A 141,432-nucleotide genomic window follows, 5' to 3' on the forward strand; every position below is an offset into this window, starting at 1 on the left:
TTCAAAGTCCCCTTGGCATGTCCTACTATAACTCATTTGGCTTTTGCGGATGATATTCTAATTTTTTCAAATGGATCCTCTTATTCTCTAAAGATTATCATGCAGGTGCTAGATGCGTATCAAAGGTGTTCTGGACAATTGATAAATGTGCTGAAAAGTTGCTACTTAGTACATCCCTCGATATCACCGGCAAGAAGAAGGGTGATTGAACGTATCACCAAATTTAATTATCAACCATTTCCGATACGTTATTTGGGATTCCCCCTCTACTTTGGCAGATGTAAATCATCATATTTTGGGGAAGCTTGCCAATCTATCCTAGGGAGAATAAGGTCATGGAAATCAAGGATGCTTTCTTTTGGAGGCAAAATAGTTCTAATCAAACATGTGTTGGCAACGATGCCAGTACATCTGTTGTCAGCAGCGGTTATCCCGGGTAAGGTATTTAGAACTATAGAAAAAGCCTTCTCGACCTTCCTATGGGGGTCATCCTCCGATGAGTCTAAATTTCACTGGATACGGTGGTCTCAGATGTGCTATCCGGTTGATGAGGGAGGAGTTGGTTTCCGGAGGTTACAGGACATCTACACAGCATTCTCATTCAAGTTTTGGTGGAACTTCAGAAAGGGATACTCGTTGTGGGCTTCGTTCATGAAAGCTAAGTATTGTAGACTACTACATCCTTGTCAGGTAGAAATCAGGTCAATGGACTCCGCAATCTGGAGAAGGATGGTCAATGTAAGTCGACAAGTGGAGCTATCTATGCTATGGGATATAAAAAACGGAGCTTGTCATTTTTGGTACGACAATTGGTTGGGAGGGGGTGCCTTATTTCTCCGTACGACGGTTGTCTCTAATTTGTCGTTTGGTGATTTTATCATCAATGGACACTGGGATGTGATTAGATTATATCAGACCTTGCCGACGGATCTGGTTCCCTCTATTTTAGAGCATCCAGTCCCGGAAGACTGGGGTGAAGCTGAAGTCATTTGGATGTCCACAACATCTGGAAACTTCTCTCTAGCTTCGGCATTCCGGGATATTAGGCAAGCATGAAACAAGTCTATGGTTTTTGATAGCATTTGGCATCCTCAGATCCCACTCAAAATTTCATTCTTCATGTTAAGATTGTTGCTGGAAAGGCTGCCTTTACCGGATAGGTTATGTAATCTTGGTTTACATTTACCATCAAAGTGTTTCTGCTGCGATACCGCATCAGAGGAGTCAATTGAACATTTATTTTCCAAAGGCCATATAGCTTCAACAGTTTGGAATTACTTTGGAGCTTCATGTGGATTGACTTTTCCAGGCTCTTCTTTACGCTCCCGTATAGTGAGTTGGTGGTTGCACTCATATGATTCAGAGATACAGCGATTTATTGGACGCATTCTTCCCAGTATAGTATGTTGGCAAATTTGGAAAGCAAGAAATAAAGCTTTTTTTGAGGATGTACATATGAGATCGCCCCGCCATTTGTGTTGCCATTTCCTTGGAAATCCATACCATTGTGGAAATTTATTTCAAACAAGTTTTCAAGGCACATTCAATCTATCATTTGTATGATTGGCCGTATTCATCTCACACTTATGTCACGTACAAACTTGTTTGTTGGGAACCAAAGGAAACCGGTCGGTTTACACTAAATACCGATGGCTGTTCTAAGGGTAATCCAGGATTGGGTGGAGGAGGTGGGGTTCTTCGGGATTCACATGGCATTCCTTTGATTGGTTTTTCGGCATATCTTGGAGAAACTACATGTCTAAGTGCAGAGGCCCGGGCTCTTCTTATTGGCATTCAAACATGCATACATTGGGGTTTTGAGAATCTCTATATTCAATCGGATTCTTTGGTATTAATTGGAATTCTTCAGAAACGTATTCACTGCCCTTGGAAGATTCGACGAGAGATTAGGCATATTTGGCAGTTCGTGGAAGATCCTGATCGTTTTTCACATTGTTATAGGGAAGCTAACACAGTCGTTGATGCATTGTCCAATGTGGGCGTCTCTCATCCAGAGCATCAACTCAAGTTATACGACTCCTTCCACATGTTTCCAACTATGGCTCGTGGAGCAATTCGCCTCGACAGATTAGGGATGCCTTCAATTCGGAAAATTAAGCATATGAAGGGCTGAGGATAATGGAGAATTGGAGCTATTTTGCTTTTCAACTAAGCACCAAACATTTCTGGTTCATTTGTTGTCTTTAGAGTTCAATCCTGTACTTCAAAATGGTGTTTCTTTCTGTGTAACAATTATTCTCATCAATAAAAGACTACAAATTTAAAGAAAAAAAAAGACTATATTTTTGGGAGGGCCAAGGCTGTGCATTGCAAAACATGTTTCCTCTAGTATTGTGCTAGAATGAAATAATTTTTAAGAAGTAAAAATAAAATGAGAAATCCGTAATGATCAACCGATCGGAGCACATCGATTAGGAAATAGGCGGACACAGGACAATGTGTAAATGGATTGTTTGGTTCGTGGTTGAGTAATTGGCAGTGCATAATAAGTTGTAAAATTTCATATGGAAAGGTAGACAGTAGGGCGAGCAATGGTGCAAATTTGGTAAATTCGGTGCAATGAATTTGTTAAATTCGGTTATTTGATTGGTAAATCTTTAAACCTATTTGGCGATTTCAATTTCGAATCGGGGGTAACCAATTTCATTTCACTTCCAAATTAAATTCAGAAATGGTTTGCTATAGGTAGGTCCTATAATAGATGATGTTAAGGAGGCAATACTAGACACTCAGATTATTGATCTCAATTGGGCTCCAAGGTATTGTAATAAAGATGCAGACACTTTAGCACACTGCTAAATCGGGCTCTTTAATTGATTCCATATGGAAATTATCTCCAAACTTTGTAAAACAATTTGTGTTGAATGATTTCCAACAGATTTAGTAGTAACATTTTGTATGTTTCTTATTAAAAAAATTTGAAAATGGTAATGACAACGGGTTAACTATTTTCAAGAGCAGGGAAATGGGAAATCAAAGGTGAAAAAGAACCGTTCATCAGCCCATAAAATCTACTTTTTGGGTCTCACAGTCTGAGTTCTTCCATTGCAAGGAGATAGCATCGACAACGAGTTCTGCGGTCTTTCTATCTTTTTCTCTGCCGTCTTTCCTGGTAAGACTAATAACTCCTCTTTTTTTTTTAAGTCTAATTTTTTTCCTATCAGACAAATTGGATAGTTTGTATACTTTTGGCCCAATTGGTAATTTCCTTCTGGGTATTACTTTCATTGAAAACTTCAGTAGTAGACAAATTGGATAATTTGTATACTTTTGGCCCAATTGGTTCTTTCCTTCTGGGTATTACCTTCATTGAAAACTTTTTTTAGGGCTTTTCTTAGGGTTCATAAGGGCACTGAACAATTTGCTTGAAATCGAGATCGGTTCCTTTTATTCCTTCACTATATACGCAGATTTTTGTGACTAGTTTTGTTGTGCTTCGTCCTCATATTTTGATAAGCACATTGCTGTCCTTTGTGATTGTGACGAGGTTAAAATTTACCAATTAAATCAACTCACAAGTTATAACCTAATACCTCATTTTGCTGCAAGTATACAGATCGAAATATAGTATAGCAAAGGTACAAGGGTCGAATCCCACAGGGAGCAACTTAACAAATACCAGAGTTTTAAACCTTATCTTATTATCTAAACTTTTCAAATTATGTGTTGATCAAAGAATTAAAAACAGATTAAGTGCATGAATCCCAACTAACAAATATGTCAAAAGAAAAGATGTTCTAGGGGAATTAAATCCACTAGCTAGTAAAGATCAGATTTGCCATGTACTTTGTAGTCACAATTCACTCTTGTCTTGGTAGGGAACATTTCCAAATGTATACTTATCTCACTGTCGTGCAGAAAAGCTTTGTCACGATCACTAGGTTCCACCTACTGTCGTGGTGAAAATCAACCAGTGATGATCTTAGGCCTTTGTGAAATATTATGAAAAACCCTTCTAGTGATTCACTACTGTCGTGTGTTTCATGCTAGAATTCAATTAATCTTCTTTCCATTATTGTTTACCACTGTCGTGCGATCACAATAACTGATATAATTTGCAAAAGATGATCAAGCTTTAACAAATGTGAAAATCAAGATTAATGAATTACCAAGAACAAGGTTAGTGAAAACTAGCAGCATACAAATCCAAATCTTGCACCAACCAGTTTCATCTACCCCTAGAACAAGAGATAGATCTAGCTAGCTAGACATGATTATCAAAATAACTCCAACTTCTAATAAAGTAGAAGAAGAGTTAGAAATGAAGGAAAAATGGTAGAGAAAGCTCATATGCAAAACCGACCATAGAAAAGCAATTAAAACCAATCCGATTAGGGTGGTAGAACCGACCCTAGGTGGTGGTAGATAAAAGCTTAATTCAATTACAGAATAAACAAACTCTCCAACTCTTTAAGCACTCAAGCTTTGATAATCAAACCAGCAAGAAGTGAATTTATAAAGATAAAAACTAGAACAAGGTGTTTAGAAATATGAAAACTAATATCTAACAGAGCTAAAAACGAAACTAGCTCAAAGAGCTTTATTGAATCTGAAAACTAATCTATTCTAAGCTCTCTATCTACTAACAAAGGTTGGCCAAAAAAATCCCCATTGTTCTTGAATTGTAAGGGGTATTTATAGGTGTTTGGATGAGTTTAAGACAAAACTTAAATTATCATCCATGACCTCATTGCTTAATTATTGTCAAGAATCTTCAAAATCGCAGCTGCAAATTCAACTAAAATACACAAAAAGTTTTCAAGAAAAGTTGCACATGTATCAAAGTCAGGATTTGCTGCTGGAATTTCTTTTTGACAGATTGCATGAATTATTTCTCCATGAAAACGGCAGAATCTACTCTTGTGCTAGTCTTGAAAGTCGTACCTCTTTGAATTATCTTTCCATAGCATCAAGAATCATCCCATTTGGACTTTTGTAGGCTGAGATATGGTCAAAATACCATCCTCTGGTCAAACCCCTGTTTCAATTTCCGACCACAGAATGCAGCTTCTGTATTTCGACTTTTTGTCTATGAAAACAGCAGAATTATATTTCGATGTCTTCATACCAATTGTAGGTCTCTTTCTTAGCTTTAAAATGATATAAAGATCACCTCAATCAGATAAGTATAGCTCCAGATATAGCCAAAATACCGAAGAATGTCAAAACTGTCTTGACTTGCATTTTCTCACTTGAACATTTTTCACTTCATTTCTCTTTTCTACCACTTGAATTCATCACCAATTATCTACTTTTCACCTCATTTGACATCTTTTGGTGATTGGATCATTAACCTGCAAGAAAATGAAGTTTTTACCATTAAAATCAATAGAAATGCAATATTATCCACTTTTACCAAAAATATATAATTTTACCAAAAACCTCTTTATTTTAATTATAAAACTAAATAATCAACTGAAAATTAACTAATAAAATGCACTTAAAAATACGTAAAATAAACTCTTATCAGATTGCATGTTCATGATCAACATTCCAGTTTTCCACTTCCTTGTTAGTCATGCTTTTTCAGTTATTGGTTCTTTTACTTTTACTTTAGTTCAAATGTTTAATTTGTGTGTTTGTTTGTGAACAAATGACTGTGTATTTTAGTCGCTAATTGTGGGTGTCCGGTGATTTTGATAATCTAAGTGTAAATTTTTTCTCGGTGTCCTGTGATTTGTTTGTGTACTTTGACTTCAGTTGTTGTATGTTCCACAATTGGACTGAATTCCGGATGGAGCTGCGGACCCATACCTTGGCAGGGCAACCTGGATGGCAGCTGTTGGGGTAACAAATTTAACGATTTTCCTTCACTTGTATACAACCAGGTGGTAGCCATGGCATTGCTCTTTCCTCCTGGTATTGACTGGGCTGCAACTTGACACCATACTTTTACCTCTTGGGACTTTGCCATTATGGCTTTTATATTCATTGAGCAATCTCCCAAGGAGCATCAAGTAAGGAAAACAAAATTTTGATTCATATGCGAGAAATGGATTGAGAATTTGAGTCTCAATTGGTGTAGGACGAACGGGGTTTTCTACCCTGCGTACGTACTATTCCTATTTTTGTCTCTAATCAGTGGTTAGAATTTTTGTGGATTTATCAGACATAAATTTTATGCCTGCTTGTATAGATGACTGTTAGTGATTCTTGTAGAATTAATATTCTCTGTGTTTGGCATGCAATTTTTTGGCTCATTTGGAGCGTATGCACCGGGAATATCAGAGTTGTTGTCCATCTTTTCCTAGGCAATTTTTTATTTGTTGCATTAGATTCGTCAGAATTGCTTAATTTGCTGTTTGCAGGTTTGCTTTAATTAACAGATTAATTGCCTCACTGGTTTTCTTTACACCTGAAAATTTTATAGATGTTATAGATTCCTGCTCACTACAAGAAAATTGGTCATCAGTGACAACTTTTCTCTGTGACGAAAAAAAGTTGTCACAAAAGTGGATCCTTTATTGACGACTTTGTAACTCGTTACAAACTTCTAATGGGAGCCAACTCATTTGTGACGACTTAGAAAAGTCGTCACTAGTAAATTCCCGCCAAGATTTAGTAAGAGCGCGGGAGTGCTTAAAACACACAATAGTGACGACATTAAGAACATCATCACTATTGCTTGGCCTATTTACGGACGACTTTTTGTTGTCGTCACTAATCACTAAAAAAAAAAAGTTATTAGTGACAACATTTTGTAGTGATGACAATAGGTCGTCACAAAAGGAGCTTCTTTAGTCGCGACACCTAAAGTTGTCACAATTGCATCAAAGCAACTAAATGTTTAGTGACGACCCGTTATTTTCGTCACAAACTACACTGCAAGAAATATGGTCATTAGTGACAACATTTTTTAGTGACGACAAAAGTCGTCACAAAACGTGGTTGTTTAGTGACGACAAGGAAAGTTGTCATAATTGCTCAAAGCAACTAAGTCTTCAGTGACGACCTTGAAAAAGTTGTCACTAAAATGCTCTATATAGTGACAACTTCTAATATCGTCACTGTCACTCTACTGATTCGGATTTAGTGACAAGAATTGATCGTCACTGTTTAAAATACTTATTTCTAAGTCACTTTCATTAATTCTACTGTGCCACCCTAACTTTTGCGATTTAGCCCCAAATGTTGTAAAAAATTCCATTAATTCCATTATGATACCTTAACTTTTACAATTTAGCCCCATATGTAGTACACCGATTTCTTTAATTCTATTATTACTCCCTAACTTTTGTAATTTAGCCCCATATGTAATTCACCAATTTCATTAATTCTACTATGGCACTCTAACTTTTACAATTTAACCCCCATATGTAATACACCGATTTTATTATTTCTATTATGGCACCCTAACTTTTACAATTTAGCCCCTATTTTTTTATTAGGAAATTGCGAATGGTATCTTGATAAACTATGCATAAATATTTTATAATTTTCTCAAACTTAAGTAATAATTTGTTATAAACTCTAAAGATATATCTTTCATTACAATAGTTATAAGGCAGACAGGTCTTTTTATCAATGGAATAAGAAATTTATGCCAGATTTATCCTTTGTACTACATGCCAAGTAGTATTAGTAAAGGAATAACAAAGTACTACAAAGTAATTAACAAAATAGCCTTCAGGGAGTGTAATTTATGGGCAAATGAGCATTATCTATTCAAAGTACCAACTTTTTATGGGCATTTTACTCTCAAACATATAATTTATGATAATTTATAAATGTTTGTAAGTAAAATTCAAAAAGTGTTACACTGATTTCTTACAAAACGAAAACTGGCAGGTTATCTTTTCAACATAAATTAAATTTTTTTAAAAAAAGAAATGGCCCAAAAAGTACCAACTCTTTGTGGGTTTCCTCCATTACATGAACAAATATTCTGCTCTTTATGGGCATTTCACTCCGAATCATTTAATTTATGTTAAATACATAAATGTTTGTAAGTAAAATTCAAAAAGTGTTGCAATAATATTTTTATGGAAGGGAAACTGGTAGGTTTTGTATTTAACATAAATTAAATATGTGAAAGCAAAAAAAAAAGAAATTACCCATAAATCTATGTCTTGCAAATGTATACTAGTAAAATAGTTTCAAACAAAATTAAACATTAAAATAAACTGTAATTTATACACATTAAAATATTTGTAATTTATACACATTTTGCAACTATTACTTTGTGTTTTCTCTGTAATGAATTTTTTAACTATTAAGAACTTAAGTTTTGTCTTGCAAATCTATACTAGTACAATAGTTTTAAACAAAATTAAACATTAAAATAAATGTTTCAAAAAGAACAAAAGTACATTTATCACTTGCGGTAATGTAACAAAATTTTCTCAACCATTATCAATATTTTCACAAAAGTATTAAAAACTAGCAATTGACAATATTAAAAACTAGCAATTTAATTAGTGACGACTTTTCTTGTCATTATAATCTTGAATAAATTAGTGATAACATTATGTCATCACTAAATTTTCTTTGATTTTGACTTAACAATAATGTCTTATTAATAGCATTTGATTATTTTTAATGAAAGTCTGTTATAACCATAGAATTTGGCTTTCGTTATTTTCAATTAATGATGTACTTTAGTGCTGTAATTATAAAAAATTGCAGGGCTAAAATATTTGCAAATTGTAAAAGTATATTTTCACTTATATGTAATTAACAAATTTTGCCACCTATATTGATGAAAATTTGTGTTTTTGTACTAAAAAATAAAGAATAATACTATAGCAATAAAATCTATGCTTCAAACCAAATTAAAAATAAAAAAAAAACATTGTGTTTTTGTAATCATTATGTGTTCTCTAATGATTTTTAACTGTTATATACTTATGAGCCTCATTGTTAATTTAATTTTCTTGTATATGTAATAACTTCATTAGAATAAAAATAATTGAATAAATAAATAATTCATTAGTGTAAATAAACTTGTGACTACTTAACTTAGAATGATTATCAGTTAATTTGATATGAAAATTTGTGCCCAAGTTTTTTGGATATTGTTTGAGTTATGGGTGAAATCATCTCCACTAGAATTATTTTAGTTGTGAATACATTACTTCATTTTTTTATTGTGCAAGATAAAGGTTTTCAGCGGAGTTGGTGGTGGAAACGGGTTTGAGAGATTGAGTTTGGGGACGAAGGTGAAGGTTTTAATTAGCTATAGTGGTAGGAGTGGATCCCTTTCTTCATCCACCTCTTCCACCGAGATTAACCCATCTAACTCCACTTCCTTCAACCACCAAAACGGTGGTCCTGCTCCCCACCGCATCGCTGCCAGAGCAAATAACTCCGACTCGATGCACTCCTAGTGGGAGTCCATATCAAAAGCCCGCACTCGAATCCATCTCCTCTCCACTCTTCTCCCCGGAACCTCCTCAGTTCTCTCGTTCCTTGCCGACTCCGACCGCCCTGCCCGCTCCCTCCTCCTCTCTTCCGCCGCCTATTCTTCCATCTCATCTTCCCTCTCCTCCCCTTCATCCGGCTCCGACGACGACTCTCTTTGCCTATGGCTATACGACACCTTCCTCTCCGCTGACTCCGAACTCCGCCTCGTTGTCCTCTGCTATATCCCTCTCCTCTCCTCCTTCTATCTATCCCGCATCCACTCCTCCTCCACCACATCCACTATCTCCCCCACCCCTAATCTCGCCGGCTTCGAAGCTGTCCTTCTTGTCCTCTACTCATCTGAAGTCAAGGCTCATTCGGGTATACCCGTGCTCATTTCAATCCCTAATCTCTCTCAACCTTCTCTTTATCACTCCTCTCGAAATCCCCCTTCGAATAAATCGAACCCCATTAACAATAACCCCTCGTCTCGGCCTCTAGTCAGCGTTCTATCGCCTCCTCTCGAACCCCAGATGGCGGTGAAGTCTACTAAACGAGCTTCCATTGTAGGCATTGCCCTTGATTGTTATTATAAGCAGATCTCGCAAATGCCCAGTTGGTCAAAGCTTGATTTTTGCAAATTTTCGGCAGATTGGGCAAGTCAGGATTGCCCTTGTAAATCTGATTTCGATGATTTTACTACCCAAAAACCTGATAATTTTACTGAAAGTAGCCATGGGCTTTCGGGTGACTCGAGGGGTCACAATGAGATTGAGGATGTTGTGGAAGAAATTCGGCATTTGCGAAGTGAGGGAAGGGATGACGAGTTGAGGTCACAGGGGGTGAGAATTCCGCTGCCATGGGAGTTATTACAGCCGGCATTGAGGATTTTGGGGCACTGCTTGCTAGGGCATTTGATTACAGAGGATGTGAAAGCAGCAACTTCAGTGGCAATAAGGAGATTGTATGCTGGGCCTCTCATGACCTGAACCCGTAGGCCATTTTGGCGACTAGCAGTCTGATTTAGCTAGATAACAGGGCACGCGAGGCTGTTGTTGCAGCTGCAACTGCCAGTGCTACCTCGAATGCTAATACACCCAGTAAGGCTAAAAAGCCTGAGATCCTTTTGGTTTCTAAGTGATATCAAAAGTGAATGAGGTAATTTGCTTTAATTCTTGAATGTGAGTTTGTATGTGGAATTATGTAGGTATAGGTGTAGATTATACGCGAGTAATGAGTAGCTTATTTTGAACTTGGAACTCAGCCTGAAAGTTGTGTATCATTATTACTGTGATATGAATAGGTGTTCCAATTGCTTATATTTGGACTTAAATAAAATATAAATAAATAAATCGAATGAATATGTAAGTTTTGATGATTATGTAGTGCTCTTGGAATATGTAGTTGTAACATAATTAGGTACAAGTATAGATTAGTACCAAAATTAAAAGAAGAAAACATATGTTTTATATGCAAACATTTTCTTATAAGAACTACAGCTACCATTTTATTCATTGTCTTCGAGCTTATAATGCACATTATCATTTCGTAGGGACATCATTGGTTTGTTATTGTCTTGCAGCTCATTATGCTGATGCTATTGGTCCCTGCTATGGAATTCCCAATTATTGTGATGTTTGGGTAAGTATATACTCCTTTCTATCTATGTTAGACTTGTTTCAAATGGTTGGGTCTTGTCAACAAAGTTTCTGTAAAAGTGACAATTTTCACTTTGTTCTAGGAGACATTTGCATATAAACAAGCTACAAGTGGTCTCTGATTTGTGTTTGATTTTCCTGCCAATTAATGAATATGATAGGAGTAATTTTCTTTTCCTTCCTTTTGGAAGTTTTTGCATGGTTTAGTTGAGTTGTTTGTGTGAGAGTAATTGATTCAGCTTCCTTTTTTTTGCATTATTGTTTGCTGACTTATTGGCCAAGAGGGCTCTCAATTAGTTTTAGGACCAAGAATTCCTTCTATAGTTTTCTAGTGCTAGTATTAGCTTCAAGTTAGCTTCTTAATGTCTCATGCAGTCGACTGATTTTTGTTATTATTTGTAGGAATTGAACCTGTTGACAGAGGCTTCGGATTCGGATTTGGGTCTAGGATATTACAATCTACCAATCAAGCTACCATTTTCGCTTGTGGTACCCTTATACTCTCTATCTCCTCTTTGCTTCTTTTTTTCTGTTATTTATAGCCAATCCAATTCACTATAAATTTATACTTTCTAAATCATCCTAAAAATTGAAATGTTGCTATACAGCTACTAAATGCACTATGTATATAATGCATATGTAGGTGCACAGTGGTTAATGTGATTTAATAGCTAAGACTAATTACTATGATTTTTTTTTGTACTTTTTTGTGTTCTTGCTCCAGTTCATGACAATCTCAAATATGGCTGTGTTCCATTTTGTTTACTTTTCATTGTTGTTGTTTGGGAAGATTAAATTAACTGCCGTGTCTTCATTATGTTACTTGCTGCCCTTTTATGGACAACAAGTGATTTTCCAGCACAAGCCTATTTTCAACTATATATACTTGTCTAAATTGTATTATGTTTGTAAATGAGACGCTCTTGTAATTTTCCAGCATATATGAGACCTTAAATTGTGACTAAGGCATATTTATTATAGATACAGTGGCTGTTGCGATTCAAAAATAGCATAAGTTATTGAACCTTAATCCTTGGTCTGTGACAATATTAACATGTAATTTGCCAAAGAATTTAGTAAATGCTTGTTACTTTTGTTTTTTTATTTAGGAAATTTGAAGGCTGTTATACGTCTTTGATATTAAGAGTTTTCTTTGTTTGTGACAATACCTGGTTTTTACTCTCTATAATTGGTTCCTATGTGCCTATTAAGAGCTATCTTTGCTTTTATTTTGTCTCTTATTCTGCTCTTTATGTAGTCACTATTTGGATGAGAGTTTAAATAAATGAGACTTTATTTTTTGTGAATCCTCATTTGATTTTCCTTGTCTCAAGTTTGTTTTGTCACCTACTAATAATTGTATTTTTCTATTGCAGATATATTGCACATTTTAGAGTTTTGGAAGATGAGTAGCCAAGGCTACTTATTAGCTCAAAAACTGGTTATAGTGCTATCTTATGCTTAGGAAATGTTTCGTATAACACAAAAATGTTTTGGGACTTGGATTCGTTTTGTACTGCTCCCTTACCTTATATGATACAACTCATTCTAAAACTACTTGTCAAACTCTTTATAATGTGATGTTGCACATGATTATGATATTGGAAGGATTATTATAATATTTTGGCATTTTCTATTGTAATGGGTGAATGTGTTTGTTATTCATTAAGCATTGTTGGTGGCTCCCATTTTTTTTATATTACTCTAGCAAGAAATACATCAAACTACACAGTGACAAGATATTGTAACTGAATCACATTTCTCCAATGACAAGTGCCTATTGTCAGTAAATCAAATGTCTTTATTGACAACAATTGTTGTAATTGAATTAAATTCTATATTGACAACAATATGTTGTCACTGTTGAAAGGTGTTTAGTGACAACAAAATTGCTAGTAATTGGACCGTATACTGATGACCATTGTTGAGTTTTAGTGACGATATTGTTTCATGCATCATTGATAAGAAGTCATGTTGTCACTAAACTTAAAGCATTTATTGATGAGAAAAGTTGTCACAAAAGCTCTTTATTCACTGACGACTTTTAAGTCATCAGTGTATACTTTTACCGACGGGCATTCAGTGACGACCCTGTGACGACCGAAAAGTTGTCAGTAAAATCCATTAGTGATGACTTTTTACTTTTTTGTGACAAGAATAGATTGTCACTAAAGGTCAAATTTCTTGTAGTGCTGATACCTTTCATCTTGCATTTGGTTGTACAACCTGATATGAACGATATCATGGTGTGGAATGCTTCCGCTAATGGCTGTTTCATGACTAAATCAGCTTATGAATTGGTGAGAAAGCGGCGGAATACTTCTGATGTGTCCGTGTAATATGGAATTCTTCCCTGCCACTGAAAATGTCATTCCTGGGATGGAGGGTGATGAATGGTTTGCTGCCGGTGGATGTGTTGCTCCAGAAATGTCGTCTGGCAGTCCTAGGAAAGCAACAGGCATTTGTTTTTTGAGGGGCAAGTGGCCCATCATGTATGGCTGCATTGTGCTCGTGCCTTTGCATTTGTTTATCTTCAATTATAATGCAGTGGGTTTTGTTTTATGGGACTCATTATTGTGTGGTGTCTATGGCGCGCAAGGAATGAGCACAGGTTTCAAGCATGTCCCATGGTTCTAGCCAAAGTAATCTTCAGAATTAACAGGTTCCTTGCTTTATTTGGAGCTGCGACTGTTGTCAAAAAATCGCTCCTGGAGAGGGATGAAGACTCGCTTCTAGCTTCATTCTTCCGAGGTAAACAACAGCCAAGGAAGCAGCTTCTTAAATGAAGTTTGGTGGCATTGAAGTATTAGAGGCAGCAGCTGTGTATTGACGGAGGAGAACAGAGAGTCTGCGCAGAAGTGGGTTCACATATAGTATATCAGCTCATCAGTTCCAACACGGTGTCGAAATGGCCTCTATGCAATATATTAGCAAAGATACGGGTCCAAATGAGCTGATGAACACTGCTGATTCTGTATTAAGTGAATGTTTTACATGAACCTATAATGTTACTCAACTGGCCGGCTATGTTATTACGAGTGTTGACCTTTGTTTCATGGTAAATAAACAAGGGAAAAAAATGGAACCTGAAAAGAGGAAAGGCAGACTAAAGCTTCAACAAAAGCAAGAAACCATGTACATCAAGCTGAGAACTTTCATTAGATGTATATTACATCACGTACAAGAATTCAACACCAAAAAATGTGTGCAAAAATAGGGCGCACCACTACACTCTAAAGTAATGTGACACACTATCCTCGAGATTGCAATTTGTCAAGTTTATTGTCTCAATTAGCTGCATATATTATTTCCAGATGCCAAAAAATATTTAGGAAAGAGAATATAGTACATATTTGTGTTTAAGAATCATCCAAGAGCATTATATACGACTAGACTTGAACTTTTATTAGGTATCTTGAATTACAGATTTTAGACAACCTAGATAAAATTGTACCTATATATAAAAATGAAAGTGGCAAGAAACTTTTCGATTTTTTTGACACAACCCATTGGGCATTGGCATAGCCAAAAAAATTATAGTACTAATACAACTTCACAAGAGATAAAAAGGGTACAAATGAAACAAAATTATTATCTCACTTCTCAAAAGAATTTCTTAATGATAATTTCTTTGACATGGGTTGAATTTACTATCAAAGCCTTAAATTCAGGGGAGGTTAATATTATTTTCAAAACCTCAAGAAAGGTGAATGCAACTATGTACTTTTAGCATTTTAGCACATGCTAGCATTATTTTCAAAAAGTCCTAATGACTTTCCAACTTTTTTTCTTTTTTTAAATAAAGCTTTAACTCTTCAATAATTAATAATAAAGTTTTGTTTCTTAACCTAAAAAAAGCATAATTATCACCCTCCTATCAAATTGAGTAATTAAGATTGATAGGAAACATCATCATCACGTGAGACGAATGTTGAATTTCAAGAGCATTATCATCGGAGCAAGAGCATTTACCGAGGAAAAAGACAACTTCTCTTCTTGCCTTCAATTCGTAGATAATATAGAGCAACAAAAATTTCCACTGCTATCAAAGCCGGAACTCAAAATGGGAAGAATGAATAGTTCCCCTCTGCCCATGCACACGTGACAAAGAGATATGGTTAACTTAGACGTTAAGTTTGTCGATTTCAAGTTTCAACGCAAAGACAGAGAGATCCGGTGATAAAAGAACAAGACTTGTCGCATCAGAGTGCAAGTGTCAATGAACGACACTAGTATAACAAGAAAAAGAATGCAATCTTCACGCACCCGTGACGGAAACGTGCAAGGATCTGTGGGGCTCAATATATTTACTCGAAAATTGTGCATCCCCAAAGATGTACAAGTGGACACTTTCTTTGGAAAAAAAACGAAAGAGTGATCTGTAAACCCCACTGCACAAGTGGACTCTTTCTTATTCATCAAATTTGCATAAACCATTTTTTTAAGCCTAAGAAAAGTTCACACTATAGGATGTTCAAGTATGAGATAACCTTCGGTGAAGAGAGATGGTTAATCGGACCTACTCATCGTCAATTTTGATTCACGTGTTCCAACCCGTTGGCACAAAAATATCAAGCAAAGTGAAAATTATTTTAACTATTTAATATAAATTATCACCACACCAAACTTGCACTCTCTCTTTCCGAATCGTCCTGACCCATACCTTCCCCCTCCTCCAAATGTCTTTTTTTTTCTTTTTTTTTTTATGTCATTAGAAGCAACTTCTAATCTACTTCTACATCAACCTATATTACGGGAGAAGAGAAGTCTAAAGAAACATATCAGAGATATGGGATGAACCACTAGATTAGACAAAGTTCACTATCGTACTCTCTGAATTTTTTTTTTTTTTTTTTTAAACAAGGAAGCTACACACTTCCTTGTAATGTATTAGGTGGGGTTTGAACCTTTAATCTAGTGCACAAGAGAGCTTAAAAAGGCTTTTCCTAATTATTGGACCAAGATCCAAATTCTCCAAATGACTTGATTGCTTTCAATGATAAAAGATAATACGCTAATATGTCGATATGCAATTCATATGCAATGTTTTAGTTATTTATGCTTAAACAAAATTAGTAATTAGTAAATATAAATTCGCATACTATGTATACACTTTCAGCGTATGCTTGCAAGTTAGTTACATATTTTGGGACGGACTAGTCCTAAAATTCTGTAAAACAAGGAACGCATAGGACGGACTGGTACCAAACTTCTGTGGAAGGACGGACGGACTGGTACTAAGTCAAAAATTTATTGAGGCATAAGAATTGTAAATCTTTTAACACCATCGTACTGAGGACGTTCTTTGTGGTATGTTAATTATTGTCAAACCATCGCCAAAGGGACACCTATCTTATAACCTATTACTAACATTTAAATTGCTTAAGTTTTCCAACATCAAGTTTGAATTGGATATGCTTAGGATACATAATGTCTAGCAGCTTTAGTCATTGTTTTGATTGAGAAATTGTCCCCTAAGCCTAATTTCTTCCTAAGTTTGTTATCTATTACGATAATATTGAGTAATTTTCACTCTCAAAGCATATCATCTTTAAGTGCTAGAAAGACTAATAGGAGAGTAATGAGATGCCATTATTACAATCTTTCCACAGAATAATCCCTTACTAATTTCAAAAGACCCAAAACAACTACTCTTGCAATGGGAGGGTTTGTTTGTGACTAGCAATCAAGACTTGAACATTTGACTAAGTTACCCAACCTAAATTACTTGACTGCAATCCATTGTGAAACTAGATTAGCCAAAAGATAAATTAGTCATCGTCCAATATATGGACGGCCATTATAAAAATTTTTCAATACTAAGTACTTACAGTTTTGTAATTCTTTTATGATGTTTTGCTCAAATATTTCTCTCTCATGGTCAAGATAAAGTAGCCATCCTTCATTGCAATGGTCATTATAAACTCTATTTAGCAGTGAGTACTTTCACTTTTATTGTTTCATTAAAATAATTAATCGGGTGGGATGCAATTTCTACAGCAGAAGTAATATAATAATGTTGTTTCATGATTGTTTTATTATATGTGCGGGCAGTGATAAGTGCATATTTTGTGTTTTTATTATTTAGTTTTGGTGTGTTTTACTTATTTTTGTAACTAATTAACTAGGTTTCCAGTGAAAATTGACATTTTGTGGTTTTAGTGTCAAAAAATGCATTTATATGGATTTTATTGGTTAAAACTTCATGTTTTTATATGTTTAATGATTCAATCATCAAATGGAGTAACTTAAAAAGATAATTGGATGATTGTTGATGATTTGAAATAATTTAAAAAGAATATAAAGTGCAAAATATTCAAGAGACGCAATGCAATTAAATATAAATAAAAGGGAGTTTGACAGGTTTGACACTTATTCGTATTTCAACTATATCATAAGTTACACATATTAGATTTAGGTGATTCTTAAGCCATTTTGAAACTAATACATAACTATATATTTCTTATAAGATGTCGAAATCTAGTTCATAAGATCTCCTAGTCAAAATGTCGAAATATAGTTGGCCATTTCTGTTGTCAAAAGCTAAAACAGGAGATTGACTAGTTAAGAGTATTTTGGTCATTTAGCAGTCTACAGAGCTCCAAATTAGATGATTTGTAGTCATTGGAAGGCTAACACAAAGCTCTACAACCTTTATGTTTTATACAAGAGCTAGTTCAGCCTCTATCATTAAGAAAAGATCAGTTAAAGTTGGTACAAAAACAAAGCAAAATTAAAGACTGATCAGAAATAAGAAAACCTGCAAAAATAAGCCTGCATTTTCTTCAATTGCGGTTGCTACTTACTCTGCAACTTGTGCTTTGTTCATACAAGTTTTTTGATCCATTTTTCTGCAAGAATTCCAGCTAGATATGAGCAAGCAAGTATAGAAACATGTAGAAACAACCTTTGGATATTCAAGAGGCAAATTTGCTAACTAGAAACAACTCATCTCGATCTTTAATTCCTCTATAAGTACGGTCTTTAGAGAGCTTGTTTGAGGGGTTGAACCTCATGTGACAAGGGTTATCTCTTCTCCAACTCTTTATCTTTTGTATTGGATTCTTAAATATGGTTAAAATGCAAGTTTTGGATTTGTATTTCAATATGTGTTTCTAAGGTTTATGCCTTGGATTTTGATTGAATTTTCTATGTTGTATTATGTTGATTTCTTGGTTATTTGACGATATTATTTTGATAAGTTATTTAACACTTTTGTTCCTCTAAATCATGATTAACTTGGTACCATTAATTGTGATTATCTAAAGGTGTTGTTTTTCAATGAAAATCGAAATTTTACACTAGTTCAAAAAGTGATAAATCTAGAGAGTACACTCACGAAAGTAAAGGTGCACCTTTGTGATTTTAGTGATTCATTTCATGTAATTTGATAGAGGTAATTAACTTGTAACTAATTTCACAACCATGAGAGTAGGTATGGTTAGTTATACATATAGTTGATTCACTACGAGAATAGGTTTCACATGTGTAAGGAAATTACGCCATAACTAATCAAGATAGTAGTACTCAATTATTTAAAAATTATACTTGCATGAGTAATGAGGGATACCATGACCTAAGTAGTTTTCATTTGCTTTTTTAAAAAAAAAAAATTAACTTAGTTTTGTTTTCTTTAATTTGTTGATTGTCTAAATAATAGAAGAGTTTTAGTAGTGCCGGTAATTGATATTCTTAGGAGCCCGTTTGAATTATAATTCCACCAATTCTTAGAAGAGTTTCAACCGCCTGCTCCTCTCTAATTCTTTAACTGCATTGCTTGATGATTTTGTCCCTGCAACCGGTTCTGTATATCCTGTTTCGACAATATCCCAAATTCCAATAACTTTGAAAAAAAAATCTCCATCATTGGCCTCCACATCTCAAAATAATTTTTACCATCAAAGAAAAAAAGGGGACAATTTTGTAAATAATTTGAATACATATTTCAATTTCTCAGTACCACTTTGTAGGAAATTTACCCACAGGATAACTAATACAAACGAATCAATCAATCAATAGTCTTGGCAGCGGAAAATATAAACAATCGGAACGGCACAAGGAAGAAAGAAATGAAGCAAGGGAAAGCTTCGGGAGCCAAATTCTCTAATTCTTTATTTTTCCAATTCTTGACACGCACAAATCAGCAGTATTTATAGACTAGCTAGTGTGAATTATTGTCCTTGCGGAGAATTTTGGGACCCGTCCTTCCTGTGCGTAAATTATTCAGTTTTAATTTACTCAACTTATTAGTCATCATCCATCAATTGAATTATTGCCCTTCCACCTATTAATTTATTCAACTTATTAGTCATCACCCAAATTGTTCTTCCACGGAAGTTTGGGATCAGCCCTTCATCTGCGTAAATTACTCAGGTTTTAATTTCCGCCACAGAGATGGATGACGATTCCGAGGTTTGGAAAAAACTGGAGTCCCCTACGGATTAAATAATTAGTTAATCAAAAGTAAGTTTACTATTGAACTTGAATTGATTACAATTTATGAAGTCCAATAATTGACAAGCGAATAGATGATTGAAGTACTCTCGTCATCAAAATAGAGAAATTAGGTAGAGATTTGATGATTGAATAGGTAGAGCGTTGATTAATGATAAAAAGTTTGACGTGGCGATAACTTATTAAATGCTTAAAAAATTTGTCATTTTGCTTACTAATAATATTTTTGTGCCAACAGGGTGGAACATGTAAATACAGTTTTTAATATTGACGTTGATTGACACCTCACACAGCCTGAAAGTGACAGATTTTTGGGGCCAGTCCTTCCTATGCGTTCTATGTTTTGAATTATTACTCAGGTTTTTATTTCCTCTGATTGTCTTCCATTGTTATTTCTCCCATTTATGATATCCAATCATCATTTGTCTTTTTCAAAATAAAAAAGAAAAAAATCATTTGTCCTACGTGGATTTGAGCTTATTAGCCATCATCCATCGCTGCAGGCAAGGGGCACAAACGATTGTTACGTGCATTTTTTACTGTGCGTAACTTTGATTGCACACGGTATAACTTTCTTTGCACACGACGTAACTTTAGAACAAATTTTTATGGATCCCACGCATGACGTGAAAATCAAATTACAAGATGTGATCTAAATCACACAAAATTTTTTGGCCAAATCATGGCCATCAACTACCAGGAATGGTTGTCGCCCCATTTCCCATCACTGTGTCCTCTTTCCCTACACTGGCTCCTCGTCCCCTCTTTACCCCCCCCCCCAACCCCACTCCTGCCCAGCCTGATCAGGCACCACAAGCACAAATCTAGTCACAAGGAGGAGGAGCAGCAGGGGTGGGGGGTGGGGGAGGGGGAGAGGAGGCTGGAGGACAGGGGAAAAAGGTTGAAGGAGAGGGAGAGAAGGAAGGAGGGAAGGGGGAAAATCCCGAGGTTTACGTATAGGTAGACAGATTATGGCTACTTTACATATAAGATCTTGGATCCTCATGTATTTCAATTAATTTTTAGATGGCAACTCTTCTTTTTTCTTTTTTCTTTTATCAATAATCATTATACTTTTGAAGGCATGATGACTGTTGACAAGGTTGGGTTGAATGTAAAAAAAAAAAAAAAAAAAAAATCAGTTGGGTTGAATGTGTAACCAGGCAAGAAAGTAACCCGTATGCATAAGATGAAAGTTGAAAAATTAGCGTCACCTTTGGTCAACAATAATTTTTCCTAGAGAAGTGAATATTTTCTCCAGGTCATTGGAAAGGAAAAAGATACGTCACATATAACCTCCCTAAAGTTTTACATTTTACCATATGATACCCTAAAATTTTAATATATCCACATCATCTCCTATGATTTTAAGCAAACTGAAAAAATAGATAAAAAGCCCTACCAATCACTGTGATTGAATCAAATGCACTCCAAAAATATGTGTGATAAAATCATAATATTTATTTAATTTGTCTATAATCTGTATGGATATATACTTTACTCCTATAATTTTTGCATTTATTAGCGAAATTCCCTAGAGTTTTGTTCAAGGTGATAAGGCCGTGGTTCAATTTAGTGTTTAAATGAGAATAATGCTGATATTTCAATTAACGACATTATGAAAGCTATTTTCTATCAAGTTTCTTATTTACATGGAACTACAATGAAATGAAGTCAATATTTTGAAATGTTAGAGAATCGTATGATAATGTGCGAAACTACAAGAGGGTTATGTGTAATTTACAGTTAAAATATTTTAAGCTCACTTAAGAGAGAGACAGAGAGAGAGAGAGAGAGAGGAGCTTTGCAACTCCAAGTTTATAGATCTACTTAATTATATGGGGTCTCGTCCATGCTCATCTATTTAATCAATCATAGATAACATATTTTGCCCTATTGCTTTGTGTCCACTTGGACGAGTGAAGGGTCATGATATCAATGATTTAACTTTAAACAGTTTATCAAATAAATTTAGTACAGATTGTAAACGAGATTCTCCTTTTCATTAGAATTTTTTCCATTGATCTCTCCATTTGTTGAATATCTTAATAGCTATAAATTTATAAAATCAACACAAGTTATAATATATTTTATCACTCGTGTCAATTATACATAAAACAATGTAGTTTTACGTTGAATTAGCAGTGAAGTATGAGCGTGTGTAAAAATTTGCCAATTTATAAATTTTTTTATTTTTAATAACTACATAAAAATGGAACATTTAGAAACAAAAAAGTGTCACAACAATCAGCCCTTCCAAACTGTTGTGTTTCCATAATGTTTTGGGGCCATTCCATGTCTATTATGTCGATACGAAATCACTCAAGTTTCAATTAATGCCCTTCCTTCTCGTGAAACATTTTTGCCATCAAAATAGACAAATTAGTTTTTTATTCTATTTATCTAATATGTAGAGATTTGATTAATGGTGAAAAGTTTGGTGTGGCACAACTTATATTAAATAGTTAAAATAATTTTCACTTTGCTTGATATTTTTGTGCCAACGCGTTGGAACCTGTAAATACAAAGTAATGGCCTTGGACGAGGAACCGTTCCTGCCAGTTCATAGTCAAGATTTGGCCAAAAAAGAATGTAAGGTCCAAATTTTATTTTATATTTTTGTTTTTCACGTCATACGTGAGATTTACAAAATTTTATTGTATAGATACATGTTATTAAAAGTGAGTTACGTCATAAACACAGACAGAATTACATCGCGTGTAATTTGCACAAAATTGCTCCCAACGATTTGTCTGATAACCCTTGGCCCCTTTTACAATGCCCATGTTTTCACGCCAGATCGCTTTCTTCTTTCTTTCTTTTAATATTGACATTAATTGACACCAACATATCGTACACCGCGAATGTGACCACTCTTGTCCTTTCGCAGAATTTTAGAACCGCTCCATGCTAAATTATTGTCCACCAACCGAATTTTGGGATCAGTAGTCTTTCTTAATGCGTTCGGTCTTTTGTTAAATTGCTCAGGCAGCTTGTCTCCATTGTCATGCCTCTCATGTACGTGGATTTGATGTTGAAGGATGGAGGAGGACATTGAGGAGTACAGAAAACTGGGTTCCGTGGATTAAATATTCCTCAGGTGCCTTTGTTTGGATGGGAGATTATTTGAAATATTTATTTGAAATAATTATTGTAATATTTTTTATGATACGATGTATATGAGATAAAGAGGTGGTTGGAAATTATGTGTATAATGCAAGCAAAATAAATTTTGAAATTTTTTTTTTTTGAAAACCTTGTAATTCAAACAAACCTATTGTAATATTGTATTTTAAAAGCTTTACTATACAATAACGTATTTTAGAGTGTTTTAGAATTTAAAACTTTTTCAGTTACTTTTTAAGATTTATTTGAAATGTTTTTGACAATATTTTTAAATTCAAATCAGCAAGTGTCTAGGTCGCGATTCAATTGGTTTATGCAATTTAACCTGGATTCAATGATTTCAATATATCCAAAACAAAAAGAAAAATTCAAAAGCTCGCGTAAAGTGTAGAAAAGTATATTTAGAATTTTTTGAGGGAGCCCTCGAACGGGTTTAAAGACTGCTGGTGCTGGTGTAGGCAATATGAGGGATACTACGCCATGTTTAACTTTTATGCCAAGGGCCATTGGTCCTCCCTTGTAACAAAAAAAATAAAAATAAAAAGAGGTTTAGAATGTTCAAGCAGCTCCCAATTCTTCACACCTATCATCCACTTGACTAGAGGTACTATTGAGTTGAGTCGAGTTCAAGTAGCACCATACTCGCGCTCGAATTCAATCAGAATCAGTGCTACTCGAACTCGAGCTCGAACGAGTAAATAAATTTGGATTCGAGTTTGACTCAATAAAATAAAATTAAATTCGAGCTCGGCTCGTTTGAGCTCAAATAAGCTCGAATAAATATCAAATCCGATCTACTCGAGCTTGAGTTTTGAACTAAACCTATAAATTTTTTTTCAAAATATATAATATAAATATAATATGAAAACTTGATTAAGTTTGTCAAGCACTCGAGTATTTATTTTTGAAACTCGAACTCGACTCGTTGAATGTAACGAGTAGCTCCGAGCTTTTGACCAAAACTTGATTGCACCCCTACACTAAGAAGTTGCCATCGTCATCATCGCGAATAGCAGCATATGAATACCACTCTATCTTGGACAAAGTTCACCATAAGGCATTACCTTTGTCATTTAAACTTTTTTTTTTCTTTCTTTTTTGTGCATCAGCCCTCAGAAAAAGTTGCTTATAATTCACCTTTGTCATTTAAACTATTTTTAGAAATGGAAATTAAAAACAACCAACTTTAAAAAAAAAGACGTTGAAGAATGTCTACAAATAAGAGGCCAATCATCACTATTTAAAGATTTAACACACATTATCATTTTCTAAATAAACTAAAATCAAACTATTTCTACAAAACCCAACAAATGTTGTTTCTTTCCATCCCACAAAAGAGGAAAAAAAGACGAAAATGAAGCATTAAGAAAAAACCATAAGAATATATTATAATTACATGTATAATATATTTAATATTGTTAATTTTCATAATTATATTATTAGTTATAGATATGAAATTATGTAGATGTAATATAATTAATATTATCAGTCATACTAATAATTATATATTTATACTAATATAAATTATTGATTAGTTATACTAATACATTTATACTAAATTAGTAATTACAATTTTTATTAATTATACATTTATTCTATTATACACTTTTTATTAATTATATACCTTTTACTAATTATATATTTATACTAAATTATTACTTATATTTTTTTACTAATTATATATATTTTTTATTCATTATAAACTTTTTCCCCCTGGGTGTGCGGGGCGGAGTAGGTGCCCTATATTTTTATTCATTATAAACTTTTCCCCCCTGAGTGCACGGGGCGGCGTAGGTGCGGGGGCACGGGATGTTTAGGCAACATGGAAGGATTTGGCTTTTCTCCAATAAATTCTCTCTCCAATAAATTCTCTCTCCATTTTTTACAATACACATTTGAAGGAATGACATATCTTCATTTACTAAGAAGGGACAAGATCATTTTAAATTTGACTAATCTTAACCCTTGTTAATAAATAAAGACACATGCCATGTATACAGATGTGTATTGTGAGAAATGAATAAAGAATTGAATAGCTTGAATTTGCAACTGACTTTGACACCATCCAAGATAGATTTTTTGCTGCCTCTCTCTCTCTCTCGAAAATAGGGCCTCACAAGTTTCATTTCGCACAAATTGGTGTAAATTAACAATTTACTCTCAACCTATACCAAATTACCCTCAATTTACACTGAACGATACTCCCTCCGTCACATTGAAAGTGTCATATTTTTCTTTTTTTGGTATGTACCAAAATTAATGTCACTTACCACAATTGGCAATAAAAACTTTCCCCCATTTTCTTCTCATACCCTTAAATATACCAGATTCTTTTAATCTTTCAATGGACCCAGAAAACAACAAAGAATTGCACTTGATGCATGTGAGTCCCTAGTCCCAGAGCAAGTGCAAACAATGGTCGTGCAAGATACTTTCCCAAAACAGCAGGAGACATTCTTGAGGCATGGGTCCCACATGTCTTGTCACCACTCCATTATCTTTCTGCCATTTGACAAGTTATAATGCACAGGAACTAAATAAAGGTATTGCCCGAACTTAGACCAAAACATTTGAAATCTTGGCACTATTGAAAATAAGTGTGAGACCCAACGTGCGACAAATGTTTCGGGACGGAGAGAGCAATAATCAACTCATACCAAAGTGTATCTGATTTACATCAAATAATAACAAATTAACATATACTAAACTGCACCTATTTACATCAAACTGGATCTGATTCACACTGAAATTCTATTTATTTACACAAGAGGTCAATTTGTACAAAATTATACTAAACACAAATTATGAGGCTTCGGATCCCTCTCTATCCACTGTGACCAAGCACCTTTGGTCTTCACATTGACTTTCCACTGTAGCCATTTTTCCTTTACCTCTTTGTCAATTTCGGAAATGGAGCCTCACAAGTTCTATTTCGCACAAGTGTATAATAACAATTTATTCTCAATCTACGCCAAATTACCTTCAGCTTATACTAAATGACAATAATCAACTTATATTAAATGATAATAATCAACTTATACCTAAGTGTATCTGACTTACACCAATTAATAACAAGTTAACATATACTAAACTGCACCTGATTTATATCAAACTGGTTTTGATTCGCACCAAATGCTATTAGTTTACACAAGAGGTCAACTTATACGAAATTGTACGAAACACAAATTGTGAGGCCTCGGATCCATCAATTTCCTGTGAAATTTGGATCACCAGGTAATATGTCTATCGCCAATGGTCTTACAGCGCGTCGTTACCAAAGCTTGCGCTCTCCATCTATTTAAGTTGCTCCAACTTCCCAAATTCCTTATACAGCAAACAATAACAATTTAGCTACTCTCTTTTCCTTTTCTTTCCTTGCATTTCTGGTGCAACAACCACGGACCATGTTGTTTGCTTGTGCTATCATTGCTCTTATTGTTATACTTTTCAGCCACTGGGTATATAGGTGGAGAAACCCCAAGTGTAACGGGGTATTACCACCAGGTTCGATGGGACTACCAATTATAGGAGAAACAATTCAGTACTTCACCCCTTATGCATCAGATGATGTTCCACCGTTCGTACAAAAAAGAGTGGCCAGGTATTTCTAATCCCTCTTTTTCTCTCGTCACCTATTTTTCTTCATACCCTTTTTTCCCCCCAACTATCCGATACAGAATTTCAAATCTTGAACTAGACAGTAGAGAAAACTCTAATACTCGCTCCTAATTATTGGGCCAACCTCAGTACTCCAGTGGTCATCTAACCATTTCTTAACTAGCTATCACATATATATTTTAACAATATTACAGCAGTAATAGTTATAAATTAAGAGATGATATTTGTCTTTGTAACATATTATCATGTCATTTGTAACATAATATCATCAGCTGTAAGCTATATTATGTTACCATTTTTGTCAACTCTAGTATTCTTTCACATTTTATTTGTGCTTTGTTTTGCCTTTTCTTTGTTTCTTTTTTTTTTTCTCCTTTGGGAATTTTCAGGTACGGGCCAATTTTTCGCACGAGTATAGTTGGGCAGCCAATCGTTGTATCAACTGATGCTGATGTTAACTACCGTGTCTTCCAGCAAGAAGGTAATGCTTTCCAAATTTGGTATACTGAGAGTCTCTTCCAGATAATTGGGAAACAAAGTGTTGTTGCCCATCATGGAGACTTCCACAAGTACCTCAAGAGCTTAACGTTCAAGTTTGTTAGCCCCGAAGCCTTAAGAGAGAGGCTGATATATGAAATGGATGCCAGCACTCAAGAATCTCTAAGTTCTTGGAGTAAACTTGGAAAATTAGATGCTAGAGATGGAACTGCAGAGGTAAATTAATTAGCATCCTACTATTTGATTATATTAATCAGGATGAATTCGGACAATACGTACAGAGCGTTGAATGAAAAGTAGTAATGAACAACCTCATTTTCTACAGTTGGTATTTAAATATGCTGCCAGGAAGATGCTTGGCTATGACGAAAGCAGGGATCGGCAAAAATTGAGAGACAGTTATAAGGCATTCATGGATGGCTTGATCTCATTTCCTCTCAACATCCCGGGAACACCGTTCCATGCTTGCTTACAAGTAATCAATTGTTGTTGTTGTTGTTCGTCATTTGGAATTCTTTTTATATTGAAAGATCGATGTTCATTATACCTAAAAAAAAAAAAAAGATATTCATTATAAATATATGACTAAGTAAAATATTTTTGCTTTCATATATGCTGTATCAGCTTGAACGAACTATATGAGTTTCATTTTCCAGGGACGTAAGAAAGCAATGAAGGTCATCCACGACATCTTTGAGAAGAAGCGCTCAGGCAATAATGGCGCTACGAATGACTATGACTTTGCGGACCATTTACTCGAGGAAATAAAGAAAGAAGACACTTTTTTGAATGAAGAAATTGCGAGGGACTTGGTATTTTTGTTTTTATTTGCTGCCCATGAAACGACTTCAACGTCTTTGACTGTGGCCTTGAGGTATCTAGATACCCATCCACGAGTTATGGCTGAACTAAAGGTCTATGACTTTCCGAAACAATTTCTCCCGTTGTTATCTGTATTTACCCTTCAATTCTCCAATTCTTGTCCAAGTTCAATACTTAAAGGATTAATACTCTATATATATATTGATAGAATTTTTTTTTCGTCAAAGGTCAATTTATATATATATATACACTGATAGTGTATATTGTTATGATTGGATGTTTACACTAACAGAGTATGTAAGATTTTTTCATACTTAAATAGCCAATCATTTTTGTAGAGAGAGCACGAAAATATTCTTGAAAAGCGAGAAACAGAAGATTTTGGTGTTTCATGGAAAGAGTACAAGTCTATGACTTTCACACATATGGTATGTTTCAATTAACTAGACATTTCATTGTATCTATCATTTGAATCATATAGTGAGCTACACCATTTACATCTTAAGTTTTGTTGTCCACTGTAGGTTATAAATGAAACGGTTAGACTTGCAAATATTGCCCCTGGGATTTTGCGCAAAGTTGTCAAGGAAGTTGATGTAAAAGGTATACTTCAATCTGTCATTTGGCATCTTCTTGAAAATCATTTGTCGCACTTTCTTTATTTTGGACCCATGGTGCCTTTCTCCTGCAGAAAAAAGAAAAAGAAAAACTCTGTTTGATAACTACTTGGGTTGGGCATTTTTTCATGGGAGTAAAAATATAGAAAATAAATGATTTGTTTCCATTGTTCTTCCTTTCCTCCATTATAACTTACAGTTCCGACTAATAAGTGTGAATGATTTGCAGGGTATACAATTCCTGCTGGCTGGACGATAATGGTTTGTCCACCAGCTATTCATTTGGATCCTAATCTATATGAAAACCCCCTTGAATTTAACCCATGGCGATGGGAGGTAATTTGATCATCGACAGATTTGAGTAATTTGCACACAAGAAAGATAAACTTACAGAACAAAAGTTAAACAAAAACAAGTAAAAATAATTCAGGTTTTTTCTGCTTTCATTTCAATCAAAAGGGCAAAGAATTACACGTGGGATCAAAAAGTTTCATGGCATTTGCTGGTGGTACGAGGCTTTGTGTTGGTGCTGACTATGCAAAGGTGCAGATGTCACTTTTTCTGCATTACTTGGTCACACAATACACGTAAGGATTTCTAAATCACAATTCCCTTCATCTTCGCTTAAATACATATATATAGAAGCTAATTCTAATATACAATAAATTGATGTCCACATAACTTCTTCCGTTTTTTAATATGCATGATTGCAAGAAGAAAATGATAACTGATAAAAAAAGCTTGTATAATTTGAATTTTCAGCTGGAGAGTTCTTCCTGGAGCAGAGAGAATCCGAACACCTACTGGTATTCAATTCCCCAAAGGATTGCCTATTGAGATTTCTAAGAACAAATAGATTTTCAGCAGGGCAGTTCTCCAGTGAATTTACCTTTCAGAAGCGTATTTTGTGATGTAGTAATTTACTGTTGGTTGCAAAATTAATTAGTTTGCTTACTACTTCGGCTTGTAGTACTATGTAATATTGTAAGTGCCTAATAAACAACATTTTAGCTGGTGTCTTTTTCTTTTTTAGTTGCTTTCCTCTTCTCTAATTGTTGAAGATTTTATAATAGCTGCAGTTTGAGCTTGGACTAATTGTTTTTCTTCACTAAATCAATACAATGATTTTATTTATGAGTACAAACCAAGCCAAGAAACAATATATACGTGTGTATATATATATATATATATTGTTGCAGTTTCAAGAAACAATATATATAAATTTATATTTACTGCATATATATGTGCAGTAAGTATTACTCTTTCCATCCTGTTAAGTTTGTCGCACTTCACGAATTGTAATTTTTATTTACAGCGAATAGAATTTGAAACTTGATGTGTCATTTCTTATTTCGTGAAAAGCTAAGTGTTGTACCTGCACATAAAGCATTGTGGGGCCATGATACTTGTTCAATCCGGGGTTTTGTTCAAAATCTTTAGATATTTGAAAGTTTTATCAATAGTTTTCAAAATTTTACCAAATCTTAGATTATTGTTGTTTTAGTTTCTGGGTAACTGTTACATGCTACAAAAGTTGTTGTTTTGTTTCCTTGATAATAGTCTGTGAGCCATTGCACTTTTACGGAGTGTCTGAGGAGTAAATGAGTAAATGGAGAAATTAAATAGAAACATGGTAGGCAACTTACATACCCCAGTGTCATTAAACTTGATTCGATCCAACGGTTTAACCGATCAACCAGATGAACTAGTAATTAAGTCGAGCTGGATCATTAATTGGATTGTTCAAGTAATTAGACCGTTGATTTGTCAACGGACCGACGGTTCAACCAATAAATCCAATGAATCCGCCGATTTTTCAAGGAATCCGGTACATATGTTGTTATAGGAAAAAATTTGTGTAGATGATTCAATGAATGTTCAAACATGGAACTTTATGCATAGAAGTAGAGAGCAATCACCACTGGGCCAACAATTCATTTGTTAGTAGTTTTGTTCTTCTTATATTATATATTATATATTTATTCTTATTTAATTTCTTCAAAACAAAATTTATTTAGAATCTTTTAATAACATTTTATTATTCCCCAAACTCTATAAGTTATGAAATAGACTTAAAAAATAATATATTACACAATTCATTTTAAAGGTAAATATCGTTCTTAATAAACTTTTGCACTTAAAATTCATAAATAAACTAGATAATTACAAAGATAAAATTTTATACTTGAAGTTTGGTGGATTACTAATTAAATTTAGATTGTTAATACTTTAATTTTTATAAGAATTAATTATTCTATAATAAATTAGGCTAACTGAGCATTTATTATAACATAGTTTATTATAGTTTCAACCATATAAAAAATTATGAGACATAATATTTAAATATATTTAATGACCCACCGATTGAACTACTAATCCACTGATTGAATCATTAATCCGTTGATCCACCTCTTTCACCGATCGCTCCTCGGGTCGGATTTAATAACTATGAACAATCCAACAAAGAAAGCATGACAATATCAATGGAATGAAGGGAATTTCTCTATGGCCTCACCCTCTTTATCCTGGAATTGGATATGGTAGGAAGGGTATGGGCTTTCCCACCGTAAGAACGTCAATCCAGTGGCATTATTTAAGCACGACACGTATTTGAATTCCGGAAGGCACCCGACAACTAACAAAGAGTATCAGCTAAGACCACGCACATGTTGCCCATTCTTCTCTCTTTCCCGACAAGCACCAAAGCAATACTGTGGAGGAGATGCATGGCCGATGCAGGTGAAGTTGCCGATGCATCTAATTTTTTAAAAGAAAAACATGAATGACCTCAAAATCACCAAAATCTAACTATTTTTTGCTTGAATTAAGAACATGCTTCCAAGTCTCCATCAAAGAACTATCAAGCTCTATGGAAGTAATTGATATAAAAAAACAAAAATAAAAAATAAAAAAACCTCTTGGGCCATACCTGATAATTTGATGGACACGAAGTTGGGGATAGTCATAATTTACCACACAAAGTGAAACTTATACAATTTGGCCCCTTAACTAGTTCTAATCCAGGCTGACAAATTACGAAAACAACTTGCATTTTGGAGGACTCCTCTGAATGAGTGTGACAGTCTTTTATGATAGGAATGGCCTGTGTGAAAGTATAGAAGTGAAATTAAGTTTAAGTGATCGGTTAGAAGTTGAACACATATGCTTTACAGATGAAAATGAAATGTGGTTAATTTATAACTCGCTTGTGGCTAAAAGATCTCACATAGTTTATGGAAATAATTTCTTGTTTTTATGGAATAAATACAAAATTTTCTAAATTATGCATATAAGGTACATAATGAAGATGTAAGTAGCAGTTGTCGATGTCAATTTCGTTGTGATAGTGCATGGTGGATAACGTTATTTCTTTAAGTATCGTTTCGCGATTAAGAGAATCAATCATACGATATTTGGTATGAAAGAAGAAAAAATAGATGAGGAATAGAAAAGAAAAAAAAGTCACACAAAGGTTAAAATAAATGTGGAATAGAAAAGAAAAAAAGTCACACGAAGGTTGAAATCACTTTGTCAATAGTTTTGTAGAAAACATTGTGGCAAATGAAATATAAAATTTGATAATAGTACTACATTGGCTATATCAAAACAATGCAGAGGCACATGATTATACGTGAATACTTGTTTGATACAAGAAAGGGTATTTCGTTAAAGAAAAATACATGATACTAGGAAGAAACGAATCATTTAGATAGAGTAACATACGTAGTACGAATAAGAAAGCATTCATTAAACAAATACGATAATCAAGGCAAATAAGGATTTTTTGTTATACTGGACCTGTATCATCAAGCCAAATAACAACCACTGCCAATATCTCATTTTATCTATCATCTCATAACACCTAACAAATATTTTCCTTAATGTAGAAATTTAATAACACAACTATGTAAGTACATATTTGTTTTAAACAATGGGCATTTATACAAGCTAATATGTAAATCTAATTATTTTACTTTTCAATTAAGTTAGTTAGTAAATCTTAACTTTTAATAGTAATACCAACTATGCATATGTATCATGATAATATATAAACTGTTCAAGTATATAGGATTAACTCTTACTAGAATAATCATTTTTTATTTCTACTTTTTATTTTCCCAATTCTTGTGCATAAATAATTGTTAAAATACCTGGGGTAACATAAAACAAAAAAAAAAAAGTTAAGGGAGAAGGGTGCTTAAGTGAAAAAATAGTTGTTACAATAGCTTTTTTTAATGAATTTTTATATTTTCTCTTCCAATTGTTTTACCTAAATTATTATCAAAATAGCAAAGAAAATATTTCCCTTAATGTAGCATACCAAAATTTTTATATTCTTTTAATGAGGCATAGGTTAGTGACATCTTCTGCATAGTTTTTTCTTAATTATTCATTACAGTTTAGAATGAGTTGGTACATTTTTTATAGCCAAAAGAGTAAAAAATTTAAAAAGTATTTTTGGATAAGGTATTATTCGAAATATTTTCCTCTTGTCATTAATTAAACTCTCTTGTTCTTCCTTTTTTTTTTTTTTTTATCTCTTAAGCCCAACATTAGAAGAACCATCATATTGTCTACCACTCCGAAAAGTAATTGTCATGTGATGCTCCCTTGGATTGACTTTGGTTTTGCTTGGTTTTTCTAGGGTTTACGGCGTTGGCTATTTGACCGAATTGGACTTCTACATTTCTATACATTGAGGTTAATTAATCCATTCTTCACTCTAGTCTTTCAAATCTCTCCAGGGTTGCTTTAGCAAATCTATCCATATTGCTATTGGTAGTGTTAGCTAATTTTTCAATGGCCATCTCTCATGAGAGTTTGGATTCAATAAGTGCTTGTTTTGATTGAAAATCTGGTGGATTGATTGATCTTTGTTGATTTCCTTGGTCTCTCCACCCAAAATTTGGATGATTCCTCCACTGTTGATTGTAAGTGTTAGAATAAGGATTGTTTTGATTTAGCCAGTTGAAATTGTTCACATATTGTACCTATGCAATAGTAACACAATTAGTACTTTTATGATTTTCTCCACAAAGAGTACAACGTGCTACATTACTATTAGAAGTTGGACCAACCTCACCTTGTCTATTTAGCATTTTCACCACATTGTCCATTTTTGCACTTAACATGTTTAAAGTGTCCAATTCATTCATACATGCATGGTTTTTAGTGTTACCTCTCTCATTAACCCATTGGTAGTTATTATCCACCATTTCTTCAATTAATTGTTAAACCTCATCGGCCGACTTTTCCATAAGTGCTCCACTTGCAGCTACATCAATATAAGTTTTCATAGGATATATTAAACCATTGTAGAAGATTTAAACAATTAGCCACGGGAGAAGTCCATTTTGTGGACATCTCCGTTGTAACTCTTTGTATCTCTCCCAAGCCTCATATAATGAATTACCATCCTAGCTACAGAGCAAAACTTGTTATTTCCATGCATAGTTTAGCAGTTCTTCCAGGTGGAAAGTACTTATTTAAGAAAGCCTTAGATTAATCGGCCCAAGTAGTGAAAATGTTTTGTGCATGTGAATTAAGCCTTACCTTAGCCTTATCTCTTAAAGAGAAAGGAAACAATTGAACCTTTATAGCATCATCACCTACTCCAAAAAATTAGCTAAATGAGCATTAGGATCCTCGGTTATATTACCTCCAAATTGTTCTTGTTGGAGCATTTGAATCAATGTCGGCTTAATCTCAAAGTTATTTGCATTGACTGCTGATCGTGCTATATTTGTTTGAGATCCTTTCGTAGATGGCAAAGCAAAATCTCGCAAGACTTGTTGATTGTGATTTGCACATTCCTCCGCCATTTCTTCTAAATGAGGCAATTCAATGACAATTTCACCTTCACTTTCCACTTCTTGTTGTTGAGCTTGTTGTCAAGCTAAACGCCTTCTCCTAATTTGCCATTTTCTCAATTTCTGGCTCAAATGGTAGTATGTTACAGAGAGATTGGTGCATGCACTACAAAACACCAAAGTTAAGAAGAATTAGTACAAATTCTACTACTTAATATAAACTAGTAAATTGGCACGTTTACACAAGGAAAATTAAAATTGAAACAAGTTTAGATTAATAAAGCTTGTTTTTGTCCTAATATTATCTAAAATCCTTGGCAATGGCACCAAAAACTTGACGTGGTCTACGCTTTGAAATTAAATTCTCCCAATTATCAATCAATTTTTGCCTTTATACCCCAATTTTTTACAAGTATACAGATCGTGTATTGAGTCTAGTGATAATTAGGGGTCGATCCCACAAGGGCTTGATTAAGTACTATTGATTTTTAACTTATTTTGTTGTCTAAACACCGATTAAGTAAATAAACAAGAAATATAAAGGATTAGGCAGTACAATCGGCCATAGAACGTAATATAATGCTGGCCGTAGGATGGTACAACCAACCATGTAGGCGGTAGATAACAAGAATTAAATCAAAAGCAAAGAACAAGTTAGATTAAGGTAGCTTTAGATTCAAATAAAGAGAAATGCTAAAGATTAAAATCCCTTATAACTCAAAGCAAGTGCTTAACTTGGATGATTAGGATTATTGATTTGCGGCTTGTTAAGGAAGTAATTTCCGGAATTGTATGTATATTGCTTTCACAAATAAACAAAGATACTTATACTAAATCTTCACCTATTGACATGATGAATTAATTTAGCACAAGTTCATGAAACTCAAAGAAATTGCAAGCTTGAATTCACTTAGACGCATCTCCTTCTGACATGAAAATGCAAACTAAGGTTCATATATCATGAACTACACATGCAAGGCAATTTCAAGCACAAACACATGCTTGGATGATTTATAATTAGTGATCAATAACCATAAATGTGAGATTCAAATATATGAACTAACAAGTTCACAAATCACCCTTGAATCAACTCAAGTGAACACAAGCTAAAAAGCTATAAGTTCATCTTTCTCTCTAACAAGAAAGAGTTTAACTTCTCATATGTATTACACACAAAACTTGTATTGTAAGACACGAAGGAACTTAAAGAAATAAAGAGTAAGGGATTAAGAAGACTTCTTCAAATGATGAAACAAGTTCCTTAATCTTCTCTTCACAACTTTGTAGTTCAATTACAAGTTCACATCAATATTTTCTCAAAAGAGAACTTCTCGCTTGATGCTAAAGCTAACTTAACTAGTTTCTCTACTCTATTTATCATCTATGATTTTTAATATATCTACCCTACTCTCCTCTCCTCAAAATGAGTGGAATACATGGAGTATTTATAGAAGATTTTAGGGAGAAAAAGTCACAAATGAAAAGACATAAAGCTGTTTCTTGATTCTTCAAGTCTTAATCATACAGCTACAGTCGAGATTCTCTAATAAATTGAGTTGGAAAAAAGTTGGAAATCGAACTACAAGTGGGCCTGTCTTTATCAGGGATCCGTAAGTCACAGGACAAGGGCAAGGACGGTTGCATCTAACGGTTTTGGTCATTTTTAACTGTGCGTAACTTTGATTACACACGGCATAACTTTGTTTGTACAACATGTAATTTTAGTACAAAATTTTGCGGGCCCCACACATGGTGTGAAAATTGATGCACAACTTGTTATTTAGACCGCACAAAATTTTTTAACCAAATCATAGCCATTAACTGCTCAGGAACGGTCATAATAATGGGGCAGGGACCGTCCCTGCCCCATTTCCTAAGTCGCAACTCGCAGATTGCCTTGCAGATTGGGCTCCCCTGTCTCCACTGAGAAATGCGAGATGATCACTTCCTTTGCTACTGCCTAACGTTTCTGATTAGTGAATCATGTCCGAATGTGCAAAAGTTGAATTTTTCATTGCAATTTTGAAGCTTTAAATTCTCCAACTTTTAATTTCTTGCTTCCTTTGTAATTGAATTTCATTGCAATCATCTCAATTTGAATTTTTGCAATTTTCACGTGCTTCAATTCCCTACAAAAATTATCAAAAAGTGCATTAATTTTGCTCAAAAGCATTTTCCAATTCAATTCCTCATGCTAAATGCATGTTAACTAAAAAGAGCTTAATTTAATCATTTTTAATTAAAAACACACTTAAAAATAAATCAAATGACTACATAAAAACTAGTAAAATAATTACTTATCAGCTAGCTTAGGTCCAAAGAGGTGTAATAGGAATGGAGTCTGTGGCTGTCCAATATGTATCTCAATGTTTTATCAAACCCAAGTACACTACAGAAGGATCAAAACAACCAATGTTCTTGCCACCATATGAATTGATATTGGTCTTTGCACAATATATGCAGAAGGGCCTTCTTTTTGCAAAGCCACCGGGATTTGACATGAACCAAATTTGAGAACTTGTGCAAAAGATCAATGAATCTTTTTCTCTCACCCTTGTTCATTTCTATCCATTAGCAGGTCGTCTTGTAACACTAAAAAAAGAACAAAGTACTGACTTGGCAATTTAAATTGACTGCAATAAAGGATTCGGGGCTCGATTTATTCATGATGTACTTTCACCAACATATGTTCTTGGGATTGTGAGATCATTGTTTGATCACAAGAGATCAATCAACTATGATAGTTGTTTGTGCTGATTTTTACTGATCTACAAACAATTGCCGATAAAGTGATGGTTGTTAGCGTGCCACCTAGTTTGTGCGAGAAAAACTAGGAATACCTTATGAAAGAATTGATTTGGTAGGAGTAAGAATGCACCGATCGATTTTACTGACTTCTAAGACGACTGCTACTCGTCCTGCCTTGAGCAGTCTCAAGGACTTAAAATTCGTGCTAAGAGTAACTGGTCACAAGGAAAGAGTAATGAAACAAGAACTGAAAACTAAACCTGATGAACTATGAAACATAAAATGTGCTGGAAAACTCATTAGGATTACTTGAAATTGGAAAGAATTCTCAAATTAAACTTGCTGGTTTGTACAAAGATAAACATGAAACAGCTAAAAATTTGTAATAGAAATGAACTAATTGCATGAAAATTTAGAAATCCTAGAAATTAGCCTAAATCTTCTAAGAAAGCTATGAAAATCCTAATTCTAGCCTATGATTTCTAAGAAAAGCTGTTTTAAAATGAAAGAAGCACCAGATTTGACATTTTTGTGGAGTGAAAGTCGTGTCTCAATCTATTTATAGATGTGTAGTTTCCCTCAAATTTAGCAACTTAACCTCCTTAATGCCCATGTTATACTCCATGTCAGCCATAATGGTCTCCAAACAAGGGTAGTGTTAACTGCCCATTCCCAAATCTTGGGGATCATGTAACTACCTCAGCTCTAATTTATAGGAACATGAGATGATGCACCCGTCTTTTCCCAGCCAATTGCCACCATCAGCTCTACTTTTATCTATACTTGATCTACTGTATCAGCTCCGTTTGTATTGGCACCCTCATCAATTAATATTGGCAGTACTCCTTTGCATACATCGTTGAATATGTAAATATCGGCCATCGTTAGCGATTTCCCATGGAACCTTTATTACTCACACCTATGAGCCTTGAACTGGTGTCGCTAACAATACATTCCTAACTACTAATTTTTGAAGACCAGTTATCAATCAAGCCTCCATGTGACCTTTATATGCCACAATTGATAAGCTCCTTGTCATACAGCCGATTGTCTCCACGGTGATTATTGATGACCTGTCGACCCTACATAGATTCCCTAGCGTAATCGGCTTTCTTTCTCCATTTTCTACTTACACATATCAGCATATCTTCGTGCATACCGATAGATGTATGAATATCAGCCATCATACCAATTACTGATCAACTTCAAAAAGATGCTACCGATAAGTTCCTATTAGCCGATTACGATTAATCAATACCAGGTGAATATCAACCATGATGCCGGTTATTAATTGGTTTTAAATAAATGTTGCCAATAAGTTGTAAATATTGCACCAACAATGGTCACACAAAACCTTTGCTGACCATTCAAGTCACTGAGTTGATAGATGGATTCTTCATTGGATGCTCCACGAACCATGGCCTTATCTTAAGTTGCCTTTAATCTTAAGATTGGCTTCATGAACAATCAAAGTTTAGCTGCAGTTATTTTGCTTGTCTAGAAGATCACTATCCAAAGGGATTAGCCATTCGTAGTTGTTAAAAACATATAAAGGGAATAAACAACCAATTGCTCCAGCTTAGGACCAAAGAGGTGTAATAAGAATGGAGTCTGCGGCAGTCCAATATGTATCTGAATGTTTTATCAAACCAAAGTACACGCTAGAAGGGTCAAAACAACCAATGTTCTTGTCAACATGTGACTTGATTGGTCTTTACATAATACATGCAGAAGTTCCTTCTTTTTGCAAAGCCACTAGGATTTAACATGAACCAACTTGGAGAACTTGTGCAGAAGATCAAGGAATCTTTTTGCCTTACCCTTGTTCATTTCTATCCATTAGCGGGTCGTCTTGCAACACTAAAAAAAGAAGAGAGTATAGACTTGGCAATTTACATTGCCTGCAATAAAGGTTCCAGGGCTCGATTTATCCACGCATCGCTAGACCTGGCTATAGATGATATACTTTCACCAACATATGCTCCTGGGAATGTGAGATCATTCTTTGATCACAGGAGGTCAATCAACTATTATGGTCACACAAAGTCTTTGTTGACCATTCAAGTCACTGAATTGATAGATGGAATCTTCATTGGATGCTCCATGAACCATATGGTTGTGGATGGAACATCTCTCTGGCATTTCTTGAACTCTTGGTAGAAAATATTCAAAGCCGGGGGAGAACAAGTGTAATCTCAAGACCTCCAATACATGATCATCGATTGTTTTCTCAAGGATGATATATTCCATTTTTTAGCCTGCCACTAACTTACGACTAGCATGGTCAAGTCATTATCAACAGAGATGAAGTAGATAAAGCGCCAGAAGATGTGATTAGGGAAAGAATATTCCATTTCTCATCAGAGTCAGTGGCAAAGCTGAAAGCAAAACAAATGTTGAATACAATACCACTGAGATTTCCTCCTTGCAAGCATTGTTGGCTCATCTTTGGAGATGTATAACAAGGGCTCAAAACTTTCAGTCATATCCAAAAAAAAAAATTCTTCTACATTGTCAGAAATGACGGATCCAGGTCAGTTCCACCTAAGTCTCAAGACTGCTTCAGTAACTATCTATAGGCAACGTCAACAAAAGCTGACTATGGTGAATTGCTGGAACAAAGCCTAGGATGGGCAGTGTGGTTATTGCATCATGCAGTGATCAATCAGACACGTGTATCACATGAACAGATCGAATCATGGCTTTAATCCGGAGAACTACTTCAGGCTAGTGATCCGCCTGATTCCTATAGCAAACTCTTGGGATGCTCTCTACGATTCAACATGTATGTAACAGAATTTGGACTTGGGAAACCAGTCGCAGTTCTAAACGGGAGCACAAATAAATTTGACGGGAAACTAATAGTGAATCCAGGAGCCGAAGAAGGGGGAAGCATGGACTTTGGGATTTGCCTTCTACTTCATGTAATGACTTCTCTTGTATCTGACAAGGAGTTAATGAGACAGTCGCTTTGCTTATGAAGGCCAATTTCAGATTAACAGCTCTATGTAACAAGATCAAAATGGCTGCTTTAGCCTCTAGTGCCTGTGAAATATTTCCCTCTACCTTTTACTGAGTTAAAGTTTGTTCTTCCTTTAACTTGTGCAGTTTAATTGCTTTTACTTTAGTGGATGATACTATTTCAATGCTTGTTATGATAATCAATAGCAGATGATATGGTGATATTGTAAATCACTAGTCTTTGGTTGTGAATTGCTGTGCTTATATTGGCATATGCCAATTTTCCACTGGTGGAAATCCTAATTGTCATCTCCAGAGAAAGTAGCTAGGGTCCTTGCTCCTTTTTGCCATTTTACTTGGTATGTCACGTCTCCTTTTAAACAATTTCAGATAGAAAGCTATCCGTCCAGGGAAGGAAATGATAGTGCGATTTCATGTTTAACCAAAATAATGTCATTCTCCCATAATCAAAAGATTAGGATTAAAATTCCAACCAAATCAATTTTCTTTGTACGTAAAAGTTAAATATATCATAAACAGTAAGCAGCGTATTAGTTCTAGAGTCTACATGCTGGTGTGAATTTCAGTCTTGCCCAAAAAATGCCCAAACATCTAAGTTGAACACTGTAGTTAAGCATAAGAAGTTATGTTTATTTGTTTATATATAAAGTTTGTGTTTAACACAATGGAGGGGGAAAAATGAATAGGAATTTCAGTCTTGCCCAAAAAATGCCCAAACATCTAAGTTGAACACTGTGGTTAAGCATAAGAAGTTATGTTTATATGTTTATAGAGTTTGTGTTCAACACAATGGAGGGGGAAAATGAATAGGAAACAATTGAGATGAATAGATAATGAAAATGATTAATATGTTCCTTGTTCATGAATAGCATTCAAAGAAAAAAAAAAAAAAGAGACATAGTTGAGTAGGTAGTAGTAGCTTTTCCAAAATTTGAGTTGCATTTGAGATTGTTAATCTTATATTTATTAGGATAATAGAAGAAATGGGAGGATACAAATTGAATATGGATATATTTAGCTGCCTTCACCAATTTGTAGATTGACTATACTATGGCATGATGGAGCTTGATTCAACATCTTGTAAAACTACATTGCTTCTTATTTTTTCTTCATGGAAATGTCCTTTTTCTCTGCGATTTTTCATATGCAGATGCGAAAGTTGGCAAATAAATATTTTTGGACAAAACATTCTCGAACAAAGGAGTTATTGCAAGTTCTTCTAGATAGATCTTCGACAAAGTCTTCTATTTCTTCGTTGAGTGTTCTGTGTGTTGGAGAAGTTTTGGCTATTCTCACTTTGAATGAAGCCACTAAGTTCTTAAGGTGGCTGCTCTTGTTTATAAATCTGCATTGACCACAGAACATGTTGCTGCACGGATGCAGATCACACATCCCCATTTCATATAAAATAAGAAGTGAGTTTTAGAAGACCCAAAAAAATGAAAAAAAAAAAAAAAGAAGAAGAAGGAAACTGTGAAATAAAAATTGACTAAAAAGTAATCATTTGAAGAGTAAAATAATTACCTCTGAAGTAAACAGTTTCACTAAAACATCTGAAACCATAGAAAAATGTTGAAACCTCCATTGAAATCACCATCACTTCCTTTTCAATGTTCATTATCTTCTTTCTCCTTAAAAAAATGCAGCCATCTCTCCAAGTCCAAAATTAATCTAATAAAACATACAATAGCAGAAAAAAAAGCCAAAAACAACCTTGGTCTTCAAGATATGCAAATTTTGTGGATCTAGGCAATGAGAAAATGAAATAAAATATTAACAGAACGTGATTTCTTTTGGGATGATGTCTTTGGCAGCATCCAGTTGAAGATCGGTCAATTGGCAAATCAGCAACATGCCTTGTAGGCGAGCTTTTTCCCATGCTAACACTACTCTCAGTCCACTGGCTAATTAAGTCCCACTACAATTAATTCTGTCCAACATGTTAACATATTTAATATCAAACAATCATTATATGGTCCTTTAATCACTACAACTGCACACACATATCCACCAATAAAACTCAAAAGAAAATTCCATTTAAAATAATTGCATGATGCATGCTAGAAAGCCTACTATTATCAACTATTTCTTCAAGTAATTAAAAGAGTATAAAATTTAAAAATGTTAGTATCAACTTTTACATATTACTTTTTATTGTCGATAGCAAGCATAAGAGTTTTCTACTCTTGCAACATGTTCAAAATTTGGTATTTGAGTAAAACAGAATGTTGAAAAAAGGATTCATTAGAATATTGCACCTATACAATTGATCTTAGTACTCTTTAGTATAGCAAAACAAAATCAAGAAAAAAATTTCAATATTTGGACCTGCAATATCGCAAACAAATATACAAATTAGATAACAAAAGCACCCCAAAAAAAATCTTTTACAGACCACTGTATCACCACACGGGGCCAAAATAAAATAACTGTAATCCTCTATGCCACCTTCTCTTTTCTTTACCAAACATAATCACACTAGTAATAGTTCACGTGCTTTACACATGATTGTAATATCTTAAAATACTTTTTTCTTTAGATACTAAAAATTTTTTATGAAATTTTGATCACCAATATCATAATATAGTATTTTTATGTTATTTATTTTTTTAAGCTAGTTACTTTTAAAAATTTTATTAAATGAAAAGAGACAGAAAACATTCCAATATAGTTGACATATCCCTTAGGATTGAATTTGAAATCATGAACCAAATACTTTTTTATTTATAGCTTAAACTCTAACATATCAAATATTGATAATATCATGTTTTACACAAATTATTTTATATTCATGATTCTATTGCATATAAACCACAATCATCACAATTTTTTATAAACAAAGTATATAATTAAGTTAGAAAAATACACATAAATGTAATTTGAATTCTTTGTATTATGTTAATTCTATTTTTGTCAATAATGGAGTACAGATGATCTACCACGTAAAGTTTTTTTGGCTTGTATATTCTAACAATTGAAGTATTATAGATAGAGATAGTTGGAGTTTTTCTATTTTCCTTTTCTTTTATTCATATTTTTATCACAATCCAATGCGAAGCACAAGCAACAAGGCTACTTTTTTCATATGAGCACAATATTTTTAGTTTTAGTATTAGTTTTTTCTTATGATCATAGAATTGGAATGAGACTTGTGGCTAATTAACAATTTTAATATTAATTTTTTGTATATTACAGTGTTTTATTTTTTAATTACCAAATTTTAATCCATAACTGCTATCATAATTATTAATTATTGGAATGCACTAAATCTGTCTAATTACAATTATCACCACAAATGAAATTTACTTAATTTTAAAGTTTTACATTTCATAAGCGCTTCCATTATTCACTAATATTGCAATCCAGTAAATATATATAATCATTAGAAAAATAATGGTATTTTGGACATCACCAAAAATAATTTGAATATCATTTTCAGTTTATCATTCTTCATTTTAAATTTACTCTTATTATAATTCTTTTTATCATTGGAGATGGCTTCTGACTTGATGGATGGATTTGGTTTGTTCAAACAAATACAAATGAAGCATTACTATATTATTGTCAATAACACTATTTGTCTTTTCCTGAATATTTGTGATTTGGATATTGTCTTTGGTATTATTTGAATTGTATTCTTACTTTTTAATTCATTTGCCATTTACTTTATGTCATTTTATAAATAGTTTTTAATTTTTTCAGTTTTTTTTTATTTTGATCAGTTGCTAACTTGCTATTAATGATAATAGTAGTTTATGTGGTGCTATTTCAAATTTCTTTTTTTTTTCAATTTAATATTGCTATTTTAGTTATAAAGATGCCATCATTTTTTGTACATTGAAATTCCATTGAATGCAACATGAAAAATTTTTCATATTGGTAAAAAATGCATAATTGTAAAATTTACTTGTGATATTTGTATGAAAATATATAGATGACTAAAGGTTCTCTTATCATTGTATGTCTATCCATTTTTTAGAGAGTATCTACTTTTTATTGTTTTACAATCTTAACTAATGACTAATGAGAAATTTTTCATACTTCAATTAAAAAATTTTGATATGTATAATAAATGGATATGGAGTCCAAGAGTACGTAAATAGTGTTTAATGAAAAATTTTTAATTATAATTACCAATACTACAAAAATGTAATCAATTGGAGAGTTTTTTTTTAAATTAGTGCCACATTAAAATACAATAATTCTAATTAAAAGACATTAAGATAATTTAGGGATAACAAAAACTAAGATAAAAAAGTGCTTACACTTACACTCCCTAATACTAACATTCATACTTTTTAAATAGTATTGTAAAATTTACTTGTGATATTTGTATGAAGATATATAGATGAATAAGGTTCTCTTGTCCTTGTATGTTTCTCCATTTTTTAGAGAGTATCTATTTTTTGAAATTAATTTTTTTTACAATCTCAACTAATGACTAATGAGAAATTTTTCATGCTTCAATTAAGAAATTTTGATAAGTATAATAATTGGAGATGGAGTCCAAGGGTAGGTAAATAGTTTTTAATGAGCCATTTTAAATTATAATTACTAATACTATTAAAATGTAATCAATTGGAGTGTTTTATTTCTTTTAATTAGTGTCACATTAAATGTAATAATTCTAATTAAAAGACACGAGGATAATTTAGGAATAACAAAAACTAAGATAAAAAAGTGCTTACACTTGCACTCCCTATTACCAACATTCATGCTTTTTATATAGTATAGTAATGATAATGATAATGATAAACAACAGAGCAATAAAACAAAATAAAAACTTATTGATATTTAGTCTATAACTACAAAGAAAAAAATAAAAATTAAGAGCAAGTTGGAGAATGCAAAAACCAACAAAAAATTAAAAAAAAAAGAAAAAAAAACCCTAACATCAGATGAGGTCCTTATGCACTAGTTATCTCTTGCAGGGGACCGTTTTTCCGCTCTGAAGAAAAAATTCAAGAAAGGCAAAAAATAATAAAATAGGTGCCATAGAAGTAGGAAAAATCATAAACTTTTGTGGACAACCAGAAGAGTGTTATAGTTCCAAATATAGTCCTAGTTACTATATACCTTGACTATCCGCAAAGAGTGTTATATTTCCAATGTCCCTCTGCAGAAGAGTCCTAATAAGCTTTTCCAAGCCCTTGGCCCTGTTCAAAAAATGAAAGAGTGGGCAGAGAGGGATGTACGCGAGTCGAGCTGCTCCTGAGTAGCTTGCGAGTAGCTCGGTCAATGACTTGGCTTGAACTCAATCAAATCAAGTTCGAGCCGAGTCTCGAGCTACTCAAATATACATTTGAGTCAAGTTTGAGCCAGGATTTTGCAACTTGTGGCTCAACGAGTAGCTTGTCGAGTTGGATATATTTAAATAATATATATGTATTATAATTCCGAGCCGAGTCAAAAAGTTTGATTACTCGACTTGATAAGACTTGACTAAAAGTCGAGCTTTATCGAGTCAAGTCTCGAGCTTAAAAGGATTTCCTCGAGTTAAGCCTCGAGTTGCGATTTTTAGACTCGATCGAGCTCAAGCCAACCTTGAGTATAGTTATATATAGGTTGAGTCGAGTTCGAGTATAGCAGTACTCGAGCTCGACTTGGCTCGAGTACATCCAAGTTCGGTACAAGTTGAAAACAGCATATGCAGTCAACTAAATCCTGGGTCATAATTTACATTACCAAAGTACCCAGCCTAATAGCCTGTATATTTGTTCTGTGGATCCATGATAGGTTTTTATATATTCAGACACCCAATCAAAATCAACTGTGCAGCAACGAGCAAGTAACCAATAACACCAATCATCTCAAAGTTCATCAAGGGACAAAGACCACAGTTAACTAAACCATCATATCCGTGGGCTTCTTGCGTTTACTGCTTTGCTAAACATGTATGGTCCATGCATGCTTTAAGAAAATGATTCTCAGGATCAATAAATCCTAGCCAACAGTCACCTACTTTGAGGATCTAAACTATGTAATATGCAAGCTATTGTTTCTCCATCCAATACGAACGCTTCATACCTGCTAGCATCTAAAATGACCTCCCACAAAAAGAAGAATTAATATGTTTAAAACTGACTATACAGCAAAGGACATCCAAATGAGAAACAGATTCAGCTTTTGAAAGTTCAAACCATACCCTTTCGTGATACTGGATACTCTTCTGATTCAAGAATGCGAGCAACTTGACTCATAATGGGTATCTTTTCAGCATCAGGATCAACACATATTAAAGTGGCCAAAAGAGCTCGTTTGAGGGCTGTTGTAGGTGGCTTGGTCTCAATTAGGGGTGCAAACGAACCGAATCGAGTCGAGTTTTGAGCTTATCGAGTCGAGTCAGGCATATTTATATGAGAGCTCGAGTTCGAGCTCGAGCTCGTCGAGCTCGAAAAATAGAGCTCGAGCTCGGCTCGACGTAAGAAAAGAAAAACTCGAGTTCGACTCGTTTATGACTCTCGAGCTTAGCTCGAAATCTAGCTCGCGAATAGCTCGAGTTTCGCTCGATTTTCTAGCTCGCGTGAAGCTCGAAAGCAGCTCGAATTCTAGCTCGTTTGGAGCTCGAGTTCGAACTCGAAAATAGCTCGAAAATTTCTGAAACTTTAAGCAAGAATACAGCATTTTTTCCCCATTTTTTGACAAAATTTGCGCATGAAATAACTACAATTTTTCACATATTCTTGATTTTGAGGCCTACAAATTATGCACTAATACAATCATAAATGTCCAAATGTCCACTAATACAAATTATCCAAAAATTATCCACTAATACAAATTATCCAAATGTCCACAAAAATCCATTAATACAAATTATGATAACTTCACTGATCAGGAATATATTTAACATTGTCTCAGCACATATTTGAAAAGACACATCCCTTCAGTCTCAGTAGGTTACCTTTGTAATCTTTCCTAATGCCAGCAATGGATCTACGAACCAACCTGCAGGCAACATGCAAGAGCTCCTTCAATCCATCAAGAACTTCAAAAGATAGAAATATACTCATTAAAATGAAATTATATGAGGAAATACAGGTCTTTTAGTCCAATTTTTCAGCCAAAGCTCAAAATATTACAAGCTATCACAAATTTACAACACAAAATATTTGTTGTAGACAGGTTGATACATCCAATTGAAAAGATATATAGGCACGAAAGTCCAGCCCCAATTTCGTTAAGCTGTTTTAGTCTCCCTCTACCCATTTTACAGAGAAAGCAAAAAAAAACTTGGGCAAAAATTAATTATCTTTGCAGAAGAACTTGCCCGGAAAAAGAAAATCAGATAACTTCAAACAACTCAACAAATTTCACGACTTTCTATTGAAACTATAAATACTGAGAAGGATCAATCACAATAACTCAACAAATATAACCACACACTAGTGTAAAAGCATCATGTGTATTCGGATGTTATAAAATAGTGCCTAACTAATAAGCAAAGCTGTACAACCGAAACTTCAGAGCCTAAAGAAAACAAGCCAATGGCAGTTTCAAGAAAATCACTACATAATCAATCCAATACATCAATAACATCCAAGACAAAAGGCAGATTATCCTATGATTGAAACCATATACTGAGAAAAACAAAGTCTGCATAGCAACCATACAACAAAAGAACTTAAGACTGCTTTACTTAAACATGCTTGAAAACAATCTTTGAAGCTCAAAACAGACCACCCAAACAAACTGAAAAAGATCAAATCTTTCCAATAAATCCATTGCACAACATTTCATACAGAATGAAACATACCAACTGAAGCAGACCTCATAAGAAACGGAAACAGCCACCATTTGCATCTTCAACCAAAACCCTCCTTTTCAGCACATCTTTATGACAATTCCAATCAAAGAAAACCAAAGTCTAAATAGGAAATTAAAGGTAAATTACCTCAAACATCTCCAAAGTCAAGAAATAGGCAACACAATCTCTTGTTTATCCTTCAATTTCTGAAAAAACAAAAAAAATAAAATAAAAAAATTAAGAAATTGTAAGACCGAATTTAAATATTATGTGTGATAATTTTATTTTTTTTGTTACCTTTTCCCTTTTCTTCACCCCGTGTACCTTACGACACCAATCTCCAGCACACATCAACATTTCTACAGTTTCTGGAGCCAAGGAAGCACGGTAAGAGTCGATTACTCTGGTTCCAGCACTAAATGTAGCTTCCGAAGCTACAGTGCTTATTGGAATGGCTAAAATGTCAGCAGCCATCTTGGGAAGAATCTTGTATTTTGTTGTGTCTTTCCACCACTTCAAGGCATCCAAATTCACGATATCTACCGTTGAATCATCTGCAGCTGTGAGGAGACCATCTTCAAAGTAGGTATCCAACTCATTCTTGATGGGTTGAACACTCTCAACGGTGGCAATGTGGGTCAAAAATTCACTCATACCCGAAACATGGGACACTGATGAAGATGCACTACTGCTGCTCTTGGTTGGATGATCATTGCCGACTAGTAGTTGAGAAGATGATCCACTTTGGCCTGAAACATGTATCTCCACATATTCATCATATAGGTCATACAAGGCTTGTCGAACCTTGCCTATGTTGCTTTGCACTTCATGTGGAGGATAAAGCAATGGAAAACAATAGTTTATAACTCTCATCTTGCATCTGGGATCCAAAATAGCTGCTATAGACATTAACAAGTTACACTCTCCCCAGTACTTATCAAATTTCAACTTCATCTTTTGCACCATTGACCGGACAAAATCATCTTCATCATCAACCTTACTATCTAGTAGTACTTTAATCCGACAAACTTCATTTAGATATAAATTTGCAGTCGGATAATCACTACTAGATATCACATGAGTTGCTGTCCAAAAAGCTTTTAAAATATTGCACACTTTTGTAACCTTTTCCCAATCTTCCAAAGTTTGACAGAAATCATAATTTGGCTCTCTATCTCTGTACCTGGGAAAAACATCTTGAAACTCCAGTGCACAAGTTAGCATCTCATAAGTAGAATTCCACCTTGTTTTGCAGTCATAAATTAGTATTTTTTCTGGCAACTGCAGCTGGCGTACAATTTCAGCAAATTGAAGGCGTCTTCCATCTGTCTTATTGATAAACTCTACACTGTCCCTGATTGTTCCAACTATTTCCTTGATTTGACTGAGTCCATCTTGAACCATTAAATTCAGTATATGCGCACAACATCTCACATGAAACAACTTTCCTTTTGCTAATAGACACTTGTTTCGGGAGAAAGTGTCCTTTAAACATCTCAGTGCACTGTCATTATTCGAGGCATTATCGACTGAGACTGTATAAATCTTGCTCTCAATTCCCCAATCCGTTAAACACTTGAAAATAGCATCCGCAATTTGGATGCCCCGACATGGAGGAGGGACGTGCACAAAGTTGAGAACCCGTTTCTGCAATCTCCAATTGCTATCAATCCAATGTCCGGTTATGACCATATACTCATTTTTTTGGTTCTTGGACTTCCAAAGATCTGTAGTCAAGCTAATTTTCTTGACTTTCTTTAATTGGTTCTTCAATTTTGTCTTCTCTCTTTCATAAACTGATGTGCAGTCGTTTTTGTTCATAGTCCGACTGATTCTTTGCCATTCCGGCATCCCTCTTTTTTGCATCAAATTGAAGCCTTCTTCCTCCACAATTGAAAATGGATGCTCATGCATAAGCACCCATTCAGCAGTAGCCTCTCTCATGACTGCCATATCAAACCTCCCGGAGTGAAGGTAGGTTTGAGAAGCTTCGGCAGAATCAGCAGATGGGAAATTGATCTTTGTTTGTTGTGTTGCTTTTTTGAGTTTTTGCAATCGGATAGCACATGACTTCCTATGCCTCAGCAAACTTGAAGTTGTACTAGTTTTCGTCTTCTTGAACTTTGCATGGCAATGAATACACTCCGACATAAGAATTTTTTGATGGCCAACTTCAACATCTTTGAAGTCATCCCATGCTACTGATTTTTTTATCCTCTTTTTTTTTCGAAAAGCATCCAAGCCATCATCCGCATCAGCTTCTTCCACAACTGTTTGAGTGGTTGTATGTGTATCACCTTCTAATGCTTCATCTTCACTCCCTAATTCTTCATCACCAAGAGATAATTCCAGCTCTTCATCAATGTTAATAGCAATAGCCTTGTCAAAAATATTCACCGGACTAGCGGAATCACCAACTGATCTATTAATTGGTGAAGACTGCTCTTGGTTGGACGTATCCATCTTATATTCTCAATTTTTTTTAACTATGCCAAAAGAAAAAAAGAAACATGAGCAGCATTCTCTAGTCCCAAAACAGATTACTATTACTAGTAAACAAGTTAGTAGTAGTAATTATTTTCAAGAAACAAGAGGACAGCAAGGCTCATAATGACAAGAACATACATGACCATGGAATGATAATAAGTAGCTTGTACTGTCAAGTGTCAACACAGTTTTCACCCCCAAAAAAATAAGTAATTAAACAGATGTCTCCTTAAATGCCACTATCCCATAGTTACTACAAGATCTGGAGCAATATCAAGCCTCTTAGCACTGTCTCCATTTCATTTTAAGCATTTTTATTATCAGAATCCAACAAATTATAAAATTGTAAAATCTTAAAACTTTGGGGGAATTGTAAAATCTTAAAACTTTGGGGGAATTGTAAAATCTTAAAACTTTGGGGGATAAATAAATAAAAATAATAATAATAAAGTAAAATGAAGGACCAAAATCATGATCCTAGGAATGGGGTTGTCTTTTCTCCTCTGCGGACAGAACATCAAAAAGCTCAAGTCTGATCATTTCCAATCAAAATGAAAATCACAAGATCCTTCCCATGCCATTTCAATTCAAATTCATACGATGGGAGGCATAAAGCAACAACAAAAAAATGCAAGACTGCAATACATCAAAATTTCTCAGGTGCGAGGAAATGAACCTGCGGACTTAGCCGGTTCTTTAACATGAAAGAAAAAATGCAAACGAATCTTCTTTCAATAAGAATTTTCAGCCAGGCATTTCGTCGAACAGGTTAGGGGCATCACAAATTTCACTAATCTTCTACTCAATTAAATCTATATTCAGCCCCCACAATGTACAGCAAAACCAAAAGAATACAGTCTAATCAACACACAGAAAAGGCCACGAACAATCGACGTAAAATTTGAAACAACATGCTAACGGCGGACATGGCACGTTCATCAGCAAACATGCTCTGAAATCTTTCAAAGCTTATGTTCGAATGAAAACTGAAATATAATGGAGAAGATTAACTTACAGTGGTCTCTCGCGGTGAAGGTTCGTGGATGACAGTGGTGGATTCCGACGGGATGGTGGTGGCGGCTATGAGCGGCGGCGGTTCCGGCAGCTCTTCAGATGAACCTTCCTTGCTCTGTTTTTTCGCAGCTTTGCTCCTCTGCCTTTCCTTGGAACTTGCCTTTCTTCCCAACCTGCCCTTAGCACTACAAGATCTTGGAGGTTGCTGAAGTGGAGATGGCGGAAGCGGTGGAGATGCAGCTAGCAGTAGCATCGATGACTGTGGCTGAAGTGGGAGGAAGTGAAGAAACTCGAGATGCAGCTAGCGGTAGCAGCAATGGCAGTGACGGAAGTGGAAATTGGGAGTTTGGGACAGTCGGTGGCGGAGGAAGAAGATCAATCGAAGGAGTTAGCAGAGCAAACAAGTTAACCTAAGTGAAGGAAGGAGGAAAGTTTACCAACAGTGGCTGAAGTGCTGAACATCGATTATAGCTTAGGGCGCAGAGAACATGTAAATTTTAATTGAATCAAGAGTATTTTTGTAATTTCACACATACTCGAGCCCAACGAGCGGCTCGTTGAGCTATCGAGCCTAAGAAACGAAGGCTCGATCTCGCCTCGTTTATCTTAACGAACTGCTCGAGCTCGGTCAACACGAGCTCGAGCCTAGCTTTGACTCGAGCTGCTCGCGAGCAGCTCGAGTCGTCACCAGTCCTAGTCTCAATTGTGAGGTCAACAACTTCCTCAAAGCATCTGCTCCCGACCATCACCTTGAGCCAGTCAACTAAGTTCACATGAAACAGCAGCAACTGAAAAAGAAAAAAAAAAGAACAAAAATCATAGGTGTAACTAATAGAAATACAAGATTCACTCTAGTTGAACCCACAATACATGTCAAGAAGTTATGGATACAAGCATGGTAGAGCTTCCAAGAAGGATAGTCTTTCCTAAAAAATCAAGCCTAGAGTAGCTTGAACCATGAATAGAAAGAATAATGTCCTCGTAGTTGGTCAATTTCAAACAGCAAATGACTGGAAATCAAAATAGTAAAGATACGAATCTTTTTCATAATGCTGAGAAAATCTTCTATACTCAGAAACAATCATCATGATGCATATTTCCAAACTTCTATATCAAACTTGGACACTGTAGGTTCAAGAAAACATTGGAAAAGAGAGGAAGGGAAAGTAGATAAAGTACAGATTGTGATTGATTGTGGCTCAAGATTGCGAATTGCAGTTTCATATGATTCATGACAATTTTTATCTGAATCAAAACATTTTTAATTTTAAACAATCCAGTTTACTCCTTAGTAAAAGCATGCCACTTCTTCAGCCAAAACTTTTGATATTTATAGACAAACATGTGTATATATGTTCCAACATTGCTATCTATCATACCTCAGGTGCAAAAGGTGACCATAATCTACAGGATCTCTTCCGGTAATGGCTTCCAAGAGCACAACCCCAAAGCTATAAACATCACACTTCTCATTTATGAGGCCGCTATTTGCATATTCAGGTGTTACATATCTATATGGGTTAAAAAAGGGGGGAAATAGAGAATGTCAGAAAAAGAAGAGCCAAGTTTGGGGAGAAAATTTTAAAACTATTATGAAAAAAAAAAATTTTCTATTTGAGGGGTTGTTTGTGTTGGGGATTCTAAGAATATGTAGTTCTGAGCTCGCATTTGACAAATGTGATTTATTATTCAATTTTTTATTTTGCAAAAATCTAAAAAAAAAAATTTGCTTCAGACCTCGCATTTGTCAAATGCGAGGTCAGGCAAACATATGCGAGAATGAATTTTGCTTCAGACCTTTTGGTTTTTTAATATTAATAAATTCAAGCTCATCATTTTTGTTTTTTTTTTGTTTTTTTATAAATTCAAGCAAATTGTTTTTGTTTTTCTTTTGAGTGTGCGTTTTGCTTGTTATTTTATAAAATTACAGAGAATGAATTTTTAAAGGTGAGCATTTGATGTGAATTTTTAAAGATTGTTTCCGGGAAGACTCAAATCCATATGGTCAAGACTGTTTGAAATTACTCAAGTGTTTCCTTATAGAACAGTTGAGGTAGTTAATGCAAAAAAAGAACAGTTCAAAGTCAATGGACAACGATTAAAACTACATGCATTTGGCTGGTGAAATCAATTTCAAAGGACTTTTATGTCTTTTGGGTGATTCTTATTCAACTTAAGAATCCGAACCCTTGAGTCGAGCCAACGACTATAAACAAAATCGGTAATTGGGAGGCAACCCAATGTTTTAAGTTGCATGTGTTAATCTGGTATGATTGTATGTTTACAACATGCATTTAAGTTGGTTTGTTATTTCTTTGTTGTAGGTTTGATAATCGGAAGTCAAGATGAGCATTTGAGGTGGAAAAGGCGAAATTTGATCCATCAACTCAACCCCTCGATTTGTGTTAAAGGTGTTTTTGATCTGTTAAAAAGGGTAGAATGCATGTATTTATCATTTTGCATGTGCATGTAAGGTACAAATTAGTAAAGAAATGATTTAAAATGCATTGTTGGTTTTTGGGGTTAATAGTCAAAAAATTAGTTGTGCATAAATTCCTGCAGAAACTGTAGAAAATTGAAAAACGCGACCACAATACGCGACAACAAGGTCGCGTATTGATGGCCGCGTATTACAATCTGCGCCTGCAAAAAAGAAAACACGACCACAATACACGACTACTACGTCGCGTATTACACTCCGCAACCCCAGTGCAGAAAACGTGACAACAATACGTGACCATGAGGTCGTGTATTGTGTGGTCGCGTAATACAACATGTAGAACCCTGACCTCGCATTTATCGAATTCGAGGTCTATGACCTCTTTTTTTTTTTTTTTTGGCATTTCGTTGGTCGCAAAATTCAAAGAGACTTCGCATTTACTGAATGCGAAGACCCCTTGGACGGAATCTCACACTCAAAATGCCCCCTTTGTAGAATTTTTTTAAAAGTCATCATAATTTTAGAAATTTCTCCGAGTTTGGGTTAATTAGAGAGCTTGTAAACAGAAAGCAGTGAGGAAAAGGAGACTTCGTTCAATCGAGATCGGATACCTGATATAAATACCCATCCAAAGGTACCCATGACTTTGGTTGTAATGTGACTTTTTCCAGAACCGAGCAACTTAGCCAGACCAAAATTAGATAGTTTAGCATTGAAGTCATCATCAACGAGTATATTGCTTGACTTTCTATCTCGATGCACCATTTTGGGTTCAATTGCCTCGTGCAAATATTAAAGAGTGCAAGAAGCATATCTCGTTTGAACTTAAAATGGAACCTAACAATAACTTCAAAGACAAGAAGAAGTTTATATAGATGGACTTGCGCTTTTACAGTGCCTGCTAAAACTTTCATACTAGCCTCCCAAGTAAGATAACCATGATGGCTCAGGGCTCCATGAAGCCATTGTTCTAGATTTCCATTGTTTACATATTCATATACCAACAACCTGAATTTTATAGGGATGTCCAACAGAGGTAAAGTAAAGTTAGTTTGCTAAACAAAAAAGCCTTGAGGTTTAACTGCCTGATCGGTAAATTTTAAGGGTTCAAACAAAATGTTGATCTGCATCTCATTTAAATCTAATGCACAAATGAAAATATGACGAGACAGGTTTAAGCAGTAATGTACCTGTGAGTTCCTTCAATACAGTAACCCAGTAGTCGAACTAAATTTTTTTGGTGGACATGACCAATAGCCTCAACTTCAACCCTGAATTCCTTCTTTGCTTGCCCTCTGGACATTTAGAAACAAGAGAAAAGGCTCGTTGTCAATTATTTATCAGGTTCTGTAGAATACTTGAAGGACCTTATATATTGTTGAGGATTTTTTTAACAGCAACAAGAAAGCCATTTATCAGTCGGCCACGATAAACAACTCCATATCCACCCTCACCAATAACATTTTCCTTGGAAAATCTGTTGTTTGCAACTTCAAGGTCCCTAAGCGTAAACCAATGACTCCAACCAAGGTGAGCAAACTCAGGAAGACCTGACAAAAGGGAAGAAACTGCCACTGGATGTGAATTATATATTGCTCCAGCACCTCCCTTTTCCCCTGACTTACATGCGACACCTTCTTTCTCCAAATTAGTAAAGGAATCATATTGACTACTATTATCAGCAGTCATGGCCTTTTCACAGCTAAGAAGCTTGTCTGAATCTTTATCACTAAACTTGTCTTCAAGGGTAAGGAAATCAATATCATGAGCAGCATAATTTTTGGCTGAATATTGGTCAACCTTAATCTCTTTAATTTCCTTTGATACTTGGGAATTTGGCTAATTTGAAGAGTAGTACTGCCTCTTTTTGATCTTTTACGTGATAGACAAAATGGCAGAACCAAAACAATAAACACAAGGAACAAGCCCACAAAGATGGCTATTAAAACCCACACCTTAAGGTGAAAGATGTGAGTTTTCTTTGACAGTTCAAAGTTAAGGTCGGATGCCATTTTAAACAAATGAAAGCACCTGCAGAAAGAAAACCGAGACATCATGAAGAGAGTTTGCAGTGGTAACTAACCCATATAAATCGTGATGGCATTCTTGCTCTAGTTATTACTCACTTTTAATTTAAAACGCTATTTACTTTAGCCGAATTTACATTGCCCTTCTATCTGCCAAGGTGTACATTGTCTTGCATCAGCAAGAAGAAAAAGAACAGTACTACATAAGAGAATTGGTTGAACAAAGGCAACCAATGAATCACAAAAAATAGTAGCTTGAACAATTTTCTGGAGCCACAAAGCTTTGACATAAAACAGAGCGAGAGATTGCCCAAAAAATATGATGTTAAAGATGGAGCCAATACCCATGATCCAAACACACAGGAGGACCGTATGCAGACTTTCAGAGACCAATCAAGAAAAGAAATGAACAGCAACTGAAGCAGCAAATAGCAAAATGGAAGGAAGAAGCAAGAATGAAGAAACGAAGAGAAGAATTGAAGGTTGACTTCCAGTGAAAACCTCGACCAATGCAGTAGTAATAAATGGAAGGAGAGGCCAAAAAAAAAAAATCACGTGCAAGGAGACCAAACTTTCCACCAATCACCTCTTACCACATCATTGGAAAGCCAATCACCTCTCGCCACATGGGCGGACGATGATTCCCAGGTGGCACCCGAGCCTCCACTCTTAGTATGTATGGTTGATGACAAAGTCCAATTGATCAAAGTCCAATCGAGTTGAATAAAGTAGAATAGAAGATTAGGATTTGATTTTTTTTTTTCATCAAGTTTTAAACAAGCTTCTACTAAGCTGAGCTTTAGCAACTGAATTGTTTGTCTATGTAAATTTTAAGCTTTCAGCTTACAAAAAGCTAATTTGCACCGGAAAAAGGTTAAACAAGCACTCAAACCTTATTCAAGTTTAATTATATTTTTTTCGCAAATGAACGCCTAATAACGTGTTGTTTAGTTGAAGAAATTGAAATAAATGTAAAGAACAAAAGAATTTGAAATAAAATTATGGAGAGCAACAACGTAAAAGGAAAAAGCAGTTTCAACAATTTGAAGGGGGGGGTGCAACTGCATATATGAGACCAATTAATTAAGACCAATTAATTAAGGATTAATATTTTATACACCGTCACCATTCGATACATGACAACTCATCTGAATTTAAATTTAAATTTCAAATTTTACTCATATACCATGCATCCAATCGTAATAGTGTATACACTATCAGTATACATAAGATTTACTCGTTAATAAAACTAAGAAATTTTACTAGTTGCAATGAAACATACTTATCGTTATACTATGTAAGAATCCGTTGTGATCAAAGGTTATGTTTGAATTTCAACCGCAAAGATAAAGATAGTTTGAAAAGGTAAAAATGTTTAAAGTGTAATTGAAAATTATCCAAAATCCTCTTCTAAAACTTATCCAAGATGATAAAACATTTTAAAGTATCAATTAGACCCCTCATCTCTCGAATCTATATATGTTTGTGAAAAATCCCTTAAGTAATGCTTCTGATTTCTCTCTCGACTTAAGTTCAATCTGAATTATCAAGTCAAGTTTATCCATCAATCACTTTGCGTCCAATCTAATCTAAAATAATTTTATTTTAGACTAACTATTTATATAATTTGGTGGGCATAATACGACTTAATCACATGTTTCTTACAGAGATAATAATGCCCGAAAATGATAGATAGATAAGAAACTTAAGTGGTTTTTTTCAAAGTTTTGTAGAAACTATTCAGATTTGGTGTTTTTTGCTAGGGACATTTCTTTATAATCTCATAAATAAGTTCAAATCTGCATAATTGTTAAAGATCTGAATTGAAACTATCTCGATTATAAAAAAATTGGTGCAAATAATATTTTCTAAATCTGAAATCATATAAAATGGTAACTAAAATCAGAAGAAATTCCTCATACGAATTCGAATTGCAAACTATAGGTAGAAACTGCTTAATGATATTTTTCAATGTTTACTTGTATGAGTATCCGATATAGCAATTCTACTTAATTGACTCGTTTGAACTATGAATAATAGTTGATTCAATTAAATCAAGAAACATTATTTATCATTGTACAGCATATAATTATGAGTAAATGAATTCATACAATGCAATCAAAATGGTGCTATAGTTAAAGCATTTAAACTCATCAAGTTCCACTGCAAATTCTTTTAGATAGTATAAAAAGTAAATTTTTTGTATTTGAAACTATATAAACAGTAGAATACAAGAACGAGATCATAACAGGGAAAGCAAATAGAGTGCAAATGACATTTTAGTACTATGTAGCATGATTAATTTTCTTTTTTAGTTTCAATGAAGTACAAAATTCTAAGTTAATAAATTTTACAATTATAAAATTCTCAATTAAAATAAACACAAGCTGAATTCCAAATCATATTACATGAAAAAATAACTACTTCAACCATACTATATCCATAATATACAATGCCATAATAATTCTGTTCAACCATAAAAAAATTTGTCAAGCATTAAACTATCAGCAGAATCACCAGGCCTCAACTCCATCCTTCTTGCTATGCTCATTGCAACACCCACACCCATATGCCTATTGCCTCAAACCCGCAAGTTTCAATCGCTTTCATCGATTTTTCATACCTTGGTTTCAACAGTACTGATTAGCGTTTTCAAGCAATCTGAGACCTTAGAAGAAGATGTCAAGGTTGGGGCTTCTTCATGGTAATTGTCGGATCATACCCTTTTTTTTTTCTTTTTTTTTTTCCACTTGAGAATTTGGATTCCTAGCTACTTGGTAGCAACAAGACATCGGGAATTCTGGAAATTCAAACTCTTTTCTTTTGAGAACTGTCAAAATATATCATGCTTCTACATGATTCAGTTTGAGTGATATATAGTATGTGATGGTATGTGTAGGTGGTGAATCACGACATATGAGAAAGTCTTTTTTTTTTGGTAAAATAAAGATGCATTAAAACAAAGTCAAAGTCTATAGAGTAATAGTTAAAGTAAAGTCATCCGTGTGTTGATGATACCTTTTTAAGTCTTGCAAAAGTAAGGGAAGGACAAAATCAGGATAGGATTAAAAAAAGGTGGAGTCTTCATTGATGCTTCTTCCTCAATTCGCTAGCATGTTTGCACATTTGTTTGCTTTGCGGTAGTTATGGTAAAAACATAACTGTTGGAATGTAGTCAACAGATCCCTGGAGTCAAGAACAATAGGAGAAAGTTCATGAAAAATAAGGTTATTTGATTTAAATAAAGAGATAATACCTTGGCCGAAGAGGAGAAGATGATAAAATTGTTTTTCTGATTATTTTAGAAAGTGACAACATTATCTCAAATTATAGACAGAATCTCTAGGATTTATTAAGAAAAATAATACAATTAGTCAGTTTTTGGAATTAGAAGTATCAAAAAGTAAACTATATGGAGTTCTTGAATAAACCACTCATCAGAAAAAAAAAAACTACATTCGAAGCAGACAAATCCAAAGAACCCACCTCAATTTAAAGGAAAAGCTACGTCTTCTACCAAATATTTAATAACTATAATAAAACCAAAGAGGTGAAACCGAAAAAGAAAAAAGGATATCGGCTTAACATAGGGGCATAAATATGATAATGATTGTTCAAATAATAATTAAGTTAATTAATTGTAATTAAAATCCAATTATGTAAACATCCAATTAATTCCTTAACGGATGAGAAAGGTTTTCAGGAAATTGGAAGGTTTGGAGGTTAGTATAATAAATGATTAAAAGGGCTTTTATATAATTCTATCAAAACACAAAACTTAATTCAGTTGTACTTGATACTGTACCAAACATTGTAACATACCAAACTTGCCATTAACCTTAAATGTCTGAAAGGTTATATAAGTAATTATAGTGAAATTAAAGTTGTAATGACTTGTACTCAATGTTTCAATTACACTTCAAACACTCTAACATTCCCAAAATAACCCCATACTTGCGGTTGAAATCTAAAAACCGTTTTTGTCTTAAACTCGTTCTTATATAGTATAAGAATATATATATATATATATATAGGGTTATTATTACTTCACCCCCCTTAACGTTTGGTGTAACTATCAATTTCTCTCTTAACGTTATCTTTTATTCACGTTACCCCCAAGACTAACAATCATATTTAACGGAGTTTGTTAATTAAAGTGAAAAGACATGTTTAATTCTTAAAATTATAATCATTTTACCCCTATAAAACTATAGTTTCATTATCAATTTACCCCCTAGAGTTATTTTTTAGGCAATTTATCCTACCATTAAACCAATTTAGCAAATTAAAAAACTTTGGAAGAAAATACCCTCCTCGTTGCATAATAAAAATAATAAAAAATTTAGAATGGCCTTTCTCCTTTTAGTATCAAGGAAAAAAATCAAAATATTAATTTCTTTCTTCTTGATAATCTTATTAATATAAAAAAAGAATAGAAAGATGGCCATAGGAGGAAGGGGAGGAGGAGAGGGAGAGAGCTCAATTCTTTTTTTAAAAATTACAAATAAGAAAGAATTAAATATTTTTATTATTTTAAAATTATTTCATTTTTCTATTTACTACCAAATTCCAATTCCAATCCTGACAACCTTAATGTAATACGATAATGTTAGACTTTTTTGTTATTTTCTTTCTTTGCAAAATCTAATTTTGTTTCTTCTTCTTTTCTATCTCTTTTTCTTTTCCCAATATTAATAAGTGTGAAAAAAGGAAATTTGAGAAAACCCTTTTATTTTTATGTTTTTCGATCTCTTAAAGTGAAAAAAGGGAAGAACAATCATTCCAACTTTTTTATGTTTAATTCTATATAAAAAGGGTAAATATATTTAAAATTTTTTGACCATACTAGTTAGATTAACGATGAAGTAAAATGCCTAGAAAATAATGTTAGAAACTAAAGTGATTGTATCACTATAATCTAAATAAATAAAGTGATAATAACAATGTAGTAATGCTATAAAATAAAAAGGTATTTTTGTGCAAAATTTCTTAACATGTTGAATTGAATTACTTATGGGGGTAAAGTGATTAAAAAATAACGTTAGGGGGTAAACTAATAGTAGTGATATAGTTTAAGGGGGTAAAGTGATAATAACCATATATATATATATATATATTGGAAGCTGGTTGGAGAAAAAATAACATACTTTTAGCCAAAAAGCACATTAGTTACAGAAAATCCACTTATGCTATTGGGGGATAAGTATGTAAACTTTTCACTTACGTGCACAAAAATCTATTAATCTAGGTTGTCATATTTAAAATTTTTTAGGGGCCAAAATTCGTCCTTTCAAACCCGAGGGATTAAAAAAAGAAAAAGGTATAATTTTATATACCAGATCATGTGCAATTTTCCCTAAACTTAATCTTCCACTAAAAGCAGTTAAACTCTTTTTCGAAAAAAAAAGAAAAAAGAAAAAGAGCAGTTAAACTAACTAACTTGCGTTATCTTACCTGTAGTGTTTGCTGGGATTGGACCTGGGATTCCCAAGCCTCAAACAACCGTGGCCACCAAGATCACCACAAAACTTGCCCCGCATTCCCGATTCCCAGGTTTTTGTCCCTTGGTTGAGGCTGTGAAGAAGCCAGGACAATTCAATTCAAGATGAGTTTGGCTTTGCCATGGCTGCAAATGGCACCACCATCACTTACTCTACAGACAAGACCAACAAAACTTGATACAAAATCAAGGCATTCCTTCAGCTGCTTCTGCTCTGCTGCTGTTTCTGAAGCTGGCTTACAACCATCTTCTGCAATACAATTTTCTTCCAATTCCTCCACCTACCGCCCTGCTGTCATTCTTCCAGTGAGTATACTTAATTTCCGTTCCTCTTCACACTCATATATGCTACAAAATTTGTTATATCCTGTTATATTCTGCAACTTACCAGTTACAGAAAATGGCCCACATGCCTAATTGCTTCAAACAGGTAGTCAATGCTGTATCATTCATCTATCTTTTTGGTGTACTGAACCTAAATGGTGATGTTAATTCACTTTCTTTGACATGTGATTCTCTTAATGATATTTTCTTTCTCGTTGCTTCTTTTGTCTGCTTTAATAAGCATTGGAAGAGTTGAAGTAACAAGACCCGAAAGAAACCGGCATTTGAACGGTTGTACGCCACTTGGTTTTGACAAAATGCATATTGGTTGCAGGGCTTAGGAAACAATACAAATGACTACGAGAAATTGGCTCTGATACTGGATGGTTATGGAGTGCCAACCGTGGTTGTGAAGGTTTCAAGAATCGATTGGCTGAGGAATGCTGCTGGTTTGCTTGATCCAAACTATTGGCGTGGCACCCTCCGTCCTCGGCCAGTTCTTGATTGGTAGCAAATATTAATTCCCCCTCTCTGGTCCCTTATTTTTTGCATCTTTACCGTTTGTACGAAGTTTTTTCCATGTTTGGTTAATATAATTAGCTTTCGGAGCAGGTATTTTAAGAAGCTGGATGAGGCTGTCAGCGAAGCAAATGAATTGGCTCAAGGTTTATTATCTTATTTTTGAGCTTTTATCTGATTTCTACTAATTCCCACTTTTCTAGAGTCATCTTTCAATGAGCTTCCAAAGGTTGTTGTCCTTCATGAATGGCACTCTGTTGTACATATAAGCTGTCTATTACTTGTAGATATGTTTGTAGATGCCTCTTAAGATTCAGAAGCTTTTAGTTGAATGCTTATTGAAGAAAAGTGCAATAGCCTCCTTGGGAGAGTATTCCTTGCACATGGACCGATAGAAGACAATTTTGATATCTGAAAGAAAATCTTATTTTGTTATTTCATTCAAGTCTTGGTATTGTGGGTTAATATAATTTTTACACTCTTCTCCATGAAATTCTTTATGAATTCCTCCACTAAATTATATGCACTGCTGTATATGTGCAGTGCTGTAATTTAATGACCACTAGTTAACACATGAACAGATCTTTTATCATCTGGATGGTTACGCCTATCAAGCCTGAAAATCCCATGCGCAATACTTTGCTGTGTTTTTAACAAAAATAATCTGGACTTTACAAGATATTGTGCTGAACTTCCTCTTACTTCATAATTTCCGCTTCCATTACTTTCTTCCTTTAAGGATTGTGTTTTGCAACAATTAACGAACATATTCTTCTATTTAACAGGACATGTTTCCATCCCATAATCAGGCAAATTTTGTTGTAGGTGGGGCTTTGTCTTTTATTGGACATTCAGCTGGAGGATGGTTAGCACGAGTTTACATGAAAGAGTTTGGGTTCTCAAATATTTCACTGTTACTGACTCTCGGAACACCACACCTGTATGTATACTTTGGTCACTGTATTTTAGTTAGTTAGCAGATATATGATTAATGAAATTGGATGTGAGACAAGATTGATAAAGCATAACCAACTGTTCTTTTCTTCTAGCCCACAGCCGAAGGGAGTGCCTGGAGTTATCGATCAAACAAGGGGCCTTTTGTATTATGTTGAAAAGAACTGTCCAAAAGCTGTTTATACTCCAGAACTGAAATATGTATGTATTGCAGGCAGGTAATCGGCTTAGCTTTTCGTCATTATGCTTATGCTTCTTCCAAATCCTGTGCATATGTTCATTCTTGCACCTTTTGGCAGATCCATCTCTAATTTAACACACTTAATTTTTCATTCCAGGGGTCTTATATATAGTTTTCAAATGGTATTGGTTTGGATCCTTGCTGAAATTAAGATTAGGTCCAGTATAATGTCATCTGAAGAGAATGGTCTTTGTACATTACACTATGAAAATGTGTAGCTTATTGTTTTTGACAGATAGTCCTTGCTATAAATGGGGTAGTTTTTCAAGAATGAAAGTTTTGCCTCGTATGGTATTTGGTTGTGTCTACATCAATCCAAATCCACAAAGTGCTTGTCATTTGTTTTTAACTGAATATCTTGTACCTTGAAAAGCTATCAAATGCTAGGAACAACCACTATTTTCAATAATGAGCCATGAGCTGAAATATGACACTTTTTTTTTACAAAAAACAGATCCAGCGAATGCATATGACATTGTTTGCTAGAACTGGCTAACATGCATCCTGCTATCACACAGGAAGAGCTGTCGAACTTGCAATGAAGTGGGTAGAGGATAGGTTTCAATCTCATAATGCACATTAGCAAGCCAGGCACGTTGATTTCTGTCTTTAATGATGGTACTACATACACATCCCACACATCCCGTACAGGGACTGAATGGCCAACCTTATGCAGTTGGCACTAAGGGTTCAAACAAAATTGTTATTTAGCATCTTTTACAGGGAAGCTCTTCAGTTTCTGAAGTGATTTTCTGTATGATACTCTATTTTGATATTTTGGCCACCTGCAAATTATTTATTATGCTTGGAAAAAGAAAGCAAAATCATAATGATGGATTAATTCCAAAAATGAGACCTTTTAGCTGGCAGGACAATTGTTTAAATAACATTTTTCAGAAACAGACACTTTCCCTGCCTCAAGACATTATTCCAAGGTTCCCTATGCTGTTGCCAAATTAAAAACATTCAGTATCTGTCTTTTGGTAGATCAAGTCTCCCTGAATGATATGATTACTTGATGCATGTAGCATGTAATAAAGGATATGAGCTCCTGGATTCTGAGTAGCAAGCCTCCAATTAAAGAAATGATGCTTGTTTAGGTGCTTTTTCTTATGGACTATCTGCATGCTGTAGCCTCCTTTGTCTGCGGTGGAGATTGCACCTTGTCAATGCAGTGATTTATTTCATCTCCTAACTTCTAGAAAGATTTGTGTCATGCTGTTTGTGGACTCGCTATCTCTCTCTCTCTCTCTCTCTCTGAGCTTGACATAAGTGTACGAAATTAAATTCTTGGATTTTGCTATTTGGACATCTGTAAAAGTAATGCTCATAATGAAAACAGCCAAAGTAATGACTTTTGTCAAGCTGCTCAAAGATTCATCCAGAGCAATATTTGCAAGATGAAACAGAGTAGTCAAACAGTTTGTGGATCGGTGAAGATTGTGTTAGTGAAATGTCGTCATGTATATTATGCAAATTAAGAAGCCCAAGCATTGAAAGGATGGAAACCTTTTTATTCCATATAAAAAGCTTTTTTCTAATCAAACCTTATATGAATCCTCCTAAATCTGGATGCTGAATGGGGCTGTTCAATTGACAGGTACATTGAAGGAGCTCGCTTCTTTGGCTCAAATGATGATAGTTCTGGAATGGCTGTAAGCATTGACCACGAAAATTCTGAGATTGCTGTTGTAAACACATCTAAACCACCAGCTGCCACATGGCGTGCTCGCTTTGTTGGTCAAGGCTACAAGCAGGTAAATATTTGGTAATGAAGCAGAGTAAAACAATAAAATGAATCTTGGAGGGTACTTTTTCTTTCATTCCTTTTTTCCCCTACGTTAATTTCCTTAACCTTTTTGATGAATTTTGAACTTAAAAGAGCGTCATGTCTCTCTCTCTCTCTCTCTCTCTCTCTCTCTCTAGGGTGTTTTTGCATTTGTGTGTGAACTTATTGGAGTAGCATCATCCCTTGGTTGAAATCGGTGATTAACAGTGAGTATGTTTCAGGTTTGTGGCCAGGCAGATTCATGGGGTGATGGAGTTGTGCCAGAACTCTCAGCACATCTGGAAGGAGCACTGAACATCAGCCTTGAAGGTGTGTACCACTCACCTGTTGGTTCTGATGATGAAAGCAGACCATGGTATGGCTCTCCTGGTGTTGTTAAACAATGGATACATTATCTCCTTCACTAATCAGATTCGACACAAACAATACCGGACGGAGAAGGAAAACATCATTGTTTTCTAGCACTCGAATTCTTAGCTATTTTTAGGTGCTTTGCTGGATTGGGATGGTAAATCACTCACTACATACTGGCTAGATTGACTAAACTTGTATCAATGATGTTGGTACATTGATTCACGAGATGTAAATTGGATAAGCAATCATTTCTTTGATCCCCCATTATCCAAGAGGGGTTGATTGTCAAATGGTAAATATCTACTTCCATAGTGAAGCAACAAATCCACAGTTTCTTTGTCTTGGCAAGCATGAATATCTAATTTTTCAATTTTGTAATATCTTGCAGTTGAAATTTTGCTTGCTATCTTAATGTTTACTCTTTATGTTCTTTTTTCACTTTTCCCCCCTTACTGCTAGGATACTTTTATCCCATTCTTATCTATTTAGCAGCATTTTCTTTTTTTTTAATGTTGGCCATGTCAAATCTTGTCTTCAGGTTAACCATCATCTTTCTGGATCACTATGTTGGACCGAGTTTCAATGTTTTAAATTCTGGGATTAAGAGAGTAATAAAATTTTACAAGTCAACAATCTGATGAAGCAAGAAACAACACAATTGATATAAGTCATATTACAATAATTTAACCGTCAGTTGCACATTTTTCTTTTCTTTTGAAGTCAATAACTGTACATCAAAAGTGTAGATGCCACAATCCAAAGTGTGGCAAATTATACAGTTCTTGATCATATGCATAATCAACAACACTAGTGCATGTTTTGCTTAATTTCCGGATTCGGTTGCTCTCTATGGATTTTCCGGATGCAAGGCTGAGGCGAACACCTGCTTCAAAGTCTTCTGCCAAGAACAATTGTTGGCGAATCTGAGGTTTGCAGCAAGGGATTCCAAAGAGAACCTCATCACTCCTGTCTTGGCTTTCCCCAGAAAACAATGTCTTGGCCTGTGAGGGAGTTCAAAACATACAAGAACAGTGAAGGAACTGAACGGATGAAACTAGAATTACTTAAAATTCTCAAAAAGCCTTTTGGAAATTGAAAGCATAAAGCCAGTTGGCTCAGTATATGCAACATGCATGGCCATCTGGAGTCGTTGATGTTTTAGGATAGACTGCAGAAAAGTCACTGGTGCATGCTTTATAATCTTGTTCACAAAGTGATTCTAGTCCACAGTAGCTAACTGATGCATATATCAACTTGATCTACGTGCTGACTAACATCTATCATGCTCCAAGATGAGCCAATGCAACCCCACCCCACCCCACCCCACCCCACCCCCACCCCACCAAATTAGTCATTGAAATTTTAAGGGATGGATTATGTTACTGTCAAGAGCAGTTCTTTACTAGCCATATAGCTCAAAAGTCTCAAACAGAAACATAGAAGTTGAAGATGCTGAGAAATAGTAGTAGTCTTGAAATTGCCATACTTACTATTCTGGTGGACCATTACTAAATCGATGTAGATGAATCCAATCATGGATTTATCATGATCATCGTCTTCAGCCTCCTCTTCTTCACCATGATGAACATTAGACTCCATATAGTTGCTCTCTATCATTATGGCCAACGCATCTATAACATTAGACTCCATACAGCTGGTGATGTGAAGGGCTGTCATCATTTTTTTTTTGGTTAGAAATCTTGAAGAATGGTAAGTTGGTAGGTGAGACTTTTATCATAAAATACTTACCAGATGATGGAAGGTGAAAATTTTGTTAAATCATATCCCTTTTACGAGATATTACCAACACAATTTTGGAAAAAGTAACTAATGCATATACATAGTAAATCTATGCATTTATCTTTTTGCTATAATTATAAGAATTGCTCCTTAAAATGGAGATACCACAGACAAACATATCGCTATTAGTAGTTCTAAACAATGTTTTAAAAGGCGAAAGCATTGGACAAGACGTTTTGTGTCCACACAGTCAGGACAAAACGCCTCACAAAATTATATTTTTAAATATTTTAAAAATATAAAATACAACATATATATATATATATATATATATATATGCATGTGTGTATGTATATATATATGTATGTATAAAATTTAAAATACCAAAAAAAGGATTAGATAAAATAAAAAATATATATAACATTATGTCTGCATAAGAAAAGTAAAACTTGTTTGTATAACTAAAAGTAAAACCTGCTTGTGTGACTAATGTTATGTCATGAGTGAAAATCCAACAAATCACAGTAAATTTTGATAATTATTTGCATAAAAGACTTGACGTCATCCCGCAAACTAATGATCATGGTTGCGAAAACTCTTTTCCAGGACACTAGCAAATGATATTTGTGAGTTTTGACTATCAAAGTGAGAGTCTTTCCCCTATTTCTTTAGAGTATCCTTAGTGTGATGTACAAAGTTTTGAAATTTCACCTCCTTTGTATCATTATATTCCAAACTAATATCCATGTTCACCAACTTAAATTTGTAGGCTAACATAAGAAAAGTTTTTCAGAAATTGCAAGTCCACCTTGAGGGTCTCAACTTCCTTAAACAAGTGAAGAGAAAATCTAGTTTAGATGTTCTTTTGGAGCTTAAAAAAGTTCTGAAATTTTGAAAGTATTTGTTTTTTTATGCCTCAAAGAAAAACCTCCCCCAAACGCCCAGGCGTTCGCCCCAAGAGTCAGAGCGAACGCCCCATGACACTAACGCCCCATTTGACCGCCCAGGGCGGTCAGGAATGCCTTGTCTCGGGGCTTGCCCCAGGATTCGCATCAAATACGCCTTTCAAAACACTGGTTCTAGATACATATGTTGTGAAGTGAATCTTAATTTTTAAGATAATTTTCCTTTCTTGGATTTCTATATTTCCAATATAAGTAATAACTAGAAATATATCATGCTTAAAATGTCGAAGTGCTTATCTTTGTAGTGCATGAAGGTTTTTTTTTTTTTTTTTTTGGTTGTGGGGCTGATCTAAATTTCTAAAAATATTTACCTTTCTGAATTTCTTATTCCCTAAATAAATAATAAACGTAAATATTTCATACTTAAAATGTCGAAAAGCAATAGTTATCTTTGTCAGCAATTTCATTTTATTTTTTAATTCGCTTGATCCATTGTCTTATCATGTTGTATGGTAATCATGAGGTAACAGCCTAACAGGTACTATAACGAGCAGCTTTAATCTTAAATAGTCTTAGAGAATGGGTTTAGGCTCAATACATACCATACAACATGGTAATGCCTTTAATTTTACCCGAAAAAAAAAAGGGACAATGCCTTTCTTATGTCATTTTCATTTTTTGCTAACAAGTTCCTCCCATAAAGTAATGAAGAACAACTCGACCCATATGACCAATCGAGGATCTCAAGGCAAAACAGTTATCTAACACTACAAGGGACCTTACGAAACCTTCACTCTGTGCCCGCATCAGATGCCCAAATAACCCCAATCAGCAGCTCTAGATCTAATATTACATCACGCTTAAACGTCCACATTTGAATTGTTCCAAGAGGATAGACAGGCAATCTCATCTCACCACCAGCTCCAGCCATTCTCATCCAAGGGATTAACACAGAAACAGATTACAGGGCCTTGAACAACCTAATGGGTGGTAGTGCTACAATAGCGATGTCCTGCAATGCAAATAGGTTTAAAATCAGCTATTTTTTGTCTATTGAATTCTACAGCCACTGATATCCATGAACAGCAATCGCATCATTGTCAAGAAAACAAATTTGTAAACATGGAGAACAATATTAAGAAGACAGTGAAGCACCGAGTTGTTCCGGGATAGAATACACAGGATCAGTAGCATAAAGATTCAAGTCACAAGTTTCATCCGAAATTTCAAACAACACATATCGTGCTATCCTAAAGGGGGCAGATCCACAAGCCACAAGTTAATAACTAAAAAGTAAAAACTGCACTGTCATCCCAATGGTTTAGCTAATCCATTTGCAGTTAGCCAGTCTTCACAAAATGTCCAGAGAGTATCCTTGCAATCTCCAGCATCCCAACTTTCTCTCTTCCTTCAAACAGTGTCTTGAGCTTGTCATCACAGTAAATCTCTCTCTTATTTGCAGGGTTCTGTAGACAATCACATTGATGTTGCCATTCAATAATCAGTGTCCATTTGAAAGTATCTAATTTGAATGCATGAGTGTCATGAACAATTATTTACAGTCCAATGTATCAACTACCGGCATAAATTTGGGGACATCCATGTCCAACTATATGTTTGTAAAGGTTATAAGGAGAAACACTATTAAAGCATCACAAAAGCAACCAGTATCAAAACTATACGAGGAAAGAAAAGGAAATTGAGTAACATTTCACAAAGAGGACAAGGTAACAAAGGCCCACAATTTGGGGAAAACAGCAGTCAAAAGGTAAGCTTGCATTTCACTTCTACTTCCTTCATCTCCAATAGATAGCATTCTACTTATAAACTTTCATATGTAAATAGATAACCTGACCAAGAAAAAGGGAATATCCAAAAAGCCAAACATCTCTATTCTTCTTGTTCATTTCATTCTTTAGGCCAGCAACAGTAGCTGAAGATTACCACACTCCCTCGTGTCAAAGACCTTTGGTTTTCATGCATAGAACAACAAAAAATCTCTCATTCCACGTGAGAGTACTTTAAGATTCTTAAAAAATGGAAGAACTTTGTAAAACAATGTATGTGATTTTCTAAAAATCTTACCCTGCCAAAAGGAAAAAAATATTTATAACATTAGATTTTAGTCAAAGACATTCAAAATTACACACATTAGAATTTCAGTACGTAGTATTTGTCCGATCATGTCCATATCTCATAACTATTCTTTAGCTATATGAGTCTACTCACTTGGCTGAGTCTAATTTTCAAAAGCCCCTACACTTTATTGAAACATGGAAGAATCTTTCATAAAGAAGTTTACTTCCGGTATCCACAAGTAGAAATTTCCTCTCTCAGTTTCTTCCCTAAATCTATTTCCAATTTTTCATCCCCCTGTCTAATGTTTCTTCAACTCTTCCTAAAATTGCATAAGTAATCCAGCACAGATTAATCAGACAATGCACCTCACAAATAACAACTCCATGTTCTTCTTCTAATCAGCATAGCTCCAAATAAACACGAGTACAGATTACTCCCATTGCACCACAAGATGCAGAACTGGCTCTTACATAATCTCAAGCTAACAAAACAACGCAGCATATCAGAAATATACCCTCAATCTGCAAAAATTAGGACCACCTAAGAGAGAAGCAAAAAACCACAGTATTGCAATAAAACCAACAAACTAGCAACTTAAAAGTAACAAAACAATCATAAAATAAGTCAATCAGGGGAAAAAAATCAATAATACTTCATTTTCACCATAACCCTAATCAACGAACAGTCATAATTTCCGCCACTGTCAACTACAAAAGTGAGTTAAAATTTAAATTCTCCAAAATTAAAGCTGGGAAAGACAGAGAGGAAAAAGGAAAAGAACCTGGAGATTGTTAAGTTTGATGTGCTCCCAGACTTTCTTGACTGCATCGGAGCGGGAGGATTCGGAGACGCCGAGGAAGTCATTGAGAGCAGAAGAGACAGGACTCAATTTAAAAACCCCAGAGTTGGGACTCGGAGGAGCCCGGGGTTGCTTCACCGGCTTCGTCTTCGGCTTCGCATTCGGCTTCGGTTTAGCCGCTGCAGTGGTTGACTTGGAGCGAGAAGCAGCAGCTTTGGTGGTTGCGCCAGTTGGTGGCTTCTTCTTAGCAGTCGCTGCAGCAGTTGCGGCGGAGGAGGAGGTCGACGACGACGACGACGAGTGTTTGGTGGCAGCCTTGGCTGCCTCGAGTAAAACCCTAGTGCCCCTAAACACCCTTGCAGTAGACATCACTGAAATTTGAAAGTTGCGGCGGACGACGACGACGACGACGACGAGGCGGGATTCGAGTTCGGACAGCTATTTCCCCGACACTAGACTGTTTGGGCTACAAAGGTGGGCTTTTTTAAAACTACAGAACTGGACCTCTTTTGGAATTTAATTTTTTGAGTCTTGATAGCCTATTGGACATAATCCTTTATGAAGAATCAGTCTGGGAATCTAGCACGCACAAGTTTTTTTTTTTTTTTTTTTTTTTTTCAAAAATTCTTTCTGATTTACTGAAAAATAGGGCTCATTTTTGGGAACTATTTTACATTCAAACTTGAAAGTCTCACAAAGGATGATTACTGGGAAAGATATAGAGATACTATTGGATTTTGAGGACAAAAATTGCTGCTTTTCATTCTTGAGATTGCTATTCGCACGTTATTGCCTTCAGAGTTAGATCAAGGTGGGTGATGTGTTGAAGAAAAGAAAATGAGATTTACCACTATGACCATGCTTATATCTTAAGGAAAAAATGTGATTTTCATCCCTAGTATTTAAGATGTGAATTGATTTGGTCCCAAATCCAATATTTAAGCAGAAACACATCCAGAGGGTTTGTTCTCAGTTAATTATTTTAGCTGATTATAGAATCTGATTTTGGATAATCAGTGTTTGTGATGTTTTTCGGTTGCTTTTGTATTCTGATTATAGATTTTTTTAATAGTCAAAAAAATTAAAATCTATAATCATTCAAATACTAGTTTTTTTTTATACTTACTTTTTCTATAATTAGATTTTGCAACATCTAAACCGAATGAAAACCAACAATTATTCTTTAATTTGGATAGAAGTTCACCAAAATGAATAAAGTGATAAAAATTGAAAATTGCAAAATTAATGGATGCCTCGAGCACGCCAAATAGAAAACCACTTCCAATCAGGCGCACCAAGAACAAAGGAAGGCTTACTGGTGCTCATAGATGACTACATTGCAGAAATTAAAAGCAAAATGTCACCTCAAAACAAGGATGACCTTCTTGATAACATTATATTATTTTTCCTCATATAGGTCCTACTTCGAATCTCGCCCTCTAATTCCAACCGCAATCTTTTCTCTCAACCAATTGTTGTGTTGTTTCGATTACCTCTGAGTGTTAATCTAACTTTGTTGTGTTATTTCCAGTAATTCCGATTGTTGAAAAAAAAAAGAATCTTTTCTCTCAACCAAGTTAGAACTAACAACAAGAACTGCATCACCTTTATGCCAATTAGCAACTCCTCCCTCTTGCTCATTTTTTCAGTCATTTCTTTTAGTTGGTTCATTCTACTCAATAGACCAGGCCTACTGATCTTTCACAAATTGGTTCATCATGCCAAGCCAAAAATTTGCACCTGCGATCCCTCTAAATCAACACCAAATTTTACGCAATTTTTTTTTCTCTAAAACGTACAAAAATTTTTAAATGGAAAAAGGCTAAACAAAATAACGAACAAATACCAAAATCTTACCAGTTATAGAGGATGCCTGAGGAAACTTCTTCTAGTATTGTCAACATGTTGTTAATTTTGCTCATACTCCACACTTGTAGAGAATTGTTCATATATTTTAATTTTGAGAAGGTTTGATGTAAAATGTAGGGTTTTATAGGAAAAAGGGGAAGGGAAAAGTGAAAACTCGATTGATTTTGATGAATTCCCAAGCTTGCTCCCTATGGGGTGCCCTTTTCGTTCAAATTGAGAGAATAGTCGTTGATTGAATCTAACTGGATGAAATTGAAAACTTAAGAGACTAGATGTCTTTTTGCCAAAATATGGCAGACTAGAGTGACTCGTCCCCAAAAAAACAAGGGATGAAAAGTGCATCTTCCCTATTCTGTACTTGTAGTTCAACTAGCACGGACATTATATATGTAAGAATAAGATTTCTGGTTAACATGTTTTTCCTTTTTGTAGAGTGCATAAATGCAACCATTTATGAGTAAATTATCCGAGTGGCAACTAATCTTTTTCAATAGTTAAAATTTGGCCACTCGATTATTAATAGTATATATTTACCTATTAAACTATTAAAAGTGTAAATGTTGAACCATTCCGTCTGATTCTACCGCCAACTCTGTTATATCTTAGTGTCTCCACGATTTACAAGACACATTGTTAATGGTTACTACTGACAGAGTTAATTGCAAAATCTGACGAAGTGATCCAAAATCTACACATTTAATAGTTTAGTGAGTAAAAATATATTATTAATAGTTGAATGGCCGAAACTCAACTAGTCAAAAAGTTTAATGGTTATCTGGATAATTTGCTCAACCATTTATCACAGGAATCGCCATTAAATTTTTGTTGGTTCAAAAGAAACTCTAGAAAGCAGAAGGCACCTTATGCGGTGTTTATATGGCTTATAGAGTTGAACATGGAATCACTGCGAACCTTTTTTATTATTGGTAGCACTCGGACTTGAAAAGAAACAAAATGCGAATACTATCACATAATTACTATCACCTGTTTATTGTCTCCATCAACTGAATTGACCCGGAAATTTAGAAGTGTCATTAATTAATGAGATACGACATAATTATCTTTCACATTTTTACGAATGTTAAATTTTAGTCCCTTGCATACAAAATGAACTATGTTAATCCCTCATAGATCAAAGACGCACTTTTTTGGTTCATGAACACAGCTCACATGCAAACAAAATTTCAGAAATTTAAGGGGTGAAATTGATAATTCATCTAGTTCTAATTCTTTCTCTTTCTCTTACTCTTTCTCTTTATTAGCAGCCTACAAACTCATTTTCAACTATTTTTATCACTCTTTATTCTTCACAAAAATTCAAAAATGCTCATGAAATTCAACAACACCCCATAATTATTGACTTATGATTATTTCAAAATCTGCTGTGAGAAAACAAGTCTAAAATTTTGGCTACAAATGACCAAGCCAATCAAATGGGGCCTAAAAAATTCCACTTAAGGGAAAACACTTTTTTTTTTTTTTCCATTTTTTTGGTGGAAACCACACTGCTACTACTACTACTACTATCACCTCAAACCGGCCGGAGGAGGGGGTAGGAAGGGTTGTAAGAAAATAATCCTTCCTAAAGGTTCTGATTAAGATTTGACAAAATAAAAAATAAAAAGTCCAGATTGCATCTTGTACATTATTTTTTACAATATGTATTGATCTCACAAAATTTTATTTTATAATTATATGTTATTGAAAATAAGTTATATCATGTGTATATAAAATTATAGTTTATATATTTTATACAAAACCAACTCGAACAATTTTCCTAACAAGCATTCGGACCCTGTACAAGCCGGCCGCACCCAAATCCACTGACAAAGCCCCATTAGATATTACTAAACAAAATTGAAAGCCTTGCTACAGTGGACTGCTTGTCATTCTCTCCTCCTCATTCTTGAAGCAGACCAACATCCCCCTTATCCTTTCATTCTATCGCATTCTGAAACACCCAAAACTCCCTCTTCTCTTCTCTTCTCTTCTCTTGTCCCGTCTTCTCTCTCGCCCCACCCACAAACATTAGCAAGGATGGCACTTTGAACATTGTACCATAGTCTTAGGCCAATATCAAACCTTCATTGCCTCAAAACAGAAAACTAGAAAAATCCCATTTTTACTTATGTATCAGTAGCAATTGGTAGCATGCTTGAAGAATATATACATAAGCACATAAGAAGAAAATAGTAATATACCAGGGACTACTTATGTATGGATATAATAAGTTGAGAGCAGTAGAAGGAAGAAGATGTCTTGTCTATTGCCACAGTTCAGGTGTTTGCCGGATGCTTTTGGTGTTTCCTTCAAATCCCATCAACACTCTGCCCCCCAACTCTGTAAGTTTTTGAACTCTTTCTTTTACTACTTTTCTGTTTTTGCATTTTACTTTTGTGGGTTGCTAATTTAATAGTTTTGGATTGGAATTAAAGTGGTTAAAATTAAGTGTTTGTGGGTTCTGGGATTGCTTTCTCTTAATATAGCTGATGCTGCATTTAAAATCTGTATTGAGTCGTGCTGCTGCAAGTAAAGTTTGATTTGGTTGAAGTTTTTTTTTTGTTGGTATAATTAGTGGAATGTTATTATTACCTATTATTTATTTGTCCGTGCATGATTTGGATTGTATATTAAGTTAGCTTGTGATTTATTTGGGAGTTAGGGCAGGGGTGGGGAGGCGGCATTATTCCTTGGATTAAGAAAGGACTAGATTCAGCTGTTATTTTTTAGATCGCGAATGAAATTGAGAGATGGGTAAAAGCATAGGCTTAATGAGTAATGAACTTGTAGTTTGCTCATTTTTTGGCTGTTTTGTTTTTGAAGGATAAAAGTGAATCTTGATTTTGTTTTTCTGGTTTTCTTGAACTTTGGGAAGTCCATAAGAGGGGAAATGAAAAGGAAAACAGAAAAGAATTTTGATTTTGTTTTTCTGGTTTTCTTGAACTTTGGGAAGTCCATAAGAGGGGAAATGAAAAGGAAAACAGAAAAGAATTTAACTGGTTTTCTTCCTAGATTGATACCATGAGACGGGGCAGTCAGGTGTAAGTGGGTTGCATTAATGATTTGCCAATGAGTTTGTGGCCTGTGCTAGAGCTTTGCTGGTGCAAGCGTGTGTTAAACAAAGTCAAGATAATGGGGCCCATCACATTGTTAGGCATCTAATGAAGTATTATAATGGAGCACTTGGGATTCAATTAGCTGTTAACATTGTTTCAGAAGCTAAATTCAAGTTTATCTATTGTTACCTTTTGGCCTTATAATCTTGGTTACTCTGTAAGTAGAACTTAGTCTCTAATTATGAGATCCTTACCATGTAAATTGTCTTCTGAGCAGAGCCTCCCCACCCTAAGAAAAAGAAAAAAAGAAAATTAAAGTATTTCTCATGTGAATGCTGAACTGGGCATGTAAATTAAAACCCTTCTGGCAATTCAGCTTGCAGCCTTAAGATCGGCTAGATGGTGCATTAGGATGAACACAGGTAATGTTATTTTCTCCTGGGAGATATTATCGCTGTTAGTCTTCATAATTGTAAATGCAAACATTTAGTTTTCTATGGATCATATTCCATTGATCTGAATTGATGCTTCCTTAATTGGATTTTGTGATTTGGAGGATGTATTTTGATTCAAAGAAATTATGGTGTTCTTATTGTTCTTATTTGTTAATTTCAATGTTTAAACTTTCGTAGTATAGTACCTAACTGAGGAACTGCATATTGGCCTAAGCCCTGGTTCTTTGTGTTATAATACTTCTGGATGTTAGTACTGAGATTTCTGTTTGAGTAACATGACAATATTTTTTTTTTAATTTTATTTCTGGATCTTCTTTAATACTTAGACATTTTCTTGAAATGCAGCAAAAAATAGAGATCCTATACATGTAAGAACACAATGCATCTTATCAACTACATCAGCACCGACATCAGCAACAAGTACAGTGCTTGACATTGAGAAGCTGCGACTATTGTCCTTAGAAGCAAACTCAAATTCTGTTTCAGATGGTTCGTGGAAAGCCCCAAAATCACCAGCAATGGCTGCAGTTCTTGTTATGGAGAAGTTGAAATTAATTTCTCTGGAAGCTCATTCAGATTCAGTTACGGCAAATAGACCATGGACGTACAATGGACCAGTTGATTCAGCTATAAAGGTTAGCACATAGTGGCTTCAGAATGACTCTACAACCTTAACAAATAACAAACAATAATAAAAAGTGACAACCTTCAGATATTTTGTTCGTGTTTATAATTCAAATGATAAAGTAACAACTTAAGAAGACAGGTTTTTTATTGTAGGTGTGGGGAAATAAGTGGAATGGTTTGTTTGAGTTGCAAGATGGATAAGCTAGACTTTTCCTTTACCTTATGATGAACATCTAAGGTCAAGTAACTATGAACTTTAATTTGCCACTGGTAATTCAAAATTGCACAAATTGGAGCTGATGCCTAGGTCATTATTCATTAACAACTATTTCGGCTAGGCTGGGCATTGCTGTTTATTATTTGATGTCTCTTTTGTTGGACCTTGTACTCTACATTGAAGGATGATATGGCATACTAGTTGGAGCATCTTTATTATTGTTGTCCAGTGACTTAATTTTTGTGTATCTGTTGACTCAGTGAGTCCATTGACTTAATTTTTGTGCAGCCAAATCTTGGAGCCACTTTGGCAACAGAATCCCTTATTGCAAATGAAGAAGCTGTCATAGCAGCTGCAGCAGCCGAAGCAGTTGCTTTAGCAAAGGCAGCCCTAAAGGTTGCCAAGGATGCAGCCATGATGGTTGACCATGGTAACTTGACAGAGCCAGAAAGTAAAGCAATGGATACCCTTTCTGAATCTAGTGATGTATTGTCCAATAGGGCTCTTCTGGGTCAACTAGAGAAAAGAGTTAGCACCATAGGAGAAATAAATATTGCTGGAGTTGAGTTGGGTGAAAATCATTCAATCTGGTATCCCTTCACTGAATCTGATGATATGGAGCCGATTAATGAAGAACTAGAGCTTCTGCAGGAACAACTGTTGAATAATGTAGCTGTGAGATCAAAGCGTCAAAAAGAAAGAAAAGCAAGAAGAGCCAGAGCAGCAGAGAGGGCAGCTGCCAGTGCTGTATCTGTGAAATCATCAGGTTCAACTAGCAGGAAGAAGCGTTCTTCCATACAGGAAATAGATTACTCTGATCCATTGCGCTACTTGAGAGGAACTGCCACTACTTCTAGGCTGCTAACTGCTTCTGAAGAACAGGAGTTATCTGAAGGAATACAGGTTCACCAAATTTTAATGAAGTATTTTCTTTCTTTTTTTTTTAAATGTATATTTAGTCTTGTGGGTTTTTTTTTTATTTTCAATTGATGTTCTGAGTACTACACTTTTATCCATAAATTAAACTCAAGTATGAATTCTCATGATGATTGTCATTTATCATCCAGATAGCTTGTAGAAAGCCAAATTCAGAAGTATCAAACTTTTAGCTTGACTGTTCATTTTCTGTTTCTGACAGTAATGGAATAAAATAGCCTGCGAATACAACAATTTCCTTTTTCACTGGGTAATCTAGCAATCAAATTACTAAATTGGACAACTTTGAGAAGTTGATAATACACAAAGATGAAGCATCATATGATAATTTTATCAATGCTTGATCTCAATGTGGCACGGGGCTTATAGCTTTACAGGTTTTCTGGCGTACTCATAAGTAGTAGATAATCTAATTGCATCTCAATATCTTTTCAAGATTAGTAGCTGTTCTCTTTAATGAATATTCACATTGTAATTTTGAGTTTTTTTCCATCTTTGTTACTTAATTTGAAGAACGTGGAATTAGATATTGCTTTTCCTTTGGGAAGTTTTCCAATCCGTGAACCAATGGTTGGTGTGACACTCAGCAAAGACACTTAGTTGTCAGTTGCTTTGAATAAAGTTTTGGGATCAACATATCTCAGTGGATGTCAGTTTCCAATAATTTGAAAACAATAGAAATGCAGCCTCCTTGTTTACTGACTCGCTATGACCTCGACATTCAAGTAGGACACACATTGTATGGCCTTTGGGCAATATCAACTATGTTATGCTAACATTGAGTCATATGTTCTATGCTTTCTCTTTCATTCTCCTCCTCATTGCTCGGTGGGATGATTTATAAGCAGTACTTTTATTCCCTTTTACTGATTTGGATGTCATGTAACCTTTAAGATTTGGTTCAGGATCTATTAAAGCTGGAAACACTTCACGAGGAACTTGCACAGCGTTGTGGGGCTGAGCCCACTTTTGCTCAATGGGCTGCTGCTGCTGGTGTTGATCAGAAGACCTTGAGGAAGCGATTGAATTATGGTACTCTAAGCAAAGATAAAATGATTATGAGCAACATACGTCTTGTTATTTCAATTGCAAGGAATTATCAGGGTGCTGGGATGAATCTCCAAGATTTGGTTCAGGTATCCTTGCAGAAATGTTTTGCTATGGCATGATTCATGGTTTTTGCTGAAACATAAATTGTTTAAAACAGATTTGGGTTTTTTTGATTCCCTGAGGAGCTGATTTGTTTAACTTCATTCTCAGGAAGGGTGCCGAGGCCTTGTACGAGGTGCAGAAAAGTTTGATGCTAAAAAAGGTTTCAAGTTCTCCACCTATGCCCATTGGTGGATAAAGCAGGGAGTTCGGAAGTCACTTTCTGATCAGTCTAGGACAATTAGATTACCGGTAAGATTCTTAAAACTGATCACTCCTTATAATTTTTCCTCTACTGAGATGCATGTAAATTTCAAGTAATAATGAGACCTAGTGCCTTTGTTCTTCTGTCTAAAGTCAAGTCTATATTATAGCCTCTACCACAATCGAACATCAGTAGCTGCCCTCTCGAAGGTTGCTCTTTCCTTGTTTGCGATGTTGTTATTTAAAGATACTAAAGACAACTACAGTTGATAAATTATGGACAAGTCCTGATGATGTGGTGCATCATTTAATCTGTGAAATTTTTGTGGCAATCCAGTTTCACATGGTTGAGGCAACTTATAGAGTGAAGGAAGCTAAAAAGCAACTGTATTCAGAAAATGGTAGACATCCTGATGATGAAGAAGTGGCAGAGGCAGCTGGCCTCTCAATGAAGAGGCTTTCTGCTGTAATGCTGACTCCTAAAGCTCCAAAATCTCTTGATCAGAAAATTGGGATAAACCAGAATCTCAAACCTTCGGTGCGTCCAGAAATTCTCTATTCCTTGTTTGGCGGGAGTTTTAGCCAATGAGTCATCACTGAATTGCATAATTTTCTGATTATTGTCCCCGTATCTTCTTTGCAGGAAGTAATTGCTGATCCTGAAGCTGAAACATCAGAAGACTTGCTGGTCAAGCGGTTCATGAGACAGGACCTAGAGAAAGTTTTGAACACTCTAAACCCAAGGGAGAGGCAGGTCATTCGATGGCGATTTGGACTAGGGGATGGAAGGATGAAGACATTGCAAGAGATTGGGGAGTTGATGGGAGTGAGCAGGGAGAGAATCAGGCAAATTGAATCATGTGCATTCCGCAAATTAAAGAACAAACGGAGAACGAAGCATTTGCAACAGTATTTACTTTCATAAGCCCCCCAGAATGATCAGGAAAGTAGTATATATATTTCTTAGCAACAACTTGCATCTCGAGGCTCGTGCTCTCCCTGTTCAATATTTTTTCTTTCTCCATTTTCTACTCCTACATAATCTTGCCTTTTGCTTTCTTGTTTCTCTTCTTTCTCCAGCTATAGAACTCTTATCATTCTAGCAAGACTAGATATTATTGTTTCTGTACAGTTAACACGAAAATCTTTCATTAGGCAATATCAGAAATTTCAAAGAGATACAGCATGGAAAGGCACATATTCTCACTCTGAATGAATGATCTTTTGTTCTCCTTTGTGCCAGAAGATACAGCGGATCTCTACTTGTCAAGTGATAAATTCCTGGCTCCATTAGTTGCGGAAAATCTGATTTCTCCTGGCCAGGGTATGAGCAAAATTTTAAAAAGAAAATATGAAAAGACCACTCTAGTCTTATAGCCAGTAACTAGCCTTGGCCAATGTCAGGCTAGTTAAAAAGACACATTGGTCGAAGGCCAAGAAGTGCCCCTTGATGTCTCGCTGAATTTTCTTCAATATCAGTTGATGAAGAGAAATATTTGAGCAAGTAAAGAAAGGCTGCTTGTTGGAGGTGATCTAGAATAGAATACTACATGGATGTTAAAGACATGCTTGGTGGATAACTGAGACAGTTCCACTCTCTCAACCAGGCCACCAAAAAGAAAAAGGTAGTATTAAGCATCCCAAAATGGAAAGAAAAGATTTTATTGAAAAATTAAGTAGAAAAATAGTCATTCTGAATACAAAAATGATTAATCGTTTGTTTGGAAAGGAGTTTATTTGGATGATTTATTTGAGATAATTACTATAATATTTTTTGTGATGTGATGTATGCGAAATAAAAATGTAATTGAAATTTGTGAAACAAATTATTTTTTCTCAAATCATCGCAATCCAAACACAAAGTGCAGCGCATACATTGCATGCGGGCTCTCCTGTGAACATATATATGCTAATGATTTGAAGACCAACTTGAGATTTTGCTAAGCCATATTAAAGAAAGGGGGTGGCAAAAAGGATTTTAGTAATTAACAAAAAGCTACATCCGAAATTCTTTCCCTATGAAGCACATTTACAAGAACAAAACATCATTCAATGTATTGTACTGAATTAGATAAACAAAATGCTTTAATCTATAAACTTTCTCCTATTAAATTTTGCCATTGGACTTTAATAAAAGAGATAACTGGTTTTTCCAATTGAAGCTGCATTCATTTTCTCTGGCTAATATCAGTGCCCATAATTTACACTTCCATTCATGAATCTCATTTATTCATGCAAGAGAGTTTAAGTGAAAAAATTAATGCAAAGATATCCACCTATTATATTAACACAAAAAGATGTAACTAAAGGAAGGAAATCACTGCTGCTCTTGAAATCAATGGAAATCAATAATGTAATGGAGAGTTCCAAATTCCATGACAACTGCAGAGAACTAGCAATGGGATTGTGGATCAAGAAAAAGGTTCTCTTCCTTTGAAATGAAAAGAGAATGAAAGAAAATGAGTCCATGTATTCACACTTGTCAGCCAGCCTATAGATTGGGAAACAAAATTAGAGCTTTGTTGACACGTTGCAGCAAAGCAAAGTGGGATTGAATTGGCCATTGGAAATTAGTCCCTAAGCTAAATATTAAGAATATTTTTTTACTTTCTTTACTTTGTTTTTTCTTAAAATTTCAACACAGACATAACCTTATATATATATATGTATATATATATCTAGCATTCACATAAATTACTAACAAAAAGAAGTAAAGGGCTTGTATATTCTCCCAAAAAGAAAAAGAAAAAGAAAAAAAATAAAAATATTTTGCTTTACATTCTTTAAAGATTACAAAAAGATGTTACATTGAATTGTAGTGATGACACAAACTTATTAGTTATTATATATACTAACCAAAATAAGCCAAAAATTCAATAAGTGGAAAAAAAGAATAATTTAATATTCGAGTAGGAAATTAACTACACATAAACTCAGTGTGTATACATTGAACTATTATTATCTTCTCATTAACACACATACTCAAGAAGAAATTTTTGAATATAACTAGTCCACATGGAATAAATACGAATATTTGTACCTTAAGCATTGTAACTTGTACTACTACAAAGAGTACAAACAAACATCATAAAATCATGATAATGAGCATCTTTTTTTTTTTTTTAGTATAGTTCCTATTGCCAAAACTTGTACATGCTTCATCAAAACTTGTACGATTGAAGAATATTTAAAACGAGAAATTGCTTGTACAGCATGAATCAAAAGTTGTACAGTTTGAAGAGTTACTATACAGTACTTAAAAGCTAGTCCTACTAGTACGCACTAGAACAAATATTTTAACAATGTCAAAATTCCGTCCAAGACTTTTCCCCCCAAATCCCTCCCTCCCCTTCAAAATTCACAAAATTCCAAAAACAAATACTAAATGAATAGAAAAAGGGCAAAAAAAAGGAGAGAAAAAGTCTGAAAATATTTGTATCTATCTTCTTGAGAAATAAAAGCCTGTGCAGAGTCAGACTGGAAGACTGCAGCTCGCTCACTCCCTCCTACTTACCTTAAAATCTTAGAGAGAAAAAGTAAGAGTAAAAAGAAAGAAAGAAAGAAAAAAAAAAGAGAAAATACAAGAAAACCATGAAAGGAGGGAAAAGAAGAGCCTCCGTGGACCCGCCGGCTCCACCGGAGACCTCGGCTGAGGGCGGAGAAGGAGGAGCAATGGGAAATGATCAGAACCCTCCTCGTGGTCCTCCTTCTAGTCTTGATGCCCCGGCGGACGACGGTCGGCAGAAGCAACCGGAGAAAGGAGCAGGAGCTGGTGGTGCTGAGAAGGATAGTTCTGTGGCTGCTGTGGCTGCGGCGGAGGCGGAAGAAGAGGAGGAAGAAGAGGAAGAAGAAGAGGGGGAGAAGGCAAATGACCAGTTTGATGAGGGGCAGATGGAAGAGGGTGAAGGTGAAGAAGGGGAGGGAGAGGGCGAAAAGGCTAAGCTTGCCGAAGGTTATTATGAGATCGAGGCCGTTCGCCGGAAAAGGGTCCGAAAGGTATGATTTTCTGTTTTAATTTCTCGTTTAAATTTGTGTTAAAGTTATTACCATTTGTGGGTTTTTCTTTGTTCTTCTATTTTTAATTTTTTTTTTTTGCGGTTTTTGGGTTAATGCTGAGGAACGCAAGTGCTTAATGATTTCAAAGGCAAAAACCTTTTTTGAGGCAAATTTATGTATGAAATTTTGTAAACGTTGTTGGTTTTTGTTCTTTTCATGGCTTCAGTGATTTTGGTTAGATAATTGACAAGAATGGTTTTTTGGGCTAATGCTGCTGATTATTGTATTTTCATGAACGATTTAATGTGCTTAATTTTACTCTTTGCTTTTACTTTTATTTTGAATTTTCGTGCTGAATTTTTTTGTAATGCATGTTTTTACCCCTTTTATGGCTAATTTTGTGGCTTGCTGTTTGTTTTCTTTGTTGGTATTTGGAAATCTGTTGGATGCTGCGGAAAAATGAATAGGGTGAAGTTCAGTATCTGATAAAATGGTTAGTCCTCCTCCTCGCCTTCCCTCCTCCCCCCCTCTCCCTCTCTCTCTCACACACACACACAGACATCCACACACGCATACCCCATGGATATACCCACATTATGCACGAACTCTCTGACATTAAGTAATTTTGCATCTGTCTATTGAACTTTGGAAGGGAAATGTTAGATTTGCGTGATTTAGAGTAAATCATCAATGGGAAGTATAAAGTTTCCATCCATTAGCGTCATAGATTTAGCATAGCATTGGATCTAATGCTTAAATTACCAATTAGTATCTTGAAGAAAAGTGTTAGATTTTGCTGGATTTGATAAAATTCTCTATAGCATGTCTAGATTGCCATTCATTAATGTCAAGAGCAATCCGTTATTAAATTTTCCTAATTTTTTGGGGGTCAAAGGCGAGGCTGGCCGGAGACAGCCAATACATGGGAGCCATTGGAAAATTTGTTATCCTGTTCGGATGTTATTGAGGCCTTTGAAGACAGGTTAGTTTTTTGTTTCCCTTCCAGTCAATTAATGTTTAGTCTGAGTGATTAGGTTGGTGTCCCTTGTATGTGCTTAACATTTGTTGTTTTTCTCTTACGTTGTTTGTATTGCTTGGATGGTTATGAAGCTTGCGGTCAGGGAAACGGTCAACACGTAGGCGTAAGCGCAAATATGGAAGCGCTCAATCTCAGTCAAAGAAAAAGCAGCAGCAGCGTTCCCCTGCAGCTGCTACGTATAATGTCCCTGCTGTAAAGGTTCGCATTCTTGAGAAGCCATTACCATTTCCTCCTCTCAATGAACCCGGCAGTACAAATGGAGAAGCTGGTGTCAATGGTGTGGATAATGAGAATGGTGTGAATCCAGCAACCTTTAGGACTGATTTATTGGAAGAACCAAATGAATTGAATCTTAAGATAAGTGAACTGAGAGGAGCTGCTGTTAGCAATGAGGATTGTGTTGACAAATATACAATTGATGCACAAGAAGCTCCATTGTCAGAACAAAGTGGACGTGCAAATGGCCTGCAGAATGCTGATTGTCCAGAACCAGTTCAATCTGGTCGCTGCACTGGTGCTAAAAGGAGGAAGTCTGGTTCCGTTAAAAGGTTTAAACAAGATTCACCCTCAGGCATGGCAGAGAATCTACAGAACATGGCAGCAACTAATGGGTCTTGTGGAATGAGTGCGAATTCAGGGAGTCAAAGTTCTGACCATATGGCTAATGATCTCCGTTTTAAAAGCAAAGTTGACAGTTCTAAACATATATGTGATATCACTGAGATTGTCAAGCCGGTGAGCTATTTGTCTGCGGCGGCAAACAGCAACGGTCAGGATATCTCAGTTACCTTTATGGCTAAGAGGTTTGTGATCCAACACCTACTTTGTTGATCTGTATTTCTTTTAAATTTGTGCTTGTTTACTACTTATACCAACTGTAATTCCCTAATTGATGTCTCTTTCAGTTTTGAGATAAGGTTCTGCTTTTGTCTAAACATATGTAAACTTGTTTTAACTAAAGTTTCCAAACATATAGTCAGGTTATGGTGTATATAGCATGTGGTCATGGGCAATGTGAAGCATTAGGAACCAAAACTTGGTGGAACTTGTGATTAGACTGCTCTGATTGGCTGTTAAGGACTTATTGCAAAGCGCTGGTGAAAGAAATAATAGGATGTATATGCTGGAAATTCATGTATTTTGGTTGGATGTGAGAGGGTTTTTGTGTGTGTATGTTTGTGTGTTGTGTTGGACGGTAGTTGTATTAATGTTGTTTACTGTCTTAAATTTGGCGACCTATGTAAATAATAAAGTTGGGGAGGCTGCTATAAGTGTATCTCTGACAGTGCCAGAAGCACTGAAATTATACTTTTGTTGACATGACTGGATGCTAAAGTGCTGGATACAAGGTTTACATGTTTATAATATTAATTTACTCTGTTTTCTGAATACTTTTGCCTATTGTGTCTGTGTTTTTGCCATGCCTCACAGATCTGATGGGAGCGAAGTGACAGTGGACAACAAATTTCTGAAGGCCAATCACCCTGTTCTGGTAATTGTTCTACCTCTTAGTCGCAGGTTTCCTTTTGCTCAGGTATTGGCAAATACAGAGTTGTCATTTCTTTTTCTGACAATTTAATTTAAATTACTTTTCTATATTTTGCAGTTGATAAACTTCTATGAGAAACATCTCCGGTACAGTCCTGCGTAAGGTTTGGGCTGGTGATGGTGCAGACATTGGGTAGTTCAGCATCACCTGTGTTCTCCAATGTATAGTGTTGTAATTTTGTAGGTGGACTAAAATGCTGCAACTTAATCCGTGAAGTATTTAATGGGGAGAGTAGCAACTAGGATCCAGCTGAATTGTGCAGCAAACTGCTTTTACTTGATTGTTTTTGTGAAGTAACTTGACTTTCTCCAAAGGGTTATTCCCCTTTTAGTTTCAAACTTGATTAACATGTATTCTGTCATCTTTTTAGTGCTGGACTATGTCATATGTGAACAAAAAAGGCTTAGTTGTTTCTGTCTGGGCTCATCCATGATAGCGGACACCCGACAGCCGTAAACTCCCTGCTCAAGATGTATGCGAAGAGAACCATTCAAGCTTAAACATTTGTACCAGTTCGTTAGTTCTTTGAATGACCTGGTGCAGAAATGATCTGGATTTTTAAATTGTTCTGCATTTTGGTCTTCCTAGTCTTTTCAGTTTTCATTCATAATATTATTTTCATTCAGGCCTTCAGTCATGATGTCTATGTTCTTGTCTAAATTGTCTTCAATAATATTACTATAATCAGGATCTCTCTTATGATCTTTATCCTTCCCTGCCTAAGCCAGTTTATGGGGGTTCATTATTTATCATTATTATTAAGTATCGATCCGATCGATAACGTATTTGGGATGTCACGGTCACTATTGTTGTTGGCCGTTCTTTAAAAAAAAAAAACAAAAATGTCCAGAAAGTACCATCGGTATTTATCATTATTAGGAGCACCTGAAAGCAGACGTTTTGTTTTCTTTTTTTTTTCCACCAAGAAACAAAGAAGTCAAGACTATATGATAGTGTTGCTAGTCCATGGCATCATCTGTGCAACGAAGAATAATATAGGCAACAGACATTGATGGGGATCACTAAAATCCGCGTCTTTATACCTAGAAACAGGCACCAAGTCACCAGCCTTTGTGTCCCAAGAAAAAGAAGCTTGGGATGATTCGTTCTTAGCCATCTTCAACCAACACAAGTCTCAGTATTTATGCTCCATCAACCCCAGTGGAGGCCAGTTTAGAATCCAGTGAAAATGGCAAGAAGAAGAGGGCCATCACCGCTTGTTCCTGCACTCATGGTTTTGGTACTGAGCCTGATCATCTTCTGGCCTCACATATACTTCGTCCTGGGAATTGTCGTGCCTCGGTTCCAAGCGGAGCTAGATGCAGATGATGCTGGAAGTTCAACTAGTTTCCTGATGCAACTCCTGCTTGTGTTCTTGATGTTTCTTGTACGCTTTCTCGCTGCATCCAGTCCTGGAAAGCGGCAAAGCAGCCGGTCTAGTTATTATGGTTATAAATGAATAACGAGGGGGATGTGGCTTTGGAGCGGTGACTCTTCTTCTGGTGCTGATCTTTCTAATCCTTAACAAACTAATGTAAGCGTCTGTGCTAAGCTCTTGCAACAAGTGAAACTTTAGATTGAGGCAGCTTAGAACTTTGCCTTTTGCAATTGATCTGATCGCCCATAGATACAATTAGATGCTTTGAGATTTGGAGTTTCCTGGTTGAATAACCTCTACTTAGGCGTGTATGGTCCAAGTAGAGGAATTTGTTGGCAGTAACAACAGATTCTTGAATTCTTTAAACCGTGGAGTTTGATCAAAACAAGTTCTAATACTTTTGTACTTATTATCATTCGATTTCAAATTTGGAATGATTTCCAAAATTTGCTATGTCTTGGCAGTGAAAAAATAGAATGTAAAAAATTCTGAGTAGAAGTTCTATAATGCAACGAATGGTTGAAATCTGAGTGGAAGTTTGGGTTAATTTCACGTTGTACCCTTTAATTAGACCCGAACTCTCACTTTAGTTCCTAAACTTTATAATGGGACGCTTTAGTCCCTTAATTATAAAACTTGTCCATTTCAGTCCCTAAAGTATAAAATTTGCCCCCATTTTTCCTCTAAAGTATACTCACCTAGGCATAAAATCTGTCTCACTTCCTTATTGATGTTATTTAAGTGAGATAAATTTTATAGTTTATGGACTAAAGAGTCTTATTTTAAAGTTTAAGGACCAAAGTGGGAATTTGACTACAGTTGCAGGGTGCAGAATGGAATTAGCCCTAGAAGTTTTATAATGAGATTTTTGTGTAAAAAGAACCAAAACAGATGATGAAATTCATTATGCTTTTAACTTAAAAGAGGGTATCTAACTACTAAACATTTGGACCAAAACATGGATTGCATAATATATACTTAATATCATGCTATGAAAAAACTAACACTTTATTATAGATATCTTAAAGGTCCAGCAATAGGATCAACAACAATAATGGAAAAAAGAACCAAAAAAGTACTACTGCAGTTTTTTTTTTTTTTTTTTTTGGGGGTAAGAGAGAAGCTTCAGCCATGAATGCAGACCAAAAAGGGGACCGCAAATTCCTCCAAAATAGATTGATAGTGCTTGATTCCATAATTATAAGATGTTGTCTTGGACCCGAAAACATAAGGTGTTTGCTGCCATACTTCCTTCAAGGTTCATGAAAACCAGTTGAAATCTGTGGAGACAAGGGCAGATTATGCTGCAATCCTGAATTGTTCTTTCTCCTTTTGAGATTGACATCGCCCCTGAATAATCCATGGAAAAAAGTTAGCTAAGTCGTTTAACTCTATATTCACATCCATTATCTGTCCCCAAAAAAAAAAGAAAAAAAGAAACTTTTATATACACATCAAAGAAAAGTCAATGACCACACTTTCTAATATGAAAAGTCTGGATGTAAGTTAAGACATGTTTCCGAAATCATAAGTCGTTTATAGAGCTTTTTACGGATTGCTCATGAACACACAATCCTCATATAAGCAGTGAAATTCGAATATATGATCTATTCTTATAAATTGCCCATCAATGCACTGCCCTCACATTAGCAGTGTAATTCAAACATACGACTTCTTACGAGTAACTGTTCCGTTCTTGCCAACTAAACTAACACAAGTTGGCTCTAAGATGAATTCTTTTTTTTAAACCAATCCATATGGATTGTGGGTAAGGGAAACCCATTTTTAGACATGATAAACCAAATGGGGTAACGTATATGGTACGATAAAATGTTATCCTCTTTGTTAACATTCTTTAGTAATAACATGTAGTAATAGAAATCATAATAAGTACTTGTACCCGTTTATTTTGTCATAGAATAAATGTATGCAATGAATCAATATTGCAGCTCATTCAACTTTTTGTGTTTAGTTATTTTTTTTGATAGGCAAATGAAAAGAGAAAATGTGTCCGATTATTTGTTACAGAAGCACCGATAAAAATCTACACACAAACATAAAATATATTTCTGTTACAGAAACATATAGATATGCAATAGACATAGTCAATGTTAATAAATTGCCAAAAAAGGGAAAATTTCATTCAAATTTCTTGCCTAAACAGCAAAACAACAATCATACCACTCATTTGTGTTAGCTCAGAATATTACCTGTTTAAACCGCTGTCAAGAGAATTAACCAGATTAGGCTTGGTCTTCAATTGTTCTTGTACCTGCAACGACAAGAAGAAAAGTTTAAGTTTCCAGTTTCTAGGGAAGATAACTTTTGAAAGTCTACCCACATACGTATATTTTATGGCAAAAAAAAAAGAGAAGAAATTACATAAAAATTGAGTACCAACCTTTGCAGCAAATAAGGCAATGATACCAAGCAGCTGGAGGATTTTGTGGATTTTGACTTGCAAGGACCTGAAGAGGCTCTATCTCTAGGTCAGGAATGCCTTGGATATTGGGCCAATCTGCTCCAGAAACATTTTGGCATTCTTTGATCAGTTCTGGACACCCTTCAATTAGCAAATGGCGAAGGGATGCTGAAAAACCTTCCGCAGGCAATGAATGAAGTTCAGGGCAGTTCTCGATGTTTACATCGGTCAGGGATGTAAGGTTCTGGAATGCCTCCTCGGGACCAAGTGACGTAAGACCGGAGTTTGAGCTAATAATCAAACACTTGAGTGTCGCGGGTAGCTCTTTATCTGGAAATCTCACAAGATTGGGGCAGCCCCGAACGGAAAGTAGCTCGAGGGAAGTCATGCCTTCAAATGGTACTGAAGCTGCTGTTTCATCTGACAAGGATGTTAAGTCATTGCATCTGCTTATGTACAACGTCTTGAGTCCAGGAAGATGTGGCCACTTGGGAAATGATGTTAAGTTTGAGATGTTTGAGATCACCAACGAATACAAAGACCCGGTATCAGGAATTGCCCTCACCAACGTTGGATCATCACAGGCATCAATCGCTAGGTGTTGAAGGCGTTGCGAAAATTCTGGGGTAGGCAGTTTGGTAAGCAGTGGGCAGCCACTTACTTCCAGTTTCTGTGGTGCAAATACCTCTGGCAAACAAGGCAATTTGGGACAGTCTATGACTTTCAGTTCCAAGAGTTTAATGAAGGAAGGCTGGCGTACATGATGGACTGGTTGGCCATGGTTATTGACGGAACCCAAAATGACCGTGTGCTCATTGAAATCCTCCAGAACAAGATTGTGCATGAGCTTCAAAAACATCACTGAGGGGATCAACGGAAGGGCCTTTAACGAATTACATTTTTTTATTTTCATGGCCCCAAGGTTGAGAAATATTTTGGGCGTGTCTCTGAGCTTTGGGCAGTTGCTGATCTTTAGCCTGTGGAGAAAATGGTATGGTGCATCCATCCATTCCTCCAACTCAAGATTCCCCTTGAGGCTGAGGCTCTGAAGGCGTGATAGTTGGCCAAGAGAAAGGACTCTGCAATTTATGCAATGATTTAAGGTCAAGGAAGTAAGATTTTTTACCTGCCCGTCTCTTATCCAAGCTGGGAATCGAGCACCCTGATAGTGTATGACTTGGATCTCCTTAATGTCCGGATGAGGCTGAAGATCTTCAATGATATTTTCATCTAGTGCTGCATTCTCTGGACTACCATTCCTATTATTACTCCATTCAAATACAACCTTCACAAGATCTTCTTTATCTTTCAAATTTGCCTCTCCAGCATTGGCTGCATTTTCGAGCTCCTTAATGTGCAATGCTCCTTTCAGATGAAGCATCCCCTTCAGTTCATTAATTCCTTTTCCAGCTTCACGGCTAACAGGGAATGCATGCAAATTTTGTAGGCCAGTAATGCTCCCGATTCCTGGTGGCAAGGTACGTAGCTTGTACCAGAAGATGTCATCGAGCTCAAGATGCTGTAAATTGGTTAGCTTTCCAAGGTCTTTTGGTAGTTCAAAAAGCCAAAGGCATGACAAAAGTTTTAAAGTTTCCAAATTGATGAGGTTGCAAACTGAGTTGGGAAGCCTTCTGATTTCTGTTTTCGACAGGTCCAGGTAGTGCAACAACTTCAGCTCACCAACTGATTCAGGCAGTTCAAGCATGATGCTTGAGCTTAAATCTAAGATTCTTATGTACTTCAAAGATTGGAATATGCTGTCAAGGGCCTGGCCAAAGTTTTTCTGATGGTCACTGGGTGATAGAAGTGTCCGCAACTTCTGAGATTTCTCCATAATTCCCATGATGGGCTGCTCAGCAGCACTACACAGCAGTGAGATATGCCGAGCTTTTTCATAGAAGTTGCAGGGGTCATTATCCTTGATTTGATAGCAGTAGGGGCCTGAAACCGACTCTGCCAAATTATGAAGAAGATCATGCATCCTGAAAGTCTCCTGATTATCAACTTTTGAGAGTTGAAAGAATGACCTTCTCAGCAGCTCATCAAAATATTCTTCCCCAATATCTTCTATCGAGTATTGTCCTCTTGGAAGGATGAAAGATGCTGCTTTCCATACTTTAATCAGATCCATCTTATGGAAGACGTATGCCTTTGGATAGATGCAAGTGTATGCAAAACACCGTTTTAGATGAGCAGGCAGATGATTATAACTCAAACTTAAAGCAGGCAAAATCTGTGGCTTCCTTGCATCATTATGTTTCTCTGCTTCCCAAATCTCATGTTTTTGGATATTTCTCCATTTCCTTGCACCATCGATCCCTCGCAAGAGGCTTGCCATGACCTTTATGGCCAATGGTAAACCTTTACATTTTCGGACGATATCCTTACCAATCTCCTCTGTTTCTTCAGTCCTCTTGGCGCCCCCTGGACCAAATGCAATTTTTTCAAAAAGAAACTGACACTGATCTTCCGGCAATAGTTCCAGGAAATGAGGAGGCAGCGTCCCCATGAGATTTGCGACGTGGCTGCTACGACTGGTAACCACTACTCTAGATCCCTTTCCCCCATGTTTCAGGAGCTTTTGAAGATCACTCCAATCAAAACTCTCCGGCCACACATCATCTAGAATGAGTAGGTACGGCTTTCCCTTCAAGAATTCAAGAAGGCGAGACTCTAATTGGACATTCGACAATGAACTGATGTCATTATATTTGATCTCAGTGTGGTATTCTATCATGTCTTTCAGGACTTTTGTGTAGTTGAAGACATCTGTGACACATACCCACATCCTAAACTCGAAATGGTTTTTGACTCTCTCGTCATTGTACACAAGCTGACCAAGAGTTGTCTTGCCTACACCTCCCATACCAATGATGGGAGCCACAGAAACATCACCTTGTCTGTCAGATTCCTCTGATAGCAAGAGATTGATCATCCTGTCTTTGTCATCGTCTCTGCCAACAACATCAGATTCAGCGACTATAAAGCCTGTGTTTCTACTCACAGACGGCCTTGTCGATGATGCTCCAGAATCAATTGCATGCGCATCGAGTTGGAAATTCTGTTTCTCTCTCCCAATTTTTTCGAGCCTGAGTAAAACTTTTTTAATTTCTTGTGCAACGTTCAGTTTCATGAACAGCTGACTTGCACTGAATGGGAGATGAACGTTCCTCGCCTGCTGCTGCCGCTGCCAAAGCAAGGCTTCAGTCTGGAAGCTTTCCAGTATGTCCTCTGCATCAAACAGAACCTCTTTCAGCTTCCCGAGCCAATCTCGAATTGGTGGAGAATCCAGCTGCAATTCCTCTGCATGCTCAAGCACCGCTAGAATAGCTGTCAGCTGGCTGGACAGGTCCCGAATATCTTCCTCTACTCCTTGGTGCAAATGGAACTTCCCCGCTAACAGGGAACTGACTAAATCAAAAACCTTTTTAGCAACAGGAGACACGACGGCTGATAAAATTGCTGCTTCCATTCCTGTCATTGTTTCAGAATGTTGCTGAAAAACAAACCAAGTCCACCGACTCACAAATCTAAAGAAAGAGAGGGGGACAAAAAGAAAAAAGGAATAGGCTTTGTTCAATGACGAGCTACAAAGGGAACTATTAGCTTTACAAAGGGAACTCTTCTCTTTTTTTTTTTTTTTTTGGGTCAAGGGCGATGAAGATGAAGATTGGGTGATGAATGTAAAAGGGTAGGTAGCTAGGAGGATTAACAAGACAGGTTACTTATGAAGTATTGAAGTGGATCAAGGAAATATATCTAGCTAGGAAGAATAGGAGTTAGAGTTATGAGAAGAAAGTGTAAATAGATAAGATGAGATGATAGTTCCAGTTCCACCTTAGCAGGTCACTTGTTCTTACGTCAGTCATAGCCAAATATCCAATGAATATCGAAGAGATTCCAATTACGTCTATTCATTGACTGACTTCATCTTAAAACAACCAGAGATTCGAGAAGCAAACGCAAATAATTTCAAAACACACGGAGTCATTTTAGCAATTTAAAAACTCAAATAATTACAGTAGTGATCAAGATATAAACGTTTATGATTAAATATACTTCAGCCCCTTGTAGTTTAATGCTTTTTTCCTTTCTTTTTTTTTTTTTATTTATAACGTTTATGATTTCAAAAATTATATGTAATCTCTATGTTTTAGACCAAAGTCTCGGACTGACAGAAATAATCTTCAATTTATTTCTTTTGACACGGGCGTAGTTTGAACATTTCTACTGGCTATTTCACCAGCTTGACACTTTCAATTCAAAGCACAAGAAAATTACCAATCAGGGATGGAGCCATGTTTTAATGAGACTGCGTCAGCTTTGGAAAACTTTTTAAATACTAATAAATAGTTTTCACAATTTCTTGTCACAATTGTCCCCCCCCCCCCCCCCCCCCCCCCCCCCCCCCCCCCCCCAATTCTAGAAAATACACTTGTCCTTGGGAAGATTAAAGCAAAAACTTTGAATGAAAACATATAATTTTACATCGAATTTCTCTTCGCTTGATAATCGACATGATTTAGTGGTACAATAGAGTATTTCCACTTGGTAGTAGGTCCTAGCTCCGCTACTACTATGGATCCATACAAACACTTACAATCCTTAGCACGCCTCGTTTGATAACACAATTCAGCATTTAAATTTAATAGATTTAAACCTTGACATATTCAGAGGTATTTGATAACAAAAAAATAGAACATCGTAATTAATTAAATGGTTTCGAATTATCTAGGCAAAACTTATCTCAAAAAATAAGTCATAAACTAGTATACACTTCTCACTTAATCTAGAATGTGCTCAAGTGTTTAGGATATCAGTAATTAACAATTTGGAAACTTATTTATTTGTAATGTTTGTTGTTATGCAGAATGGAACGGAGAAAGATATGATGATGATTTTGTTAGCGTGTTTGTACTGAAATCTTAATGATTGGTTGATCCATAGCATGTTTTCGAGAGTTGAAACTTGTGCATACACGGATAGGAAAATTCTTATGAAATCAACGGAAGAAGGATGATCTTTTCCTTAGACGCGCATGCATGCAGGAATTGAAAGCTGTCTGCATCGCCGTTGTAAGCTCAGCCAGAACCAACAACCACATTTTAACGCGGTTTGTGGAATTTCTGCAAGTTGATGAACGAGCCTCCAATGAGATTCGCAGGTCTACAAGAAAGTTCTACGAAAGTGACGACTAACAAGTGACGAGTCTATTTTCTCCGGCTTTTCTAGCTTCAAGTAGAAAAGGTCAAGAATTGGAATGCCTCAAAGTCAAACCCAACCCACGAAGATTCCGTGGACAAATAGCTGCAATGCTCCAAAGTCCGTCCAAAAAAGAGTAAAGCAAGAGCGTTTACTCCAACACAAACTGGTTGCCCTACGCGTCTCAACATTTTCGTAGCCGTTTCTAAGTTTTAACCGTGAATTCCCACAAGCACTACCAGTCCACACCTCATCCTCCGAAGGGTTTGTTTGGATTGTGTTTTATTTCTCCAATTTTATCTGCTTACATCATTATTACAATTTCCAATATACCTTTTTATCTTCTCAATTACCTTTTTATCTCACACACATCACATCACAAAAAGTGCTACAGTAAAAATATTCCAAATAAAACACAATCCAAACAAACCCGAAGGACTTACCTCCCTTGAGGCCATTTCCAATGCAAGCAGCTGCCTTACCTTACTGCATCCAAATTTTTTGGACTTACTCCGCTTGAACTTTACACCCTAAACTTTAATTTTAGATACTTTGTATCCTAAATTCTTAATTAAAGATACTTTGCACCCTAAACTCTCAACCTTGTCTATTTAAATCCAATCACTACTTATGTTTGTCAAATTGACGAGAAAAGGATAATGAAAATTAATGATAATATTGTACCGCTTTATTCTAATTGCGATCTCTAAGCTTTTTTTTTTTTTAACTACTTTTAGCACATTGTTATTGATTTAAGTATATGACTTTAATTTATATTATTGTCAGCAAAATTCATGAGGCAAAAGATGGTGCAAAATTAATGACAATGTGCTGTCTTATTTTTGCTGTGATACTTGGCACCTTTTGACTGTTTTCAGCGTGTTGTCATTGATTTGTTGGATCTTTTATACCGTTAATTTTGCTAATGCTGTCATTGATTGGATTTAAATAGAATAAACTTAAGAATTTAGGGTGCAAAGTTTCCAAAATTGAGAGTTTATGTTGGATAAATAACATAGTAATTGAGTAAATCTACTTGTTAGGAGTTGCTTTCACATTTTTAGTATTTGGTTATTTCTTGTTTGTTAGAATTGTTTAGGAGATTTTCTAGTAGAAGATTATGTTCAGTTGTTAACAAGTATTTTTTGTTTGACATTTGTTCTGAGATATTTATGGTTGATTTGTTATCCTACCTCTATAAAAGGGAAAATTAACGAATAAAAAGTAAAGCCTTTTTTCTTTTTTCTTTTTTTTTTTTTGCATCACTAACTAAACTAAAGTATTGTTTCTTACTTTATACTCTAAATTCCAACAAATTTATATCAAGTTTGAACCTTCGCCTACAGCTCAAGGAGGGACTTAAGTTCCAAATGAGGATAATGATGTCCACCCATTTTTTAAAACTTAGAATCGATTATTCAAGTGCCAGAGGGTCAATTATTAGGATTGTTAGAATCTTTCCCGCTATTAGATTTGAAAAAAAAAATTATTCAAATCATGCATCTATAGTTAAAATAAAAAAAAAAAATGTCACAGAGTCAAACAGATATGCTTCTCGTTTGATTTGAAAATTTTTTTTAAAAAAAAAACTATAAAATGAAAGTGAATAAATTGACATGATCACATTAAAAAAAAAATATATCTTTGTTACGCAAACCGACGTCGGATTAGACAAATATCAACTATGCCCTTTATAAATTAGGTTGATTGAGGTTCTAAAGTAATTGATTCAGCAATTTGTTCAATGAAATCGTCATCTTATCATGTTAGGTGGGTGCAAATTGGACGCAAGTACTCGTTGACAAAACGTAATTTGTTTATGTTATTTCAAATGGGAGCCAGGAAAGAAAGCTTGACCTAATACAAATATGACCGGTTCTTAATGATAATAATTAATTATATGACATCCATTATAAATAAGCGGTGACCAGTTCTTAATAACAGTTTAGTATGGAAAGCGTCTAAAATTGAAGTTTATGGTGCAAAGCGACAAAGAGATATAAAGTTCAGAGGTGCAAAATAGAGTTAGTCCAAAATTTGTTAACAAGTTTGCTGAAAACTTAAGGGGTCAAGATGGCTTCCTTTGCACAATAATGGCTTCCTCTCTCCCCTTCTTTTTAACTTTTGCTAGTTTTTTTTTTTTGTTCTTTTTATCAATTGCTATTATTTGTTCCTCCCCGTGTCTTACCAGTATTTACAACACTATTGTTTGGATTGTAAATTATTTGAGATATTTTTACTGTAACATATTTTGTGATGTGATGTATGTGAGATGTTCAGAAGTATTTACTGTAACATTTACTTCTGAAGATCCAAACAAGTACATTAATAACAATCCTCGAAGTATTAATAAAAATATATTTTCCACTTTTCCAAAACTAATCCTACAATCTTTCTGTGAGGATCTTCAGAAACAATTGTTTTATTATAAATTTATAGGAATAATTTCTTTCATCTTGTCCAGGACGTGATCAATACAAGTTCATATTTCTGAACGGAACTACCGAGGGTGATGTGATGTAACACAAGAACACGGAGAGGGATGGTAATTTTCTTTCATGACACTAATTGCATGGCCTGATGATTGCTCCCTGGACAAGAAGCCCATTTTTCCAGTGTCCTCCATGTTCCCACAGATCAAAGCAGACCTCACCATGGTCTCCATCGCTCGCCCGAAAGCTGCCCAGATTGAGCTCTATCCACTCTCCTCTTGGCTTCTCCAACAGACTCACTTTTCGTTCTTGAACTTCTCCGCCTGGAAGAGATAGTCTCAAGGTGATAGGAAGTTCCCAGCCATCAGCGCCCTTTGTCAACTTCACCACGTACACAACTTCATACATAGCACCTTTTGAGAGATCAGACATCTTGAATTTTCCCCTCACATCCAACCAGCAGATGTGACTCAGTTTGACAACTTCAATGTTGTCGTCGCTGCATGAATTAATAATTATGCGTTACAAAGTGGAGTATTAATTAGGATTTCTCCTTTTTCCTAATTCTGATAGATAGCATTTAAGTATCCATATATTATGTACTGGCATCAGCTTCCGTTCAGATGTATAATTGCTTGAATTGTATAAATTAGATGGGTCTAGTCTATATATCATAGTGTAAGATGAGAATCCAGATTTTTTTTTTTGTTGCAAATAAAGGAGTTTTGAATGATCAAATCATGGTGTCAATTTTTACTGTCAAAGGGGGTTTTGAGGTGTGAAATTAGATCAAGCATTTTGATTAGTAGGTTATGTACCTTGTTTCCTTGAAGCATTTCCAGTCCCAGTGTTCCTGGTGTCCCCAAGTTACGTACAAGGATCTTGGGTACACCATGAAGCAATAATTTCCGGACTTCTCATCAACCCATCTTTTCTGCAACAAACAACCCACGGCCGAAACCATTATATCGTCTGTCTTTATTTATTTGTTTGGTTCTTTTCAAATGTAATAGTACTATCACAGATACGCATGCATCTCTCCCATAAGTGATAAATATACACACCAGAGGAAAAAAAAAATTGCAGTTAAGAGGAATTTTTGGACTGACGAAGCACAAGAGAGAAGAAGATGATAAAAATCACGTAAGCTAAGAAATGATAGGCGAGAAATAATTAAATTGAGTGAAGAGGGAAACCTTCTTTTTGTGGTCCAAAAATTCTTCCTTTTTGTTTTCGCGAATTTTGCCGCCTGCTGCCATCGTATCGCAAGTGAATCAGCTGCGGATTCTTTCCGGCTGTTGTTGCTTGTGTTTCGTGATACACACAAACCCTCAAAAAAATGCAGGCCCTTTTCTGTCAGCTGCTTGTGTTTCTTCCTTGAGGGTTGGTTTGTATTAATAATACAGAAAAATGTAGAAACCTTCAAGAACGAAGATTCTTTCGTGGTCGACGGACACAGACGTTATCATACAGGGAAACTAAACTTTAGTAAGTAACGCGCTTGAGTCTTGCTCTCAAACTGTCAAAACACATTATTGTCGTACAGGAAACGATAAGCTCCGTTTGGGACGCGCTTGAGCCTTGGGAGTCAGATGTCAGTCTATTTATAGTGGGGTAGTCTGGATCCGGAGCGTCTCTAATTAATTAATTCTGTCCAGTTTTTTACAATTTTTAGTTAGACAAATTTTCTTGCCCCCTTCCATTGATTATAAGAAAACTTCCGCCCTATCATGAACGTAATTCAACAAAACTTGGATGTCATATCGTCTACTTTTCGCAAACAAAAAGCCATTTGAATGCAGTGACTACATCTACTTCTTTAGAACAGAAGAGATGGCCAGTCAGCTAAGACAGCTTAATTTTAGATCAAATACCCATATGGCATCCCAATTTTCTTTGATAAGAATGAGGTGATGAACATGAATTTTAAGAAACTACATATGAATCTCTGAAAGTTGTTTCGTTGCGAAAAGTAAATTCTGGAATGTCAATTATCAACAGAAATCCACGTCCAGTGGAATATGTGTAATCTACTTATATCAGCCTATGGTGAAACTAGAACAGGATAAAAAAAAAATGAAAGCGATAAAGGTACCATATGGTTGATTTCCCTCCCCTGCAGCCTGTCCAGACCAGAGTATAAGCAGAATATAAAGCTGCTGTAAAGGCTGGCCCTGATGAATCATCCATTTTTTCATATATATGTAAACCTTTTTACACTTAGTTTTACCTATATTTCTCTGTTAATCTTCTCTATTGCCGCAGGCCCAAAAATAGACTTTGGGTAGAAATATTTGAATATTTGTTGAAGGCAACTTTAGGACGGACTACAATGCATAGATACTCGTTCATGCAAGCAAGGGAAACAAAACTAGCAGTGGTTGAATTCCACCCCCCTTATTTGGAGCCTATCACCAACCATCCAAACGATTTCGAGTCATGAAGCTAATCCAAGTAGTTACACATGCAGTGGCTATTTATAGGCTAGTGCTCGAGTCTACTCTTTGCCATCTGAATGAAAAAGAATAGGGACTAGTTGGGAAAGCCTATAGACATCAAAATAAATGCCAACTCGATATATATATATATATATATATATATATATAGTCAGGCTCTAAGAGAGTGAAGTTGTTTCCTAGTTCTGTCAACTCCTCAGAATTAAAACAGCTACGTTATGGGGAAACCAAAAACAAGAGGCAAGGTGAGACATCTCTGAATCGATGCTGGGAGTAAGCTTGGGACTAATATGTAAATTACAGAGATTTAAGTCATGAGAAAGAGAGAGAGAGAGAGAGCTAGTTCTTGGGTATATTCACTCCAACGATTTTTGCTGGAGTTATGCGGAGAAGGTTTCCTGGCTTACCAGGTACAGCACCTTTAACCATCACAATTCTAAGCTCATTATCGATCTTGATAATTTTCAGCTTCCTTATCTTTCTCTTGGTACCTCCCATTCTTCCAGGCATTTTCTTTCCCTTGTATACCCGTCCAGGAGTTGTTCCAGCACCAATTGATCCAAGTGCCCTATGACTCTTCGATCCGTGTGCCATTTGGCCTCTCTTGAAGTTGTGTCTCTTGATTCCACCTAGTAGCCAAATTTAAAATGCTCAAGTCAAGAGTCACGTCCCACAACATGACTAAACGCAGATAGCAAACTTAAAACAGAAGCGCCAAGAATGACACCAATAACAAATAGGGAAGCACAAGAATGATAAGAATGAACTAAACACTGCAAACATTTTTCATCTGGATAGCAATGAATTGCAAAATCCTTGGCCAGAAGGACCATACTTGTTTATAACATTCTAAGGACAACTAAAATTTGTCCTACAACAAAATAGTGTGTTATGCTGATGTGGAGAAACACTAAACCTTGGCTATGTGAAACATGAGACAACCATTCCCTAAAATTTGTTATAAATGATGAATATTAGCAATGAAACAGAGGAATTTGTTTTCAATGTGATCACATTAATAGCGACAACCAAATTACAGGTAAACTAAATGGAGTATTATGGAAATCCAGCTGGTGTTAGATTGTCATAAACAGATTATATCAGCTTATCCGCACATTATTGTGATGTAATAAGAAGTTAAAAGTTACCAGCTGCCATAATGGGTTAAACCCACATAAACTTGATTTTTCGTTGATATGTTCCATGAAGAACAAAAAAAAGGGGAAAAGTCTTCTGCCAATGGTGTCAAGTTCCCTTTTTTTAAACTAATCAACCCCCCAAGAATCTTTGATGCCAAGCTACCAGGTACAAAATGAGTATCAAACAGATTTTAAAGGAAAACAACAAAAGAAGAAGAAACAATTTTCTCACGACTTCCACTTAACAATAACATTAATATGTGTGTATACTGTGCATTGTGATAAACTATAAACTGAGGCAGATCAGGCAAGCTGACAAAACATAAGCACAACCACAATTGTAGCTAAGGCAAAATGCAATCTGACAACAATTCCAAAAAAATCAGGGTCCTTAAGAAACTAATCATATCAATCTGAAACCTTGAGAAGCCAGATGTTGAAGGTCTTATACATAGGCCTTATACATTTAACATCCTTTTCTTCCTTTCCTTATCAATGCCCCTTGTACTTGGTTTGTCCATTCTTCACATAGTAATCCTCATGTTTATGAGTATAGAAGTCTCATCCTCCATAATCCATGTCTATCCCAAACATATGGACTTAGTGTGCTTCCCGCAAGGTAAACTTAAGATTGCTTATTTTCCACTAATAAAAAATGACTCGTACCAAATTGAAGCACGTCACTTACTCAAATACCACAAAGGTAAAGCATGATACTGCATATTATTAAAAGCTGGCAGAAATTTTATTCACTAATGAAATAATGGACACAATAAAATGACAACCAAGAGCAAGCACCCAAAAAAAAAAAAAAAGCAACGATTTGAGATTTAATTTAATTACACTGAACTTCCAAAGTTATAAACTTGGCTGCATTCACCTCACCAAGTGCTAATGTGCTGATGTACACATATATGGACCAGAAAATAGTGTGTCATTATCCTTTTATTGAGGTTTAATCTGCCAGGAATTAGTAATGTGACAAAAGACGACCAATCAAGATAAAACTTTTAGAACTTTAAAAATAATGCTAGCATCTAACTGAACATCGAAAGGAATTAATCTCAGTTGGAATCCTTCCAAACCCATTCTGTCCATTAAACTATAACCAGTGTGTGTATTTTACCCCTTCTTATCAGGGCTTTTGCGAGACAATGGCATCGAATTAAATATCCCTATAACAAGCCAATTAACTAATTGGGATACTTCCCAGGTCCCAACCCTTCTCAGCATGAGTGGTAAAAAACCAAAACTCTTTGCTTGTCATACGTTCATAAAGTGCAGGAAAATGAAGCACCATTTTTGCTAAAGTAGTAGACAACCACCAAGCTAATGTCCCTCAAATATCAATTATCTGTATGACAAGCTATAGGTTTCGTTGTTTCTCCTCTCCTGAGAATAATTCTTGTGATTTCCAACCAAAGCATTTTATCAAATCAAGAAGAAGCTTAATTCAAGCAAACACATTGGATAATTACCTTGGAATCCTTTGCCAATAGTGGTCCCAGAAACATCCACCAAATCCCCTTCCTTGAACAATTCATCAAGCACAAGGCGTTGATTGGGCTCAAACCCCTCCACACTCTGCAGCCTAAACTCCTGCAAATGCCTCAACGGAATAATCCCAGATTTTTCAAGATGTCCCATCTCGGGCTTAGTCAATTTCCTATCCCGCACGCGGCGATAGCCCACCTGAACAGCATTGTATCCATCAGTCGCCTCAGTTTTCACCTGAGTAACAATGTTCCCCTCCCTGAACCCAATTACAGTCACAGGCACAACAGTTCCTGACTCCTCGAAACACGACATCATGCCGAGCTTTGTCCCCATCACGCCGATGCCGGCTTCCATGGAGGACGTGATGAGGGGGAGTGGAGCTGAATGGGATGAAGGGAGAGAAAGGGATGACGAAGATGATGATTTAGAAATGGGAGCTTTGTAAAGTGGGATGAAAGAAGAGCGGAGAGTGAAGGAGAGTGGGGCATTGGGGGTTCCATGGGAGCTGGGATTGGGGGGCTTGAGGGTGAGGGAGGAGAAGGAGGAAGAGAGGGAAGAGATGGCGGGCATGGCTGAGGAAGACGGTGGTGGGAAGGGAAGAGGTACGAATTCTAGTGCTTTGAGTTCTCTTATCCAGTCGGAAATGGGACTGCGGTAGTGACTAGTGAGGGAGTTTTATCTTTTTTAATTTATTTTGTTTTATGGGATCAACTAAACTATTTCACACGTTTTTTTTTAAATAATTGTTGGAGTAATTAATTATTTAAGGCAATAATTCACATGATAAATTGAGCATAAAATAAAACTTATAGCCTTAAATGAATGAAAATGTAGAACTATTGTTACTTTTTATATTTAAATTACTCACAATTGTATAATTTCTTAATAAATAAAAAAAATCGTGCTAAAACACAGGCAAAATTCTAGTTAATTATTTAAGGCTATAATTCACATGATAAATTGAGCATCAACTAAGTGGTGGAATTTTGTTATCAACATAATCATATTTGAAGTTTTTGGAAACCTAATAGTAGTAATTAGTGCATTTTTTGAGAAATGATTTCTTGGGAGGGATTTTCAAAAGAACTAAAGAAGGAATAGATCTAATTGTTGATTAAACACTTTAAATTGGTTATGTTATTGCAATAGATATTTATTGATCATCATGCAATAATAATTGAACTATCTATAATACATACATACATATATATATATACACAAACCATACAGCTTAGTGTCACTAGTAGAGTTACAACTCATCAACAATCATACTCTTTAGGTATTTATTCAGCAGAATACAGATTGGAAAGAAATCCAGGAATTGTTGGGCGTCGATAGCAGAGGTATCTATCTATCTTCATGCAGATTCATGTTTACTGCACTTTGTTAACATTCCTGCAGATTCCATCTTTATTTTTCACCACTCAAACCAAATTTCCTGCAAACAAGCAATAACAAGGCGAACAGAGGACTTCAAGCTGGAGCCACAATGAGAGCTCCTGTTCTTGCAACACATCATCCTGCTTCAATCAATGGCCTAAGCAAAAGACATGAAATCCTCAAGAATCCATGGAGGTTCTATAGAAAACTATAAGTCCAGGTATTAGTTTCTTAATTATCAAATCTAAATTTAAAGCACCGTGTGTTCATGTAAAAGCAAATTCGTGTTCATGATCTCGTACCTTTAAAGCATGTCAAACTCTGGGAACAAGAAGCGAAGACTGGTGCTGGAGATGGACGGACTTCATCAATTTCCAAGTAAGGGATGTTCATGATCTTTGGCCAATCTGGGCCTCTGCCCTTCTCATTTTTGCTGACTTTTTCTGTCAGCAAGGGGGAATCTCGGATACGTAGGTGCTGGAGAGATGAGGGAAATCCCTGTGCAGGAAATGACTGAAGCTTTGGGCAATCCACAATGCAAACATCTGCCAGTGAAGTAAGGTCTTTTAAGGTATCAGGGGGCCCGAGAGATTCAAGACGGATGCATGACTGAATCACTAGAAGTTCAAGCTTGGGAGGCAGCCCTTCTTCTGGAAAATTTGAAAGCTTGGGGCAATCACGAATACACAAGTTCACAAGACGTGGTAAACTTCCTTTGCAAGATTGTTCAGAATCAAAGAGATCTTCCAAATCTTTGCAGGCTGAAATGTAAAGTGATGTGATTTGTACTTCCCATTTTGTCGGAAAGGAAATCAAGTCTGATATGTTGGAAATGCTCAAGGACTGCAAGTAATGCAATGAGACAACAGAATCGCTGGTGATTCCGAATTTGTACTCACTGATGATATTCATTGCCTCCAAAAGTGTGTGGCTGCGGCATCTATCTATTGCAAGCTGTGTCAGAGGCTCTGATGGATCAAAATAGATTGATTCACATTCACCAATCTCTAGTTTGCGGTTCATTGATGCTCTGCAACTGTTGTAATATTTTGCTGGAAGACCATGGATTTTTGGGCAATTTGTAATCATACATCTCCAAATACGAGCCCCCAAGTCGCGAAAATCCACAGAGTAATTGCCTGGGAAACCCTCAAGTACAGGGTTGTCTACAAGCACTAGAGTTCCAGAATATATGGCAGAGAGAGACGGAATTGCCTTCAGAGAATTGCACTTTTTGACCTTCAAAATTCGTAATTTGGGAATGCTTTGGGGCAACTGAATCAGGTCGGGGCAGTTGATAATCTTCAGGGTGTGCAGTAAAGGGCACTCGAGCTGTGCAGGCAACTCCCTCAATTTCTGCATATTCTTAATGCAAATAACTTCAAGATTTTCTTGCCTACCGAGCATGAGAGTTTCAAGGTTCTGGCATCCCTCTAGTATAAGGGTTTTCAGAAGTTGAAGCTTCCCCCTACTTAACCAAGAAGGAGTCCTTTTACCACAATATCTGTGAACTCTGAGCTTTGTGAGACTTGAATGAGGTTCAAGATCTTCCAGAACCTCGGCATCATGTTCATCAGGTGTTTTACCTTTCAATTGTGAAATCTCTCTCTTAGTCTCAGAAGCCCATTCTAACTCTAGAACTTGGACTCTTGGTTTGTTTTTCAAGTTTGCCTCGGCCGCGCGTTCTGCTTTATTGAGCTCCATTATATGCAGTGATCCTTCAAGGTCATTCATGCCCTTTAATTGTTCAATTCCAAAACCTTTCTTGGCTTCACCAACACAGAACTTGTGGAGATTTTGAAGAGAAGTCAGTCTACCAATGTTTGGTGGCTGCCTAAGGCACCTGTATTTCCAGAATGCCTCCTCAATCTCAAGATGCCTCAAGTTGATCAAGCGACTGAGGCCCTTGGGTAATCCTAATAACCAAGGGCAGTCCAAGAGCTTAAGCGTTTGCAGGTTCAGCAAACTGCATAGTTCATTTGGAAGCCACTTGATCTTAGTTCTCGACAAGTTAAGGTAGTGAAGAAGCTTTAACTCTGCAAGTGTTTTTGGCAACTTTGCAACACTACTAGAACTCAGATCTAAAACACGTAGGTATTTCAGAGTCTGGAACATTTTACCAAGTGTCTTGCCAAAGTCTGTTAAGGAATTACGAGACATTGGCATGAGAATGGTACGCAACTTCTTACACTTCATAATGGATTTAGATGCTCCCTCCACTTTTTCACACATTAGCGCAATGTGATGAGTTTTCGGGTCAATGCGACTTGGATTTTCACCTTTCACTATGCAAGAATACTTTCCAGAAACTAATTCTGCCAAATCGTGAAGGTAGTCGTGCATCCTGTACTTCTCTGACTCTGGCTGTTGCTGAAAGAAGGAAAGCTCTTGCAGCCTGTCAAAGCATCTGCGTCCTTTTTCCTCCAGTGTTTCTGCCAACTTACTTGGCTGAACCAGTGAATGAGCCATCCACAATTTGACCAGTTCATCTTTGTCAAACTCATGGCCTTTAGGGAATATGGAGCAAAATGAAAAGCAGCGCTTTAGTTCAGGTGGGAGGTGAAAATAACTTAGTCTAAGGACAAATAGTGTTCTATGCTTCTCATCTCTATATTCCTCTTCTACCTTGGCCAGATCATTATTCAAGATACCCGACCATTTATGACGAGCTTGAGGTCTTAAAAGACATCCTATAACCTCTACAGCCAGAGGTAAACCATCACATTTGCTCACAATTCCATCAGCAATAGCCTTTACATCTTTATTCACTAGGTCTGACTCATCCCCTTTAATTGCATTTCTGGCAAATAATTTCAGACATTCCTCATGGGGCAATTTTCCCAAGGGAATATGGGGGATAGGCACATTCTGCGGACTCAAACCAAACACATTTTCTGATCGACCAGTTACAATCACCCTAGTTCCGTTATGTGCTGTCAATAAGCCTTTCTCCAGCTCTTTCCAATCCTCGAGATTTTCAGTCCAGACATCATCCAAGACAAGTAGAAGTTTAAGTCCTTCCACAGAGTGCTGTAGCTTTGATTCCAGGCTACCTCCAGGTATGTAATCCTTAGCAGGAATTATATTTTCAAAACTTCGGCTCACATTCATTGGACCTTCGCGGTCTGTAACGGAAATCCAGATTTTAACATCGCAGTGCCCAGCCAGCTTACTGTCCTTATCCGCTTTCTTAGCCTTAGCACAAGCATCAATTATCTTGTCAAAAATTGTGCTCATATTAATTGGACCTTCACTGTCTGAAACAGAAATCCAGCTTTTAATATCAAATTCATCCAGCTCACGGTCATGATACACTTGCCGAGCAAGCACTGTTTTCCCTATGCCCCCCATACCTGTAATCGTGGTCACAGAAACCCGACCGTCCACACTGTTGCCACTCGATTTCAACATCTTAATTATTTCACGTTTCTCCTTTACCCTGCCCACAACCTCAAGATCCATAACAGAGCTAATACGAGCTGGACCCCTTTTCTCCTTTTCCTTGCCAACAGAATCTTCTCCGACAAGGTTCAACAAAGCTTTTTTACTATCAAACCTCGAACGAATTGAATCAAACCTTTCCATGATTTCATGTATGCCATGTACTATTGACCTGTTTTTCAACCGAAAAATCCAATCAGGTGCAACAGGGGGGCAGGTATTTACCTGCCGCATTTCATTCCATATCAGCACCTCTGTTGATAGCATGTCTAGAATATTTTCAGCGTCATAAATAGCATCTTTCAACTCTTCAAGGAGATCTGCCACCTTTGACCTTCGGGGAATCTCCTCTGCATCTTCAATAACTTTTTGGATATCCATGAACTTATCCTGCAAGGTTTTGACATCTTTCTCGAATCCAGCAGGAGTAAAAATCTCATCCTGGATCAACAAAGCAAGTTTCTGGACAACTAATTTGAAAATAGGACTTGCTAATGCCGAAATGGGCTCTGCCATCACTCACTTTTTCAACTGAACAAAATGTAAAGGCATAGGAAGAGAGATCCCAGTTTTTCTTGCAAGGATTACCTCTAAATATTATACATTGTCCGGCTTAGTGCAAGATCATAACATGATTGCCTTCTACCGAAGAGATTAGTCACTGTTTGTTCATGCAACATCCTCCCAAGGCCATTGAGTTTGTTCTCTCGCTCATTCTAGCAAAATATGGCTGTAAAGCGAAAAGCACGAGCTTAAATGGCAATGATCCTTCCTGCAAGATTTAGACTTTTGTGTGAGACAAGTAGGAGGCATCTGCTTCAAACTGCTTCATAATCAAGTTCAAACAAGATTCCCAGTAAAACAGAAGTAAATGCCAGGTATATGACATGAACTATCCAAACGATTACCCAAACTTTTCTTGATAATTCAAGGAACTATGAACAAAGTTGCATCAATAATGTTTCTTTTGTCTTTTTTCTGGCACCTGTATTAGTCCCTAGTCAGTAGTCTCCACCCTCAAAATTGGATATTGGCGGAATACTTCTCATAATTCAATTGGAAGAACAAATTTAGTAAGGAAAATGTTAATTGCACTTCACTTTTTGTTAATCATACTCTCATTATAATTTTTATCATACGGTGGTTTCCATGTGCTAGATTATATGATAAAACAAATGATACGAGTGCGATAACAAAAAGTGAAGTGCGGTTAACATTTTCTAATTAGTAATCCTACTATACATGATAGTTTACTAAATTGCCATTGCAAGAATTTTTAGTTCTAATAACCTTAGAAGTAAACTAGAACAATAATCTTAAGTACTATCATATGTTTCATTCTTGACATAAGTTCTTAAAAAAAAGCACTTTAAGCATAGGAAAAAGCACAAAAACCTTTGTCGATAGGAGCCAAAGTAAATATACAGTTAGGGTACTCAGTAAACATCATGCAGGCCAAAAAGTTGAAAATACAACCACTAGGATTTAGTAAATATTTATTGCCTCTTCTTGCATTCAAACACTTCACTTTTCTTAAAAAAAAAAAAAAATTAACACTATTTTAATGAGTACCACCCAATGACGAACCCAGTATTTTAGTTTAAGGGAACGAACCATCAATGATATAATAACAGAAAAATTCTATAGCAAATAAAGCAATGTAGAATGAAGATTCAATAGACTATAATTAGGAATAAGAAAATTTTAAGAAATGAAGACAAAATATAAAGAAAGATGTTCAAAACGGTGGTTGAAGTTTCTTTAATTTGTATGATAGTTGAATTTTTTTTTTTTTTTTTGGTCTTGGATTTCTTGTACAAATTATACAGTGTTACCTTATTTTATATTTTAAAGTTATAATAATCAAAGAAATTAAGAGTTGATTTATTAGAAGAAATTTGGTTAAAAGAAATTTAATATTTTTGTAATTTTTATTAAGAAATAGTATTAATTGTAAGGTGATGTAGATATTAATGGTATACTTTTATAAGAAAACTAAACGTTAGTTTGGTGTAGGACACTTTATCAAAAGAAAATAAATAAAATAACAAAAAAAACTACTAATAATTATGTTTACGGGGAGGGCCAAAGTAATATAATTTTAGTTGACAACTAAAATCATAAAAAGAATTTTAAAATTTTAAAAACTTTGGGAGTACATTCTTAATTAAAGTAAATATATAAGTCAAGTTTTGTAACGTACCTCAAAGCAAAAGTTCAACTTGCAATCCTTCTCAGCTTCTTCCACAATCAATTTTTAAGAAACAAACACCATCATATCCAATTCCTAATTTGTTATTTATTTATCGACTCGGACGACAATCTAATTGCTATACGATGACTACAAGTTGAAAATGTTTAATTCCACAATCTTTTCTTATTTTTTTTTGTCGCAACGATAGGATTCCTATAACCTAAACTAGCCTATTCTAGGGGGAGGGGGAGGGGACTCGATGTGAGTAGAAACTCCATCGAATATGGCCAAAGAAGACCGTCACATATTGTGACAAATTTTTGAGGGAGGCAGGGTTCAAACCCATGACCTCTTTGCATCACCAAACCTTAGAAAGCTTGGGATGACCACCGGACCAAAGGCCAATGACATGAATCTTTTCTTACTCCCAATTTAAAATTATTTATACTAAGTGTTTGCTTGCACAACACATATGACTACTGCAAATATGGGGTTGACTTTTCAACATAAAAGAATCTTTTCACTGTTGGAAAAAGATTAGTAATTTAAGGGACAATCACACTAATTGTCCCTCACATATTGTAAATGTGAAAAATTAGTCTCTCAAATTGAAAATGATCAGTTTTAGTTCCTAACAAATAAAAAAAGATCAATTTTAATCCCTTGGCACTTTTCCAAGCAATTTTTGACCGGAATGTGTCATGCACACATCACCCTTGGCACTTTTCCAAGCAATTTTTGACCGGAATGTATCATGCACACATCACATGCACAATTTTTAAAGGGTAAAAATTGTAGACCACTTTAATGTTGATCAAAAAAATGTGAGGGACCATTACTCATCAACCTCCTTCAACTCTTCCAAACCCTAAATCTAAGCTTCATCACCAATGGCAGAAGCATGAAAAATTTGCTCGGTCAGTAGTTTGAACGGAAGGAAAAAATGCTTGTACAGTTTTGATCCTCCCACGTCTTCTGGTGTTAATTAATTAGAGTTAAATAGATGGCTTTCCTCTTCATACGTGGAAAAGAAGAATTTGGAGGAAAAGAATTGCAACATCTGAGATATAAACAAGAACCCAGAAACCAACGTGAGAGCATCAAGCAAGAATCTTAGACCCCAACCTTTTTTCTAGAAGAAAAAAGGATAAAACAAAAAAAAGGAGACCCCAATTAACTGTTGCCGCTAGCATCCTCCTATAGCTCATCCAATATCCAACAATAGCTTCTGAAGATCTCCCATAGGCCACCAAATATTCAACATCATTAAAAAAAAAAAAAAAAAAAAGTTTCTCAATGTCTCCACAGTTTCGTATGCTTTTAACTCTTTCCCCACATTTGGCAGAACATCCACCATTTCTATTATTATACATTATTGGACAAGGTGAAAATCTATCCATGAAGAGCAACTAAATTTTGAAATAGAAAATAACCATTAAAAGGTAGTACTTGTCACTTGAAGTTTTCAGCATAAATTGTACCAATGAAAGTGTCTGAAGGCCCCCAATTTCAGATCTGAAGATAAGAATCATCCTTGATATAAGACAAAATAGCAGGAAAAAATTAATTAAAAGGGTTAAAAGGAAAATCAAGGTCCCGTTTGGTAAGTGAGTTTTTGGGTGTTTATTTAAAACTTTACTGTAGAAATTTTTAAAAAAAAATTTGAAGTGTGTTTTTTTGAATATTTTGAAGTGTATAGTTTAAAAATTTTAAGAAGTTTTTTGATATTACTGTAGATAAAGCTATTAAAAAACTTATTGCAGACAAACTTAGCAAAAAACTCAAGTGCCAAACAGGGCCCAATATCTAGAGAGGGATGTTTCTTGGATTCACTTCATCTCACTTCAATCTCCTATCCTATTATTCTCCTTGGGTTCAAACTCATTTTTTCTTCCCTCGACCTTCTCTTCATCCCTTCCCGAATCCGAATGGTCTAGAGACAAATACAATTATTGCTTGAAAGTTTTTGATTGCGCATTTGATTTCTTTAGTCAAACTCTTTTTATTTTCATTTAATTGAGAGTCCAAGTTGATCTGAACTTTTGAAGACTTTTTGAATATTATTATTTGCAAAGTGTGATGTGGCTATTTTCTGTTTAAGGGATCTACAATCTAGGTGGTGGACCAAGTTCATGCAAGTATTTGCCTACATTTTTTGGTCAATATTGAAGTGATTTGCCTTTTATACCCTTTAAAAGTCGGGCACGTGACATGCGCGTGACACATTCCGACCAAAAATCGCTCGGAAAAGTGCAAAAGGACTAAAATGGATCTTTTTTTATTTGCTAGAGATTAAAATTGATCATTTTCGTTTTGAGAGACTAAATTTTCATATTTATAATATGTGAGGGACGACTAATCCAATTCTCCCATAATTTAATATCCACTACTTTTTTCCCCTTTAGCTATTAGTAGTAGTTTCAGTAAAGAATTATTATTGCACTTTTATAGCAAGGGAGATGCCAGCTCGGCACTTTTCAGATCAAATCAGCACCTAAAAAACTATAAAAGAAGCATCATACATCGTAAAAACTAACGCAAAACGAGATATTATACAGGATACTGGGAACTTTCAGTTTGCAGATTAAGGAGCAGCTTCAACATTTGCATATGAAAACACAAGGCTGGATTTTCAATCACATGCAATTTGTAAAGCTAACAATTGATCATCATCTGATGCAAGAAAATGTTTTGTACCTTAACTCCGTGGCTCAAATTACAATTCAGCTCCAAAATTATCCAAGACCAGTTCTATAATGCATGAGTTTTTGTGTTTAGAGAGAGAGAGAGAGAGAGAGAGGTAAGGAGTGATTGTCTCTTTCTAGTCTCGATTAATTTGTTGAAGGAAATGAGTTCCGGAGAGAACTGAAAGCCAGGAGCAAGGGGGTTTCTGCTAGAACTTGGTTAGCTGAAATGAAAAAGGAAAGAGGGACAGACAATTAAAGGTGAGAATCAGATGCAAAGAAAGAACATCAAGTCAAGCATTCTCAGTTACCGTATCACTTACTTTTTATGATGTAATGTTACGAGGCAAAGAATAATTAGAAAATGTGTTTAAGAAAAGATTCAAAAGATTTTTTTTCAAATAATATCCAAATAACTTTTAAATTTAATTAGGTATGGTAATGGAGGCAAGTGCTTGCAAAAAAGAAAAAGGGTAAGAAAAAATAGGGCAAGAGTTTTGGGCCGGGGAGAGGGGGGTAGGGGATAAATTATATTATTATCAAATAAATAAATAATGTGACATTTTGTTGTGGTTAAAAGATGTATTTTTTCTTGTCAATTTATTATTTGGTGCTAAAAGAATGACTTTGTTAGTTTAGTTTACTTAATTTTTTTTGTCAAATATTGTATATTGTTTATTAAAAAAAAAACAAAGACTATTGATTTAGATTTCAAATGGTACAAATATTAAAAAAAATGAATTTAAAAGACTTAAATTTTATTACTCCACATAGAATTTTTGGCTAAAAATTAAAAAGCATGGTTATTGCACTGGTATAGGTGTTATACATATATAAGGTCAAATAAAAAATAAAAAATGGCAGCGGCCACCCATGGGTCACCTGAGATGTGGGGCGGTAGGTAGGGAGAATAGGGGATGGGGCGAGAATGGAGAAGAATTTGTAGTACAATAGGGGAAAGGAGAGCACTCTCCTTACTGTTAGGTTCAAATCTTATGGTTGACAGTTGGGGTTGAGAAGTGTGTGGGGAGGGTGGGAGGAAATAAAAAAGTAGGTTTAATTTGGAAGAGAGACAAATAACAATTGAAGCGTAAAGGCTGCCATTGAAGCGGTAAGACTAGTGTGTGCTCGGGAAAATTGGTCTCAAACCCTTCTTGAGGGAGATTCGATTAATACAAACAATCAAAGCAATCAAAAGGGAGGCAGTACAACAAAATAGGAGACCCATGATTGATGTCTTTGGATCCTATTCCTATCTAGCGTATTGTTGTCCTTCAAGGCAACCAGGGACGTGGGACGGGCGGGTAGGTAGGGAGAATAAGGGATGGGGCGAGAATGGAGAAGAATTTGTAGCACAACAGGGGAAAGGAGAGCACTCTCCTTATTGTTAGGTTTAAGATTCAAATCTTAGAGTTGACAGTTCAGGGTTAGAAGTGTGTGGGGGAGGGTGGGAGAAAATAAAAAAGTAAGTTCAATTTAAAGAGAGACAAATGACAATTGAAGTGTAAAGGCTGCCATTGAAGCGTTAAAACTAGTATGTGCTCGGGAAGATTGGTCTCAACGCTTTCTCGAGTGAATCACAGCAATTAAAAGGGAGGGAGTACAACAGAAGAGGAGGCCCATGATTGATGGCTTTGGATCCTACTCCTATCTAGTGTACTGTTGTCCTTCAAGGCAACTTGGGATGTGGGGCGGGTGAGTGGGTAGAGAGAATAAGGGATGGGATGAGCACAGAGAAGAATTTGTAGCACGTCAAGGCAAAAGAGAGCATTCTCCTTACTGTCAAGTTTAAGATACAAATCTTACGGTTGTCAGTTCAAGGTGAGAAGTGTGTGGGGTAGGGTGGGAGGAAAAAAAAGTAGGTTTAATTTGGAAGAGAGACAAATAACAATTGAAGCATAAAGGCTGCCATTGAAGTGTTAAAACTAGTGTGTGTTCGGGAAGATTGGTCTCAATGCTTTCTCGAGGGAGATCCGATTAATACAAACAATCAAAGCTATTAAGAGGGAGGGAGTACAACAAAAGAGGAGATCCATAATTGATGTCTTTGGATCCTATTCCTATCTGGCGTATTGTTGTCCTCCAAGGCAACCGACATCAGTTTGAGACTTGAGTGGAGTGAGTGAGAAGATCACGTAATATTCAATTGTTGTTCAGCTCTCAACAAGCAAGGTAGGAATTACTTGTACTCGGTTTTGCAATGTTGTGTTTACTTTTACTTGCGGGCTTTTAAGGCTGATTTGAATCACAAATGAAAGCAATATTATTATTATTTACTATCAAAACTTTTTTTTTTTCACGAAGCAGTCAACTTTGTTTCAGTAATATCTATATTTATTTTTTCTTCTTTTTGTAGTAGTATAATTCAGCCAGCTTATCCTCAAATTTGCATCATTTTCAGGGAACAAACAGGACCATTATTCCCATAATGAAATACTTTAGAAGAGAACCCAGAGCTTTAGACCGCACCAAAACATTATGGCCCATACTTATGAAACATGAAAAGGCTAGACTAAAATTATTGCTGTACAACTAAATATAAAAAGGACCACAGGTCAAATTTGCCTTTATTCTTTTTCCTTTTTCTCCTCTCCACTTGTTTATACCATCTACTCCAAAATTGTACTGCTACTATCCTAGGTGGAAAACAAGTTATAGCCTATAGTGGGAGCATTAACCCACTTTCTGAAATCTATCCTCTCATTTTTCTTCACCACTGCAATATTGGGACCTTAAAGTTAGCCTTGTCCGAATTATAGCCCTTCTTCAATTTTGATCTATGAAGCCGTTTGGCCATAGCAATGATGTCATTCTTGATCCACGAAAGAAGGTATTGTATTATTATTATTATTATTGAACCCACCAAAATTATTTTGTCGTAATCTTCGTCACTCTGATCATTTTGGACCCTGATGGATGCAGAATAAATGGTTTGACAAGAAAAAAAGAGCTTGCTACATGATCTATCCCAGGTCTATGGTAATCTTCTGGGGTGAAAGTGAAGAGTCCTGGAGCTGGGAATACTTTCAAGAAACAAGGTAATGCTAGTATGATTCACTGTCAGCCATTTCGTCCATCTATTTGGATAGGCTTTTGTGAAGTAAGTCTGTTGTGAGACACACTTGGATACAATCTAGACAACTAACACCGACGGTTAGGCAGCGAAAATTTGATACAATCTAGTCCTCGAAGTAGCAAACAATATTGATACTATCTCAACCCGCGACTTAATGAATTAGTGAGCCAAATTGTAGGTAGTCAAACGTCACAACCAAGGAGTTACTTGATTGATAAATTCACTTGAATAACTTAAGGAAGATTCTCAAATATTCAAAGAAGCTCTCTTGGAAAGAGAAGAGTGGAAACTTATGATTTTCATTGATTCAAAACTGATTATGAAGGTCTCTTGCCTTGGCTATATATAGTCATACACTTGACAATCTAAAGTGAATTTGATTCACTTGAACTAAAAAATACTCAAGCAAACTCAACTAGGTTAGGATCTTTGGACCGAAATAATGACTAAAATGGGCTATCTAATATTCGGCCAGCGAGAAGGCTGTTTGGCCGAATTTATTTAACAATAAATAACTAAAAATGACAAATAAGCCTCGGCTTTGATTAAGGCAACTTGCAAGACTATTCTTCATTTGACTCTTCAACTTGAAGTAAGGTATATATTGTTGAATTTTCATTCTTCAAACCTTCAATGATTTTCAAATCATCTCCAACTCTCTCTTGGATGATGCATATAAGAGCTTGAAGGGATTCATGCATTTTCTTGGCACGAGCCCTTGTGATCAGATCACTTGGTACTTGAATAACTTGCTCTTGATCGCCCTTGGTCCTTGGTGCTCCGTCATCAATTCCCTCCTCTTGAAGGCGATTTGTCCCAAATCAACGCATCATCTGCATAAAAAAGGTTTAAGTCAGCAACATTGAAAGTAGCATATACCCCATACTCACCTAAAAGGTCAAGTTTGTAGGCATTGTCGTTGATTTTTTCCATGACTTGGAAGGGACCATCACCCCTTGAAAGGAGTTTGTTGCACCTTTGGAGTGGAAAGCGCTCATTTCGCATGTGTATCTAAATCCAGTCACCTAGTTCGAATATCATTTTGTGACGTCCTTTGTTTGCATTTTGGACGTATTGGAGTATGTGTTTCTCGATATTGTTTCGAACCTTGGCATGTAAGTCGCGCACAAAGTCCGCCTTTTGCTTACCATCCAAGTTAACTCTCTCAAGATCAGGTAAAGGAGATAAGTCTAATGGAGTGAGAGGATTAAAGCCATAAACAATTTCAAAAGGGAAATATTGTGTAGCAGTGTGCTCCATGCGATTATAAGCGAATTAAACATGCGGTAAGCAATCTGCCCAAATTTTAATGTTCCTTTTTATTATGGCACGCAATAATGTAGACAAAGTCCTATTAATTACTTCAATTTGTCCATCAGTTTGTGGGTGACTAGAAGTAGAGAAAAGCAGTTTAGTGCCTAGTCTACACCATAAAATTTTTCAAAAGTAGTTAAGGAATTTTACATCTCTATCTGACACAATGGTTCGAGGCATGCCATGCAAACGTACGATGTTCCCAAAAAATAAGTCAGATGCATGTTTAGCATTGTCTGTCTTATGAAAAGTGATGAAATGTGCCATTTTAGAGAAGCGATCAACCACAACATAGATAGAGTCATGTCCTTGTTTAGTTCTAGGTAATCCAAGTACAAAATCCATAAACAAGTCAACCTAAAGTGCATATGAAATGGGATAAAGGGGTGTAGAGACTATGAGGATTTACCTTTGATTTTGTATGGTGACAAGTTACACACCTTTATATATGTCTCTCAACATCCCTCTTCATTCGGGGCCAAAAGAAGTGCTCTTGGAGAACGGACAATGTCTTAGTAATTTCAAAGTGTCTCATAAGCCCTCCTCCATGTGCTTCACGAACCAACAGGGGTAGCATTGACCTCAATGGAATGCATAGCTTATCCTTGTAATATAAGAACCCCTGTGATATGAAGTAATGCTCAAAGTGTCTCATGGTAAGGAAGTGAAAATCTCACTAAAATCTGGATCAGTTGCATAAAGATCCTTAAGATATTCAAATCCTAGTAACTTAGCATCTAATGTAGTAAGAAATGTATATCACCTGTAGACACCAAATTTTTGTCAATTTTTAATATTTTCTCAGGATTTTTTTATTTAATAAGTTATTTATTTTCTTGCATTTTAATGTGCATTTTCTCATTTTTGCAGGTTTGCTTTACGAAAAGAAAAAAAAACAACAAAACAACAAAATACAAAAAACAAAAAATCAAATCAAATCAAAAAATCATTTTGATCATTTTGTTTCACCAAATTAACTATTAACCCATTTCACACTCAATGGCCATGGATTTGTCTTTTCATTAGTTGAGAAATCATCATTTTGGCAAATTGAGGACACAAGCTCCACTTTCTCTCCCAATAGACATCTCTCGGCTCTCTCCAGCACAAAACAAGGAAGAAAGAAAAAAATTTTCCCTCCCTCTCTCTGGACCGAAAAGAAGAAGAAAAAAAAAAGAGAAAAACTCCTCTCTCCCTCTCGGCTCTCCTCTCTCCCAAATTTTTTCCAACACATTTGCACACAACAAGGCAGCAATCGGTTGGATTGGAGCTTGGCAATTTCATCAAAAATCTTGGCAAAGGGACCAAACTCTTCATTGAGGTATCTATCTCCCTTTTTTCCAGCTTTTCTTTTTTTTAATTAACTAGATTGAATGTATGTGTGGTTACCTTTTTTATTGCTTATTTTTGCTGGTTTTTGTTGGTGTTGTATGGATGAAATTTTGGGATGGGTCATGAACAAAATTAGGAAAAAAAGAAATGGTGCTGTGAATGCATGCCAAATGTTTGAAAAATTTTCTAAATGAAAAATGAATCAAAGGAGTGAATTTGGCGTGTATGTTTTGCTTAAATGGATGACCATTAGCTAGCAAAGATCTGAAAATGCTTGGTTATCCAAAATTTTGGGAGTTTTTGAGCCTTAAAAGCATTAGAATAATTTTCTTCATTTTTGGGGCTGTTTTGATTTAATGCATCCTTTTGTTGTTGTTTACTTGTCAAACTAAGATTATAGTTGTATTGTAGAAGTTATCAGGAGGGTTTTGGTATAATTTTTGTGATTTTTGGTGAAAGATACGGTGATTTGAAAAATAAAAACTGGGCTGATTTCTTGGCAATTTGGCCACTTTTGGGTCATTTTCTGTAAAAACTAAGTCCAAAAATGGAACCTACGCGAAAAGTCGAGTGAGGGGATGTATTTTGAAGATTTTTGGTGACCGGAGAGATCGCCGGCGGTGGCGCCACCGGGGGCCGCCATGGCCGCCAGCTGAAGCTTCCTCAGCTGGCCGAAGAAGAAGGAAAAAGAAACGGCTGGAGGTGGAGGAAGAAGAAAGAAAGAAAAGAGAAAAAAAAAAGAAGAAAAGAAAGGAAAGAAAAGAAGAAAAACAAATGATTTGGGCTAATGTTTTATTTCGGTTGGGCCAAGAGTTTGTTTTGGTTGGGTTTTGAAAATGGGTTTTGGTTTATCTCTTTTGGGTTTCCGTTGGGTTTGAGAGATATAAAGACGGGCTGGCCTGCTCGTTTCTTTTGGGTTTTGGTTGGGCTTAGGTAGTATCTGGCCCAAATAAATAAAAATAACGGCCCGATGGCCTTTCTTCTACCAAATCAGAAACCGAATTTTGCACTTTGGCCCCTGATCTTTAGAGTAGTTTTACTACGGCCCATAACATTTTAAATTCCTTTCAACTCGGTCCTTGAGTTAATTGCACTTTGATCCTTGAATTTTATCTTTCATTTAATTTTGACCCCTGAACTTTGAAAAAATATAATTTCTGTCCCCAAAATTTTTTCAATTTTTGCAATTCAGTCCCTAATGAATTTTGACTCTCTTTATTATGATTGTTTCTTTTCTTTAATAGCTAATTATGCTACTTTTGAATATACTTAACTTGTAATTTTTAGATGTTCTTAAATTTCTTTATGTTTGACATATTAGTGTGAATTTAGCATTTTTGTTATTATTATTTTTCAATTAAATTGGTGCCATGATTCTTTTGTTCATTTTGAGTATAAATAGGGCAATTTGACTCCGTTTAGTCACCACTGCAAAAAGGGAGGTACTCCATTATTATTATTTCAATGTCAATTACGTGCTCTTATGTGCTCCTACGTGTTCCTATGTGTTTATATATTTTTTTTATATGCTTTGTTTATTTGATTCGAATGTTCATTTAAATTTTCTTATATTTGTTTAGTTAATTTTATAATTATTTGAGAGGCATTTAAATACCTCAAAAATGTAATACATAGGATAATTAGATTTGTTTTATTTTATTCCCCTTTTTTAGATTGTAGTTAGGCGCTCCTCGATGTAATAGATAGGTTGCGTGTTTATGTGGCTTATGTGTTATGTGTTTTATCCGTTTTTCTTAAGATTTTGGCATCTAGATATTATGTTTACGTGTTATGTGCTACGTGCTCTTATGTGTTTATTTGTTTTAATTTATGCTTTATTTGTTTCACTATGAATTGTTAATGCATGACGTCACCACACTAGTCCAACGCTAGTTGTGGCTTCTCCCTCTATTTACTTGCTAGTCCAACGCTAGTAAGGAATTTTAGAAATGGGCTAGTCCAACGCTAGTAAGGAATTTTAGAAATGGGCTAGTCCAACGCTAGACCCTTTAGGTTGTCTTGCGCTAGATTCATCTTTGTGTGCTATTCACTACATTTTCATGCATATTTTCATTTTTAAGATCTTTTCTCATTTGCATGATATTCCCTATTATATTATCCCTTATCCTCTATATGTGTTAATCATATCATTTAGAATTGCATTTTATTTAGGACATTGTATAATAAGTTAGCTCATTTGCTTGTGCATATTAGGAGAATTATTTTCAAACATGGAAAATGGGTGATTATAATTTTTTAGTTTAAATACCCCATTAATCCCTGTATAAGAAAATTATGTCACGAGTTTTTGCCTCCCATACCCTTTATGTTGCATTCCCTTTTTCTTTGATCACTTATATCTATGTATATAATTTAATTTACTTTCTTTACTTTTCTTTTTTTCATCATTTGCATACTCGTGACCCTTTCAAGGAAATATTTTGGCTTTCGCAATTAATGCGATTGTTTCAATTAAACCCTTGAATGGATATTTTGACCCTTTCGATATTTTATAAATTTAAATTTGCATCCATGTAGGAAACATCCAAATATGATAAAATTAAGGGTTAGATTAGGAAGATTTTGACTAAACCTCGCAACTAGCTTAGACTAGGTTGAAAGGGTGCCTTAGGTTTGAGTCAATTGAACCTTTGCCTTCCCTTTCTTCAACCGTGACTCCCGAACCCATTTTCTCTTGTTTTCAAAGACCTGAAGTTGTCAAAAAGGGTTTTGATTTATTTTATTTTTGTCAAAAATATTTTTGGGTGACTTGGTACACCAAAACACCATACCAAGTGGCAACTCCTATTTTTTCTAAAAAGCCCTTTTAGACTGAATTTTTGGACCCAAATTGTCGCATTTTTAAAAGTCCCATTTTAGGTCCCTTTTAACTTGTTTTAAAATAAAATCACATTTTCTATAAACTAACACATTCTTTATTTTTTATTTTCATCGCGAAAAAATGGGGCGCGACATCACCGAAAAAGTGCATCAGCTGCTACATTAGACTTACCTGTTTTATACTTGATCACAAATGTAAAAGTGTCGATGAAGGTAATCCATCTTGCATGTCGTTTGCTCAATTTGGTTTGTGACTTGGTGTGCTTAAGCGATTCATGATCAGTATATAAAACAAACTCTTGAGGTCGAAGGTAGTGTTGCCAAGTTTGGAGTGCTCGAACTAAGGTCATTAGTTCCTTGTCATAAGTTGAGTAGTTCAAGGAGGCTCCATTTAGTTTTTCGCTAAAGTAGGCATTGGACGACCTTCTTGGAATAGAACAGCCCCAATACCTATACCAAAAGTATCACACTCTATTTTAAAAATTGTGTCAAAGTTAGGTAAACTTAAAACAGGTGCATGTGTGAATTTGTATTTAAGTAATTGGAAGGATTTATCTTGTTCATCTCCCCAATGAAAGGGCGCGTCCTTCTTGACAATGGATGTAAGTGGTAGGACTATAGTGCTAAAGTCCTAAAGTCCTTGACAAAGCGTCTGTAGAAATTTGCCAAACTATGAAAACTCCTCACCTCACTTACATTGGTAGGTGTTGACCATTCATTTATAGCCTTCACCTTTGCTTGATCAACTTGCACACCTTGTGCACTTATAACATATCCTAAAAAAACAAATTGATCAGTACAAAAAGTGCACTTTTTAAGGTTGGCGTAGAGCTTTTCCTTTCGAAGTACATTCAGCTTGTAAATGCATCGCATGCTCCTCTAAACTCTTGCTAAAGATTAGGATATCATCAAAATACAAGACTACAAATTTACCAATGAAGGGACGTAATACATGATTCATGAGTCTCATAAAAGTGATGGGGGCGTTAGTTAGGGCAAAAGGTATGACACTCATATAAGCCATGTTTAGTTTTAAAAGCGATTTTCCATTCGTCCCCATCTTTTATACGAATTTGATGATACCCACTTTTCAAATCAATTTTTGTAAAAATAATAGCACCATGCAATTCATCAAGCATGTCATCTAAACGAGATATTGGATGGCGATATTTTACTATTATGGCGTTAATGGCTCGACAGTCAGTGTACATCCTCCATCCTCCATCTTTCTTAGGCATAAGTAGAACGGGTACAACACAAGGACTTAGACTCTCTCGAATTTATTCTTTGTCAAGTAGTTCCTCTACTTGCCTTTGTTGTTCCTTAGTTTTCTCGGGATTAGTCCTATATGGTGCCTTGTTTGGCAAGAAAGCCCCAGGGATGAAATCAATTTGATGTTCAATCCCTCTCAAAGGTGGCAATCCATTAGGTACATCATAAGGAAACACATCATGATACTCCTGTAAGAGATTAGTGACAATACTAGGTAGAGAAGTATCAAATTCATTAGTGAGTAAAACTTCTTTATAATTCAATATAAGTAAGACTTGGTTAGAATGTAAAACTTTTCTCACATCTTTAACTCTAGTTAGCATGCTGTTTTTTTTTCTTTCCCTAATATAATGGATCGACTAGACCATTCTTTATTCTTTAGGTGAGTTTCGGCCAACTCTCCTATTTTTTCCTTTGAGGGTTATTTTTTATTAGTGGCATGCATATCATACTCCCTTTGTAAACTAATTTGGTTCTCATACACTTGTTGTGGTGTGAGAGGTGTAAGTGTGATTTTTTTATCATTATACAAAAAGGAGTATTTATTCAAGAAACCATCAAAAATAACACTCCTATCAAATTGTCAAGGACTGCCTAAAAGAATATGTGCAACTTGCATAGGTACTACATTGCATACAATATCATCTTCATAGCGACCAATGCGAAAAATGACTAAGACTTGTTTAGAAATACGTATCTCGCCGCTATTATTTAACCATTGAAGCTTGTAGGGTCGAGAGTGCTCAGTTGTTAGCAAGTTGAGTCGTTCCACCATCAATGCACTTGCAACATTAGTGCAACTCCCCGAGTCAATCACTAGACTGCACACCTTGTTGTTTATATGGCACCTTAAGTAGAAGATATTTTCTCGTTGTAGTTCATCTCGACTAGTTTGGGTAGCTAGTGCTCGCCTTGCCACTAGACCAATCTTGCCATTGATTGGTATCTCCTCGATTTCGTCCATTTTCCCTTCCAACGAAGGCATCATCTCGGATTCATCCTCTTCTTCATCCGTTAACATGTCTCCATTGGGTAGTACAAGCATGACCCATTGGTTTGAACATTGGAAGGAAATATGTCCAAACCCTTGACGCTTAAAACATTTAGTGTCACGGGTCCTTGGTTTAGAGACCCCTTGATTGGATTTAAACCCTTCCTTTGGAGTTGGTTTGGAAGGTGGGGCATTCGGTCTCATACTCCCTCGGTAAGCTCCACTCAATTTTGAGGCATTAGGTGCAAACGAAGGGCTGGTTTCGTTCCTTGTGGTCGGATTCGTCTAAATTCCAAATTCGAAGTTGGAGTTTTGGCGAAATCGTGCCCCTCCTCTTGAACCTCCGTTCTATTTTGATGGCTTTGTCCAACAGTTCTCCCATGTCAAGGTAGTGTTGAAACTCCACGATTTCGGCAATTTCAATCTGTAATCCTCCCAAAAATCGTGCCATAGTGGTCTCTTCATCTTCTCGAACATCAGCCCGCATCATCGCCATTTCTATTTCTTTGAAGTAGTATTCAACCGTCATACTACCTTGAGTGAAAATTTACAATTTGTGGTGCAAATTCCTATGGTAGTAACCGGGTATGAAGCGCTTCCTCATGATTCGCTTCAAGTCTTCCATGTTCGAATGGTTGGTTCTTCATTTCTTCTTTGCTTGATGCGAAATTGATCCCACCAAACAGCGGCATAATCGGTGAATTCTATGGAGGCCAACTTTACCTTTTGAGGCTCCGTATAGTGGTTGCAATAAAAAATCAACTTGATCTTTCTCTCCCACTCCAAGCATGTTTCGAGATCCGATTTACCTTGGAATGTAGGAATCTTTAGTTTTATTCCTTTGAATTGGTCCTCTTCACGGTCAGCTCGTTGTGCAGTTCGCATCGGCCTTTGCTTCTCATCTTCGAGCTCCCTCTCTGAATTGGAGTCACTGAGTTCGTTCAAGGTAAGTTTCCCTCTAGTTTTCTTAGAGGAGTTTTTTGAGGGATTCAATTGCTCGATTTGCTCTTGCATGGACACAAAACAATGCTCAAATTTTCTTTGCATCTCGGTTCACATAGCATCCATTCTTAGTGCCAATTGCGCAATGGTAATGTCATTTTCATTAGCCATGTTTTAAACCGGCAAAACTTTAATAAATTGTCAGTAGTAAATGCCTCACTCACTCCCTTACGTGTTTCGCTCACTCTCGTGTATCACTTAAGTGTCTAAAACACTCTAATGTTCTCACCACTTACTTCTCAAATCCCTTGATTGCTTTCTTTGAAGAAATCAGAAATTTTCTCCAAGTAACTCAACCAAACCTTCACTCAAGTTGTCCCCAAAAGTGGCGTATGAATAATTAAAAATTTAGGACTGAATAATAATTCAAAAGGTAGCAAATACACAATCAAGAATACGCTGGAATTTTTTTGATTTAGTCCGCAAAAGAGTGACTCAAGTGTTGTGAGAGTTTGACTTTTACAAGAACTCTAACAAGTTAAATAACGACTAGACCTGTTTGGACTCTTTTTTGGACACTCCTAACATGAACAACAATTTGTAAACGACTCAAAGATGCCAATTTATGGACTGGACAGAATGCAAAGTTCGATTGCACAAGAATCAAGATGGCAGAAATTTTGAGTCCTAGAGCGACTCTACCCGACTTTGCACGCGGCTGATTTTTCTTGGAAGTTGTAAACAATGTTTCTTGGGTGATTTTGGATTGTATGGGTATTTGTTTTAGCAGCTGGTTTCCCCAATTCAAGCAACAAGTCCGAAGTGGACAATTTGGGGTGGCTAGGGTTCGCTTTAGCGAATCCAAGTCGGTTTTAGTTTCCTAGTTCAAGAACGCTTCCTCTTTCTTTTCTGATCCGATTCTGGTTTCCTCTTTTCTCTCCTTTTTTTTTTTGTAATACAATCAGAATTCTTTTTCTTTCTTTTGAATTCGGATCTTAACAACAAGAACATAAGATTTTTGTTTGGTATTGCACAAGGTCAGCCGCAACTTAAGAAACAAAAATAAAGGTTTGTTAGTTTCAAGATTTTCAAGAACCAACCTACCACTTCAAGATATATGTCAAGAATTCCAAAAAATAAGGTAATTTTGTCAAGAACTTCAAGAACTAATGCAATCAGCCTCTTTTTGTACAAAACAAGACAATATTTCCCAACCCCTTGTTCGAATCCTCTATTGGAACACTTCGGTTCCAAGAAACAACTAGCGACCAGAATTGCTTTGTCCCCCCCCTTTTTTTTTGACTCTAACAACTTCAAGACTCAAACACACAGAACTATGACGCAATTAACGACAAGAATCACAGCAACAACACAAGGAACAATGTCGACAGCAATAGAAAATTTGCGGACAGCCAAGGTAAAATGAAAAAAAAGGAAAACTAGACGACTGAATTTTTTTTTTTTTTTTGGTTTTGGCACACGACACTGAATTGGAACAACGTATATGACTCGAAACAAAAGGAAAAGGAAAGATATAATCTGGTGATTGTCGACTAATTCTGATTACCAACTGTTGTGAAACACACTTAGACACGATCTAGACAACTAACACCGACGGCTTGGCAGCGAAAACTTGATCCAATTTAATTCTCGAAGTAGCAAACAATATTGATATTATCTCAACTCGCGATTTAACGAATTAGCGAACCAAATTGTAGGAAGTAGAACACCACAACCAAGGAGTTACTTGATTGATAAGTTCACTTGAATAACTTGAGAAAGATTCTCAAATATTCAAAGAAACTCTCTTGGAAAAAGAAGAGTGGAAACTCACGATTTTTATTGATTCAAAACTGATTATGAAGGTCTCTTGCCTTGACTATATATAGCCATACATTTGACAATCTAAAGTGAATTGGATTCACTTAAATCAGACCTAAAGTGAATTGGATTCACTTGAACTAAAAAATACTTACGCAAACTCGGCTAGACTAAGATCTTTGGGCCGAAATAATGACTAAAATGGGCTATCTAATATTCGGCCAGCTAGAAGGCTGTTTGGCCAAATTTATTTAACAATAAATAACTAAAAAATGACAAATAAGCTTCGGCTTTGATTAAGGCAACTCGCAAGACTATTCTTCATTTGACTCTTCAATTTAGAGTAAGGTATATATTGTTGAATTTTCATCCTCCAAACCTTCAATGATTTTCAAATCATCTCCAACTCTCTTTGGATGGTGCATACAAGAGCTTGAAGGGATTCACGCATCTTCTTGGCATGAACTCTTGTGATCGGACCACTTGATACTTGAATAACTTGCTCTTGATCGCCCTTGGTCCTTGGTGCTCCGTCATCAAAGTCCTTACATGCTATCTTCTCTTCTTCCTTCCCAAGTTTTCATTTCTTACCAAAAAGAAAAAAAATCAAGAAATGCATTTAACCAGTTTCATCAAATTGCCCTTGTAGTGGGGACTATTTCGAGATAGCAAAACTCAAACAGGCATGCTGGTTCGAAATAGAAGGAAGACTGAACACTTCAGAGCTATCTCCCAAAGTTGATTACGAAGCTGTTTTTGTGATCAAGTTATCCCAGTGGGCACACGGGTGGGAGACACCCTTGAGGCTAAAACTCACCCTCCCTCGTGGAAAAGTGCAAGAACGTAAGAGTTCCACTCCTGGAAGAGCCTCGAGGGGAGTGGATTGAGATCCGTATCGGTAATTTCCAGATTGAGAAGAACGAAAGCAGTGGAGATATTGTTGGTAATCTCAAGAGTTCAAGCGAGTATTGGAAGCAAGGATTAACTCTTAAAGGTTTCATCATAAGACCTGTAACCTGAAAATCCATAGACCAAAAGAGTGTAAACCGTAAGGATTTCATTATTTCCGAAAGCAATAATTAGCTTTTCGTAATTTCTGCTTCCTCTGCTTCGGTACAATTAAGCAAATCTCAATGAAATGGACAAATACAAAATTGGACCCTTTTCCTTGAAATTTTTTTTTTTTTGGGGGGGGGAATCTATCCTGCTTTCTTTGATATATAGTTATATCAAGACATCCGATCACTCTGCAAAGCACTGAAAACAGCTTAAATACAACAATTTCCTGCTCTGATTCGATCTGTAAGGTCATGCAGCAATATAGACTATAAAGGTCCTTCAACGTCTCTCGGCCTTGTAATCACCTGAAACATGGAAGAAGAGCTCATTCAGCCGAAGAGTCCAAATCTATAAAACGATATGGAATTTGAGCCGCCACCCCTTACCCTGTTTTCAAGTACTGCTCCATCAGGAATTACCATCTTTACATCTGGTCTTGCGTGGATGCTAACTTTCCCCTGCAAGAGTGCATCCACTGGCCAAGGAAAATTTCTGAGAAACCATATGAAATCAAATACACTCAACAGATAAACTCATAAAATGGAAAAATTCTTTCAGAGCAGAAAATGCCGTGTTCTTTAGGAACAATAATGTTTACATTGATACACAGATGCAGATAAAAACATATTTTCTCTGCCCAAGGCGGTGTTCTGGAACTGCTTAATAATAGGCACAGAAAATCATGTGCCTGCAACAGTTTATTATTCATTTAAGAAGAGAAGTCTACTATCTAACTATGTTTTGAGTTATAATGCTAACTCTTGTACCTAATATTCCTAGGAAAAATAACTCTTCCTCCTATTTTTTGAGGGGTTGGGGAGAGTAATCATACATTTAATGCTACTAAACCAGAATTTAGTAAGCGAAACATTTACAAGAAGTTTTGGTAATAATGCAAATTATAAGTCAATGAAGCTCTACTCATTGAAAAACAAGAAAAAACCATCCACATTACCATGCAACAAGATTGCTTAAATGTAGTCACAAGATAGAGTATATGTTTAGATTCCCAAAAACATTACATTGCATTAAAAGATTGATTGCTGAACATTGCATCACCTTTACGGATATTAACCAATTAAATTCATTAAAATTTCTGAGAATTGATTGTAAAACACGAAAAGTAAGATTACTTCTATTTCAGATTGGATGTTCTGCTTGATTAACATCAAAAAAGACTTGAGACATGTAACTTTGAAAAAGAAATTATGAATGTATGGATCCACTAGGAAAAAACTTGGCCCGACTTTTATAGAAGGCAAGTATAATTTCCACAGATCCCAGAAGTGGAAGCTGGATATTCAGAGGCAGGGAGAGCAATTGCACACCTTCAGAGTTACATCACTTCCAAGCCATACATCACCAGTTACCTCCAATGCATCAAGCTCAATGATGCTAGGCATTGACTTAAAACGACCATGGAATTCAGTAACCTGGAAAACAGAATCAGGTTATCTTTAGATAAATTGGATGCAGCATTCTAAACAACTAGAAATTTAAAGTCATTACATCTGCAAACTCGGGTCCTAATTCAATCAGAGGATCAGCAGGATTTGTTAGGAATGCCTTCATCAAAACTATAAAGATCCGACTGCCAAGGAACAAAATCTTGTTAGTAAGAGCTCCTCAAAACTAAAATGTCAAATTATAAAACTTCAACCAAGAAGCCCTATTACAACCTCGTACAGAGGTAAATCGGATGTTGCTTCAACTGGAAGATATCTTGATTTTGGAACACTTATTGCAGATGCCTGGTCAAAAAACTAGAAAAAGTACAGATGGCAATAAGAATATGTAAAAACATTTAATCATGAAGATATTCAAAATACTATTAACAATTTTTATTTGGCCCCAGGCGTACAATGGATGGCCAAAGCCCACAAGCAAAGATTTTGTATATAACAGTAGCGAACAACTCTGAATTGGTATAGCAACATGACAGATACGAGAATAATCATCGAATTCACAGAAACTACCAGTAAAGATAAAGCATTGGTACCTCGGAAAGAGCAGAGCTCTCAATGAGAGAACTTTGCATAAGCCTTTCAATGGAGTTCATACTCACCCAACTGTTCAAGAACAGGACTAATCAGTGGCCAAAGTTCTTCACCAATCTGATTTTAACAAGTATAGTATAATTTGCTGATTACTTACATGGTATCAGTAAACTTCAGCTTCTCCTTTGACTTCAAATTGTCAGCAAAAAAAAAAAAATTCAAAAACACATTAGCTTTGTCCAAGATCTAATTAAGAAAATTAGTGGAATCCAAGTACGATGTCAAAAGAGAGAAAAGAGCACATCAAACAATTTATCACTAAACAAATTCTTAAGAATATCTAGCACATAACACATGCATGGAACTGGCAGAGTAGTCAGTCGGCGGAAGGTTATGACTCCAGCTATACAAGGCCTGAATTTAGTTGAAGTAAGTACACATGTCAGATTCCAGTTGGATACTCCTAGTATGCTGCTAGGTGGCTCCTAAAAGAACAATGCTATTTTGTGTTCAAATTTCTTAAGATATGTCTCTCTCTCTCAGACAAACACCACCTACATCTCCCATAAAATCCATCTCTACTAGAAAATGAAAGAAGCATCCATGTATTGCCTATCATATCTATAAGTCTAGACAAGCACCCTACTGATCCAAGATTATCTATCCCAAGTCCTCAAGTTTTCACAAAGTACAAAATGGATAGCTTTAGAGAGCAAGATAACCAGACATAAAAAGAGTAAGAAAGGAAGAGATAAGAAAATTTCTAATTGGCATCATCGACCTGCTGTCAGCTTTGCCATCAATGGAACATTTTTTGCAAAAGTAATTTATTCTTATAATCTAACATCCCAGCAGCTATTGCGGTAAATAGTATAAACTCCCTTCAGATGCAACAATCTGGAATTCTATAATTCAGAAAGTCAACATTCTTCCTTTCATTTTTTTAAAATCTTTTTCTATTCACATTCATCGATGGTCTTTGACCATACACGGGACACTATAGATAACACCAAATTTATCAAGCTATGACTCACTAAAGCTGCAAAGGGAAAACTAAATCGATCAAGAATTATGTGGAGATGACGACTCCAAAATCAGAGACATGTAAATGGTGTCATCATTGTCATCCTGATTCATCACCAATGTGGCTAATAACAAGAAGTTCCTTAACGTCTATATAGTTTAAGAGCAATGACTTACTTGATGAAGGCATAGTTCCAAAAACAGAAATTAACAAACCTCATATTTTCCTTCATGAGATGGAACCTCCTTTACTTCCGGGTGTGAGGAGGCAGGCATCACCTGGAAAAAGGGGGGGAAAATTAGAAACTGTAATAAGAGTAACAAAGCACAAAAATGGCAGTAGTTTTCTCCCTACCTCCATACAAGTTTCGATATTGTTCTGCACCAAATGCCTTATTATTTCTGTCACACGCATTAAGGCACTTACCTATTCGATAAACCAGGTCACTGCAAATGATGCAGAATTATCCTGGACTTGAATGCCAAAAAAATAAGAAATGAAAAAAATTTGAGAACCTGAAAATGTCACAAAATACTTCACCAAAGGATACTGGGCTCATTAACCTGAGCTAGGTTGTCCGACTTCAGTACAAGAATATACTCCGTACCCTGGTAAAAAATAAAAAGAAAGACAGAAAGACATGTTAATTAATTGCCAATAGTGGTCCCAGAAACATCCACCAAATCCCCTTCCTTGAACAATTCATCAAGCACAAGGCGTTGATTGGGCTCAAACCCCTCCACACTCTGCAGCCTAAACTCCTGCAAATGCCTCAACGGAATAATCCCAGATTTTTCAAGATGTCCCATCTCGGGCTTAGTCAATTTCCTATCCCGAACGCGGCGATAGCCCACCTGAACAGCATTGTATCCATCAGTCGCCTCAGTTTTCACCTGAGTAACAATGTTCCCCTCCCTGAACCCAATTACAGTCACAGGCACAACAGTTCCTGACTCCTCGAAACACGATATCATGCCGAGCTTTGTCCCCATCACGCCGATGCCGGCTTCCATGGAGGACATGATGAGGGGGAGTGGAGCTGAATGGGATGAAGGGAGAGAAAGGGATGATGAAGATGATGATTTAGAAATGGGAGCTTTGTAAAGTGGGATGAAAGAAGAGCGGAGAGTGAAGGAGAGTGGGGCATTGGGGGTTCCATGGGAGCTGGGATTGGGGGGCTTGAGGGTGAGGGAGGAGAAGGAGGAAGAGAGGGAAGAGATGGCGGACATGGCTGAGGAAGACGGTGGTGGGAAGGGAAGAGGTACGAATTCTAGTGCTTTGAGTTCTCTTATCCAGTCGGAAATGGGACTGCGGTAGTGACTAGTGAGGGAGTTTTATCTTTTTTAATTTATTTTGTTTTATGGGATCAACTAAACTATTTCACACGTTTTTTTTAAAATAATTGTTGGAGTAATTAATTATTTAAGGCAATAATTCACATGATAAATTGAGCATAAAATAAAACTTATAGCCTTAAATGAATGAAAATGTAGAACTATTGTTACTTTTTATATTTAAATTACTCACAATTGTATAATTTCTTAATAAATAAAAAAAATCGTGCTAAAACACAGGCAAAATTCTAGTTAATTATTTAAGGCTATAATTCACATGATAAATTGAGCATCAACTAAGTGGTGGAATTTTGTTATCAACATAATCATATTTGAAGTTTTTGGAAACCTAATAGTAGTAATTAGTGCATTTTTTGAGAAATGATTTCTTGGGAGGGATTTTCAAAAGAACTAAAGAAGGAATAGATCTAATTGTTGATTAAACACTTTAAATTGGTTATGTTATTGCAATAGATATTTATTGATCATCATGCAATAATAATTGAACTATCTATAATACATACATACATATATATATATACACAAACCATACAGCTTAGTGTCACTAGTAGAGTTACAACTCATCAACAATCATACTCTTTAGGTATTTATTCAGCAGAATACAGATTGGAAAGAAATCCAGGAATTGTTGGGCGTCGATAGCAGAGGTATCTATCTATCTTCATGCAGATTCATGTTTACTGCACTTTGTTAACATTCCTGCAGATTCCATCTTTATTTTTCACCACTCAAACCAAATTTCCTGCAAACAAGCAATAACAAGGCGAACAGAGGACTTCAAGCTGGAGCCACAATGAGAGCTCCTGTTCTTGCAACACATCATCCTGCTTCAATCAATGGCCTAAGCAAAAGACATGAAATCCTCAAGAATCCATGGAGGTTCTATAGAAAACTATAAGTCCAGGTATTAGTTTCTTAATTATCAAATCTAAATTTAAAGCACCGTGTGTTCATGTAAAAGCAAATTCGTGTTCATGATCTCGTACCTTTAAAGCATGTCAAACTCTGGGAACAAGAAGCGAAGACTGGTGCTGGAGATGGACGGACTTCATCAATTTCCAAGTAAGGGATGTTCATGATCTTTGGCCAATCTGGGCCTCTGCCCTTCTCATTTTTGCTGACTTTTTCTGTCAGCAAGGGGGAATCTCGGATACGTAGGTGCTGGAGAGATGAGGGAAATCCCTGTGCAGGAAATGACTGAAGCTTTGGGCAATCCACAATGCAAACATCTGCCAGTGAAGTAAGGTCTTTTAAGGTATCAGGGGGCCCGAGAGATTCAAGACGGATGCATGACTGAATCACTAGAAGTTCAAGCTTGGGAGGCAGCCCTTCTTCTGGAAAATTTGAAAGCTTGGGGCAATCACGAATACACAAGTTCACAAGACGTGGTAAACTTCCTTTGCAAGATTGTTCAGAATCAAAGAGATCTTCCAAATCTTTGCAGGCTGAAATGTAAAGTGATGTGATTTGTACTTCCCATTTTGTCGGAAAGGAAATCAAGTCTGATATGTTGGAAATGCTCAAGGACTGCAAGTAATGCAATGAGACAACAGAATCGCTGGTGATTCCGAATTTGTACTCACTGATGATATTCATTGCCTCCAAAAGTGTGTGGCTGCGGCATCTATCTATTGCAAGCTGTGTCAGAGGCTCTGATGGATCAAAATAGATTGATTCACATTCACCAATCTCTAGTTTGCGGTTCATTGATGCTCTGCAACTGTTGTAATATTTTGCTGGAAGACCATGGATTTTTGGGCAATTTGTAATCATACATCTCCAAATACGCGCCCCAAAGTCGCGAAAATCCACTGAGTAATTGCCTGGGAAACCCTCAAGTACAGGGTTGTCTACAAGCACTAGAGTTCCAGAATATATCAGACGAGGAATTACCTTCAGAGAATTGCACTTTTTGACCTTCAAAATTTGTAATTCGGGAATGCTTTGGGGCAACTGAATCAGGTCGGGGCAGTTGATAATCTTCAGGGTGTGCAGTACAGGGCACTCGAGCTGTGCAGGCAATTCCCTCAGTTTCTGCATATTCTTAATGCAAATAACTTCAAGATTTTCTTGTCTACCGAGCATGAGAGTTTCAAGGTTCTGGCATCCCTCTAGTATAAGGGTTTTCAGAAGTTGAAGCTTCCCCCTACTTAACCAAGAAGGAGTCCTTTTACCACAATATCTGTGAACTCTGAGCTTTGTGAGACTTGAATGAGGTTCAAGATCTTCCAGAACCTCGGCATCATGTTCATCAGGTGTTTTACCTTTCAATCGTGCAATCTCTCTCTCAGTCTCAGTAGCCCATTCCAACTCTAGAACTTGGACTCTTGGTTTGTCTTTCAAGTTTGCCTCGGCCGCGCGTTCTGCTTTATTGAGCTCCATTATATGCAGTGATCCTTCAAGGTCATTCATGTCCTTTAATTGTTCAATTCCAAAACCTTTCTTGGCTTCACCAACACAGAACTTGTGGAGATTTTGAAGAGAAGTCAGTCTACCAATGTTTGGTGGCTGCCTGGGGCACCTGTATTTCCAGAATGCCTCCTCAATCTCAAGATGCCTCAAGTTGATCAAGCGACTGAGGCCCTTGGGTAATCCTAATAACCAAGGGCAGTCCAAGAGCTTAAGCGTTTGCAGGTTCAGCAAACTGCATAGTTCATTTGGAAGCCACTTGATCTTAGTTCTCGACAAGTTAAGGTAGTGAAGAAGCTTTAACTCTGCAAGTGTTTTTGGCAACTCTACAACATTACTAGAACTCAGATCTAAAACGCGTAGGTATTTCAGAGTCTGGAACATTTTACCAAGTGTCTTGCCAAAGTCTGTTAAGGAATTACGAGGCATTGGCATGAGAATGGTACGCAACTTCTTACACTTCATAATGGATTTAGATGCGCCCTCCACTTTTTCACACATTAGCGCAATGTGATGAGTTTTCGGGTCAATGCGACTTGGATTTTCACCTTTCACTATGCAAGAATACTTTCCAGAAACTAATTCTGCCAAATCGTGAAGGTAGTCCTGCATACTGTACTTCTCTGACTCTGGCTGTTGCTGAAAGAAGGAAAGCTCTTGCAGCCTGTCAAAGTATCTGCGTCCTTTATCCTCCAGTGTTTCTACCAACTTACTTGGCTGAACCAGTGAATGAGCCATCCACAATTTGACTAGTTCATCTTTGTCAAACTCATGGCCTTTAGGGAATATGGAGCAAAATGAAAAGCAGTGCTTTAGTTCAGGTGGGAGGTGAAAATAACTTAGTCCAAGTACAAATAGTATTCCATGCTTCTCATCTCTGAATTCCTCTTCTACCTTGGCCAGATCATTATTCAATATATCCGACCATGTATCAAGAGCTTTATTTCTTAAAAGATATCCTATAACCTCTACAGCCAGAGGTAAACCATCACATTTGCTCACAATTCCATCAGCAATAGCCTTTACACCTTTATTCACTAGGTCAGACTCATCCCCATCAATTGCATTTCTGGCAAATAATTTCAGACATTCCTCATGGGGCAATTTTCCCAAGGGAATATGGGGGATAGGCACATTCTGCGGACTCAAACCAAACACATTTTCTGATCGACCAGTTACAATCACCCTAGTTCCGTTATGTGCTTTCAATAAGCCTTTCTCTAGCTCTTTCCAATCCTCGAGATTTTCAGTCCAGACATCATCCAAGACAAGTAGAAGTTTAATTCCTTCCACAGAGTGCTGTAGGATTGATTCCAGGCTATCTCGACCTAGAGGTATGTAATCCTTAGCACAAGCAGCAATTATCTCTTCAAAAATTCTGCTCATATTAATTGGACCTTCACTGTCTGAAACAGAAATCCAGCTTTTAGCATCAAAGTACCCATCCAGCTCATGGTCATTATACACTTCCCGAGCAAGCACTGTTTTCCCTATGCCCCCCATACCTGTAATCGTGGTCACAGAAACCCGACCATCCACACTGTTGCCACGCGATTTCAACATCTTAATTATTTCACTTTTCTCCTCTACCCTGCCCACAACCTCAGGATCCATAACAGAGCTACTACGAGCTGGACACCTTTTCTCCTTTTCCTTGCCAACAGAATCTTCTCCGACAAGGTTCAACAAAGCTTTTTTACTTAAAAACCTCGGAAGAAGTGAATCAAACCTTGTCATGATTTCATGTATGCCATTTACTATTGACCTGTTTTTCAACCGAAAAATCCAATCAGGTGCAACAGGTGGGCAGGTATTTACCTGCCGCATTTCATTCCATATCAGCACCTCTGTTGATAGCATGTCTAGAATATTTTCAGCGTCATAAATAGCATCTTTCAACTCTTCAAGGAGATCTGCCACCTCTGACCTTCGGGGACTCTCCTCTGCACCTTCACTAACTTTTTGGATATCCATGAACTTATCCTGCAACATTTTGACATCTTTCTCGAATCCAGCAAGAGTAAGAATCTCATCCTGGATCAACAAAGCAAGTTTTTCGAGAACTAATTTGAAAATAGGACTTGCTAATGCCGAAATGGCGTCTGCCATCACTCACTTTTTCAACTGAACAAAATGTAAAGGCATAGGAAGAGAGATCCCAGTTTTTCTTGCAAGGATTACCTCTAAATATTATACATTGTCCGGCTTAGTGCAAGATCATAACATGATTGCCTTCTACCGAAGAGATTAGTCACTGTTTGTTCATGCAACATCCTCCCAAGGCCATTGAGTTTGTTCTCTCGCTCATTCTAGCAAAATATGGCTGTAAAGCGAAAAGCACGAGGTTAAATGGCAATGATTCTTCCTGCAAGATTTAGACCTTTGTGTGAGATAAGTAGGAGGCATCAGCTTCAAACTGCTTCATAATCAAGTTCAAACAAGATTCCCGGTAAAACAGAAGTAAATGCCAGGTATATGACATGAATTATCCAAATTTTTCTTGATAATTCAAGGAAGTATGAACAAAGTTGCATCAATGTTTCTTTTCTCTTTTTTCTCTTTCTTATCCCTTCAGACAAGATGTGCATAACTGGCACCTGTATTAGTCCCCCGTCAGTAGTCTCCACCCTCAAAATTGGATATTGACGGAATACTTCTCATAATTCAATTGGAAGAACAAATTTCGTAAGGAAAATGTTAATTGCACTTCACTTTTTGTTAATCACACTCTCATTATAATTTTTATCATACGATTTTCATGTGCTAGATTATATGATAAAACAAATGATATGCATGCGATGACAAAAAGTGGAGTGCAGATAACATTTTTATTTAGTAATCCTACCATACATGATAGTTTAATAAATAGCCATTGCAATATTTTTAATTCTAATAACCTTGGAAGTAAAATAGAACAATAATCTTAAGTACTATCATATGTTTCATTCTTGACTTAAGTTCTTAAAAAAAAGTTTAATCACAAGAAAGAATAACTAAATCAGCTAGACATCACTTTAAGCATAAGAAAAAGTACAAAAACCTTTGTCGATAAATATACAGTTAGGATACTCAGTAAACATCATGCAGGCCAAAAAATTGAAAATACAACCAACAGGATTTAGTAAATATTTATTGCCTCTTCTTGCATTCAAGCACTTCGCTTTTCTTTAAAAAAAAAAAAAAAAGTAACACTATTTTAATAAGTACCAACCAATGACGAACCCAGTATTTTAGTTTACGGGAACGAACCATCAATGATATGATAACAGAAAAATTCTATAGCAAATAAAGCATATTAAATGTAGAATGAAGATTCAATAGACTATAATTCGGAATAAGAAAATTTCTTAAATGAAGACGAAATATAAAGAAAAATGTTCAAAACAGTGGTTGAAGTTTCTTCAATTTGTATGATAGTTGAAAATTTTTTTTTTTTTGGGTCTTTGATTTCTTGCACAAATTGTACAGTGTTACCTTATTTTCTATTTTAAAGTTATAATAATCAAAGAAATTAAGAGTTGATTTATTAGAAGAAATTTGGTTAAAAGAAATATAATATTTTTGTAATTGTTATTAAGAAATAGTATTAATTGTACGGTAACGTTGATATTAATGGTATACTTCTATAAGAAAACTAAACGTTAGTTTGGTGTAGGACACTTTATCAAAAGAAAATAAGTAACATAACAAAAGAACTAATAATAATTATGTCTGCCTTAGATACTAATTAGGCACCCATTAAAAAATTCCATTTTAAAACCGAAAGTAAATATATAAGTCAATTTTTGTAACGTACCTCAAAACAAAAGTTCAACTTGCAATCCTTCCCAGCTTCTTCTACAATCAGTTTTTAAGAAACAAACACCATCATATCCAATTTCCAAAAGTGGTGCAAGAAAATGCTTTGTTCCTTAACTCCGTGGCTCAAATTACTATTCAGCTCCAAAATTATCCAAGACCAGTTCTATAATGAATGAGTTTTTGTTTTTAGAGAGGGAGAGAGGTAAGGAGAGATTGTCTTGTTCTAGTCATGATTCATTTGTTGAAGGAAATGAGTTCCGGAGAGAACTGAAAGCCAGGAGCAAGGGGTTTCTGCTAGAACTTGGTTAGCTGAAATGAAAAAGGAAAGAGGGACAGACAATTAAAGGTGAGAATCAGATGCAAAGGAAGAACATCAAGTCAAGCATTCTCAGTTACCGTATCACTTACTTTTTATGATGTAATGTTACGAGGCAAAGAATAATTAGAAAATGTGTTTAAGAAAAGATTCGAAAGATTTTTTTTTTCAAATAATATCTAAATAACGTTTAAATTTAACTAGGAATGGTAATAGGGACGAGTGCTCGCAAAAAAAAAAGGGTAAGAAAAAAAAGTAAGGCAAGAGTTTTGGGCCGGGGAGAGGGGGTAGGGGATAAATTATATTATTATAAAATAAATAAATAATGTGATATTTTGTTGTGGTTAAAAGATGTATTTTTTCCGGTCAATTTATTTTTTCCAGTAAATTAAGAGGGAGGGAGTACAACAAAAGAGAAGACCCATGATTGATGTCTTTGGATCCTATTCCCATCTAGCGTATTGTTGTCCTCCAAGGCAACTTGGGATGTGGGGCGGGCGGATGGGTAGGGAGATTAAGGAATGGAGAGAGAACGAAGAAAAATTTGTAACACAACAAGAGAAAGGAGCGCACTCTTCTTACTGTCAAGTTTAAAATTCAAATCTTAGGGTTGATAGTTCAGGGTGACAAGTGTGTGGGACAGGGTGAGAGGAAATAAAAAAGTAGGTTTAATTTGGAAGAGAGACAAATAACAATTGAAGCGTAAAGGCTGCCATTGAAGCGTTAAGACTCGTGTGTACTCGGGAAGATTGGTCCCAATGCTTTCTTGAGAGAGATTCGATGAATACAAACAATCAAAGCAATCAAAAGGGAGGGAGTACAACAAAAGAGAAGACCTGTGATTGATGTTTTTGTATCCTATTTCTATCTAGCGTATTGTTGTCTTTCAAAGCAACTTGGGACGTGGGGCAGACAGGTGGGTAGGGAGATGACAGGTGCCGAACCTATGCAATAATAATAAATAAAACCTAACTACCACCTAAAGCAGTCAATAATCAATTCGAGTACTGGAGCAGGGACTCTAGGTGTGCAATGGGTTACTTGATTCACCCTGTTCCCGAAGAGTTTGCTTAATCCGATATACCTGAATTAATTATTTAACTGAATTCACTAACTAGTAGATAGTGGTAAGCAGGGTCGTCTCCTCAGGGACTAGAGAGAAATTTGTTCCTTTTTGAATCGAGGCAAATGGGGGTTTTCACGATTAAATGCTAAAAATAAAGTAACTGCAGAAAATAATTAATTTAAAGAAATAATTAAGAGAAACTCTAACCAAGGGTACACTTCAGAAATGGTTCATGCACTGATCATCGAGTCACAGATAATTCCAACATTTATTAATAGATTGGTTCTAGTTGTCTCGCACGCGCTAAACAACCAACCCTTCCTTAATTTATCGATAGTTAAGGTACGACCGTTAGCTATTTCTCTAACCCAAAAACAACCCTAGGTACGACCGTAGGATTTAATTTCTAAATTGCATTAATAATTAGAAAGGCCCAATCCTAATTAACAAACACGCTACGAGGGTTTGTATAAACTAGATCGTATGCTCCCCTGACATAAACCCAATTACGCCAGTTGCTACGAAGATAGAGATAACGAACAATTACGGATTCAATTACCTCTATTTAGCAAAATAGCCTATATGAATAATTAATTATTGCGCACTAATCGATCATACATAGGAGCTATAACAATTAAAACAGGAAGCATATAAATATCAATAAATGAAGAAAATAATTAAAAACAGTTTAGATCTCACAGTAATGGTGAACCAATTCATCAGTTGTCCCCTTGATTAGATAGAAGGCTTAGCTACGCCGCATAATTAAATCACCACACGAAATAATGGATTGCAAAAGCATTGCGGTTTTTACTAGAAAGCAAGGAATAAAAGATGTTTTTCCCGTTGGAGAATATTGTCGAACACCTGGCGTGTGTCAGAGGCCAGTCAAAAGGAAGACAAATAAAAATGAAAACTGAAGCTAAACTAAAAACTAAAGCTGCCGGAAGGGATCCCCCCTTTTCCTCCTGTACGTCTCTACTTATATCAGCAAAAAGGAAGTTGACTAAGGCTATATGGTCTCTGGTCCCACTGCAATTGTGAAGCAAGCCAAAGATTCACAAGGAACAAACTTCTCCTCGTATGTTCAAAAGCCCAATTGAAGAAAAGCCTTTTCTTCTTTGTGGGCCCCCCAATTGGCACAAGTCTGCCGAATTCCTTCTTAGCTTTTAAGACTTTGTACGTTCCCTCCTTTTGGTAATTTCCTGCTTCAATCCTGAAATTGATTCCAAATACCAAATATGAGTAAATATCAGCAATTAACACACTATTTGTCAGGGATAGAAGGGAAAATTAATAATAAAATCACTAACAAATTATAACCTATCAATTCCCCCCACATCTAAACTATACTTGTCCTCAAGCATAATTAACTCAGAAATGCAATAAAGATACTAAGCAAATCACAGCCGTTCATACCAAGAATGGCATTCCAAGTTCCCCAACAACCTCATCGAGATCAGAATATACCAAATCAACAATTCTCGCAGTTTAAAGTGCACTCATTCACTCCAAAGTGTATATGAAATGTATACAAGATAACTCTCAAATCAACACAATAGAATGACACTACCATAAGCTTGCTCATATATCATATCGCCACCACTTACCTATGAATTTACATGCAGCAATCAAGGGACTTTGTAAGGTTGTAATGGGGCTAGGGTGAGAAGGTAGGATAAAAAGGAGTCGAAAGGGTATAAAAGTATAAAGAAAGTGCCCAGAAATTCATTACACAGATTCTTGCACATTTGAAACTTCAAGGCATCTCAACCATCCCTCAACCGAAGTAAAAATCGGCACTTGCCACAACCTTCGACTTTTCTCCTTTTTCATTCATCTACTTCCCCTCACGTTTTTTTTTTTTTTGTTTTCTTCTTTCCCTTTTTTTCTTTTGCTTTTTTTTCTTTCAATACTCCCAACCAGCACCCTAAAAGTCAACTTTACTTGCTGGTTTCCTGCACTTTGTCTTCTTTTCACATCCCTTTTTTTTTTAGAGACATAAATGGGTGTAATGCCCTTCGAATACTACTCCAAAAGTCTGTATAATGAAATCAAAGCACTTCTTCACACGAGGTTCAAAAAGAAAGTCTAAAAAGAGGTTTCACGGCTAAGAGCTGGGGTCTCAAGCAAAGAATAGGGGTTAAGGCTCAACTTGGCTCCCTAATGGTAGTAAATAATCCAAGGGCTGGTTTTGAGAAAGTCCAAAAATGGCTCATTCCTAGGTGCCCTATCATTTTAATGCATTAAACTCATTTAAATGTGGTCTTGACATGCATAACCGAGCAAGTTCTAGAATGACAAACCATGTGCAATAACCACTCAAACAAACGAAAAATTAGGCTCAAAAATCGCACAAGTGGTCAAATTTATGTCAAGTTCAGCATATTAATCAATCAATTCAGAATCAAGGAAAGTAGAACACCCCATGGCATGAACTTACTATGTACGCTCATATCCAAATTTGCATTCATCATCGTTTAACTAAAAACACAACCAGAGTATAGTCCAAAGCATAGTCAACCCTCCCCACACCTACACCTTACATTGCCCCCAATGTAAGCAAAGAAAGATCAAAACAAAGGTATTGGGGCAACAACACTTCCTTGAAACGAAGGAGAGCAGAAATGAATCACGGTTGTGGAGGGAAAGGCGGGCGGAAGCCCACGTGATGGAGATACTGCGCTAAATTCTAGGCTACCCCGCCCATTTGACGCTCCATCCGATCCATACGAGTGTCCATATGCTGCATCTGGAACCGGAGGGCGGCAAGCTGGCTGTCGACGGACGAAGATGGTGGAGGTGCCGAAGAGGATGGTCCGGGAACATCCGTGGAAGGACCTCCCGCCTCCGGGGCAGTAGATTTGGAAGCGCTGCGCTTC

At 35.9% G+C, this 141,432-nt stretch overlaps 15 protein-coding genes, 1 long non-coding RNA gene and 2 pseudogenes across 27 annotated transcripts in view; 8 read left to right on the plus strand and 10 right to left on the minus strand.

Moving 5' to 3' along the window:
* LOC140035567 (uncharacterized) overlaps positions 1–209 on the plus strand; it is a 3,940-nt gene extending 3,731 nt beyond the window's left edge. Inside the window, exon 3 of the mRNA XM_072076840.1 lies at positions 106–209. Within this exon, the coding sequence (XP_071932941.1) occupies positions 106–209 (104 nt within the window). The remainder of the gene's footprint in view (positions 1–105) is intronic.
* Positions 210–5,936: 5,727 nt separating this feature from the next.
* Positions 5,937–10,504, plus strand: LOC113724118 (uncharacterized; annotated as a pseudogene).
* A 15,389-nt stretch (positions 10,505–25,893) lies between these two features.
* Positions 25,894–29,188, plus strand: LOC113726996 (cytochrome P450 87A3-like). The gene is made up of 9 exons (XM_027250941.2): positions 25,894–26,202; positions 26,609–26,933; positions 27,043–27,192; positions 27,374–27,631; positions 27,878–27,967; positions 28,064–28,142; positions 28,386–28,492; positions 28,616–28,743; positions 28,919–29,188. Exons 1-9 carry the CDS (start codon positions 26,006–26,008, stop codon positions 29,010–29,012), a joined length of 1,428 nt encoding a protein of 475 aa, XP_027106742.1. The 5' UTR covers positions 25,894–26,005; the 3' UTR covers positions 29,013–29,188.
* Positions 29,189–38,439: 9,251 nt separating this feature from the next.
* LOC140035568 (protein ENHANCED PSEUDOMONAS SUSCEPTIBILITY 1-like) lies at positions 38,440–38,874 on the plus strand. Its single transcript, XM_072076841.1, has one exon. It carries the CDS (start codon positions 38,440–38,442, stop codon positions 38,872–38,874), a length of 435 nt encoding a protein of 144 aa, XP_071932942.1.
* Positions 38,875–38,998: 124 nt separating this feature from the next.
* On the minus strand, positions 38,999–54,684 carry LOC140035569 (probable receptor-like protein kinase At2g42960). The gene is made up of 4 exons (XM_072076842.1): positions 54,572–54,684; positions 54,162–54,389; positions 52,321–52,452; positions 38,999–39,092 (listed from the first exon to the last, which is right to left on the minus strand). Exons 1-4 carry the CDS (start codon positions 54,682–54,684, stop codon positions 38,999–39,001), a joined length of 567 nt encoding a protein of 188 aa, XP_071932943.1.
* Positions 46,344–51,328, minus strand: LOC140035257 (uncharacterized). The gene is made up of 2 exons (XR_011839256.1): positions 50,943–51,328; positions 46,344–46,681 (listed from the first exon to the last, which is right to left on the minus strand). It is a non-coding gene; the product is annotated as an uncharacterized lncRNA (long non-coding RNA).
* A 65-nt stretch (positions 54,685–54,749) lies between the features above and the next one.
* On the minus strand, positions 54,750–60,948 carry LOC113724116 (probable receptor-like protein kinase At5g18500). The gene is made up of 3 exons (XM_027247057.1): positions 60,863–60,948; positions 55,337–55,412; positions 54,750–55,220 (listed from the first exon to the last, which is right to left on the minus strand). Exons 1-3 carry the CDS (start codon positions 60,946–60,948, stop codon positions 54,750–54,752), a joined length of 633 nt encoding a protein of 210 aa, XP_027102858.1.
* Positions 60,880–65,495, plus strand: LOC113726994 (uncharacterized). Its single transcript, XM_027250940.2, has 7 exons — positions 60,880–61,214; positions 61,567–61,739; positions 61,845–61,897; positions 62,577–62,691; positions 62,801–62,923; positions 64,547–64,703; positions 64,957–65,495. The coding sequence occupies exons 1-7, from the start codon at positions 61,014–61,016 to the stop codon at positions 65,140–65,142; spliced, it is 1,008 nt and encodes a 335-aa protein (XP_027106741.1). The 5' UTR covers positions 60,880–61,013; the 3' UTR covers positions 65,143–65,495.
* A 2,778-nt stretch (positions 65,496–68,273) lies between these two features.
* LOC113726993 (uncharacterized) lies at positions 68,274–71,134 on the minus strand. 2 transcript variants are annotated; one of them, XM_027250938.2, is made up of 2 exons: positions 70,595–71,134; positions 68,274–68,746 (listed from the first exon to the last, which is right to left on the minus strand). In XM_027250938.2, exons 1-2 carry the CDS (start codon positions 70,979–70,981, stop codon positions 68,696–68,698), a joined length of 438 nt encoding a protein of 145 aa, XP_027106739.1. In that variant the 5' UTR covers positions 70,982–71,134; the 3' UTR covers positions 68,274–68,695. The 2 variants fall into 2 exon arrangements, with proteins under 2 accessions (XP_027106739.1, XP_027106738.1); XM_027250937.2 differs by lacking the exon at positions 68,274–68,746 and adding an exon at positions 68,848–69,200 and having other exon boundaries at positions 70,595–71,127.
* Positions 71,135–74,332: 3,198 nt separating this feature from the next.
* Positions 74,333–80,317, plus strand: LOC113726992 (RNA polymerase sigma factor sigB-like). The gene is made up of 7 exons (XM_027250936.2): positions 74,333–74,823; positions 76,338–76,627; positions 77,125–77,739; positions 78,678–78,908; positions 79,033–79,173; positions 79,463–79,663; positions 79,769–80,317. The coding sequence occupies exons 1-7, from the start codon at positions 74,736–74,738 to the stop codon at positions 80,048–80,050; spliced, it is 1,848 nt and encodes a 615-aa protein (XP_027106737.2). The 5' UTR covers positions 74,333–74,735; the 3' UTR covers positions 80,051–80,317.
* A 2,276-nt stretch (positions 80,318–82,593) lies between these two features.
* LOC113726991 (chromo domain protein LHP1-like) lies at positions 82,594–86,082 on the plus strand. Its single transcript, XM_027250935.2, has 6 exons — positions 82,594–83,121; positions 83,589–83,614; positions 84,017–84,103; positions 84,232–84,963; positions 85,592–85,652; positions 85,767–86,082. The coding sequence occupies exons 1-6, from the start codon at positions 82,717–82,719 to the stop codon at positions 85,809–85,811; spliced, it is 1,356 nt and encodes a 451-aa protein (XP_027106736.1). The 5' UTR covers positions 82,594–82,716; the 3' UTR covers positions 85,812–86,082.
* A 2,049-nt stretch (positions 86,083–88,131) lies between these two features.
* Positions 88,132–93,230, minus strand: LOC140035258 (putative disease resistance protein RGA3). The gene is made up of 3 exons (XM_072075468.1): positions 89,489–93,230; positions 89,298–89,359; positions 88,132–88,437 (listed from the first exon to the last, which is right to left on the minus strand). Exons 1-2 carry the CDS (start codon positions 92,988–92,990, stop codon positions 89,331–89,333), a joined length of 3,531 nt encoding a protein of 1,176 aa, XP_071931569.1. The 5' UTR covers positions 92,991–93,230; the 3' UTR covers positions 88,132–88,437; positions 89,298–89,330.
* Positions 93,231–97,117: 3,887 nt separating this feature from the next.
* LOC113726990 (protein PHLOEM PROTEIN 2-LIKE A1) lies at positions 97,118–98,688 on the minus strand. The gene is made up of 3 exons (XM_027250934.2): positions 98,340–98,688; positions 97,962–98,077; positions 97,118–97,642 (listed from the first exon to the last, which is right to left on the minus strand). The coding sequence occupies exons 1-3, from the start codon at positions 98,400–98,402 to the stop codon at positions 97,276–97,278; spliced, it is 546 nt and encodes a 181-aa protein (XP_027106735.1). The 5' UTR covers positions 98,403–98,688; the 3' UTR covers positions 97,118–97,275.
* A 1,164-nt stretch (positions 98,689–99,852) lies between these two features.
* LOC113726989 (large ribosomal subunit protein uL3c-like) lies at positions 99,853–102,892 on the minus strand. Its single transcript, XM_027250933.2, has 2 exons — positions 102,217–102,892; positions 99,853–100,228 (listed from the first exon to the last, which is right to left on the minus strand). Exons 1-2 carry the CDS (start codon positions 102,803–102,805, stop codon positions 99,939–99,941), a joined length of 879 nt encoding a protein of 292 aa, XP_027106734.1. The 5' UTR covers positions 102,806–102,892; the 3' UTR covers positions 99,853–99,938.
* A 471-nt stretch (positions 102,893–103,363) lies between these two features.
* LOC113726988 (putative disease resistance protein RGA4) lies at positions 103,364–112,140 on the minus strand. Of its 2 annotated transcripts, none has more exons than XM_027250929.2 (3): positions 111,948–112,140; positions 103,918–107,828; positions 103,364–103,823 (listed from the first exon to the last, which is right to left on the minus strand). In XM_027250929.2, exons 2-3 carry the CDS (start codon positions 107,570–107,572, stop codon positions 103,795–103,797), a joined length of 3,684 nt encoding a protein of 1,227 aa, XP_027106730.2. In that variant the 5' UTR covers positions 107,573–107,828; positions 111,948–112,140; the 3' UTR covers positions 103,364–103,794. The 2 variants fall into 2 exon arrangements, with proteins under 2 accessions (XP_027106730.2, XP_027106731.2); XM_027250930.2 differs by having other exon boundaries at positions 103,413–103,772.
* A 2,485-nt stretch (positions 112,141–114,625) lies between these two features.
* On the plus strand, positions 114,626–126,677 carry LOC113726987 (protein PHLOEM PROTEIN 2-LIKE A1-like; annotated as a pseudogene).
* Positions 126,562–130,928, minus strand: LOC113726986 (large ribosomal subunit protein uL3c-like). 7 transcript variants are annotated; one of them, XM_027250920.2, is made up of 10 exons: positions 130,154–130,928; positions 129,958–130,004; positions 129,819–129,881; positions 128,737–128,768; positions 128,582–128,651; positions 128,262–128,345; positions 128,092–128,173; positions 127,911–128,015; positions 126,969–127,057; positions 126,562–126,887 (listed from the first exon to the last, which is right to left on the minus strand). In XM_027250920.2, the coding sequence occupies exon 1, from the start codon at positions 130,830–130,832 to the stop codon at positions 130,251–130,253; it is 582 nt and encodes a 193-aa protein (XP_027106721.1). In that variant the 5' UTR covers positions 130,833–130,928; the 3' UTR covers positions 126,562–126,887; positions 126,969–127,057; positions 127,911–128,015; positions 128,092–128,173; positions 128,262–128,345; positions 128,582–128,651; positions 128,737–128,768; positions 129,819–129,881; positions 129,958–130,004; positions 130,154–130,250. The 7 variants fall into 7 exon arrangements, with proteins under 7 accessions (XP_027106721.1, XP_071931572.1, XP_071931570.1 ...); XM_072075471.1 differs by having other exon boundaries at positions 126,969–127,040; positions 130,154–130,923; XM_072075469.1 differs by having other exon boundaries at positions 126,969–127,074; positions 130,154–130,923.
* Positions 130,929–131,439: 511 nt separating this feature from the next.
* Positions 131,440–137,468, minus strand: LOC113726985 (putative disease resistance protein RGA4). 4 transcript variants are annotated; one of them, XM_072075475.1, is made up of 4 exons: positions 137,164–137,468; positions 135,549–135,732; positions 131,945–135,401; positions 131,440–131,850 (listed from the first exon to the last, which is right to left on the minus strand). In XM_072075475.1, the coding sequence occupies exons 3-4, from the start codon at positions 135,357–135,359 to the stop codon at positions 131,822–131,824; spliced, it is 3,444 nt and encodes a 1,147-aa protein (XP_071931576.1). In that variant the 5' UTR covers positions 135,360–135,401; positions 135,549–135,732; positions 137,164–137,468; the 3' UTR covers positions 131,440–131,821. The 4 variants fall into 4 exon arrangements, with proteins under 4 accessions (XP_071931576.1, XP_071931575.1, XP_027106718.2 ...); XM_072075474.1 differs by having other exon boundaries at positions 131,945–135,690; XM_027250917.2 differs by having other exon boundaries at positions 131,440–131,799; positions 131,945–135,732.
* Positions 137,469–141,432: the final 3,964 nt, after the last annotated feature.

This window comes from Coffea arabica, chromosome 2c (assembly GCF_036785885.1).
Source record: "Coffea arabica cultivar ET-39 chromosome 2c, Coffea Arabica ET-39 HiFi, whole genome shotgun sequence".
Taxonomy (NCBI): Eukaryota; Viridiplantae; Streptophyta; class Magnoliopsida; order Gentianales; family Rubiaceae; genus Coffea; species Coffea arabica.

Bases quoted from the DNA above. Each gene is read 5' to 3' on its own strand.
- LOC113726985 (XM_072075474.1), bottom strand. From the start codon at position 135,476: ATGGCAGACGCCATTTCGGCATTAGCAAGTCCTATTTTCAAATTAGTT. The intron at 131,851-131,944 runs GTACGAGATCAT...CTGGACTTATAG, and splicing joins GAGTTTGACATGCTTTAAAG to TTTTCTATAGAACCTCCATG.
- LOC113726986 (XM_027250920.2), bottom strand. From the start codon at position 130,832: ATGTCCGCCATCTCTTCCCTCTCTTCCTCCTTCTCCTCCCTCACCCTC.
- LOC113726989 (XM_027250933.2), bottom strand. From the start codon at position 102,805: ATGCCCGCCATCTCTTCCCTCTCTTCCTCCTTCTCCTCCCTCACCCTC. The intron at 100,229-102,216 runs GTAATTATCCAA...TTTGGCTACTAG, and splicing joins TATTGGCAAAGGATTCCAAG to GTGGAATCAAGAGACACAAC.
- LOC113726992 (XM_027250936.2), top strand. From the start codon at position 74,736: ATGTCTTGTCTATTGCCACAGTTCAGGTGTTTGCCGGATGCTTTTGGT. The intron at 76,628-77,124 runs GTTAGCACATAG...ATTTTTGTGCAG, and splicing joins CAGTTGATTCAGCTATAAAG to CCAAATCTTGGAGCCACTTT. The intron at 78,909-79,032 runs GTATCCTTGCAG...CTTCATTCTCAG, and splicing joins ATCTCCAAGATTTGGTTCAG to GAAGGGTGCCGAGGCCTTGT.
- LOC113726990 (XM_027250934.2), bottom strand. From the start codon at position 98,402: ATGGCAGCAGGCGGCAAAATTCGCGAAAACAAAAAGGAAGAATTTTTG. The intron at 98,078-98,339 runs GTTTCCCTCTTC...TGTTTGTTGCAG, and splicing joins TTTTGGACCACAAAAAGAAG to AAAAGATGGGTTGATGAGAA. The intron at 97,643-97,961 runs GTACATAACCTA...TAATTCATGCAG, and splicing joins AAATGCTTCAAGGAAACAAG to CGACGACAACATTGAAGTTG.
- LOC140035258 (XM_072075468.1), bottom strand. From the start codon at position 92,990: ATGACAGGAATGGAAGCAGCAATTTTATCAGCCGTCGTGTCTCCTGTT. The intron at 89,360-89,488 runs GTTGGTACTCAA...TTGTCGTTGCAG, and splicing joins TTGCCTTATTTGCTGCAAAG to GTACAAGAACAATTGAAGAC.
- LOC113726988 (XM_027250929.2), bottom strand. From the start codon at position 107,572: ATGGCAGAGCCCATTTCGGCATTAGCAAGTCCTATTTTCAAATTAGTT. The intron at 103,824-103,917 runs GTACGAGATCAT...CTGGACTTATAG, and splicing joins GAGTTTGACATGCTTTAAAG to TTTTCTATAGAACCTCCATG.
- LOC140035568 (XM_072076841.1), top strand. From the start codon at position 38,440: ATGCAGAAGTTCCTTCTTTTTGCAAAGCCACTAGGATTTAACATGAAC.
- LOC113726991 (XM_027250935.2), top strand. From the start codon at position 82,717: ATGAAAGGAGGGAAAAGAAGAGCCTCCGTGGACCCGCCGGCTCCACCG. The intron at 83,615-84,016 runs GTTAGTCCTCCT...TGGGGGTCAAAG, and splicing joins GTTCAGTATCTGATAAAATG to GCGAGGCTGGCCGGAGACAG. The intron at 85,653-85,766 runs GTAATTGTTCTA...TATATTTTGCAG, and splicing joins AGGCCAATCACCCTGTTCTG to TTGATAAACTTCTATGAGAA.
- LOC113724116 (XM_027247057.1), bottom strand. From the start codon at position 60,948: ATGCGGGGCAAGTTTTGTGGTGATCTTGGTGGCCACGGTTGTTTGAGG. The intron at 55,413-60,862 runs GTAAGATAACGC...TTCTTTCTGCAG, and splicing joins AATCCCAGCAAACACTACAG to GTGCTTTCATTTGTTTAAAA. The intron at 55,221-55,336 runs GTGTGGGTTTTA...TCTTCAAATTAG, and splicing joins CTCACATCTTTCACCTTAAG to CCAAATTCCCAAGTATCAAA.
- LOC113726994 (XM_027250940.2), top strand. From the start codon at position 61,014: ATGAGTTTGGCTTTGCCATGGCTGCAAATGGCACCACCATCACTTACT. The intron at 62,924-64,546 runs GTAATCGGCTTA...TTCAATTGACAG, and splicing joins TATGTATGTATTGCAGGCAG to GTACATTGAAGGAGCTCGCT. The intron at 64,704-64,956 runs GTAAATATTTGG...AGTATGTTTCAG, and splicing joins TTGGTCAAGGCTACAAGCAG to GTTTGTGGCCAGGCAGATTC.
- LOC113726996 (XM_027250941.2), top strand. From the start codon at position 26,006: ATGTTGTTTGCTTGTGCTATCATTGCTCTTATTGTTATACTTTTCAGC. The intron at 27,632-27,877 runs GTCTATGACTTT...TCATTTTTGTAG, and splicing joins GAGTTATGGCTGAACTAAAG to AGAGAGCACGAAAATATTCT. The intron at 28,143-28,385 runs GTATACTTCAAT...AATGATTTGCAG, and splicing joins CAAGGAAGTTGATGTAAAAG to GGTATACAATTCCTGCTGGC.
- LOC140035569 (XM_072076842.1), bottom strand. From the start codon at position 54,684: ATGTCCAGAGGGCAAGCAAAGAAGGAATTCAGGGTTGAAGTTGAGGCT. The intron at 54,390-54,571 runs GTACATTACTGC...TATAAAATTCAG, and splicing joins TGTATTGAAGGAACTCACAG to GTTGTTGGTATATGAATATG. The intron at 39,093-52,320 runs GTATGATAGATA...TTTTGCTTTCAG, and splicing joins GGTCACCTTTTGCACCTGAG to CTTTGCCACTGACTCTGATG.
- LOC113726993 (XM_027250937.2), bottom strand. From the start codon at position 70,981: ATGTCTACTGCAAGGGTGTTTAGGGGCACTAGGGTTTTACTCGAGGCA. The intron at 69,201-70,594 runs GTTCTTTTCCTT...GATTGTCTACAG, and splicing joins TCAAACTTAACAATCTCCAG to AACCCTGCAAATAAGAGAGA.